Source organism: Acinonyx jubatus, chromosome B3 (genome assembly GCF_027475565.1).
Source record: "Acinonyx jubatus isolate Ajub_Pintada_27869175 chromosome B3, VMU_Ajub_asm_v1.0, whole genome shotgun sequence".
In the NCBI taxonomy this organism is placed as follows: domain Eukaryota; kingdom Metazoa; phylum Chordata; class Mammalia; order Carnivora; family Felidae; genus Acinonyx; species Acinonyx jubatus.
The window spans coordinates 71,719,757-71,863,935 of NC_069386.1; the positions used below are offsets into that span (position 1 = coordinate 71,719,757).

The 144,179-nt window shown below is 44.0% G+C and overlaps 1 protein-coding gene, 1 long non-coding RNA gene and 3 gene segments (V, D, J or C); 2 read left to right on the forward strand and 3 right to left on the reverse strand.

Moving 5' to 3' along the window:
• Nucleotides 1-7,200: 7,200 nt before the first annotated feature.
• On the forward strand, nucleotides 7,201-16,909 carry LOC106988239 (T cell receptor delta constant-like). The segment is given in 5 exon segments: nucleotides 7,201-9,467; nucleotides 12,916-13,194; nucleotides 14,000-14,071; nucleotides 14,431-14,568; nucleotides 15,965-16,909. Coding segments are annotated over 4 exon segments (552 nt in total).
• Nucleotides 16,910-18,445: 1,536 nt separating this feature from the next.
• Nucleotides 18,446-20,932, reverse strand: LOC113601240 (T cell receptor delta variable 3-like). The segment is given in 2 exon segments: nucleotides 18,446-19,496; nucleotides 19,738-20,932. Coding segments are annotated over 2 exon segments (372 nt in total).
• A 28,291-nt stretch (nucleotides 20,933-49,223) lies between these two features.
• Nucleotides 49,224-103,162, forward strand: LOC106988214 (T-cell receptor alpha chain constant-like). The segment is given in 5 exon segments: nucleotides 49,224-51,051; nucleotides 99,192-99,446; nucleotides 100,997-101,041; nucleotides 101,835-101,942; nucleotides 102,622-103,162. Coding segments are annotated over 4 exon segments (420 nt in total).
• LOC113601248 (uncharacterized) lies at nucleotides 63,073-73,216 on the reverse strand. The gene is made up of 2 exons (XR_008299278.1): nucleotides 67,532-73,216; nucleotides 63,073-63,856 (listed from the first exon to the last, which is right to left on the reverse strand). It is a non-coding gene; the product is annotated as an uncharacterized LOC113601248 (long non-coding RNA).
• A 12,382-nt stretch (nucleotides 103,163-115,544) lies between the features above and the next one.
• On the reverse strand, nucleotides 115,545-136,158 carry DAD1 (defender against cell death 1). Of its 2 annotated transcripts, XM_015086686.3 has the most exons (3): nucleotides 135,851-136,141; nucleotides 126,428-126,602; nucleotides 115,654-115,786 (listed from the first exon to the last, which is right to left on the reverse strand). In XM_015086686.3, the coding sequence occupies exons 1-2, from the start codon at nucleotides 136,059-136,061 to the stop codon at nucleotides 126,472-126,474; spliced, it is 342 nt and encodes a 113-aa protein (XP_014942172.1). In that variant the 5' UTR covers nucleotides 136,062-136,141; the 3' UTR covers nucleotides 115,654-115,786; nucleotides 126,428-126,471. The 2 variants fall into 2 exon arrangements, with proteins under 2 accessions (XP_026921185.1, XP_014942172.1); XM_027065384.2 differs by lacking the exon at nucleotides 126,428-126,602 and having other exon boundaries at nucleotides 115,545-115,786; nucleotides 135,851-136,158.
• Between the last annotated feature and the right edge of the window lie 8,021 nt (nucleotides 136,159-144,179).

The window sequence follows — 144,179 nt, forward strand, 5'->3', positions numbered from 1 at the left end:
AGAACCCACACAAGTCCAGAGAAACTGAGAAAATTCTGCCCAATCTGCAGGACTCAGGTCAGGCTGTACAGACCACAGAGTCGTTGGCTTAACTCCCCAAGGAGAGAACCCATCAGGAAAAAGGTTGATCTGAGCCTAAATGATTCTATCAAAGTTCTTTAAATGTAAATATGAATACTTCTGACCTTCCTTAGGCCAAACACACGCTCTCGAGACAGCTCACTGGCCCTGGAGGGTGAAGCCAGAGGGTGGTCACTGGGGTTGCTACATTTCTCTTCAGAAAAAAACAAACAAAAACCCAGTTCCAGACATCGGCTTCTAATTGTTTGAGCTACAAATGGAAGCTAGGTTACTAGTGAGGAAGCGGGAACATTCTGGTTCCCAGCGAGACAAGATCCCAAGCAGAACAAAGTGAAGGTGTAATGCCTCCAACTAAGAAATGCTTTAAAGTCTATAGGACACAGGCAGGAGAAATTCCCTAACAACTCATGGTGTTCATCTTCCTCACGAAGAGGGTATGGTGCCACTCGTTAATTAACTGCTATAAAAGAATCGACGGTGAAGTTGTCAAAAGATTGTACTCAACACAGAAGGCATCTTTTTGTGTCATTTAAATGACACTTGAATTCAACCATGTCTTGCTAAAAAAAATTTTTAAAAAGTCTCCATTTGTCAGAAGCTTCCAGTTAAATAGTGTATATTAATATTAAGCCAGCTCATGTAAAAAGGAAAGAAAGAAAGAAAGAAAGAAAGAAAGAAAGAAAGAAAGAAAGAAAGAAAGAAAATACAAAACCCCATTTCAAAGGTCCTAGGGAAATCTAACAGTGGGGTCAGTGGTCCCAAATTTGCTGAGCTGGCTACTAGAAAATTAACAGCACACTCTAGCCTGATGCTTTGACATTCAGCTTGTGTTTTCCAAAGTAAAAGAAAGCTCCAGAGAGGTGGGGTGGGAGAATTTGATGGGGTGGTCTCCTCTCAGAGAATGCCTACATGTATGCTGTGAGGGAACCGTAGAATTCGGGGCTGAGGAAGGAAGAAGAAGGAACGCAGGCTGGCCATTCCCAGGCCTCACCTACTATGGGGAGAAACAGGGTATGGCTTTGCATCCAGAAAGAGAGAGAGATCCCAAGCTGTGCTAGCACTGTCAGGGCAGAGAAATTCAGATTTTAAAAAAAGAGAGAGAAAAATCATAGCAACATTTTGAAAATTCAACTAGTTCAAGTCCTTGCCTTTAGACCTCATTGGCTTTAAAATTTCTCACTAAGATAATAGTTTATCCACATTCCCAGTGGAGTGAGTGACTGATTTCCCTAACCTCCCTTTGTTCACCATGCTCTTCCTAATAAATTAAGTCCTTCTGTTTGCTGAGTTATGTTCCAGTGTTTTCCTAAGTGTGGAATGCACAACCTGAGGTTTTATATGGTACATAGACTTTTTCATTTTCATTGTGCTATCTTTTAATGGATATCAGAATAGTACAACTAGGTTGTCAAACCTCTATGACTTAAAGTTTCCTTTTAATTATATTTTAAGTTAAAAGGTAAGTAAATTTAAGAGGTGCCTGGGTGGCTTAGTCAGTTAAGCATCCAACTTTGACTTAGGTCACGATCTCACGGTTCGTGAGTTCAAGCCTCACGTCAGGCTCTGTGCTGACAGCTCAGAGCCTGGAGCCTACTGCAGAATCTGTGTCTCCCCGTCTCTCTCTGCCCCTCCCCCACTCACACTCTGTCTCTTTCTCTCTCAAGAATATAAACATTCAAAAAAATTTTTAAAGAGCAAATTTTAAAAAATTATTAAGCAAATTATATGACGGATGTGACAAAACAGAAATGTGATTAATTGAAGTCTGGGAAATACTGAGCTGGTACATTCCTTCATCCTTTGAAATGAAAAGATAAGGGGCATCCAGAGAGAGAAGGATCCAGAATATCTTTGAATGATGCCTTCTTTTTTAGCCAAGTAATATTGGATTGAGGAGGCCTCACTGCAAACCCAGAGACTTTATCTTCTCAGAAGCCTACTTCCTTTTGAAGCTTCCTTTTCCTTGGAAGCTCCTTTTGTGTTCTTATCTGCAGGGCTCCTGGGTAGCACAAAACTAACAAAAGGTCTACACAAACCCACAGACCCAAATCCATCAACCTTTCATCCCTCTAGATAGAGAAAACCTGGGCATGCCGCTTAACTTCATAAAGCAGAACCAGAAAACAGGACAAAACAGCATGGAATAAAGAACCACGATGTAAGCATGTGCTACTGACCATGACAATGATAGGAGCTTAGAAAAGGGCCATAGTCATCAGGAGCATCTTCAGGAAAATGGGTCATGAGATACACTTAGAATAATATGTATTATTATGTGTCATCACTATATTAACTACCACTTTGTGAGTGTTTATTATGTATCAGGCCAATGGACGAGGCACTTTATTAATGAATGCCATTTTATGCGCTTCTCACAATGGTCATGCGGAGCGAGGTACTATTCCTCACCTGTTTGCAGATGGGAGGTGGGTTCTCCAAGATCACAGAGTCAAAATTTGTATCATCTGTCTGATTCCACTATCTGTGCACTTGAGAACTTTTCTGTTGGGACTGCAGTTTGATAGAGGCACATGGGAGGCTTTTCCTGCCTGGCCCAGCCTCCCCCTCCACCTCTACTGGGCTCCTTTCCAAGCTGCCTGCAGGGTCTGAAGCCACAGTTAGGCTGTTTCCCTTCCAACCACCATCCCCCACCACCATCCCGCCTTCACCAAGGACGTGCTCCTGCGCCCATACCCAAACCAGCTACCCAAGGAGGTATTCTCCAGGCAAGGCCCATTCTTCACACTACACCCCTGGACTCAAAGGTCTCTACACTCAGAAAGATCCAGGAAATGAACAGATTATCTTGACCCCAAGAAAAAGAGTCCAGAAAATCCTGGGCTCATCAGTGTGTTTCTAAAATTCCAAGAGATAACTTTCCTGTTCCTGTCTCTGGCATTCCCCTCTCGTTCCCAATAAGCATCTCCCAGAACAGAGCCTTCTTTTTTTTCCTTCTTTTTTTTAATCGAAGTATAGTTGACACATAATGTTACATTAGTTTCAGGCGTACAACATAGTGATTCCACAAGTATATTCATTATGCTGTGCTCACCACAAGGGTAGCTACCATCTGTCCCTGTACATCACTACTGCAATACCATTGACTATATTCCCTATGCTGTGCCTTTTACTCTCGTGGCCTCTTCATTCATTCTGTAACTGGAAGCCTGTGTCTCCTGCTCCCCTTCCCCCGACGCTGCTCCTCCCCCACCCACTCCCTCTGGCAACCATCAGTTTCAGAACAGAATTCTCCCAGGGATTCACATAGCTCTCTCCCTCTCCTCCTCCAGGTCTTTACTCAATGTCACTTCTAGTGACGCCTTCCCAACCATCCTCTGTCATTCTGCGGTCCCCTTACCCCGCTCCATATCTATACTCTCACCTCCACCTGAAATTTCGTATAATTCACTATCTGTCTTCCTTGCTCCCTGAGGGCAAGGGTGCTGAGTTGTTCCTCACTGTTTCCACAAATACACTGAAAGCCTAAAAAACTGTTGAATGAATTAATGAATGAATGGACAGTCAGTTGTGGTGTCAGGCAAAGGGAAATAGAAATAAAAGCAAACTGGGAACCCGCAGAGCCAAGCCCAGGTCCCCGCTCTGCAACCTGTGACGAGTCCCTGTCCCCATGGGCTGGGCCCTCCTGTAGCTGCTGAGGGAATCGGCATGAACAAAGCAGACAAAAACCCATGCCTTATTGGTGCCTTCGCTCTAATGGCAAAAGACAGATGGTAAACTAGCTAAATAAATAAAATATATAGTACTTTAGGCGGCAATAAGCCCTGTGAGGGAAAATAAAGCAGGAAAGGGAAAGCAGAAGACTAGTGGAGGGAGCAGTGTGCAGTTTCTAACAGAGTCACGGAAGGCCTCACTGGAAAGGTGACATATGACCAGAGACCTGAGGGTGGGACAGAGTGAGCCACCCACAGATATCCATCCAGAGGAAGAGCACTCAGGGGGAACGCAGCGCTGCCTGGAGCATGTGAAGGATAGTAAGGAAGCCTGTGTGGCTGGAAGAAAGAGAGTGACAGGGAGGGAATTTGAAAATGAGGTCAGGTTGGTAATAGGCCTGGGGAGGAGTCAGGGCTTCGGTTTGGAGACCAGAGAAGGGGAGACTGGAGAACGGAGTGGAGGTCATACCTGGCCGTGAGAAAAGACCAAGGGAGACAGAAATTTGGATTTCAGGCCTCACCCACAGCCCTAAGAAGTGGGCATTCTCATCTGCAACAAAGAAATAGGACTCTGTTCCCTCTTAGTGACCTTTTCCTACCATCCTGGCCCTGGGAAGCTATGTGCTCAGGGAAATTACACCCCTTACTTCAAGTCAAATGTGTTTTCTCTGAGTGTAACCCTAATGAACAGTCCAGTCATTCAGCCAAGGCTTTCTAGTTTACAGAGTGCCTTATACACACCCTTTCATTTCATCTTTAGAACCCCCAATACAGAAGATATCACCCTCACTTTATAAAGGAGACAAATGTAGCTCCATGAAATTGGCTAAGATTACACACTTAGTGAGGAACAGAGTCAAACCAGATTTCAGGTTTTCTGACATCTTTCTGTCTCACCACCGCTGAGACTCACTTTCCATTTGAGTGATTCTCGAAGAGTGATCTGCAACACGTTACGGGCTATAAGCAGATCTGAAAAGGTATTCTCACCCTGGTTGTATAAGTGACACAGACAATCTTATAGACTCTCATTTTTACATATGACAGAGGCTAATTTCACAGTCATTTTTAAGTGTGAGTGTATCATTAAAGCTTGCTAAAGTTTTATATTTATGAATATGTTCTTAAAATGTACTAGGGGTGCCTGGGCGGCTCAGTCGGTTAAGCATCCAACTTCGGCTCAGGTCATGATCTCACAGTTCTGTGAGTTCGAGCCCGTCATCGGGCTCTGTGCTGACAGCTTGCAGCCTGAAGCCTGCTTGGAATTCTCTGTCTCCCTCTATCTCTGCCCCTTCCTCACTCGCCTCTGTCTCTGTCTCTGTCTCTCTCTCAAAAATAAACATTTTTTTTAAATGTTTTAATGTACTAAAGATTCTAATTCTATTTTATACTAAGAAGTGTGTTGCACAATGCTTGACAATGATGCAAAGTTCTTACTGGTTATGAAATGGAAGTCCCCTAAAGTGAGGAATGAGTGGGGTACATGACTCACTAGATCTTTGCCCTACCTAAGTGTAGCCCAGAGGTTGAGAACCGCCAGCCTATGACCAATGTACCACCTTTCTTCTCTCCTGATCAAACTAAGAAACTCCTTTTCAATCTCTCTCAGAGCACAAACTCATTCTCTCTCATTCAGAGCACAAATTCAGATTGTAACATGGCAAAGGCTCAGATTTCTATTTGACTCAGGAATCACCTCCTGCTTTGTCCTGAAGGATAGCCACCAAGACAGAGGCGCAGAGAAGTTACTCTAGATGAGACAGAAAATACGGTCCAGTAGATATCACATGACTTGGCAACTGGTGCCAGGGTCACCATACAGAGAAAGCAAAGCTCTTTTTACATTAGGTCTATCAGCTGTGCAGTATCCAATGTTCTTTGGCAAAGGAAGCTATCTGGAGGTAGAACCACGTAAGTGACTTCTTTCTCCTTCTTGTGACCACTATGTGTAGCAATTATCTTTAAGTATTTTCCCAAGTCACCAGCTTTGGAAACCCTTGAAAAAAATCTAGCCAGCATGTAATTTAGCAAGGGATGGTTTGAGGAACGGGGACTGAGTTTCCGATAAATTCCAGAATGAGGTATGTGCTGCAGTGGTCCTCTTGATCCACTATCCTTCCTGGAGAGTATTCGTTGTCTTCCCTCTACCTGACTAACTTTAGAGAACCAGCTTCCCACCTGTGCACTCACCATTTACAGATCATAACCAGGTCATAACCAGAACTGTGCCACATACACTTAGTAAATGAGAGGTATGATGATGAGCAAGTCAGACCAAGAATTCAGACCAAGTTTCAATCCTTCTCTTTGACTGACAAGCTCTGTGACTTTCCTTCACCGAACTTTAGTTTCCCTCTAGCTAAGCAAAGTGATTTCGAAGGGGTCTTCCAGCTTTAGCACACTAGGATTCTAATTATCCTCTAGACCAATTCTTAGGGATGATTTAGTAGGAAAAGCAAGGAAGTCCAATGGTGTTGAGTGTCTTATGACCCAGTAGGAATTCTGTGATTTGTTAAAAAGGGTACTAGAAAAGATCAAAACTGTTCCTATGCATCCATTAGTTAACATTTGTGTCACCACAGAGGTTTTGACAAGTGACTGCTGTGGCCCCTTCCAGTCCTATCACTCGTTACTCTGGTTCAATGCATGGAAACTGGAGTCTAAAGAACCTGGGAGTAAGGCCCAGTCCTGACACTCACTATCTTAACCATTATTAGCTTCAGTGACTTCATCTGTAAGAAGGATCTAATAATGATATCACCTCATGGAGTTTGTTACTATAATGTTTGCTGAGGTAGTATAAACACAAGACATTTGTAAATAGCCAAGTTCTTATACAAGTCATGGTCATGTATGATTATTATGACCCTTCGGGTAGGCTCCACTTCTTTTGCATCAATGGCTCTTGCTCCAACCATCACATTCTTCCACCTCTAACTGAGTCATAGTCCTTTATGATTGATCAGAGACTTATGTTTCTGCTAACAATAGCCATTTGTCAATTCTCAGCCAACCCAAAATGATTCCTTTCTCCCTGTGAAATTTGATCCTGAAGCAAGATCGGTGGGTAAGTGATGGCAGGTTGAGGAGATAATAGTAGAAAACCTAGGGACTTCCCTAAATGCCAACACTCAGAACACAACACATATAAACAAGCTGCCAAGATACAGTGTTTAGATCTCAGAAACCTTTGCAGAGTTTTATGCCTCCAGCTATTCTCATTCTGCTCCACCCACCCCCCTTCCAAACAGACGGACTAAACAGAGGGCAAATGGGTGGTGGGGTTTTTGTAATGATGCCTGAGGTGGTGTCTTGATGCACCACTTATCTTTGGAGCAGGGACTCGACTCGTCGTGGAACCAAGTAAGTCATGCATTTTAATTTACTTCAGCGCGTATAGTCCCTTGGACTTGTTGTAGCAGAGTCCTGAATGGATTGGAGCTTTGGGGGAGGTCAGGAGGCTCTAAATTGGAAATGCATTGTTTTGTTGTTGCAAAGAGTCAAGGTAAAATTTGAGGATGAATTCATTAGGTTTCTCTTAGAAAAATAGTCTGTGTATGCATGGAAACTCTGTTCTAAAGATTTGTAGCAATAAGCCCTCTACAAAGGCCTGAAGAAAGCCCTTAGTCAGGCTTTTGGTCCCCTCCTCAGTCAGGGAAAAGGCAAGCTCTAGGTGAGAGTCGCTCCACTGTTTATGAGGAAAAAGACTCCTAGCCAAAATGTAGGAAGAGGAAGTGTTAAAAAGAAGAAAAATATTATTGCAGAGAGAGTTAGATCAAGACAGTCTTCTCTCCTTCAGATGACAAAAGCTAATCTTGCCTTTGTGTCTTTTTGCTGAGAACTTGCATTAAATCAGTGTGCCTGGCTCAGACTAAATGATCCCCCAGGCCCCATCCTTGTCTGGGTCTTCCAAGAGCAGAAATTGCATCCCTTTGGTTAGCCCTAGATCTGAAGACTCTGCACAGGGTTCAGGAGCCTACATCCAATGTAGAATCACAGCCACCAACTTCAGGACAACAGGGAAGTCATGGTGCTCTCCTAGAGATACTGTCCCCTGGTAAGGCATGCCAGTGCTCAGAAATCCAGGGGTGATATTCAGGTAGTTTGGGTAGCTGCCAACAGTCACTGGGACTGGTCCAGAGAACAGTAGTCTTTCAGAAGCTTTCCAAAATGCCAAGTCCAATGGGGCAGGCATTGCCCCCTTACGTGGTTAAATTTTGTTTCGGAGGAAATAAAGAAGTGGGGAAATGTACGTGAATGTGGCAAGGTTGACATCCTGAAAGCAGCTGGTACTGTCAACATGACGTCTGCCTCTCAGAAGGAAACATAAACTTACAGGGGTTCTTGGTTGCCTGTTGCTTCCAGGCCAATAGTGGGATTTGGTGTGTTATCTTATCTTTGAGAAGGGAGAGACTAGAAAGAAGGAGGGAAACAATCATGTTGTAGCTGATTGCAGTCTGATCCATGTTGGGCAAATTGCATCTGAGCGGAAAGTATTGTATTTCATTTTCCCTTTAAATCATTTCCACTTGAAATTCAGAATTATCTGCAGTGTTACAATCAAATCTCTGAGGCTGTGGCTTTGGGAATCTTAGGGAAAAAGGAAAGACATGAAACTGATGCTTAGCCCCTCTGCCGGGACTCTGACCTGTGCTCTCTGGTGATACTCTATTTACTTCTTCAGTTTTCTCTTCCTGCAGTGATGGAGTGTAATATGATTATGTGAAGCTCAGTTAGGGAAAGTGAGAATTTCAAGTCAAGCCCTCAATCCTTAAAGTTTTGACAGCAAATAATGGCCCTATACAACCATCGTTCCCTTTGGCTCTAGCCCTAGTCTCTAGATTTCTGGTGATGAGACTGAGTAATCCATAAGGCCTTCAAATTCTATTTCACATGATTATTATATCCTCCTGAAGCTTGTATCTGGATCCAGATACGGGAGGAATCAAAAAACAAAAACAAGTGGTCCAAAGCAAGCAGCGGCTTCTCTGACCCACATCCATGGACACACAGCACCCTGGGCTCTCCATCCACTACCAACTTCTTGTTCAAGCCTCAGATCCTTAGAAAGCCTTTCCTTGGGCTCGGGGAATTAGGAGACAGATTCCTTATTATTGTGAAGCTCACTCTGAGTAATGGGGAAGAAATTAGGTTTCTAATCAAAAAGCAGTATCTGTGACCCAAGAGAAGGGAACCAGAATGTGAGAACCAGACCTGTGTCTAAACCCTCTTCAGCCAAACATTCACTCTAAGAAATGTCACTATTCCGTGCCCCATCCCTATTCCCAAGCTATCGTGTTCTTCTTGGAAAGGCCTCCAATAAACTGGGAGTTAAACTGTCCATCTTGAAGGCAGCTACCAGTCACCTGTCGCCTTCTTCTCTTCCTCTATGTCAGCTCTGTCCCCTGTCTCCGTGCTTCCTGGCTGGGATTTCATGCACACATCCTTATCCAGCAGATACACTATTATTAGCTTCAAAGGGAACTGAGCCTCTGTGCACTCAGCCCCTTGATCTCATCGAGGGCAGCTTTGTAGTTCTCTGAGCTGTGGGGTCTCTAGGCTGGGACCCAGGCTGGGGAGGCAGGGCACAGATGTTCTAGGCCAGGCCCCAGGGCCTGCCCCAGGCTGGTTACTTGTGAGGCAGTGCTGCGATGTGCTCCTGGGATACCCGACAGATGTTTTTTGGAGCCGGCACCAAACTCCTCGTGGAACCACGTGAGTTGATTTTTTCCACTATATTTCTAGGGATAAATTGAGTCCTGGCACTGGGGCTGCCATCCAGTTTGCATTACTTGGGAAAGTATAACTAGGAGATGGAGTAGCCCAGATGCAGGGGGTGGCCAGATAAAGACACTGGGCTGAGTCCCTGAAGCAGCTCTGTAACTAGTTTTGTTTTTTAAAAAAACATACATTCAAACTGCATCCCCCACTTATTTCTGAAATCTTCAGAGCAGCCCAGAAAACGCCAGGAAAACTAGAAAAATCGTACTAATTGCTGGGGCACACGGTGGGGGAGGGGATGTGCAGGGACACTCTGGCCCCAAATCTCCAGAAGGTTGTTTCCATTCTTACCCATCTCTTTGGCTACCCTGACTAGTGTACGTGCCTCATTGCAACCGTAAACAAATGCCCTGTAGCTTGGAAGATTTAAGACAGAGACAGTTAACCAGGTCAGAGTAATCAGGTAGAGCAAATGTGTATTTCAATGTTAAAGTTAAATCCCATGATGTCAGAGAGCCTTAAATTTGTGAGTGACATTTGTTACAGTACAATCCTTATGGAACTGATAGGACTCAGTGGGAATCTAAAACATAGATGATTTCTATGTATACAAGTTAAGAAAGGCTGTTCAGGAAAGGTATATACTTCTTCTGGTATTGTTTACCAGCACATAACCTTAGCATTGGACTGTTACTCATAGAAAGAGAAAGTCTGAAATAAAATAGCAATTGTCCAAACAAATAGCACTTTGAAACCCATAGTGAAATGTAATTACATTTGTGGGCCAAGAAGAAAGACCAGCAATTCTCAAAAAAATGAACAATTAGATCTTTAAATTTTGGACTACAGTAGGGCAAATTTTATCTAACTCGGATTTTGGTTTAAACTGAAAACAAAATCGACTAGTTTACATATGGCAACCATATAAAATGCATTCTGTTTTTTTTTTCTTTTAAAAAGGTTCAATTCAGCCAGATAACCTTTTCTTTGGTTATCATGATACCAAAGAATGGATTAGATAAAACACTTCATTTTCAAACAATTGTTTTCAATAGATAGGTATTCACTGAGAAAAGGGTCTGAGAAAAATGTTTTACCAAATGAATGCATTATGCTTTATCTGAAATAGTAACAGATTAAGAGCTCAATATCATAAGTGTATGACCTTCTTCAGACATTTGTCTTGTCAGCTACGTTCCATTGTTCAAATTATTCAAACCAAATCTCTCTAGCCCCAAGTGATCATTGACAACTGCCTTTGAATTTAGATTTTAAAATCCCAAGCAAGCCTTAATTATCCAAGTAAATCAGGCTAGGATTGGGTCATACTCTGAAGTAACCAAGGAAATAGGATTGTTTTGTTTTGTTGTTTTGTTTTGTTTTTTAATTACTGGTTTCCTTTCTCTGTATCTCATAACTCCCTTGAAAATCAACCAGAGTACATGTCACCAAAGTCAGTATAGTGAACAAGAAATGTTGCAATTCTGAAGACAGGTGAATGAACATGTGGTTTTTCAAGCCGTTGCTGCCGAGTTATCAGTGTCTGTTATCAGTGGCTTCAGCTATGCCGGAAAGCAAAACGATGAAGGTTTCCTCACATGGGTTGAAATTAGGTTCCAGGAGAGCCCCCTGAAAAAATCCCCAATCCCCGTCTTGTCTAGAACTGAAGCCAAAATATACGGAACCAGATTCTTAGGAATGAGTTTCCTGCCCTTAGTGACTGAGACAGAATCCAGTCTTCCAGCTGAGTTTCCAGGCAGAGAAAAAAGTGGTAACAAATTTTTTCAAAAAAATATTTGGAGGCTAGTTAAGGAGGGGGGGGGGGGGGGCGGTCTCTGAACAGCTGATTCCCTAGGAATGCCCTTGGCCATTGTCCATTTACAAAATGATGATCAGAAAGAACTTCTAGACTAGCAAACGTACCCTCTCAAACAGATATAACCAATTTATTTGTTTATAGCTCCACTACCATGAGCTTCAACAGCTAACACCCAAATCCAAATTAGGACAGAGTATTAGAAAAATGATTGCATTTACTCACCCATTACCAAGACTTTTCATTTAACATTACCTTATATCTTGATTATAGATCATAGTAAATAAAAGTACACTGGAATTCAACATTTTTAATTTGATATCACCTAGTTTCAAATAGAAGAGCTACATTCACACAAGTAATTACTATAGAAAATTGACAGTTAAGCTTCTGTTTGGAAATATATCTAGGTCACCATTCACAGATTGGTTGTCTCTCCTGATTTCAGGCATCTTCACAGCACCCTCCTTTTTTAACAGTTATTTGAAGATAGCCTAAGGATCCAAGTCTTCATGGACAAAATTTATCATAATTCACAAACCTTAATAAGGCATGATGGGAAAGAATCAATACTGCCTCCTTCAAAGCTTTAAAACTTTCAGTTTCAAGGAAAGAAAAAGATGCATATACAGAGTAGCAGATAGATGGTAGGTCAAGGTGAGGCAGGAATGCAGAGGAGGCCAGGAGGAGATCCAATGATCAGCACCAACACTCCATAGCTTCACTTAGAATAAAATAAGAACTGGGTTTAAACTGGTTTTATATCTAGGGGCACCTGGGTGGCTCAGTTGGTTGAGCATTTGACTTTGGCCCAGGTCAGAATCTCATGGTTCATGAGTTTGAGCCCCACATCGGGCTCTGTGCTGACAGCTCAGAGCCTGGATCCTGCTTCGGATTCTGTGTCTCCCTCTCTCTCTGCCCCTCCCCCCCACTCACACTCTGTCTCTCTCTCAAAAATGAATAAATGTTAAAAAAAATTAATATCTATAAGGACTTCCTGGGAATAATAGCTGTTATCTCTGATAAAAGACTCAGAAACTATAGGATAGTCCCTTACAACAAAATAAGTATTTACCTAAAGGCAGAGAGATGTACCACTTAACTTCAGTGGTTATCCCTTCCAGTCCGAAAAATGAGAAAGACACCCTAAAGTGACTCCAATACTTCCATCCTCAGGGTATTTGAACGAGTCATGTAGTCCTTCTCAGACCCTGATTCTTTAACTGAGCACCAACCCTGTTCTCATTCTAAGGGCTTATGCGTTTAAAATAAACCAACGATGCAGACAGATATTCAACCTGACTGCAATCATCCAGAGGACTGATTAACAAAATATAGATAATTGAATCTCAGATGATCCAGACACTTGTTTGTAGTTGTTATTTTCCATCTCCACTTCCAGCCATGTCTCTTAGCAGCTCCTAACTAGAAGTCAGACTGACTGCCTTTCATTTCCGCTTCCCTTAGCCACCTCTTTCATTGGGTGTTAACAAGCCCAGGTCACTAAAGGATGCAGGAAAGTCTGTATTGCAGTGTTTGGCCCCAAAGGAATTGAAGTAAACCCCACCATTTAACTCCCACACTTGTGGATAATCATCTTTCAAGATAAATTGATTATATTTGCAGAAAGCCAGCCTCCTGCCAAACCATCCGTTTTCATCATGCGAAATGGGACGACGGTTGCTTGTCTGGTGAAGGATTTCTATCCTAAGGATATAGACATAAAACTCGAATCAACCAAGAAACTAGAAGAATTTGACCCTGCTATTGTCGTCTCCCCCAGTGGGAAATACAGTGCTGTCAAGCTTGGTCGGTATGAAGATCCAAATTCGGTGACCTGTTCGGTTGAACACAACAGTGAAGTCGTGAGCTCCACTAACTTTGAACCAAGGACAAATTCTTCAGGTAGGTCACATCTAGTTTCAAGGGGCTGGAATTGTAGGGAAGAAAAATTGAGGGAAAGGGAAGCTGAAGATGTAAACTCTTGACAGATCATTCTCAACGTGGCATCATGCTAGAAACAAGACTGAGCCCAACTATGGCCCGTCATTGACTTTGAACTTAACTCTGCATCCCTGAGCTGGAATCTAAGATAAAGTCCATCCTATTTCATCTCCTATCTCCTCTTCACCAGCCACTGTCTCCTTGATACTAATGACTGTCCTACTACTAGACTCTGGGTTAAAAATTCGTGCACAGACTATGGGGCACCTGGGTGGCTCAGTGGGTTAAGCGTCTGACTCTTGACTTCAGCTCGGGTCATGATTTCACATTTTGTGGGATCGAACCCCATGAGGGGCTCTGCCTTTACAGTGCTGATCCTGTGTGGAATTCTCTCTCTCCCTCTCTCTGCCTCTCCTCTGCTCTCTTGCACTCTATCTAAATAAATTTTAAAAACTTAAAAAAAAAAATTTGTGCACAGACTAATCCAATGTGAATGCCAAAACAAAGGGCAGCCCAGCTTATCACAGGATTGAGAACCCTCATTCATCCTACAAATTGGAAACATACCTGAATGTGGGCCTCATAGTATAACGAAAAAATTCCAGAATGGGAAGAATGTTGGCTGTGTGAATAGCTGTTTGACCTTAAGCCACTCATACCCCTGATCCTCAGTTTACTCACTTAAAGTCTCCTCCACTTTTCAAACCTCAAACCCTTTGAGCCTCTTGGTTGCCAGTAAATCCCTGACCACTGCTGTTTGTTCCAGGTACCGTAAAACCAAAACCAACGGAAACTGAAAACATAAAGCTAACTCCAAAGAGCATCAGTGAGCCCAAAGGTTAGTTGAAATCAAGGGTCAACTTCAGAACTGAGTGTTAAAGCAAACCCTGTAATTATCAGACAGGGCCAAAAGTCAGCAGATTTCAAAAGAAAACAAAAACCATACCTGAGCCCAGCTGGTTCCCTCTGAGCCTCTCGGCGAAGCTTGCCTGGCTACAAGCATGGGTTTCCAAAGCTTGCCTGGCTGGGAGTGAGCAGCAGCCTTGGGTCTCTCAGGGCCATCTGCCACCAAGCTAGGCTTGCAGCCCAGGCAGAATGATGGTGATTCGGGGCAGGCTGGTGTCCGTGTGTTGTGCGCCTAATTTCTGGAAGGGAATTTAGTTTCTTGCTAAAGCCGCTATCTTTACTCTTGTTCAGCCACAGTTCATCACAGTTCACAGTTCACAGCCGGGAATGTAAACATGCTGTCCCTCACAGTGCTGGGGCTCCGGATGGTGTTTGCCAAGAGTCTTGCCATCAATTTTCTCTTGACTGCCAAGTTATTTTTCTTTTAAGGTAAGAATTAGCTGCTTCTTATGCCTACCTCAAGCCAAACTATGCTGCACATGGAGAAAAGGAGTTTAGGAATGTAAGGGGCCAAGAAGGCTTGGAAAGGGAAGAACACAGAGACATAATAGGATTTTTTTTTTTAATTTATCTTGAGAGAGAGAGAGCGCGTGAACACATGTACATGGGTGGGGGAGGGGCAGGGAGAAGGAGAGACAGAATCCCAAGCAGGCTCTGAGATATCAGTGTAGAGCCTGATGCAGGGCTCTAACCCACAAACCATGAGATCGTGTCCTGAGCTGAGGTCAAGAGTCAGACGCTTAACCGACTGAGCCACCCAGGTGCCCTGAGACATAGTATGATTTAATAAAGGTGGGCCACCTCAGATACTCAGCATAACACCCCATCTCCTGTTGTCCTCCTATTTCAAGCCAGACTCAAAATGTGTTATGTAATATAATGTAATACTGGCCGATAATCCCCACCTCCAACCCAGGAGCTAAAACCTTGGAGCTATGTAATGAGAAATAGTTTTCTTTATTTGCTATTTTGTTTATCTGGCCAAGGGTCATGGTTATTTGCAAAGCCATCAGTAAAGGTTCACCCAAAGAATTTCCGGAAACTGCCTTGCCTAGACAAAGGAGATGCCAGCTCCCATCTCTTTATCACAGGACTCCCAGTGTATAGACCAGCCTATCTTTGGGATGAACCTACATGCCCATTAGTAGTAACCGGCACACTGCTAGCTATTCAAGATGCATACAAAGTTGCAGTTGAGACATTAATTATCTGCCTGCTACTTGCATTCCTTCTTCACGGTAATCTTAGACATGAAGTTTAAACCAGGGCCTAGGTTTGCCCACGAAGCCCTTTTTCCAGTACCCCCAATTCTCCCCAGTCCCAACTCCTGATCTAGGGACAACTTTAGATTTCAAGTGTGGGACTGATCCAACCCAGCCTGAGGACATGTCCAATCATTTCCAAATGGGTGACTGGTTTCCAGGAGTCCCAAGGACAAGAGCAGTGTGGCTATATAAAAAGAGCACTACACTAGGAGACAGAAGATGTGGGTTTTCACCCTGTCCTTGTCACTAACGCTCTGCTACCCTAGCCTAGTTGTCCACCTCTTTAGGCCTGAGGTTTTTCACCCATTAAACAAAGGAGTTAAGAAAGACTAAGGAGAGCAAATGAGTTGCATGGCTTATGCCAATATTGATAAACTAATACAGAGTAGCTGAATTATGGCCATGTGCAGAAAGGACCATACCATGATAGATTAGTGATGTCTGCATTGATGCAGCCACAGCAAGTACTGGCCATCCCCAGACTATGTGAGTACTACGATTCCTCCCAGCACTGACTATCTGTGATCTATGACACTCTGATCCTTGTCCTTCACTTGCAGGCTGACTGGCTTAGGAGGCTGCCTTATGAAACTCCCACATTATGTCTTCACAAAAGCCTACAGAGGAGCTGTCTCCTAGACTTCTGGCTTCTCGGTGATTCAAGGTGACCGATCCCAGTCTTGCTTAAGTGGCTGCTACCCAAACCATCAAAGCAACAAACCCAGCTCATTTTCCAGCTTTGTGAAAGACACAAGTCCTAGGGAGTAGGGCGTTATGGTCCTAACTGCTCTATCTGCTGCTTTATAAAGGGATATAGGACTCATTTTTTTTATTATTATTTCTACAACAGATACACTTTGAAAATAGTGTTTTGTTCCCTTAACTTTCTTTGCCTTCAAAAGTAGAAAGTGGGAGCCAACAGATTCCCAGCTCCATACTCCCCGAGGAAAACAGACCCTGGGGGTTGGAGAGAAGATGCCCTTCACCTAACAGGAATGGCTCTGTTCAGCTCAGCACTAGGTTTGCCTCAAGCTGGCATTCTCATCCACAAAAGCACTTTCTGCTTTCCTTAGTACTTTACAAACAAAATTACATTTGACTTCTCATGCAGCCAATGGGGTTTCTAAAGCCTCATCTAAATACTCTCCAAGCTATTAGCAAAGATCAGGGTAAAATACAGAGAAAATTACTTTTATCAATTGACTTCACAAACATGAATTGACTCCTTCTAAGTTCCAGGCACCGAGCTGAGGGTGTAAAGATGAATGAGAGGTGGGCCTGCTTTCAAGCAACTTACTGTGCAAGCACTTTTGGAGGGAGGGAGAGGAATGAGACTCCTAGATTTGGGCTGTGAAAAGAGTATCTTTACTGGGTTTTGCCTGCCAATATATGCACAGGGAATTTGATTTCAGTGGATGCTGACTCTTGCCTGCCCCTTGTTGTTGATGGTTTTCTGCCATTCTCAGTGTTGTCTCTGTTGCATTTATTAAAGTGCATCGAGTGTGCCTTGCCTCTGGCTTTACTCATAACAGACCACCGCGGGAGGGGGAGAGTGGGTGCTATGAACTCACTGTTAGGCAGACAAAAGCCAAACTGAACTTGTAGGTCACACCGCAGCTTCCTGAGCCCCAAGCCTGCAGGCTCCTGCCTCGGGGACCCTGCCCTGGGTTTCCGGCTGTTGCTGCTGCTGCTACAGCAAAACAGCAGCAATGACCTCTCTGTGGCCGATGGGCTCTGCTACCCCCACGTCAGCAAGGCCACAGCATTTTCCCAGGTGCACCCACTCAGGTAGCAGAGCCCTTGCAACCCACTATTGTGGTTTCCAGGGCACCTAGGGTGCTACCTAGGGTGTCAAGCGGGGGCTTATGGGGTCACAAGTGAAAGAGCAACCCTCACCAACTCCCCCTGATATTGCCATCTGCAGACTCCCATGTTGTCTTCATAGCCCAAAGCAAAGAAAGGAGGCAGTAGCCCTCTGAGTCAATGGGTTTAGGACAATCTACATGGATAAGGAGGTCCATCCAGGGAAGAACCATTAGAAGATTCCACACAACTGCACCTTGTGTGTGTAAAGAATGCCTATTTCCAAAACATTCACATCTGTTACCTTACGTAACATTAGCATGTTTCTATAAGTGGCAAAGAACAAAAAGATCACATCCTCATTTTTCAGATGGAAAAAATACCCCTTCCAAAAAGGTAATGTACCTTCTTCAAAGTCATTCAGTGAGGCAGGACGTGGCTGTGAGCAGAACCATGTTACCAAGAGCACCAGCCCAAAGTTCCTTCTAGAACATACAGCATCCCCAAAACAAGGACAAGGTGGTGATTTGATTTCAGCTAGACTGGACTTCAGGATTGTCCGATAGTTAGCATATAAATGAGCCACCCTCTGATCTACTTTGGTGGTCAAAAAAAAAAAAAAAAAAAATCCTAGCTTATCACAGGATCTTGAATTTCTCCTACCAAAAGGAGCCTCCAGAAAAACATTAATGGCAAGAGCCAGGTGGGGATTGTGGCTGTTTTCAAGGGGGGGGGGGGGGTGGGGGTGGGGAGGGGGCATCATATTGTGGGTTATAGTTCTCTGGAGCTTTTGCATACAGCACTTCATTTAAGTCCAAAACAGCCCTGAGGGAGTCCTCCATAAGATTGCTACACACACTCAGTCGTGGGCAGCACAGAGACGCAGGAGCCGGAGACATTTGCCCAAAGCCTTTGGCTCCCTCACCCGTGTTCTGTACATTCCTCTCTCTAGAGACTGCTCTTCACCCACCTGTTTTGAAGCCCAGATAAACCGCTGCCAGAGCACCTACTGATGAAGCTGCCAGGGAGAGCCCTAAAAGCGCAGCAGCACACGTGAGCTCTATTATTACCCAGCTCTCTGACCTTGGGAATGAAGGTCCCTCCCTTCTCTGTGCTCTAGTGTTTTCCCTATAAAATCATAGCCTGGGCTTCTACTCTCTTCAAGGTTATATCTCATAATGAATAGTTGTTTTAAGGCAAAGAATTCAACGGAAAAAAAAAAAAAAAGGAAAGAGGGACCAGTTCCCAGGGCTCAGGGTGTATCTATTTTGACATCACACAGTTGGATTCTCCTGGAGATGATCATCTTCCTTGGAGACACCAAAGAGCTCCAAACGCAGGGACTTGATGCTGGGGTTCTAGGGATCACCAACAGCTTTTTCGGAGTATCTCAATGCTCCTCCGTGGAAGAAAAATGTTCTCCAAATAAAGTAAGTGAAATGGCAGTGTCAAAGAGCATTCAAGAAAAATAAGGTGGCTGTGCAAGAAGAAGCAGGGAAAAGGTGAACTGGGGGGAAAATTTTGAAGTAAGTAACTTTGTGTCTACTTTGAATCTTAAAAGGAAAACAGACCAATTCACAATAATGGATAAATGATGGAGACTAAAATAAAAACACTCCCGAATGGTACCTTGGCCATTCTGGTATCTTCACAGTCCTCAGAGTACATACGCGACAGGCCCCCATATCAGGCGTGAGTGACCTGGGCACTGGGGACACGAAGATGAGAATTCCCCAGACATACCTCTCCCACTCTCCCACCGCAACGGCCCACTGAGTCAGAAGGTAGGGAGGTGCTCTGCTCCATCTGAAGCCAGGGTGCTCTCCTGGATGTGAGCTGCCCTTGTATTATTCAGCAGACATGTCAGGGCACCTCCAAAGGCCAGGCTGGAACACAAAATAGCTGGGAAGAAGGATCCCAGGGAGCTACACCAGGCTGTGCTGGGGGTTTATGTTCAGACCTCCTGGGCACCTGCAACACTGTGGGGATAGATGGCGCAGTAGTATGTGGCACTGTCTTCAGGCTCCACCGAGATCACCAAGTGGAAGGTTTTCTGGGACTGACTGTGCCACACCCAAAAACGACCCTGAGTAAAATCTGCATCTTTGGATCGAGTGTTATCCCTGTAGAGGATAAACTGAAAGGAACGATCTGGCCTTATTCGGTACCAGTATAAATCCGGGTTGGAGTATGTTGTGTGGTAAGTGCAGAACAGTGTCACCTTACTGCCGCTTGCCACTGTCTGGTACGGGGGGCTCTGGGTCACTTGGTCACACAGCACACCTCGGTCTGTGAAGAGATAAAAATAGAAAACGGTCAAGTTCCGCACCCCATAGGCACCGGGTCCCACACAGGCCCTCCCAGAGGGCACTCAACGGGCAGAGGCAGGAGAAGGACACAGAGATGAAAGTCAAAGGTGGAGAATGACTGGAAAACCAGGCGCAGAGAGAAACAGGCCATGCGTTTAAAGTCAGAGAAAGGAAAACGGGGTGGTAGGACAAAGGGAATGTACACGAGTGAGTGTACCCACAGAAAAGCAAAAGGCTAACGCCCAGAAGGAGAGTCATCTTCCTATCAGGGCTGGAGAATAAAATGGGTTCCTGAGGTCTCTAAGACCATCTCGGGGCCTCTGACGGGAGGAAGTGGGAGGGAATTGGAGCAGGCAGGCAGCCCTGACAGTCATGTGGCTGAATGAGCTGTAACTCTAGGAGGCAAATGCTACAGCCAAGAAATTATTGTTGTTATTGTTATTTTGGTCCTCAATCCATCTTGAACTAATCCTTTTGTAAAACGCAATGAAGATGAATTACTTTAAAAAAAATAAATAAAGAGAGAGAGAAATAGAAACTGCAAGCCCAACGACCCAGTTGCTGTACAAGAGGCTTACCCTCCATTCCCGGATCCTTGGACCACACACAGACCGGTGTCCAGCCCAAGGTCAGCTGCACTCATACTCAATAAATGGCATAAAGGAATGAGTACCTTTGACTCATCTCTTACTCCTCCATGTAAAGAGGGAGGGAAGAGGGTTGAACAAGATGGATTCTAAAATCTCTCCTAGCCTTGAATTCTAGAAATCTTCTATTTCTAATGCTCGGGGCATACCTTGCCCTTGAGAGTGCTTGCTGCATATCATAGAGTGTGACTTTCCATCTCTCAGTAGGCCCTTTGCAGCACACACTTGGCTCCAGCTGGAAAATTCTCCCCCGCAGCAGAGCTTTCCATGGGGGATACTGCTGTGAGTGGGTTACAAGCTTGCTGGGCTAGTGCTCGGTGTGGCCACTGGAGCCATGGTGGCTGGAGCCCCTGGGACGGGCCCTTCCAGTCACATGCAAGACAAATACCATTTTGTGTGTAAGCCAGGAACATGGCAACAGCAGGGTGTATGGCCCTGAGAAAGACAAGACTGAGTACCTCACTCCCCCAAACCCAGGAGTGTCTGTAGGAGTTCCTTTTTTCCCTTCCCTACGTCGAACTCATCGGTGAGTGCTGTTCATTCTGCTATGAAATAAATGTCCACCCTGTCCATCTCCACCACCAGCAGCTCCTGCAAACACTACCATCTCTTGTCAGAACCACTGCAGTAACCCCCTAACTGTCCTCTTACTTCTGTTCTTGTTCCTGGACAATCACTTTCCCAGATCTTTATGTAATATAAATCAGATTGTGGCAGCTGGACCTCCTTTCCTGGGCCTGTAATACCCTGCAAATGGTCTGGCAGCTGCCTCCTGTCCCACCTCAGCCCCTGTCCCACCTCAGCCCCCTGACACACACACACACACACACACACACACACACACACCATAATGCCAGTTCCATGAAGGCAAAGACCTTGTTTATCTGTTCATGGATATACCCCCAGCGCCTAGGTTTGTGGCTGCTACATAATTGACAATCCATAAATATTTGTGGAATAAAGGAATGCAACTTTCTTCACTCAAAAACTCACCATTGACATGGCTACGTTTGCTGGATTTGGCAAGTAAAAATACAGGACACCCAGTTAAGTTCATACTTCAAAAGAACAGCAAAAAAATTTTAGTAATATTTAGAGTGCATTTACACTAAAAAAAAAAAAAAGTATACATTGTTTATCTGAAATTCAAATTTCACTGGGAATCCTGTGTTTTATCGTAGGCGACTGTAGGCATGGAGAATACCAAAAGTGAACACCAGGCCGTCCGAAGTCTGCCCATGAGCATCCCCAGGCCCCTGGACCTGGAAGAGGATGGTTCAGTGACCAGGCTACGGGGGCCTGCACTGCTGCCTGCTGGCAGGGGTCCCCTTCACGGGAACACAGCCCTCTGCTGGCAAAAGATTGTCTCAGAGCTTCCAGATTTTCAACATCCAGGAGCTCTGCCAGTCCCCACCCAGCTTCTGGTGTCTGTCCCTGCTCTAAAGGTGTCAGCAGCCTTGATATTTATAAGAGAGCTGAGTGTTCCCTTCCTAATTTAGGCAGTAGCAGTTTTTTTTAAGATTTTTTATTTATTGAGAGAGACAGAGAGAGAGAGAACGAGTAGGGGAGGGGTGGGGAAGGGGGCTGGAGAGAGTCCCAAGCAATCTCTGTGCTCCATGCTGAGCCGGATACAGGGTTCAATCTCACAACACCTGAGCCAAAATCAAGAGTCAGACGCTTAACCAATTGAGCCACCCAGGCGTCCCTAGGGAGTAATTTTGAAATTAAACTGCTCCTTCTCTTCTGACTGCACACCCTCAGTTACATGTGACCACATCAAGAACAAAGAAGGCTTCAGATACCCTCACACAGAGGGAGACAACCTCCCCCTTCACACAGAAAGTTCAGACACTGAGAACTCCTCAGGGTGACACAATCATGACTCTCCCCACCAGGGTGTCCTTCCAACATTCCTTGAAAGGCATCCCTTCAGGAAGGGCACTTCTCAGAACAGCAGTGCAGTGTCATGACAAAGAATGAGGTTCTGCCACAGGAACAGAGTAGCATGGTGGTCACCAGGGGCTGGGGTGGCAGAAAAGGAAAGATGTTGGCCAAAGGGTACAAACAACCAGTTAGAAGACTAACAAGTTCTGAGAATTTAATGTTCAGCATAGTGATTATAGTTGATAATACTGTATCATATACTCCAAAGTTGCTAAGGAAGTAGATCCTAAATATTCTTACCACAAAAAAGAAAGAAAGAAAGAAAGAAAGAAAGAAAGAAAGAAAGAAAGAAAGAAAGAAAGAAAGAATTGGTAATTATGTCATCTGATACAGGTATCAGCTAACGCTATGGTGGTAACCATTTTGCAATATATAAGCACATCAAATCAAAAGTGGCACACCTGAAACTTACACAATGTTATGTCATTTATATCTCAACAAAGCTGGAAAAAAAAAATTAGTGTTTATTTACCCTTGAGAGAGAGGGAGAGTATGAGCAGGAGAGGGGCAGAGAGAGAGTATGTGTGAAAGAGAGAATCCAAGCAGGCTCCACGCTGACAGCAGAGAGCCCGATGTGGGGCTTGAACTCACAAACCATGAGATTATGACCTGAGCCAAAGTCAGACACTTAGCTGACTGAGCCACCTGGGAGCCCCAAAATTTTTTCATTTTTAATGAGAAAAAGAAAAATGGGGCTCTGGAGCCAGATGCCTAGGTTCATATCAGCTCTAGCATTTATTTGCTGTATGACCTTAAGCATGACCTGACTATTCCAAGCCTCAATTCCTCCATCTGTAAAACAGAGATAACAATAATAACTTTTTCACAGCTCCACTGGAAAATTAAATGAAATAACATACGCAAGACACAAGCAAATGATCTGGGAATATTAGTGTTTGCTGTTGCTCTTAGAATTTTTACTAAATAGACTAATGAATATAGTCCTGAGAGTTTTATTCCCATCATAGATATTTAGAGAAAAGATGTAAAAATATAAAGTTGTGGGACACCTGGGTAGGTCAGTTGGTTAAGCACCCAACACTTGGTTTTGGCTCAGGTCATGATCTCACAGTTTCATGAGTTCAATCCCCAGGTCAGGCTCTGCACTGGCAGCACAGAGCCTGCTTGGGATTCTCTGTCTCCTCTCTCTCTCTGCCCCTCTCCCACTCGCACTCTCTCTGATTCTCTCAAAATATTTAAATAAACTTTAAAAAAATAAAAATATAAAGTTGCGAAATCTGGCAAAAGACATGTACCAATTAATGCCCCCCCAAAAAGTCAAAAAGTGACCCACATATGTAATTTTCTGTCAATTTTGCAAGCATGTCATAGAGCACTGCACTCTCCTGACACCTGAGCCAGCTGTGCTCTTCCCAAATCCCTAAGAGCAGTGGAAGCATGAGAAATGGGCCTCCTTACCCTGCTCATATGGTTTCCAAAAATTGCAATAGGCTTATTCATGAGAGACCACAGTGTGCAACCGGGTACAATCAAGTGACTCTCAAAGTTTCAGGATACAAGAGACTCTCAAGATCTAATGAGCTATTACAGACTTATCGCCCTTGAATTTCTCTTTTGCATCCCCCTTAAACCTTATTGATAACTGCAGAGTAACTCCCCAAGGCACTGAGTACCCTGGACTGCCTTTCATTAGCCTGAAACCACCACTCAAGAGGGGCCCTCAGACCTGGTGGGATCACTGGCGGGATTTGGTAAACAAGGCCATTCTTGTCCCACAGCTTGGCTCTTGGTCACTGCTATCACTCAGAAAAGACCGTTCTCCCAGTTTCCTCTGAGGTGGGCAGCTTTGTTTTTGACCTTGCAGCGCCCTCTGCTGCTCTAATTAGCCCATCTCCATAAACAGGTCATATGGGATGTTGACAGAAAAAAGGTCAGGGGAGGAAAATATTCTTTGTTCATAACTTAAGTCAAAGTTGCCGCTTCTGTTCCCACTCCCCTTTCAACCCTGACACCTGCATCTGCTTCTCTGTTGGCCTATTCTCCCCAGTCACTCAAAGAGGACTATCTTTAAGGATGTAAGTTAGCACCCTAAAAGGGTAGGTGGACATTTTCCTGTCAACAAAAAGCCTAATGCAGCTGTGGAGGACATGGGGAAATTTCCTTGGGTGGATATGGACAAATGTACCTCTTTTTGTGAAAGAATAGAAACGTGATAAAAAGGAAAAGCTTAGAAGCATCTGAATGTGTGGTAATGTGAGTTGAATGGACTAAAAAGGGGTTTTTCCATCACTCTCTTCCTGTGCTACATTCCATTCCAAGACCCCCAGGTCTGATGGATAAGAAGCATGCCAAGCAGAGCCTGAGGTCCTACAGATGTCTTTCACCCCCAGGCAGGGGGAGCCCCCCCCAGGACTTCTTTTTGGGGAAGGATCTTGCTGAAGGCCCTTTGGGCAAGAACAGGTATGAAGAACCCCATCATCATTTGTGGCCTGAAGCCAGGTGTGAAGAAGAAGTGAAACTCTATGGTGTTGCTATCGCCATGTCTGGAGCAGCCTGTGGAAAGAACAGTCTTGGTCTAACCAGGTCAGTGTCACCTTTTGTGATGGGCTATGTGGGACCTGACTCTTGACAACCAGAATTCTCAAGCCTTCTATAGGGTCTTCTCTCCAATTATTCCCTAGGGTGAGGAGGACAAATTCTATGTCATTGGCCATTGGTGGTGGCTCTCTGGAGCACACTGTTAAGCAGGATGGTGAAGCCACATGCAGACTCAGAGTGAAAGAGTGATGTGTCTATTAGCAATATCTGCCATGGGAACAGGAGCAGGGGGTAACGCCACACGGTTCTGTATTTGCCACCCTGCTCTAGATGTCATTTCTGTAATGAGTCCTGCAGAGAAAGAATAATCAGAGCCAACTTTCTGTTGGATTAGCCTTTTGGTAAAGGGCAAGTTTTTAAATCTCTGTCTTTTCTTTGGCTTCCCTGGGATCTCATGGACCATTTCTCCCACTACTAGTTGCTATTGCCTGCAGCCTAAGAAATAAAATTTAAAAAATTAATGAATTAAGATGTTCTCTCTCTTTTGAAATCATAAACTATGTGCCAAAATAAAACACCTTCTTGTTTAACAGGGATAACCATATCTGGGCTGGTCATAGAGCCATGAGGGACAGAGATTACCTAGGGAAGATCCTCATTCTCCCGAATCACAGGAAGGGAGGAGCAGAGGCAGGACTGGGACTCAGGAGTCCTGAGTTTCAGCCTAGATTTGCCTCTACCTACTTACATGACCTTGAGCAAATTTACCTCTCTGGGCTTCAGCTTCCTCATCTTTAAAATGAGGGCAGTTGGCCCAGGCGGTCGCTAAGTTCCCATCCGGGTCTCACATTCTAGGATGCTAATGTATGAAGCTACAAAGCTGACCTAGGAGAGCTATTATTCATTTCCCTGTGCAGGTTGCTTGAGCCCCTTGCTGCCCAGCAAGGGGAAAAAGCAAAGCATGCTTCTTCACTGGGGGGGGTAGCATAATTTCTGAATTCAATATGTGTGACTCATCAGAGCCTGGAGGTTCAGACCCAGTTGCCAACTTGGAATCCAGTTATTATTGCATCTGGGAGGGAGAAAGTGCTGAAAACAGCCTTTGGAAGAAACATCAATTTGGCAAAAAAAAAAAAAAAAAAAAAAAAAAAAAAGGGAAGAAGAAGAAGGCAGCTCTGCATTGTGTGATAGCATTTTGATATCTTATTTATCATCTTCATCCCTGAAATCTCCTCTGCCCCCTCCTGTCTCTGCTCTGAAAGAAGGAAGGAGGGCAGACCTTCCCTGGGGAAGATGGGGCACCTGGGGAGGGGGGAGACAGATGGGTGTCTCAGGCTAGCAGGGAAACAGAACAAAGTTGATGCCACATGCCTTTCAACTATGCTGACGCTTTTGGTTTTTGTAAAGGTGCTCACTCCTGTGGGAACAGGGTTAATAGGAAACTGACATTTAGAACCAAGACTAAAAGAATCGTGAAACTCAGCAAGTAATACCTGGCAGAATTAATTTTTTTTCTCATCTGGAAATTGTCAGAGAGATGGTCAAGTGTTCCTCGAGGGATAGGAACAAAAGATGAATGTTGAATACAATTCAATTTAACAAACATTTATTAAGTGCCTACACTTTTTCCTGGGGATCATCTGGGCCAGTTTCTGAGACGATGTGATCAATGCCTTAATGGAGGAAGGGGTTTTATCAATGGATCAGAGACTGGGTGAACAACAACAACAGATTTACCTTTGAGACCCAGACATGGTTAAATGTCTGAGTAAGTAGCTGAGCTTCAGAAGAAAAAAAAAAAAATGTTCACAACAGCATGGAAATCTAAAACACGAGGTAATCAAAAATGTTATTTAATGATCGGTTTTAGCATGTATTTCATTATTTTGTAAGGCAGGTTCACTTTCCCAGTTTAAGTTATCTTGAGCTGATCGATAAAGTCTATGAGAGGAAAGCTTTTCAAGAATTATACATTTCTGAAATCAGGGTCCCAGAAATCAACATCGGAGAAGTGGTACTTTTTTGTCTTTCCAACAATGAAAAAAGGGATCCCTTGTATTCTTGAGGCCCACAGGGATCTCCTTCCCTGCTGTAGGCCAGAACCAGCCGGGAACCACCAGGCAGTTATGGTTCTTATAGATCTGGATGACAGGGCAGGCAGCAAGGAACAGCCTCCTGGGTGTTCAGGATGGGGGTGGGAGTGTCCCAGCTGCCTGTGAAACCAGGGAAGAGCTTTGGGCCATCCTAACATGCTCAGCCCTGCTGTCCTCACAGCCTGAGTCCTGGGCTGCATTAGTAGCACAGGACAGTCCTCAGCGACCTCACTAGTGATGCTGGCCCCGTATCGTGCCCCTAATTACACTGGAGACGGGTCTGAGAACTGGAAGTGGCATCCCAGCACTAGGAGGGACTTCTGTTAAGGGCCTAGGCACTGTGTGAAGACACTAAGAAACCCCACTTTGGGAAGGGGTTTCAGTTCATTGTCTGCTGGGGTAAGTACCTCCATTTCAGACCCAGTATTAGCATCAAACCCCCTCGGTCCCCAACACCGGGTAATCAGGGAGCTGAAACTCTCAGCCAGATGATGAATTCCCTTATCCTGTGGGAAAAGGCTGTAAAGATCAAACCACCTTTCCTGTGGGTAAGCAGGAGCCTGTAGTTTATGTAAAGGCATCAGCTCCTGTGGGAAGGAAGGACACAGGAAATTTACATTTGGAACCGGTACTCAAGTGATCATGAAATTGAGTAAGTACTAGCTTTAAACCAAAGGTGTCGGTTTATTTGGTTTGGTTTCTGAATTATCTGGAAGCTCTGAAGAAAGAACACTTCTCCCTTGAGGCTTCGGTTCCAAACTTCTGCCTTCAAACTTCTGAAAAGATTAAATGTTAAGGCAGATGGTAGGCTTGGAAAACTCTATTTCCCTATGTAATAAGTAGATACCTACCATGCTTATTTATTTTGTTTAGCAAATGGAGAGGAAGACTGGACACTCTTGGGGTGGGGGTGGGGGATTGCACAGCATTTTTAGGTAAATCCAGAGAATGAAATCAAAAACTATTAGCTCAGAAAGTCCTTAAAGACCACCTAACTCACTTCTTTAATGTTGCAAATGAGGACAGTGAAACTCAGAGAGGTTGTAAACTTGCTCAAGGTCACACAGCTGAGCCTGGTCCAGGGCAAAGCCAAGACAGCTCAAAGCTCTGACCAGGCCAGACCCAGCAGAGAAAAAAACATGATCTTTGGCCATAGCAGCTCCGTCTGCACCCCAAACATTCTTTATCCAAGACTTAATGAACATAAAACAGAACTCCAAGTTTCCAAAGGGAGATAAAATCATTGCATGGCTGTTGGAGTGAAGTAGGAACAATAGCTGAACTTGACATTTGGAGAAAGGCTCAGCCATCTGCAGACTAGGGCAGGGATAGAAAAAGTCAAAATGAAAATGCTGGTCTTGTCTTCAGACAATGACTATGACCATCAAACACTACCTAAAAATACTGCAGAGCTAATTTCTTTCCCAGTGGGAGTTTACATTCTACGATAGATTGCACCCAGCAACACAATTGCTTTGGGCCACAGAATATGGATACAGAGTTGGTTTTCTAAACCTTCTGGTGTCTTAAAGTGGCAATCATATCTCTGGTTATATCCCTGAGCCCAGAAGCCCTGGGTTACCAGAAAGAAAGACACCATCACCCAACCCTGCCTTGGAGGCATGGAAGTTGAAGAAGTTAATTAGATGTTAGTTCTGGGGAAACTCTGCAAAGCTGGAGTCATCAAGTTGATGCCACAGGTTTTCACAAAGCCCCTCTGCACAGTGTTCAGCAAACCAGTGGTTCTAAGATGACATTTGAGAAAGGAGCCCAGCTCACAGTGAATCTTGGTGAGTGGAGGAGAGCATTGAATCCTCTTCTTGATTGAATGTGTTTTGAGATCTTTTTGACTCCAACTAATGAGGATGTGACTTATTGGCCCTTTTTTGCTCATATTCAAGTCCTGCCTGGCTAGAGGCTGCCCTCTCCACGTCCCCTGGAATGGTCCAACCGTGAAGGTGCGCCTATGCAGCTGGATACAGCTTTTACTAAATTGTCACAAAATCGCTTAACCCTTTCATCAAACTGCTTGGTGGCTCCTTTGTTGCCCTCCAAGCCCTGCTGGTCTGTCACTTAGAGGGAGACAGGTCATTTTTAGGTCACTGTGAAAGGAGGATGTTGACATGTGTTTGGCTTCTTGGGAGAAAGATAATGATGATTTATTAGTTACTTATTATGTGCTAGGCAATGAGCGGCATGCTTTCCACCCATTAGCACATTCGATCCTGATACTAACTCTGTGGGTTAGGTGCTATTATTACCCTCACTTTCTAGAAAATAACTTTTTATATTTTTATATCTTTCTTGATGTTTATTTATTTATTTTGAGAGAGAGAGACAGAGGGGCAGACAGAGAAGGAGAGAGAGAATCCCAAGCAGGCTCCACACCGTCAGCACAGAGCCCAACGCAGGACTCAATCCCACAACCATGGGATCATGACCTGAGCCAAAATCAAGAGTCAGACACTTAACCGACTGAGCCACCCAGGTGCCCCTATATTTTTATATCTTAAATTTTTCTAGAAACAAATAAAGGTTTAATAGCTTGCTTAACTTGATTCTGTGAGAAAGAGGGCCTAAAATTTCATTCTTGACACTCAGATTCCAGAGCTAAATATTTGCCAGCTGGGACTATGTCTGGAGGGAAAAGTCACAGATATCTGGTCTCCTAAATTACTAAAATAATCCCTGAGGAAGTGTGCTCTCAGCAAGTAAAGCCAGGGATTGGTCAGCAGACCCACTTACATGTCCTAATCTGTACAACAACATCTTCCAGTGGTTATTATTCTCCCCACTTTGCAGATAGGGAAGCCAAGGCACAGCAAGTTAAAGAACTTGCCCTGACCCCCAACCCAGAGCTATTTCAAATTAACTGCAACTGTCCACCAGCTAGATTCAGTAATTAATTAATGATGAACAATCTAACTGGCTGTTAGGTAAAGAGTGATTAAATTTTTCCATACTTCCTCTCCCTTTTCAGGAATAACCATACAATTGTATAATTGCACCACATTGTGCTTCTGCCTTTGTGCCTCCCTTGGGAGGCTGGTTCCCAGTGCCTGGTGGAAGGGCCTTGGCAGTATTTGTAAAGCAGTCTGTGGGGGTGTTCCTCTGGGTGGATCAGAAAAACTCTTCTTCGGAAAAGAAATAAAACTGACAGCAAAGACATGTAAGTTTGAATAACTAATGCTTCCAAATTTCTCTCTGGAACTCTGATTCCTACATTTTCCATTCTGTTTTGTAACCTAAGTCCAAACCACAGCAGTCCGTTGATGGATTCCAATTCAAGCAACCGCTGATGTGTACCTACCTCGTGCAGGACTCTCTTGCTTGCCATCACGTGCTGTTGTATCTAATAGATGAGAATAATGGTGCTAGCAGGTCACTGAACTAAGTAAGGAGTAAGACTGTTAGAGAGCTTAACTTATTAGAATTGGTGGAATTTTCCAGGAACAGAGAGAAAGTCAGTCAACTCCCGGAGCCTCTATTTTCTTCCTCTGTAAAATGGGGGAGGTAATCCCTACTCCTGTTTTACATGCTGGGAGGGGATGTCCACACACTGCCAGTAAAATGGCGGCAGCCCAAGGAAAAGTCTAGGGGGTCTCTGGACTCTACCACGAGACCCTCATTCTAAAGAGCTGGCTTTATCGGGGGATTCTTGGATGACAAGTAAACATTTAAGCAGATATCTTGGGGTGTATGGGCAACTGAGTTTTTGTAGAGTCTCGTGTCATTGTGTGATATGGAAAGCAATGAGAAGTTGACATTTGGAAAAGGAACAACTCTGAATGTGAGACCAGGTATGTTTTAAAGATGACTTATATCTAAACATAAGCCTCTATTCTTAAAAATTCAGTGAACGATCACTGAATTACTCACCCAGTTCTTAGCATCTTTGGGGGCTTTGGTGACATGTGTCTTTCTGGCAAAAAAGATAATGAGGACAGCTGCTGATGGAGCCCCTTTAGGACCATTTTTTCAATACCTTTAAACACTTGGAAATGTTGAGCTTGTTTTTGTTATTGTTGGAGATGCGTGTCCGACAGATGGAATGAGACTTAAAGTTTTAGTGTGTAGGGGCAGAAAGCATCTAGAAAGAAAGGAGCGGGGGACAGAAAGATACAGATTAAACTAAAATACCTAGCAATGGCAGGGGGTGTACAACACAACTTGATCCAAAGGACACAGTGAGATGTAGCCCTACTGATATAAGCCCCACTGATACAAGCAAAGGAACGACCTCTCTCATGTTATCCGCCTGGTCTTCCCAAGGCCTCTTTGCCTATGCAACTAGGGAAAAAAAATCATATAGTCCCTGTAATTCTCAAATTTTTGGAGCCAAGCCATTTGGGTAAAGCCATGTAAGATTACCTGGTGTTGACACTGATGACAAGCTGATATTTAGGGAAAGGGTAAGATTGAAAGCAATATTCAAATTAGTCAGAAAGATCGTGAACTTCTGAAAACACATCTCAGGGCGTTGTCAAGCACTGTGTTTCTGACTGGGACATTTTCATCCTTGCCTTGGCTGAGCTCAGCATCAGAGAAGCCCCTTTTGATACCCACTCATCTCTGTGGCCCCTCGGGGAAAAAGTGGCTGCTACGCTTGGAAGTCTGAGAGAAGGGCTTCCCTAATCCACATGTAATAATGGCCCTTCTCTCCACCCTGCAATACCCACAGGGTATTTTGGGTGTTGCCCACCATTCTCCAAACAAACCTAATTTAAATTAACTTGAATGTAGTTGAAATTTTGCTTCATGAGAGAGTCTCTGTTTGCAACAGAAACTCATTCCAGACAGTTGGTTTAACTTTTGCTTATGATTCCTAAGAGATACCAGCTACCCAATGAGTAATGTAAAACAAAACCTCCACTTTCGTGGCCAAATCATCACCCACCTTAGAAAAACTAGAATCAGGATGTCCTAGTGAGCATTGTGTCAGCTCCAGATGACTTTCCTGAAGTCCACTATGCATCAAACAAATGAGATTTAAAAAAAAAAAAAAAAAAGTCAAAAAAGCATTTCCATGCTGACCCATGTGTCCAGCTGCTAACTAAAGTCCAAATATCAGGTGTTTCAGCAGCTATACCTCCAAACTCGTTTGGATATTTAGAACCCCCCGATATTAGAAATGATCATCAGAAAAAAGCACATGCAATTCCATTTTTATTTATAATTCTCATCTCTCTCAGAGAACTGTTATAAATTTTCTCCCAAAGTTGTGATATTCATCCTACTCTTGGTTCCTTTATTTGTGATGTGCACAGAGATGAAATATTGGTTGAGATTCCAAAAACATCCATGAGATTTACCTTAAGCTTTGCCTGTCAGAGAGATTCTCAAAGCTAAAAAGATTGGAAATTGACATTTTGGAACTAGATTAAAAAGAAAATCCAAATTAATCCTGAAGAGCAATGCTCAGTAGATATGTTAGTCATAAGAACATCAACCCTGCAAGCCTCCCTGCTCCCAGCTTGGCTGGACTGCCCCTTTCCTAGGCTTGCTTGGAAAAGTCGTAATAACTGTCTTGGCGAGAGAGAAATGTCAACCTCCAGCCCTAAAAACTCCTTGTGAATTGGTTTATTTCAATAGAGTTTATCATTACACACAGTGTTCTGGAAGTAATGGAAAAGTGCATTAGAAGCTCCTGCAAATGGAAATGAAATGTAAATTTAGATTGTAAATATATGACTGCAGTAAATAGACAGCAAGAAAAAAAAGATGAAGAGATTAGAAACTTGTCACATTTCTCTAACCCCAAAGGGGATGTTTCTATAAATAGTTTACCTAAAACAATTGAAGAGGAGTGAGGAGGAGAAGGAGAAACAGAGGCAAACAGATATTCTCCTAATCCTCTTCACTTTGCAAAATTGGAAATTGTTTTTCAATCAAACTTCCCTGAGCAGAGGAAAGAAACCCTATCTGTTGTCAGATTAAAGGGCATGTGGGTGGGTTTCTGCTAAAACCCATCTTGAGGAGGGATCCCTGCTCATGACAAGTACCAGCAATGTCCTGGTCAGGAGGAAGGGAATGAGCACAGAAATAAGTCCAAATAAGTGTGCAGGGGACAAGAAGGACTCACCGGGCAGGATTTCCCCTGGATTTCCTGCCTTGCCTCCTGACCTTTCCCATCTCAGCCCAATGGATTAGGTCCCAGGCGAGCAGGCCCTAGGATGCAAACCAGAAATTTTAAGGAGGAAGCCAGTTTAGCTTCACTCAGGAGACCTAGTGTATTTAAAGATTCTTTTCATCCACCTGTTTTTTTTTGCAGGGAGCTCTGTAAAGACAGAAGGAAAGGTTAAAAAGAAAAAAGTTAAAAGTCTATGAAGCACAAATAAAGATGTTAAATATTTGTCTGGCAAAGAGATTAAAAATCTGGTACATGTCTACAAAGGAGCCTGAAGGAGACTTTGTCAAGGAGCAAATAGGTAGCCCAAAAAAGACACTGCCTGGAACTTGTCTAGTTTGTGAGATTTGGGCAACTGTCCGCAGCAGCCAGGGTGCTAGGAAAGCAGATCAGGCATCTTCCTCAAGGGGGAGAGGGGGGCCCTGCGTGCAGTTTGTGTAAAGCCATTTGCTGTGGTGTGACATGGGGAGTAGTGGCCAAAAGGTGGTATTCGGGCAGGGAACCAGGCTGACCATCCACCCCGGTGAGTATGAAAGATGAGGCTACATGGGGCCCTCTCCTTCCTAGGCCACAGCTCATGACCTCTCCTGGACAGGGGAGCCCCACGCACTTGGCTTACCCCATCATTGGGAATCAGACCAGGAATGACCAAAAAGCCCTGAAATATCTACCTTTGACATGTCCCCATAAAAACTCCCTGACTCTCCTTCCCTTTGGCAATTAGTTTCTAGTAAACCAGAATCTAATGAGTCGATGTGAGCAATTGCAATAAAAAGCAGAGAAACAGCCCCAAAGTGCAATAAAGTAGAAACTATGTGAGTGTACCAGCCAGGGGGTAGACAATGAAGGAAGAAGGAAAGGAAAGGGATTATCCAAACTAAGGCGGTGGCTTGGACAGAAAAAGAAAAGCAATAAAAAAATTTAAAAATAAGCGATGCATATATTTATCGGGCCTCGTTGCCCTGTGGAAGCCTGGCTTCCGCCTGCAGCAGCCAACTTCTGGGCTTATTGTCAGTGCAGGGTTGAAGGATCAAGACCATATTGAGCCCCAGGGCCCTTCTGCAAAGAGCTGCTCCTGTTCCTGTTTTTGTAAAGCCTCCCCTGACTGTGAGAAGGTAGCAACTACAAATTCATATTTGGAAAAGGAACTCTCTTAACTGTGAATCCAAGTAAGTTTGAAGGGACTGGTAGAGCAAGGAGGTGCGGTGGGGAGTTCAAAATACTTCCTTGTTCTGATTTAAATTACTTGTCCCCAACCACTCCCTCCCCCACCAAAACATTCCATATTAGCTTCCACATCTCATGTTGTGTTGGGAAGATAGAGTCCCCATCAGAGAGATTAGAACTCCATTGTACAAAGACTAAATTACCTTCAGCCAAAAAACATTCCTATCATCCATCTTAAACGAAACTATCGGTACAGGGAGAAAAATTGAATACAGGATCCTGACGGATTCCGCTAAAGCCAGGAAATGTTTGCCAAAAAAACAGAGAGGAAATTGGCATATTGAGACTATGCAAATTCAGTAGACCAAATATAAATCTTCCTGACGTAGATACTAAAACCCTGAAATTTATCTCCTGAAATAATGGGACCCTGCGATTTTATTAACAAATGCAGGAAATTCTACAGACAGATTTCTTTTCTTCTTTTACCTCTACTTTACCTCTCTTAAAGGAGCTGTACTCAATCCCCAGTCCAGTAAGTGAGGTCTTGGTGGGTAGAACTGTCTGGTTAACTCAGAGCATTTAACCCCACTTTTCCCTCCATTACCACTATCACTGATTAAGCTGCCACTTTGCTTAGTTCAGCTGAGAAGAAGGGAAAAAATTCATTTGTCCTCTGAGTCATGAGAATAGAGCAATACGTTTGCTCCCTCAAATACACACCCACCTTTCCATAATGGTAGTAATGTGTGTGAGAGTACTTGGAAAAGTTTGAAATCCTATATATAAAAGTAAGGAACTGTCACTTCTTGAAAATCTATGTTTCTGGTAGGCTTCTGAGAGGAGTGATCCTTATGCCCTTACTGCTGGGAAAGCTGACATTATAAAAATGGGGCAAAATGGAAATGGGGGAAGCCTGTTGAAGGGCCCCAGTCTCCTTCTGACATAAGCTAAATGTCCTGATTACTGAGTTTCATTTATTCAGATCTGCTTTCTGGGATTAGGAGACGATATAGCGCTGGAAAAGGCATGTTGCCAAACCCAGCCTAGTCAAAGCTCTTGAGAAGACTGGTTCGGGGGCATGTAAATAATTAAGTGATACAGTGTGTGCAGCCTGGAAGGAGTTAATGCAGCCCCGGTAGCAGACAGCATGGAATGTTCTGGGATAGGCCTTGCCTAACGAACACGCAGTGTGGTTAGCCATGAAGTTGTCAGGCGCACAAGTGCCTTGCTCAGCAGGGACGAACCTGGCACATGTCTGCCACAACAGAAACAATAATACATGATATTGCTAAATCCCACGCCTTCAGTAGTCTCTGGGGTCCTGCCTAATTAAGGCTTCCAGGGGATTCATATGAACATCCTGGGAGGCTCGAGGACATCCCTTTTCAGAGGGTGGGCAGCCGAACCTGGGGACCAAACATGAGGTTTTACCTTCTGTGTCTGGCTTTTACATGCGGGGGCTGCAGAGTAGCAGAGCTGGATTCCAAAGACTCAGGATTACATTCTGTCTTCCTTCGATCAGCAGAGCACTAAGATTGCTGCCACAGCAACACTTTGGCGCCGTCTGAGGACTCAGCTGAGGGCAGCCATCTGTTTTGCTTATGTCTTGCTGTTAAGGCAGCGCAAGTAAAGTGTTGGGGACTCTGGAAAGTGTGAGGCTGTGAAGTGGGGGAGAGACAGGAAGGGTCATTGGAATTCCTGCCTCCTTTGTCCATAAAGCAGGTGGACCCTTCTTAGCTAAATAGTAGAGTTTTCTCTCCTCGCTTCCATGTCGGTAAGCAAGCTAAAGCTTTGTCCCTTTGCTAATAAGTAGTTGCTGGAAGTGACGGCTGACTAGACAGACACAACAAATTCAGTCAAAAAGGCCAAAGAGCTTAAAAGTTGAATGCAGTTACAGAGCTAAAATATTTGTTGTCCATCTTCTTGGGGGACAGGGTTTGGTCACCACTGTGCCAAATAATGCCCCACCTCGGTTCCTTACTTACACTGTCTGTGGCATCCACCAGACACAGCCATGGGGAAGCTGTGTTTGGTCAAAGGAGGACATTTATAACAACTCCAGGTAAATATTCAAGAGCCTGGCTCTGACAGAGGCCTCACTTAACTCTCCCACTGGGGCTCACTGGGCTGCTGCGTGAGGTCGGGACACTGCGGGTTAGACCATAGGGTGACCAGCTTTCCCGTTTGACTGGGATTGAGGACCTTCCCGGGACAAAGGTCTTCTTTGCTAACCCCAGAATAGCCCCCAGGATAGTCAGACACCGTAACAAAGCTCAATGTAAACTTTCTGTCAGATACCACTAGCATTTCACCAGGTTCGAGACGGACAGAAAAGCCACACGTGTGAAGAAAGGTTCAGATGTGCCCGTCGTTTTCATTTCTGAGGCTGGGGCAAGAAGGGAAGCTTGGGAGATAGAGTTTCATGAAGCCAGAGACTAAACCTCATCTAATTCTAGTCAGCCTCCAAAACGCTGAACGCTCTCCTCCTGTCTCCCTATAATCAATTCATTGTCATCAGAAATGTGTGACACCTCGAAGGGAGGAGAGGACATGTCTTGAAAACTGATCAGAGAAATTGTCCCGAAAATGATGCCGTAAAATGGAAATGAGACCTTTAGAAAGAGAGATGCTGAACATGAGAAATCAGTAAGCCTCCGGATGGCAACCAGAGGAAGGGGAGAGAGATGAGAGTCAGGCCCTCAGGGGACCCAGCAGGTCAGTGTCCCAGAACCAAACATGGAAATGTTCCCCTGGCCTTCAGTGGGATCCAGGCCCCTGTAGGTGAGTCTCTTCTCCCCAGAGTTAAAGAGGAAGATGTCTATGAGCCTCAGAGGTCTCCCTGGGGTTTTTGTAAAGGCCTCCACTGCAGTGCTGATACTGGTAGCTCTGGCTACGGAAAGCTGACATTTGGACAAGGGACCATCTTGACCGTCCATCCAAGTAAGTGTAACAGGACACAGCTGCACACCGGGAATTCTGGAATTTCACCCCAGGTATCAGGCTTGACAGAAATGTATGTTGCCTGGGAACCAGATCTTGCCTGAAGTCAACAGGACCCCCAAGGTCCTGTCCCTTCTTTAATCTCAATGTTAACAGGTTCTCTTTTGGACCCTAAGCCACCAGGTCTGTCTGATCCCTGCTGTTGAGTGAAGGTGACCTTGACCCCACAAAGATAGAAAAGAATCTTTCTTTGCTGCTTTCAGAACCTTCTTTGGAGATGCTGCCCAACTTTGGGGGTGGGGAAGGTCACCCTTTCCAGTCAACCCCCATCCCTCCACCAAGAAACCCAGTCTAACATTTAGTACCATTTCCTATCAGGAACTTCTTCCTTGTATGAATCTTAAATTCTTCTTAGTGCAGCGGAAGCCATTCCCACCGGTATCTTCTGCAGTGGAGAGGGATAATTGAGAGCAGAGTTTGAATAGGTATGTGGCGTTCAGTTCAGAATGGCTTTTAAATGAAAGCAGAGAGGGGAAAAAATGAAAACTGAATGGGAATCTGAGGTCTTATTTCAAATCCCTCTATGTTCTCTGAATGTCTCCCACTGCTTCTATAGATGCAAAACTACAAAGAGAAAGAGAGAGAGAGAACAGAATGGAAAGAATTACATAGCCACTGTGTCCATTCCTATCGCTGAAACCACCAGGCAAGGGATTACAATTAATTCCAAAGACTTTCAGATACAAGGCTTAATACCTTTTTCCTCATGGTGACTTGTATCCTTGCTGATAATTAGAGCAGATAGAAAGATTTGGCTTCCGTGTGTTTGTTGCTGCACCCCGCTGGGAAGAGAGGAAAAACTCTGCCTGGTTGTTTTGTTGTTGTTGTTGGTTTGGTGTTTTTTTTTTTTTTAAGATTCATAAAGTTCCTTCTGTCAGTCGTTGTAAAACTCCCTGCTGCAGGGAGAAGCGTGACAGCTCCAAGAAGCCGATACTTAGAAGGGGGATGCAACCAACCATGAAGCCAAGCAAGCTGGAAAGACCCACACTCAGTGTCCCCCGTGCACTTTTTTGCATTTTAGGCCTTTTGGCTTTCTTGCAGGGGTTCTAATGGAGTCAAATAGAAATGGATCGAGGAGATTCTGGAGCCCCGTGGGCGCTCAGAAATGGGAAATGAACACCAGGTAGAAATATGTCTTTCGAGGTGGCTTGGTAAGAAGACTAGGATGAGGAGATGTGGGTAGGAGGGCAGGATGTGACTCCGATTGCTATTTCTGGGCACTCTGTTTTCTCAGGCTCTCCCTCCAGGGCAGAGTCACCTGTGCCAAAGGAACGAGAGTGGAGGCCATGTATTTCGGTGCAGGCACAGTCTATCAGACGGAGTCCCTGCTCTGTGTGTGCTGGGGAGGTCGTCTGACATCCCAGTTATCTCTCCACTGAGTGGCAGCATCAGTTCACGTCAGGTGGGGATGGAGCTAGAATGTGTCAGGGCTGCTACAAGGCAGAATGTCGGGTTGTTGCGACCATCTTGAATGTGCCAGATGCCTCCAAGGGAAACCTGGTTCTAATGAGCAGGGGGCACTCGGACCAATTGCCCAGTTTTTGGTTGAGCTTCTCCAAGCCCAGTTGGATGGGGGCCAAAGCTGAGAGGTTGACATTTGAGCCTGGGAGCCTTCTGACCAAACGATGCCAGCCGGGTCTGAAGAGCCAAAATTGCCTTCAGGGCTCTGCTTTGGTTGTCAGCCCCCGGTCCTTGTCATTTCAGCAAAACGCATCCACTTAGAAAGGTCAGCTCTTCATTAGCCAGACAAATGAGAACAACATATTGACCAGAGATAAGGAGCCCAGATCTCAGCCTCTGAGAGCCTGGCATTTCCAGTCTTTTAATCACAGCGTGCTGGGGAACATATGCTGTCTCAGGGAAGGCCGATCAATGGTGCCTGAGGACCTGGTGTCACCAAGCTAGAGCTTGGAGATGGAAATGAGATGCAGATTGGGATGTTTTGTGGATGGGGGAATAACAAAGAAGTGAGGAGGAGAGGAGAGCTCACTGATGCTTTTTCAAACCTGCAGCATGTCAAAAATTGGAATCCAAAGTGGAGAACACATTTGGAGCAAGTTTCCTATCGTTCCCTATAGAATATGGCCTGACTGTGGCCCCACACTCACAGAAACCATGGGTACCTGAGATGCCTTTTGAAGTGGCATAGAGAGGTCGAGGTCTAAGATCTGTAAGAGTCACCTGTCAGTTTTTGCAAAGGGTTGAGCGGCTGTGTGGCAACCTCCTCCAACAAGTTGACATTTGGGCAGGGGACAAGCATATCAATCATTCCAAGTAAGTCTCCCCGTGACTTTGCCTGTGGGGTGTGGTGGGTGTGTCACATGCATGGGCCTCAAAGGGCTGTGCAAGTGGCATGGTGGTTGAGGATACCAAGCTGAGAAAATCAAGGATTATTAACTCTAGCCAGAAAAAAAAAAAAAGGTCAAAGAGTAGCAAATGTAGTTTTCGACCTTAAAAGTTAGCATACAGAGCTCAGGACTTGAAAATGGCAATTTGAAAAACAACCTATGTCACCAACCTGTGTCCTCCCCACATGATGTCCCTGCATATGGGGGACAAGGTGGGGCAGGGGTGAAGATGAACAACGGACAGTGCAACGGACAGGGCGTTCAGGGAATGAGCAGGTTGGAAAGGAGCAAGGTGATCAGAGCCTCATACTGAGTTAATCTGGAGACGATGGATTGTTCCAGAAATCTCGCAAAGAAAATCCTTCCCAGACTCAAAAGATATAATAAAGAGACCTAATTAAAATGCACTTAAAAATCATATGATCATCAGGAGAGAAATTACGTCTTAAAAGAAAAAGAATTTTTTAAATGGCCAGGCATAAAACAAATGGGCCTACGCCTTTAATTAGGTAGTGAGCAGCCCAAGATGCCCATTAGCTTTCCCTTTAATCCCCTCTCAGGAGGGCTCAGTCCCTCCAGCAGTGCACGGTCACAGCTGCTCTCAGCCCTGCAGCTCCTTTTCAGATATCGCTCTGTTCCCTCGCCTGCCCAGGGAGAGAGAAGGCCTGCCTGCCTGCATGCCTGCTCTCCAGCCAGCAGGCTGGGTGGGGCCCCAGGTGTAAGTGCTGGCTCTCTCCTCTGCCTGGTTTTTGTTGGGCTCCCTATCACAGTGGAACACCGGTAACCAGAACTTCTATTTTGGGTGAGGGACAAGTTTGACTGTCATCCCAAGTAAGTCAAAGAAAATTTTCCATCGCGCGCGCCGTTATGTCAAGCAAGGCCTTTAAACTCCAGCAAGAATTGTCAAAAGTCTGCTACTCTGTTTCTCTGCTTCTGGGGATAACTTTTGCTGGAACATAGCTAAGAGCCCCTCCCCTCCACACAAGAATGATTTATGCCTTGACTGGTCTTTATTGCCCTGCCTGAAAATCCCTGAGGGAAGGAGGCAGGCTGTCCCCTAGCTCACCCCTCACTTCTGCACTGACCAGAGACACTTGGCCCTTTGTGGCACAGGTCGTGGGAGCAGCAAATAGGGGGACAAGTATCAACTGAAAGGAAATGGGCCAGAAGGCTAGAAAAGGGAAATGAGATAATTTGGGAGAAAACCAAAATATGAGGCCGCGTAGAAGGATGAACAGGATGGCAGGGGTGTCCAGGCTCGTCACTGTGTTGGACCCGAGGGATCACTGACAGCACGTGGAGAGAGAAAGAGGGTTTCTGTTCTCTCCAAAGGAAAATTTGGCAGAAGAATTCAAACAGATCTCACATGTCAAGCTCTCCTAATTACAGTCTCGCATCTCAGTTTTTCTCAGTTTCTCTGGCAGGAAATAGGACGAAAGAGTCACTGGTGGCTTTGAGGTTGTAGAAGCATTGCGAAGAGGGGGTGCTACCCGAGAAATGGGTGGGGGGCTGCAGTGCAGTTTAAAGAGTTTGGAACAATGATTTTTGTAATGACTTAGAACACTGTGTGTCTAACTACGGAGGCAACAAATTAACCTTCGGGACAGGAACTAGAGTCACTATTACACCCAGTAAGTACTTCATCCTTGGTCAGGGACTCAGTTATTCTTTAATTTCTAGGTCAGCTGTGTAAGATGCTGGGGGGTCCTACTAGACCATGCAGGCTCAGACATGGGAATTTCTATCTGTCCTTTCTCATAACTGGTAGAGATGGGTGTCAACCAAATATCTGAGGTTTCTGGGGCACTTGAATATTTAATTCAAAATGAGAAAATATGATTCAAAATTCTCTGTTTGCTGCTGCCATCATATGCTAATGTGACATGTGAAGAAAATTCAGACAGAATAACTTCATCTTCACTTTTATCTTGTATGATAATTTTCGCTCCGAGTAGTGCACATGTTTGGAAGAAATGGTAGAAACACAGGCTATCAAAGAGACAAGCAACAAGGAGACCCAGAGAGGCAGGCAGACAGAATGCCAGGCAGTATAATTTTACAAAATTAGTCCAGCCATTGCAAAGTGGCTCTCTTTGCAGATGGCATAGGTACTTGGAAAGGTGCTAAGAGCTGATGTTCTAGGTGGGACAGGCTTACTCAGTGGCAAGACTAAGCACTCATTCCAAGGAGAAAGCTTATTATTTATTTTTTTTAAGTTTCTTTCTTTATTTTTGAGAGGGAGCACAAGCAGGGGAGGGGCACGGAGAGAGAGGGAGAGAGAGAGAAACCCAAGCAGGTTCGGCAATGTCAGTGCAGAGCGCAACTCGGGGCTCGAACCTACGAATCGTGACATCATGACCTGAGCCAGATGCTTAACTGACTGCGCCACTCAGGCGCCCCTCCAAGGGGAAAGTTTACACTTGGAAAACCCAAAGATTTTGTTTTGTTTTGTTTTGTTCCAGTAGTTTATTAGTATGGCAGCACATCTACATTTAGTAAATTATAGTTTAGGCAAGGCACATAATTAACTGTTAAAATCAACTATGTCTAGATCTATGACAGAGAGGGAGAGAGAAAAAGAGAGAGGGATACTGGATATATATACACACAGTAATGTGAAAAACATAGGGCGCATACATTTCTTGCACCTGAAATTAAAAGCTGTGGAAAATCTGAATATGTTCACTTTGTAACCAAAGACAACTTCACAAAATGGAAAGAAAAGCATATTGAAAAAGCGAAAACTGAAGGTATGGAACCTTTCCAAGTCTGCATTTTCCAACTGTCTTAACGACTCAGTTACCTAGAGGAATCTTTTTTTTTTTTTTCTGCATTAGAAATTATAGGCACGAGTACTGAGGATTTGGATGGCTCAGACTCTTACAGTGAAAATTACGTGATAAAGCACCTCCCAGCCAGGCTGGATGGAGCATCTTTAGACATCCAAGGTTTTTCTTCTCCTCTGTCCAGATACAATAGGAAAGTGGAGCTCTCCTTTCTCTGTATCCAAGGACAAGGAGTTCAGAGAGTGTCCCAGAGTTATAAAGCGAGACCTGAGCAATGGGATCTGGGGACCCAGCAATGGTTAGTCGGCTTAGTAGCCAGAAACTTTTGGGGAAATTGTCCAGTATCGAAACATAACAAACCAGGGAAAATGCCAAACTTCCCCGCATCACTAAGAGCAGCTCGGTGTAAGAATGCTATACCCAGCAGGGGACAGTCAGACTGGCTGTAAATCAATGCAGAGCCCCAAATATTTGAAAACTGTATGTGGAGGCCAGCTATAATGAGTTTGTTTCCAAGCAGTGCTTCCAGAAATTGTTAGTGGTTGGTAGTTGCTATGGGTTTTGAAATTAGAGGACATCACAGCACAGTAGAATGTTTTGGAACAGGGGAAGCATGATTAGGATTAATGAGATGAAAGAAAATTCTGGCTAGAGGGCTAGAAAAGTCCTGAAAGAAAAGATACACTAGGCCTTTGGAGTGTTCCTTCAAGGGAAGAGTTGCAACATTTATCTAGGCCAAGAAGCAAAAAGCAAACACAGGCCAATTCCATACACAATCGACCTGGTCACATTTAAAAGTTTCTGCAATTATTCCAACGGCCTTGGCTTGGCTTCTTGGCCAAATCCTAACAGTTCCTAAAAGCAAAGTGGAACAGTCCTCTGTTTCCAGAGCCAAGCCACTGGCCCCCACCCCACCCAGTGCGCACCCCTGCCCACGTGGTTTTTGTAGAGGAGTCTGATGCTGTGGGAAACTACCCAATCTTTGGCTCCGGAACCATTTTGAGAGTCAAGCCTTGTGAGTATAAAACACATTCTGGGACTCCCTAGTCTCAACCCGAGTTTCATTCCGTGCTGAGGAAACTTTCTGGTTTAGACATATTTGATTCCAAGGAAAGAAAGTGAAATTTCAGGGGTACCATAAGAACTTCACTAGTGTCACTCACTTAAGAATCGCCAAGCGTTGCCTCTGAGAGAGCCAATCACACCAATTAACTAGAGTGACCCACAGCTTTAAAATAGAATTAAAAAAAAATTTTTTTTTATGTCAGCATCTCTATGGACCACACTGCTTGCTATTTGATGTCTTGACTCCAAAATGGAAAACTTAGTGTGCAGTCTCAAGCTTAGCCACTTCTCCCAAGCCTGCGACTTAGGGAGGTGTGGGAGCTCAAAGGGCATTTCTGGGTGGTGTCAGGGGGAAGCTGGGCAGACCGGCTGGCGAGATGACACTTGCGACAGGCATCTGCCCTGTTTCTGTAAAGCTGCTGACAACAGTGAGAAGACTGGCAGCAGGGAAAGGCTGATTTTTGGGACCAGGACTCCTTTAACCATCAGGCTAACTTACGTCTGAGGGCAAGTGAGGTCTTCATGTCTTTTCCTATTATGTGTTCTAGACTGACCATTGAGTTGTCCTGTTTTAGATTCCAGATAGACAAACCATGGCGTTGTTTTGTGCCCCTTTAAATATCCGTGACGAAGGGTCTCCATCTTAGCCATCCTTTCCGACATGATGGGGGAGAAGTTTGTGGCCACAGCCACTCTGGTAAAATGGGTTAGTGGCTGTGTAGTGGCACTCCCAGTCCTCATCCTTGGGCCCCTTCCCTCGATCGTGTATTTTTTGAGCTTTTATGACAGCAACAAGGGAGGGGGAGAGATAACCAACAGCACCAGCCGGGCCGGTGTCTGGGGGCTTCTGAGCTGCTGTAGAGGTTCTGAGGGTTTCAGGGCGTGGGTCTCTAGCAGGGAGATTTATGTAAAGGGTTGACCCACAGTGTCAATGTAGGAGGAAGTACTAACAGACTCACCTTTGGGAAGGGGACCGAGCTCATCATCCAGCCCTGTAAGTGTTTCTGCTCAGGACATCAGGATCCAAATGCAGGCCCCCTGGGAACACTTCCCAACCCTGCTCATGAGCCTCTGCTACCCCTGCCACCAATGGCACCTTCCTACACACAGAGGGGATTTTGAGCCGTGTAGATGAGGGAGGTGATACAGTCTGTGATTCGGAGGACTCCTGTGTGCTTTTGCGATTGTTTTTGATTACGAGGCCATTGTTGGGAATTCTAGGCTCCAAGAGACAAAGGGTACCACTTAGGATTGGGGCACAAACATCTGTGGACTGCTTTCTTAGCAGCACTGTGCAATGACTTTCACAGGAATTGCGGAAATGGCTGTGCATGTGGAGGTTTGATTGTTTCTCTTTTTCTGCCTTCATGCCCTCTTCTCTGCCTGACTTAGAGACCTTACATTAGAACAGTGATTAATCATTTGATTTCTGAGCCCCATCACTCATCAAGTCTGGCAAGAGGGATCCATTAACATAAAACCCAGAAAGGAAAAGGACAAAGAGTTCACTTCCCAGAGTCTCCAGGGTTGAACTTGACAAGTCTTTGGCCTTAATCAACGAGCCAGCACCCTATGATCAGTTGAGGCCAAAGAGGGCCACAGGCTGATAGTGTTAGCCAAGCAGGTATCTGCCTGGACCCCCCTGCCCTCACAGGGGCTAAGAGTGCAGTGTTTGGAAAATGGACATGGGTCCCTGAGGGCCCACCCGGCTGTACATCTGGGAGGAGGTCATGGAGAGAGCTCTGAGTAAGCCAGTGGAGGGTGGTGACCAGATGGAAACTTGAGCAAGTTTCTGTTATGGAGCATCTCACAGTGTGACCACTGGCAGTGCCAGGAAATTAGTCTTTGGGACTGGAACGAGACTTCAGGTCACCCCGGGTAGGTGATAGGAGCCATGAGGTAACTTAACTGTGTGTTGCTTTAAAACAGGGGGTACTACAGAGGGAATGTCCTGGCTGGATATAGTCCTTCCTCCCTTCCAGTGGAGGTGATCTCACAGAGGATATCTGCATTCAGTCAGAATTTGTGTTATTTTTATTTCCATTACTGAATCTTTCCTTTCCACCTGGGCAAACAGACTTCTCCCTGCTCCACGCTTCTTCAGTCTTCATATCCTATGTGTTTCCATTGGAACAGTGGGTCTGGGAATTAATTTGTCACTCCAGGCAGCAGAACGAAAAGGGTTCTCAAATGGAGACTAGAGAGTGCCACTTATTCTGGTAACTTTTCAGCGGCGATACGTGCAAATGGAAGGAAGTGGGCTAGGTGAACTTCTAATGACTGTTTTAGAGAGACTGTAAGGAAACTTGCTTAACGTCCTACACACTCAGCTTCTGAGAGGAGTCATTTGGTCAGACACTCAGTGCACTAAAAGCAAAACCTCGACCCTCTGAACACATAGTCAATCGCTAACCCTCTCCCCCAAAGCTCTGCTGTGTTTCATTATTTGCCAATTACAAGATGACTACATGATAATTAACATGAAATTATATAGATGAGTAGTTTGAGTATTTTGAACCCATAATTAAGATGCAAATTATAGAAGTTCTGGAGCATGCCACGAGCCAGTACCTCATACATAGTGGTCCCTGAAGACAAACAGTGTGTTTGGGCACGATTTGTTTGTGGCATAGGTTGATACACAGTTCAGGAACTGTTTGCAAGCTGATTAGATGTCTCCAAGTGCCAATTTGGGGTCTAGATGAGCTGTGCTCAGTGAGCTGAGAAGTGCCCGCTTTTACAGCCTAGAAGCATGACAAGGTGGCTGGGTTCCTATAGTAAATGGAGAATAGGACTATTGCGTTGTGTGGTACTGGTGGATGCCTCTCCCCTTCATCCCTGCCATGCTGGGAGCCTGGCTGCAAGTCTTCCCCAGGAGGTTTTTGTTAAAGGGTGTGTCACTGTGGCAATAACAACAATGACCTACGCTTTGGAGCAGGGACCAGACTGACGGTAAAGCCATGTGAGTGAGGGGAGTGGGTCAATCTCAAAAGCTGATCAGGGCGAGTAGTGGTGTTCTTCTGTGCAGTTTTAGTGGGATTAAGACACTGCCCCTCCCAACCGAACCGAGGCTCCCAGTTTCTTTGTGCCTGAGCTGGTTGGAAGTCTGTCAGTTAATGAATTCAGGCAATCCTAAGGACAGATCATAGAGAAGTAGAAGTTTTCACTGGCTTCTTCATTGGCTCTGGATATAAAGAAATGCTAAGGATAACAGGCAAACCCACATTCTGTGATAAGATGAAGACCTAACAACTCAGAAATTGGGGTTTCCTCCATAAGGACCCCTCTAATCCAAAAGGAGTGCAAGCAGCTCTCTTAATGTGGTTTTTGGCTTTTGTTGGTTTTGTTGTTGTTTTTACTAATATTCTTTATACGAACTACGGCTCTGAAAGTGGCATGGTGCTCCTACCCCCGGTGTTAACCATCTGTGTTAGGTGGTTTGTCTCTGCCTGACCTTGTGAGTTGTCCTATGTGTCTCAGGCATGAGCAGGCCATCAAAACCCAGTGTTCTGGAAGCAAAATGGATGGTTTAAGAGCAAGCTCAGATCTCTCTGCACAGCTGGCTGTTACTTTTAGAGGGATGTCCTAACCCTGCCGAGGAGCTGGGAGCTGAGGCTGTGGGGCGGTGAGTCTTCTGCCAGAGGGGAAAGTGGCCTCGCTCTTCCAGTCTCCCCCTCAGTCCTTCCTTCCTCCTGATTATTGTAAGGCCTCATATGACTGTGTGAATTATGGAGGCAGCCAAAGCAAGCTCTACTTTGGAAAAGGCACTAAACTCTCTGTTAAACCAAGTAAGTTGGGGGGGTGGTCTCAGAAACTAAATCGGTGAGCAGGACTCAAGGATGACCCAGAGTGAAGGAGGCAAAATTCACCAGCATCTTTCTCTGTGGTGTCTTTCCACACTTCACCCATGACCCTCAAAACTGCCCCTGGTCTATGCCCCTGGCTGTCCTCAGTCCAGACGGGCACTTCCCTCTGCTGGACGGCAGAAAACTCTGGGCTTCATAACAGGAAACAAAGTTCTCCCCAGGATGGCATTTCTCAGGAGTGATCACCTGCCTCACTGTGGTGAGTGGGCAACCTTCTCAGCAGTGGTGTCGTAGATGAGCCATGGTCTGTGTGGCTGCTGTGTGGTTGGTTTTCAGACACTAGAGTTAATGGAGCACCCCAGGAGGGGGGCAGCAGAGTGGTTACTGCGAGGGGCTTTTTATTTAGGGAAAACGCACTGTGGAACTCAGACGGCGGGTATGTAGTCAACTTTGGCAAAGGCACCTCACTGCTGGTCACACCCGGTGAGTTCTTGTGGTTAACTAATTATTCTTTCTGGAAAGAAACCCAGTGGGGCCTGTTGAAACACAGCTGAATTTAATTGCTTCGTTTAGCGTGCAGGCATTAACTGTGTCAGATGTGTGAGCCAGATATGAATACATGTTTCCCCAGAGGCTGGATTTGGTTATCAGGTCTATGGGCAGTTTGATAAATTGTATTAATACCACAGGCGGTGTTTCTCGAAAGTCCACATAGCATGTTAAGGCTTTGGGAAAGAGGCAGAGATAAGAGAAAGAAAGGCTCTGTGTTAGAGACAGAAACAAACCAGTGGAAAGGGAGGCGACCAAAGCAGGAGTGTGTAGCCAAGGAAGTGTGTCCTTAACAGACAAGTGACGGGGACCCAGTTGAGTTTATGCCCGTGTCACCGGGTAGAGGTGAAAAATCTGGGAAGTGGACTGGGGACTCGGATGAGGGTTGAGCAGCAGGAGTTAAAAGCTTCTCATGGCTTTCTGGACAGCCCCCTTTTCGCCGAGAGGACCCACTTCACCCATTCACCTGACCGAGCTGTCCCTGTGGGAGGAGCAGAGAATCCCGACACCCTGAAAAGCTCCCCACCTCCACTGGATTATCTGTGATAAAGCAGAATGTTTATCCAAACTGTGAAGCTGTCAGGGACAGGGTAATAGAGATGGATTGTAGAAAGCAGTATCGAAGAGTTACGGGCCATCCCCACACCTTGCAGAATTCAGTGTTTTTTGGTTGTGCTTTTGTTGTTGTTGTTTTGCTTTCCCATTAGAGTCGCAGCAACTGGGTGCTTTCCATGCCGACATACTCTTTGTAGCAATGCCTGCCACTTTACATTTTGTGGTATTTCTCGTCGACAACCCTCTATGCCTGAAGCAGGTGTGACAATGTAATGGGGCTGATTTGTCAACAAATGGAGTTGATACATTTAAATGAGTGGCCCAGCCAAACCACTCAGCTTCAAGTGGCACACAGGTTATTCCAACACTGCCCATGGCACCCCTTCGCTTTTGAATCCACCCTCAAAGGTCAAGGCACGTCCTTTTTTTTTTTTTTTTAAGACACATTCTTTTTGTACCATCCATGATGCCTCTGTCTTTGAAGGTGGATTTCATTTTTGTTAATAATCACAAGCCTTTCAGAGCCATGATTTATAAAATAAAGGAGGGACTCAAACTAGTTACTGGTACTATTTTGGTTCCAAAATGAGGTATGAATATAAAATAGTATCATTGGTGTGTTTGTGTGGCTCATAAACTGATTCTCATCGAGAGTCCTAAAGGGACTACTTCAAAGGGGTCAAAAATCATTTAGATGTTCAAATCCTGAGATGTTTTGAGCCTCTTTTAGCTATTTTATCCTCTTTACTTAATAAACACACTTAAGATAAACATAGCATGAAATTGAGAAAGTTTTGCAAACTCAGACCTCATCAAACCAATGAAGACTTTATGTATGAACTGAGATAATTATCCCAAATAAATTCCTTTTGGAAAAACATGAGGGCACTACCTTCCAATGGGAAGTGCATATGATGTCCTACTAATTGATAACAAACCTGTTCCACGAAATGGTAACTTTATGTCGGTTTGTGTAGAGCCACATAACACTGTGACAACTCAGGAAACTACAAATACATCTTTGGAGAAGGCACCAGGCTGACGGTTTTACCAAGTGAGTACTACAGACAAGACAAGACTTTATTTTTAAAGCTGCTGGTGTTCAAGGATCAAGAGAAGGTAAAATAAGAGAGATATTCATTATAAACTATAGAAGCAAAAATTACTGCTCCCTAAAGTGGTAATTCTGGGTCTCTCTACTCCAGACAGGAGAGGTAAAGGAGACTTCTGAGGACCACCATGATGGATTTACCACCATTTTCATTTGAATTGTATTAATCCTTAGAAAAATATTAGCTAAAATGCTTGAGAGACCCCTCTAAACACTGTAGGAATTCCTTGGTCCGTATTCTCTTCTTTTAAAACTGTATTCTCATTCCATACTTTTCACTTGCTTTTCCCACCCTTCTTTTGACCTCCCTCCTTTGTCCAACTCAACATTTCATCTGGGCATTCATATTTTGAGAAACCATTATGCCCACTTCTTAGCCTGTTACTTAAGACTCTAAAACCTGGCCATTTTGGTTCTCTAAATTTATTCCTACTTGTTCCCTTCCACAAATGCTCTGCTCGAGGCAAATGAGGCACCTACTTCCCCTGAATGCCTGCACTTGCCCAAACCAATACCTGGTGTTCATAAATCAGTCACCATGGACCCACAACTGTAAACAGACTAGCACACATGAAACACATTGAGTTTCACAGGTGACACCGTACTGAATTTCATAGGGAGAGCTTGAGAAATCATATCCCTTTTTAAAAATTAAAGAGGCTTGGGTAAGAGAGATCCAGCAAGCAAATAGCAAAGTAGGAAGGAAGGAAATGCTTCTGTAGTGGATGTGGGAAGGAGGGATCTATCCACAGGAAGATATTCTCCAGAGGAGAAAAAACACTGACTAAATCCAAGAAGGAAATGTATCGGCTGCCATATTACCTGTGTGTTCCTTGTTTCCCCCCTGGTATGGTCTGTTCCTGATTGTTTCTTGTTAAGCCCATGGTCCTCCAAGCAGCCAGAGGTGAGGAAAAGGGAGGACACCATGCTATACACTCAGCAGGGGTGTCCATGGACTTTTCTTCTCAGATTTTCCTTCAAGTTACCCTCAAAGTTAAGAGAGATTCAAAAGATTCACCTAGACAGAATAGGAGAAGCTGCCTATAAGAGAAACATTTCAGGTTAGCTCTCAACATGTGTTACCTGAGGAAAGGGACAGTAAGAATGGAAAAGTGTCTACTGGGACAAAGACAGAAAATGTCTTGTCCTGGTGACCATCTGAGCAGGGAGTAGAAAGGGCTGGAGTTGGAGTTGGTGAATTCAGGGCTGGCCAGTGCCTGTAACTGTCTTTAGTTCTATGGAATGAGAAAAGGTGAGAATCCCCTCTGCTGTTCCACAAGCTGGACGTCGGTCAGAGCTGTCTGGCTCCAGCACCCCGAGGGATGGACCGACATGCTGACCCCCACCCCTGCCGGGGGGCCCTGGCAGCCACCCTCAGTCTCTCCCACGGTGACGACAATATCTCTGACTGCTTTGGCGTGGTGCCATGGACACGAACTGTTCCTCCTTTGTCCAAACGAGGAATATGATCTTCAGAACCCCTGGAGAATTATTATCTAAAACACCAGAGGATACACTAGGATTTTGGCAGTCAGCATTCTGGGCTTGTACAGGAAAACTCCCTCTTTAGAATATTTAGAAAGAATATCCTTCATTTATCCAACGTGGAAACAGTCCTGAAATCCAAGCTGGTGCTAAGATTCTGTGCCAGGTTATTACTGTGACAATTACTTAATATTCTCTGTGCTCACGGTATCGCTCCTTCCAGAAGATCTTTAGGGAAAACTTAGTTCAGTTTCTAGGAGGTTTTTGCTGAGCTGAAGATCACTGTGTGAATAATAATGCGGGCAGCAAGCTCACATTTGGAGGGGGAACAAGGTTAATGGTCAAATCCTGTGAGTATCTCTGCTGAATCCATAATGAGTGCTCTAATTTCTAAAGGAAGCCATAGCACTGAGCTTCATTTGGGGACTGTTTTCTCCACCCAATTTTATTTTTTATGTTAATTCTGATTACGAATCCTCATGATTATACTGTGCCATAGGTACATGATTATACATATGCCATAGGTACATGTGAAAATGGGCACATGTGTGATGGCCGGGCACAGGAACAGATGGATTGGAGAGTAACAGGCTCCTTGTGCTTTTTGTCTTAACCGTCGGGTGAGAAAGTCCTGACTGTGTTGAGTGCAGGGATGCGTGAGCACTGGAGTCAGGAGAGTCCTTCTCCAGTGGCTTTGTCAGGATTGCCCGACTCCTTCCTGGTCAGGGAGTGGGTCGGTCTAGAGGGGAGGGATGCACTATTTAATCCGAGAAGAGCCTTTCCATCCCAACCACGCTACGAATTGACCACAATAATACGTAGTCCCCTCCACTGCCTCTTTGGCTGGGGTCCCAGCTGGAGGAGCACGCTGCCTGGATTGGGGGATTGAAAGGGAGTTCCTGGTACACGTTGGCCTGGTCGGTTTCTGTAAGGCTTTCTATGACTGTGTAATATTGGCAACAACCGTAAGCTGATTTGGGGATTGGGGACAAGTCTGGCAGTAAATCCAAGTGAGTCTTCAAATTAACTCTCTCAAACCTGTCTGTGCAGTTTGCAATATCTCAGAAACCGTCTCTCCCTTTTGAGCCCTAATGTTTAAAATGTGCAGTTGCAGGTGGTGTTTTTCTCCCGTCCACCCAAGCTGAGCCCTTGCATCTCCTCCAGTCAAAATGACAAGATAGAGGGATCCAGGAATGCAGGGTAGGAAGGCAGTTGGAGTACCTGACTGTTTTCTTATAGAGCAAACAGGTGGGCCCATTCCAAAAAAGGGCTATTAGGGAGCGTTGAAAGTTGGAGAAGGTGGGAATATGCATCATGTTTCATGGCCTCCTCCATGCATACTGTGCCAACTTCACATGGGCCATTGTAAATACTGTTCCCCTGAGGCCAAAGATAAGTCAAGCACTGCCGGGAACTCCCAGGACTCAGGGCCATCCCTGTGACCTCCTTGGAGAGCACCTCCCCACCAAGAACAACCCAGGATGACTCAGATTTGCCATATAATTACTGCTTCTCTCAGCCTTCCTTGGCTCACAGCCTTATAGTGAATTTGTTAGAAGTAACGGGAAAGAAATTGGTTTCATCCTAATTCTGGCCTCCCCCAAGAAGTTCTTCTCTCCAAGAATCTCCAAGAGCATCTTAGAGACCACCTACCCTGTTTGGAATTGTGCTTTGTATAACCAGGCTGTGTTTGTTCCCAGTAGTGTTTGCTGTGGCTTTGGCTGGGGCTAGCTCCCAGGACAATTCCAGGCTTGGCAAAGCTCAGGGAGAAGAAGGGGAGTTCACAGTGGAGCCAAGGGGCTTCAGGAAAGACATCTTTGATATAGGGGTTAATGAATTTCTAAACAAGCTTCTGTGTGTTAACCTGATAAGACTCTCCAGGGAGAAGGTCACCTTACCTTTGCAGCTCTAAATGTAAGACATGCGTTGCAAGAAAAAAAAAAATGGGAAATGTCAATTGCAGTGCCAAAATGAAGGGACTGGGTATAAATACTGAATCAGTTTTAATGTTCAGTTTGTGAAATGTAAGCCTTTCAGCAGAACCAGCTCAGGGTACATTTGTTAGGATCAGTGAGCTAACTGTTTTGTCAATGTTACTGGCATACACACTTCAAAGGAGAACCCGAAATAGAAAAAATGGCTAAGAGCATAGTGGTTAAGAACATGAATTTTGGAATCAAACTGCCTGGGCAAACCCTAACTCTGCTATTTACTGGACGTGTGACCTTCGGCAGGTTACCTAATCTCTTTATGCCTCCTTTTTCTCATCTGTAAAATGGGGATAATAATACTACCTACCTCACAGAATTATCAGATTAAAAGAGTTAACACCTATAAAGGGCTTTGCCTAGTGGCTGGCACATAGTAAGTCTTCAACAAATATCAGTTATTATTACTAGATCAGGTTGCTGGCAGGAAGGAAAAGGAAAAAATCCTATCCTAAAGTTTTTGTAAAGTGCAGCAGTGGAGTGTGGCTCTGGCAGCAGAGGAAAGTTCATCTTTGGGCAGGGGACAAGTTTACAAGTAAAACCAGGTGGGTCTGAATGTTCCTGACTGAGGCACAACTGCCCACTACATTCCTTTTGAGGGTCATCTTATCCACCTTCTCCATTTCTAACCAAGGACTTTGATTGTTAGGTTTTATTTTCCTTTTATACAAGCTAGTAGGATGTGTGTAAAGCCCGGCTAATAGGGTCTTCTCTAACCCATTTGGTTTCAGCTAGAGGCAAAAAGGGCAGAAAGACTGGAGGTGATCTGGGTCTGGAAATTCTAGGCTAAGACTGAGAGACTATAAATTTGGCTGACCTTGGAGAAATAAAAACATCCAATGTGAGAGGCTCACAGAAAGTAAAAGTGATTTTCCTAATAGTACACTAGAGTAGAAACCGCCCCTATGGCTACTAGAATTCTCCAAGGACTGTCATTCAGGGAGAAAACTGTCTTTCAAGCATGGAAATAGCAAGCTTTTATTTGAAATGCAGAAAAAATGAGGAGGAAAGAAGAGAAACTGTTGGTGACTTGGATTTTTTTTCTTTTGTCAAGAAACATGGAAGACCGCATTTTACATAGGATGAGGTTTTGGTTTTTTAAGTTTATTTATCTTGAGAAAGAGAGAGGGAGAATGGGTGGGGGAGAGGCAGAGAGAGAGGGCGAGAGAGAGAACCCCAGGCAGGCTCTGTGCTGTCAGTGCAGAGCCCGACACGGGACTCAATCCCACAGCCCGTGGGATCTTGACCTGAGCCGAAACCAAGAGTCGGAGGCTTAACCGACTGAGCCGCCCAGGAGCCCCTCCACAGGATGATTTTTAAGAGGCTATCACCAAATAGGAGTCGAAATGTGTGCAGCATACCCCTGGTGAGTGTTATAGAGGAAGAAGAGGAAGGAAATTTAGCAGAGTATAGCCTTTTTGTGCTGGGCAAAAACACTGTGCTGATTCTGGAACAAACAAGCTTGTCTTTGGGACTGGAACAAGACTCACCGTTATTCCCTGTAAGTCCTTTACCACTTGAGAGAAAGCCCTTAATCTATAATGACCAGCTCTCACATCCCAGACAGCTAATGAATTTCTAAATGAGCTTCCGTGTGTTAACTTGATAAGACTCTCCAGGGAGAAGGTCACCCTTACTTTCCTGGCTCTAAATGTAAGACATGTTTTGAAAGAAAAAAATTAGGAAATGTCAATTGCAGTGCCAAAATGAAGACAGTGGATATAAATATTGGACCAGTTTTAATGTTAAGTTTATAAAATGTAACCCTTTCAGAAGAACCGTTTCAGGGCACATTTATTAGTTTGTGTCTACACAGCACAATTGTCCAGTTAATTTGATTAATGTCAGCAGCTGATCCAGATATTTAGGCACTTCCTTGAGAAAACTTCTTTGAGCTCAAAATTGCCTGAATTGACTGTCACATTACCTAAATAATTGCCAGATCTGTTTTACTTTGTGCTGTATAGACTCAGCCTAATAAAAACAAATGCTGTTTTGTTTTTCCCCCAGTCTGTCTCCTCTCCACACAGAAAGTTTTCCTTCTATTCACACAAAGAAAAGATACCCAGCAAGCCATTTGACTGATTGCTGCTGCTAGTTTGCATTTATATGACTCCTTTCCCTGGAAGAGATTAAGACACTTCATACGACTTATTAGCTAAACAGATTGACAGCCTAATTAGAAGGAGAGACGCAGATTCTGAGTATCTTTTTGTGGCTGCTGTTCCTGCCCCTTCGTGTAGAACATTTGATCAGATACATTTCTGTGATACAGAAATGAGAAAAGGAGGCGATCTTTGTTTGTAGTGTGGGTCTTCTCTGCCATACGTGAGAGGTGGTTACAGGAGGTAGAACAGTACTAAATAGGTCAGGGCAACTGACGGAGCCAGGAGCATTTCTTTCCCCTAGAACCCTTGTGTTCCCACAAAGCAGGGCACGACAGATTTTAACATCAGCTGTTGGTGTGTGTCTACTCCTTCTTACTTTGGTTTTCAGACCCTTCCACTCCAGGTCTGTCCCTTCCATCACTGGCTCCTTTCTCTCTCCTTTGATTCCTGGCAACCATGTCCACCCCAGCACCAACCCCACCACACACTGCTGCCTGCCTCTTTAGCCCATCCGTTGTATTTCGGAGAAGTTTCTTGCCTCCTTCGGTGATCCTCAATGGCTCAGGCACCTGAGGAAATCCTCCCTGAAGGCAGATCCCAGAAGAGTCGCCATGGAGGTGGAGGTGGCCACCATGGGCTACCGAACGCCTACATCAAGGCTGGCACAGGGGGCCCTGGATGAGGAACACCCCCTGGAGGAAGATCTGCGTGGAGTAAGGAACACCATGGTTTTCATGGTACATGAGTCTGAATCCTCTCCTATCTGGGAAACTGTAGCTTCCACCTTGGGACCCAAGACACATTGTCTCTGAAGAGACGTTTCACAGCAGGCTTTTCGTAGTAGCGTCAGCCACTGTGGACTGACAGGCTTTGGGGATGTGCTGCATTTTGGGTCCAGCACTCAAGTGATGGTCATAACCGCGTAAGTGTCTTTTTTCCTCTCTGTGCACGAGTATGTCTGTAAATCATATCGAGGGCTTCTGTTTTATCCCCCATTTCCCAGGGAGTACTGAGCGTATACAGTTTCCGGATCTAGCTACACTGCCAGTTTGACCATTAAGATGGTGAAACTCGTTTTAAAAATAACTTTGACTGATTTCATTTAATGCCACCAACAGCAAAGGGAAATTGGCATGTCATGGCAAGCTAATCGATGCTCATTCACCACTGGGGGGGGGGGGGCAGGGTGAGGGGAGGTGGGGGCTGTCATTTCTTCTTATCCCTCCCTCCCTCCCTTCCCCCAGCAGTGAGGCCTCAGAATTCAGCTGACCTTTTCCACGCCTTTCCCTTCTGGCAGATTAAGTGGTCGTGTTTGCTAACTTTCTTGTGAAAAAACACACGAGACAGATCTATTCTCCCTCAGTTTTTACTAAGAAAGCTTTTCGTTAGTGATTTTGACAATAAACTTCGGCTAACATATTCCCCCCACCCCACCCCACCCCCGTTCCTGTTAGTAATATCTTGGCTTGAACAAGCCCATTTCCCCCACATTATTCAAAATGCGTTTCTCTGGTGTGAACCCACTGCTCTACCCCCAGCCCTTTTATCTTCTCAACATGCTCTAATAAGATAAACAGGGTCACACATAATCAGACATATTTCACAGACAGAAAAGCCAAAGCACAGACAAGTTAAATAATTTAAGTCAAACCAAAAAAACCAGAACTGAGATTATAGCTTGAGACGCCCTGTTTTCTTAGGGTGAATTATTTTGAGCTGTCATCTTTGTGAATTGAAAACAATAGGCACAGGCCCTGGGAACGTGCAGGGGTTGAAATTTAACCAAAACAAAAATGGACTGTGTCACTGCACTGTGTTTTAAATGGATCTCCAAGCGTTTGTAGCTGGTAGTTATCAGCTGCATCCTGGGCTCAGGGAGTTTTTGTAGGCCTCAGTATCACAGTGTTCGCCAACAGTGGCAAATTCTTCTTTGGGGCTGGAACCAGATTACAAGTGTTTCCAAGTAAGTGCTGGAAACCAAGCAGCGATTTTGAAAAGGTGTTTTCTATTAAATGGCCAACTTGCTTTGGTACCTCCTCACGGTACTGCAGGCCGCCTAACAGTGTGCTCTGTAGGGTCCTCGGCGCCTCCACCTGCCTGGGTCCCTAGGGACTCTGGTCTCACAGGTAGAACTCTCTGTAAACCAAATCAGCTTAACCTATGTATGAATGCCATGGTTCTGACTAGAATCTTATCAGCAGTGAAAATAAGACGCTAGAGAATCAGATGCATTACGACTCCAGACAAATGATCTGTTCCTCTCTTTTGCATTTTTATTTAAAATATTGGGGAAGGCGAAGCAAGTTCAACTTCACCAATCTGAAAACTTTATGAATTATGCTTCTCTTATATGCAGAGAGACCTAGATTGACTTTGGATGTTTAGTCATTCAATTTCACCATCTGTGTGTGGAATCTGTAATGGGCAAGGGAATCAAATATAATTAAATGAGCAAATAATCTTCAGTAGTCAATATTCCTACATTGTTTTATGTGCTTTGCTCTGGACTTTTTATCTGGGATTTATCTCTAATAGGCTCCCCAGAAGGACAGTGAAGGTTTTTGTTAAGGTTTTTGTGTCTGTGTGGATAGCAACTATCGGTTGATCTGGGGCTCTGGGACCAAGCTAATTATAAAGCCAGGTAAGTCTCAGGTGCCTGTAAGGGAGAGGAGACATGAGTTGAATAATACAGGAAGCATAGCATGCAAATTATATTTTTAAGAACAATCTGGCTTGCTGGAGACAATGCACTCAACCCAAATAGGGTTTTCACTCCCAGTGAGAGGAAATGTCAGCCACCAGCTCTCTTGTTTGGTCTAGTTGCTTCCAGAATGAATAATACTTAACTAGCCCTGTACGAGAGCAGAGCTGACTTGTTGGGGAGTATCTAATTCCCCCTGATACAGTTAGACTTCTTTCCTAAGGATAGAACCGGCTTCATTCCACTGGAAGAGCAAATTCAAAGAAAAGAGAAAGGTCCACAGTCAAAGACCAATGGGTGAAAAGTAGTGTGTCTGCAGCTTTCCCCACATCATTGCCTCTGGCTCCTGTCTTGGGTAGCTGCAGCTTTCCCCACATCACTGCCTCTGGCTCCCGTCTTTGGATGCCTGCAAAACTTCCAGTCACTTGCTGGTGCATCACCTCGGGTTCTGGGCCTTAGTGCAAGTCCCACAAGGATGGAACTTAACAGGCAGTATCGGGGCAGGTCAAGGAAATATGGAGGCTGAAGGGATACCTGGCAAGTTGGCCTTTGCAGTGGTGGGACAGAGACGTGCTTAGCCTAGAAAGACTAGGCCCATCCTCACCCCATCCCACCATGCCCCTTCCTGTGGGTTATTGTAAGGCTCTGAAGGGCTGTGTGAATTATGGGGGTGCTGGAAACAAGCTCATCTTTGGGACCGGAACTGCACTTTCTGTGAAGCCAAGTGCGTGAGTAGTGGGGTTCTGTGTCCATGGCAAGTGGCCAGTAGTGGCCACTCTGGTGAGAAGGAGGGCTGGGGCTGCCCTGGTACCCCCACGGTCATCCCTTTCCTACCATGCTACAGCCAAGAAGGGGAAACAGTACGAAGGTTGAGATAAATCCTAGGAAGGAAAACTTCTGTGGCAATGTTGTTCTTATCTAAATGCTGCAGGCTTTCTGCTCCGTGAATTCAATTTCCAGGCCACATATCTGCTCTGGTCGTACCTTTACCTGGGGAGAGACAGCCTCTGCTAACCTGTTTGTACAATTGTGTGTCAGCTGGTCCAAGCACCTTCTCCTACCAGCCATCTCTTCTTTGTCTTGTTCTTCCAAACAAGACTGTAGAGCTACATGGGGGGAGATTGCTAAGAAGTCGGGCGGAACTGACCCAGAGCTGGAGGAGGACAGAGAGGAGGCTTAGAGTAGGTTAACTCAGTTTTAAAACTGTGACCCTTGTAGCACCTTCCTGTCTTTCCTACGTTTGTCTCCCCTTTCATTTTCCCCTACAATGAGTCCTTTTGGTTCATTCTGGACACCTACTGCTCCCAGGCTGAGGGGTCAAAAATTCAGGTTTGAATTCTTTCTCTCCAAATCTGAAGAATCAGCAAGTCACAGTCATGTCAGAGATGAGATCGAGTCTCCTCTCTCAGAGTGTACAGTTCTGACACTCAAGCTCTACTTTTAACCAAGACCTGGTACCACTGTCTTAGAGGCTCACCCTATGTCTTTTCTTCAATACCTGATGTATATTACCACCCAACCAATGCTCAGCTTTGTGATAAAGGGGCTCTTGTGAGCTCTTATGCCTGCCTTTAGGATACAACCATTCTTATAACAAAAATGTTCACTTCTTCCATTTGTTTCAGGACTTGACTTTCTAAATGTGCAGGAGATGGTGCATCCTAACTCCCTGCCCTTGTCTGTCTAAGATATCATGAGTTCATGGTGGAACTTCTTTGGGAAATGATAGGACTGTTTACGTTTTATTACTCCTCCCTGGTGAAATATTTTCTTTGGCTACCACATAGACACTATTACACAGGAAGAAAGCTTTGAAATAACTTGACCAATGAATAGGGGACAGGACTGCAGAGTTTGGTGGGAGTCTGGATGTGAGTTTAGATGGCTCTGTTGCTGGGAAACATCCCTGTAGAACAGGACTGCATCATCCCTACAGACCTGTGTGTCTAAGGCTGAGCTCACACATTTGAGAGCAAGAGTTGACAAATTATCTGATTCAGCTTTGGCAGAGTTAAACCTACAAATGCAAAAAGTTCTGAAAAGCTCATAAGTTTGGTCTTTTAAAATAAAAATGTTTTGCTTTATGTAGCACAACCAATTTTCTTCTTCCTACTCTAAAAGGCCAATTTCCAGAGACACAGGAAAAAAAAAAAATCACAGGGAGTCCAACTGCCCCCTCACCACCACACCATGTGTCTGGTGGGGTTTTACTAGGGGATTCAGTAAAGGGAGGAAATGCTGTGGGAATAACAATGACAGACTCTTCTTTGGAGCTGGAACCCAGCTGGTGGTAAAGCCCAGTAAGTGGCCATGTTCTATTTATATTTGACCAAACAAATAAATCCTGTGAAGTTAGTGAAGATTTAATTTAATATGTAGACAAATGTACCTTTTGAAAGATGACTTTTGCAAATGCATGAAACATTCATGATTGTTGAGAATAGAGCAATAACGACAAATAGATGCAAAATGAGACCTCCCCAAATTGCCTTTAATGTGGTAGCTTAGCTCTCCTTCTTCTGAAGAGAAATTGGGGCCCTGAGTTATTTACAGCCACAGTGGTTCTTAAACTACATTCTGCAATGATTTGTGTGTTTGCTGTGATCTTGCCCACCAAACAAACTTGTCTTTCGTTCTATTAAAAATGAGAATCCATCTCATTTTAAATTCTACTAATATGTATAAGGTACCTTCTTTGTCTCTCATGCCTGCATATGTATTTATTTTAATAGATCCAGTACGAAACCCACACAGTTTCCTGTTTTGACAAATGTCCACATCTAGTCCCATACGTGTCAAATTTCGCTAAAAACATACCTCTACTATTCAAATGCAATGGGGGATTAAAACAATTCAGAGATAAATTGATGGTCCCAGATGGCTTTATAAACACCTGAAAGGAAATTCAGACTAAAATAAAATGGCAGGTGTGATGGCTACATTTTTGTTTAACGATCAATTCCTCCGTAGGGAGTAAAAACTTTACACATACCCCACTGGGGAGTATGGAAATAAGGAATTCAGGAGGCTAGCATTCCTGGGGGTTGCACCCAAGGTGTTAGTTCCTCCACAGCACCATTTTGGAGACAACAGGGCCCGTCCAAATGTCAGTCAAAAAGTTCATATTAAGAGGCATGTATTGTCAAGTTGACTGACTGGGTTATAATTGAGACTATGAAATGACCAACATAAGGAGCTTTAAAATAGGATAGCCTATTTGTGAATGGTTTAGCTGTGGGAAATGCCGAAAGACCAGGAAACAAGCTACATTGCTCCATAAGTTTGTTTAAATCTAGTAAACATGACCATCCCATGTTAATCTTTTTAAATGACTGCAATAAACAGCATTTGGGGGTCAGGTAGACAATGAGGAGGAGACAGTGGGGCTTGGTTCTTTATGAGTCAAACAAGGACCACATCAGGGCTGGTGGTAATGGCACTAGGTGTCCATCTCTTAGTGCTGAGAGACTGTATCTGTGGACAGTGAAAGGAGAACATTTCCCAAGAGACTAGGATCCCTCTGGGCCAAAATGAATAATCCCCACTACTTCCTGCTGGCTCAGGGCTCTAGTGAGTGCAGCAAACGTGTTCTTGGCAGGGTTTGGTGACATGGCCACTCTAACAGAGCCAAAGGTGAGGGGAGGGCTCTGTAATGCAGTTCTATCCTCAGGTGGAAAATCAGATGTGTGGCTGACATGGCCCCGACCTGCCCCCATCTTTCTTTGGGCTCTGAAGGGTGAATTTCTAGCCCCATGGTTGTTGCCCAGCCATTTTTTTGACTGCCATAATAGAATTGTGTTTGATATCGCAAAGGACTCTGCTGAATTGGTTGCTTTGGTAATTTGCCCTCAGTGTTAAATGAGGTCATCCAATTTCCTCTCTGCACATTTGCAATGAGCAGCATAAAATTCAGGCAAAATGACGAGGAGATACAGAGAAAGATGGCTGAAGAGATAATGAAGCCTGTTCATTACAGTAGGAGGAGATAGTGTAGGGATCTGTTAAGTCCCAGGAAGATGAAATATCCATTAAGGGGTGCTTTCCTGAAAAGTGTCACCAAGAGTTTTTGTTGTGGCCCCAATCACAGTGTGAACAAATTCTGAAAAAATCATCTTTGGAAAGGGGACTCAACTTCATGTTCTCCTCAGTAAGTGCTGCTCTTGTAATTTTCTGATATTAAATCTCACAGAGTTCAAAGTTGTTTGGTGTCAGGCACGAAAAGTTTCTCAGGCTCTAAGACATGTAGGGAGCGTCTAGGTCCTGGGCCCTTCTGCTCTCACAGAGACTCAGTCCTTGGTCCTTCCACAGCTCAGCCAAGTGCCAATTCTTTCCTCTCTAGGGCTGGGAAAGTTGCTGTCAGTGTTTTTCTGCTTACCTATCAATTATCTTTTTCATTGTTTATATATTATCAGGAGTACAAAATTGTGAAACTTTGCCCAGAGTCTATCTTCAGGTCTCCCCCCAGGCTTGTCCCCAGTGGACTTTATTTGAACACACTGCTAAACCCAGCGTGATTTCTGGCTCCAACCTAAGTGGTTTTGGAAGTAACCACAGCCTACCTATGACCCTCTCCTTCCACTTGTTCATAAAAGACCCACTTTTTCCCATTTGGCCTCTGCTAAGATTCCTGGCTCTGATGCCCCATGCCTTCTCATTTCCCTTGTTCCAGGGATGGGTGGGAGATAACTTTGTAAAGACCTATTTAAATGCCAGAGGCAACAAAGATGGTATGTCAGCCAAGAGCAACATCTTGTGTCAAGCCTTCTCCCTGTGTGCCATTTTCCAAATCCTTTCCTTCATGTAGAAAAAGGAGGCACTCCTTTTTAGTTCTAGCACAGCAAAGAGTTCAGTATGAGGCCAGAGATAGGAGTTTCCTTCAGAACATTTTTCACAGGCTAACAATAAAGTGGAAGTTTGCAGGTGGTTCAGAAATGCATTCTTGGGCCACGGCTCCATGTACAGAAACTCTTACAGACAGTAGACGGTCAAAGCTAGAGGCATCTTAATTACACCACATTTTGTAGAGGATCAGGGAGAAGGAGGCAAAGACAAGCAAGGGAAAACAAAAACTATTGTTAAGTGGGAAGATTTTTATCTGGGAAAAAGATTAACAAGAGGAAACATCCCGAAAAACTTGGGCCAGACATTCAGAGTTTTTGTTATAGAGGCAATCACTGTGGGGATTCAGGAAACAGGCTTATCTTTGGAAAGGGCACAAGACTTTCTGTGATTGCAAGTAAGTGTCCCTGGCTATCTCTAATTTTGATCTGCATGGCTTCTTCCCTTAATGATTTTTCAATGTTCCCAGGAATGCTTTGCCCCCAAACAAAGGTCTGTTAAGAGCTGGGAAGCTAGTTCTGAGCAGGAAGCTAAACAGGTTACAATGGCAGGATTCAAAAGCCCAGCAGACAATCATGGGCATATAGCGCAGCCCAGCCTCAGTGCCTCCGCTTGCTCTGACCACACATCCTGGCCCAGTTCCCTCCTCTGATCCCAGGAGACCAAAACCTTAGGAAAGAAAAGTGGAGACTCCTTGGCCTGAGGCACATAGGAAGGCTTGTGTGAGATCCAAGAGCCATTTAAAATATTTAATGTTGTTATTAATTTTAAATTTGTCTAAGAAATACATGAAGATGTCTCATGGTAAAAACAATTCAAATTACAGATAAAGCCAATATTCACCTTGACCCATTTCCTTCAGTATCAGTTTGCTCCCCAGAAACAACCACTGGGACTAGTGTGGTACGTCGTGATGAGTTTCTGTTTAGAGTCTGTTGACGCGAAATTTCCTTCAAGGAGGGAGGCTAGAGACACAAAGAACTCGGGCTACAGTTTGCAGATTTCAATTAGATAAGGCACAGTTTCTTGAATGCAAAAGCTGTTGGCAAAGGAGAACCACCTGCCCAGGAGCTCTTAAAGACTGGATAGGTCTTTGGTCAGAGAACACCTTGGCAGAAGATGGGAGGATGAACTGGATGGCCTCTGAAAGCCAGCCATGTCTCTAGGACTCCAAGGGATGGTCCACCCCATGGCCAGCCTCTGTCACAGCTCTTCTGCCTGTCATCTGGTTACTGTGACAGTCTGAGCTTCTGTCAGCACTGCTCCTTGTGCTGTGAGTGGTTTCATTTTCTCAGCATCTGCAGGGATTTTGCAAAGAAAGGAAACTCTGGGTAGACTCTAGGGTTGGGAGTTACCAACTCACATTTGGGAAAGGCACCAAGCTCATGGTCACACCAAGTAAGTTCTTCTTTCTGGCTAATTATTCTTCCCAAGAAGCCTGTCTTCCATCACGCGGAAGCTGTCAAAACACAGGTGGTGTTTTTTTTGCTTGGTTTGTGTTGGTGGTTCGTGATACCAGCTGGAAAACAAGGTTATTAATGCGTATATTCCCTACGGCATTGTGCTTTAGCTTTTACTATCCGTGGAGTCTCTCCCTGAGAAAATATGTGAACCTCCATGAGAAGGAAGGTCCACGGAAAGTAGGGAGAAAAAAGGCAGGAATTGGATGAAAATAGACAAAAGGCCTGCAGGAATAACAAACAAGACGGGATCCCAGGAGACTAGCAGTAGCCACTTTGAGTGAATTTCCCAAGAGGTGCTCCTGCCAAGGCCCATTCTTTCAAGGAAGATTATGGCAAATACAATTGGGCTGGGAAGTTGCGAGTTATTAGTATTCATTCCACGTTCTAACCTAATTACAAGAAGATTGTTTTGGCCATGGGCAGTCATTTTAGATTTTGTTTTCCTGCTTGCCTCCTCCACCTCCACCTGTCTTCCTAGAGGCCCCAGTCAAGGTTATTGCAATAGCACTGAACACTGTGTAACACCAACGCAGGCAAATTAACCTTTGGGGACGGGACCACGCTCACTGTGAAGCCAAGTAAGTTGTATTCTTCTTTGGCTGGGCCTTTAGGGGCAATCAATCAAATCATTAGTTTGAAAAATACTTTAATCCTGTGCATCTGCTTGGGCTCTTTATTAATGTTCTTTCCCCAGGCCAAAGAGAGTTGGTTTCCTTCTCTGCTTTAAAATGAGATGCGTGCGTGTGCACACACACACACACACACACACACACACATGCACACACAATCTGTTACTACAGCTCATAGTGAGGGGTTCTCAGGAGCATATACAACATTTTCAAAGAAATAGAGATATAAACAACCACTGAGCCAATGAGAATGTCAGGAAGGACTTCCAGAGGGACCCAATGCCATACCACCCCTAACTAGGCTTCCCTGTGTGCTCCCTGGCCCTCCAGGGATGGTCTAGGGCAGAAAATTCCTCAGTGCCTCTCTGTAATCAATTCTGAAATTTAGCAATGTTTGCTGTCAGAAAGTATTTTTTTGACCACCCCCACCCACCACCACACCACCCGCCACTGCAGTTTAAATCTCTAAAAAGAACCATTAGAACTTTGGGCATCTCATCTGGGAACAAAATTTCTGTTGTAGAAAGTGAGACTCAGCGCTGAGTCTACTTCTACAGCATCCCTGAGATGCCATTGTTCCCTTGGGACATTTTAAACACAAGTGTTTATGGATTAGGTGACATAGAATGAGCTTTAGAGATAGAAAAACCTAAATTCAAGTCCTGGCTCCCAGACTTTGCTCAGCTGTGTGACCTTGGGCAAACTACCTAACCTCTCTGAGCCTCAATTTCCCCATCCATAAAATAAGGATAAAAACAAATACCCACTCTGTTGAGTTACTGTAAGGATCAGATAAAATGACACAGCTAAAGTATTTAGCATAGTGCCCAAAACATAAAAGGAGCTCATTAAACCCTAGCTATTAATAATAATGATAAACATCATCCCCAACACACAGTGGAACTTTTGTTTTGCCCCTCGGGCTCTTCTGTCAAGACTCTGTCATGCATCAGGAGAAGAGCCGGCATTGGTGGGGGGAGGGTGGAGAATGTCAGCCTGCTCTATGAAATTCTTCACCTGGGATTTGAAAGTATCTAAGCGGAAATAGAAAGAATCCTCGCTCATTTAAATACAAAATCATCCAAGTGTCAGAGGCAGGGGAGAGGTATCTGCAGAGAGCTGCATGGTTGGAGCTCCTGAGGCCACTCACAGGGATGCACTCAAAGTAGCTGAAACCTTACACAGCCTCCCACCATGCTGACCCCAGTGTGACTACCTCCAGAATGCCCCAAGACATAGGCTTCCCCTATGGAGGGACAGGGACAGAGAGAGGCTGGAAGCTTCATAGAAAAGAGCAACTTGTCCCCCAAATTGTCCTTCTGCTCCTCTGGGTGGTGAAGCTCATGGTGAAATATGGCGCCTGAAAATAGCCCTTGAATGAAACTCTCAGACCCAGAGATTGAGGATCAGTAAAGTCTCTGTAGAGGCAAACAGGGGCAGTGCCTATGGAAGAAAAGAGGTTAAAGGGCAAGTGGAATTGCCTCCCATATGTCAGTCTGGGAACGGAGGCTCTGGACAAGAGCTGGAGGGGCTGTGTTCTCCAGCCCCATCAGGACGCAGCCCACAGGACACAGCTAAGACTGCAAGAAGAAGGGAGCGAGCTTAGTGGTAAAACCTTCCTAATAGGTTTTTGAACAGTGAAAATGAGCTGTCAGGAGTAGTTGCCAGAGCACTTTCTCTAGAGAGTTTCTGAAAGGAGATAGACACCCTCCTATCAGGGGTGATTGAAGCACAACTCTGCCTTGAGGCAGGAGGAGAAATGAGAGAACCTCTTTAAGTCTCTTCCAGACCCTGGAGTCTCTCTCTGTGAAAAAAAACTCTGGCTCATTAACGCAGAGCTGCACCCTTCAGGACACCAGGGTTGTTGGGTTAGGTTTTGGAACCTTTGCTCAGCGTGTCCCAAACCCCCTTTGTTCCCGGGACTGGACAGGACAAACAGGTTGGCTTTTTCATCCTAAAGCTAGAAACACAGGTTCTGGGTCCTGGGTCACTTGTGCTGTTGAGATGAAGTCAGGGGAGCTCTAGGGGGTTTTTGCAGAGCCCAGAGGCACTGTGGGAATAACTATGGCCAGGGTTTGATCTTCGGTCAGGGAACCAGCTTGTCTGTGCTGCCCTGTAAGTACCACTAGATGGGAGGGAAATGAGATGGAATGAGCCCGAGCGTCTCGAGGCCTGGGTCCATCTTGACCTCAGGTGCAGGGATGGAGAGGGAGGTAGAAAGGGATAATGAGGGGGAGGGATCGCTTATTCAGGGAGGAAAATCATAGGTGTGTGTGAATGACACCCGAGCAAGTGCACTGGAGGTTTCCCTCCTCAGGAGGGTCGGTGTGGGGGAACGCTGAGTTGGCAGGTTTTTGATGCTGAGCTAATCACTGTGTACAAGGACAAGGCTTCTCCTTTATCTTTGGGAAGGGGACAAGGCTGCTTGTCAAGCCAAGTAAGTGGCATGTAATTTGAATTGTGCACTGAATACTATTATCTCCAAAGGGAAGACCTGATCTCTTTTCTATGGGGGCCTCCTTGAGTCAGAAGAATATTAAAGGGGTTGAGCAGACCAAGGGTCAGTCATCTTCCTCAGCCTCTCATCCTTGAAGGAGATCTGGGCGGGGTAGAGGGGAAGAAACCCAGCAGGACCCCACCAGGAATCCAGGCCTGGGGTCTGCCTGCTCTCTCAAATTTCCAATAATTAACCCCATCTGACGGCAAGTCTTCCTCAGAGATTTCAGTAGAGTTATCCCTATTTTGTAAACTTACAAACCGAGGCTAGTAGACGCCAGTGACGGATATAGTTCCAAGAGGCTCCAAGCTCAGACATCCTACAACTGCTTTTCTAGGAGACTCATGAATTCAAATCACCAGATAATTTAAAGGTGAGGGTAGCAGTGGTGATCAGTTGTCACCTGCACTCCAATGGTACCGAGGACTGGGGTCACTAAAGAGTCTAGAGCGAGGGCCGAGGCTTTGTTAACCCCAGAGGCGCCGCTCTCTGGCCCTGCTGCCTGGGAAGTACAGCTCTTGGCACACATCATCCTTGGCGTCTTGAAAGAAGAGAAATTAGAAGAGAAGGGAGGGAAAAGCTTATATCTCATATCATGCAGTTACCTCATTTTGTAGCAAGATTGTTTCCCCATGAGCAGTTTGTCTTCATTTACCAGCTGTCTTCTCGGGGGAAGCCATTTTGTAGAAGTGTTTGTCACCAGTGTGACAACTGATGGCTGGTGGAAATTGAATTTTGGAGCAGGGACCCAGGTTGTGGTCACTGTGGGTACGCCTGATTCCCCAGAGTCTCACCTGCCCTTAATTTTTTAACCCCTGTGTGCCATGTATTTCTAGCTGAGACCACAAGAAACATATTTGAAAGGAAGCCATTTCCCTGAGCAGCAATACCCAGAGCCATTAAGCAAACACGAGAAATCTGTTTGGATAGAAACATTTTCGGATAAATAGGAATTCTCATTATTCTCTATCAGTCCCCTGTGTAAGTACTTTATTCCCCTTATAAGAAAAAAAGTTACAATAAGTATAGCCACAATTCATGCTATGGTGTGAGAAGAGATCTGCTGTGGGTTTGGAGGAAGAGGATTAGAAATGTGTTCAGGAAGATTGGATATGTTTTTGACAGGATATGTAACACAGTGTGAATTATAACCAGGGAGGAAAGCTTATCTTCGGACAAGGCACTGAGTTATCTGTGAAGTCCAGTAAGTATAAAAGTGTACCCCTGGATTAAGGAATGTCTGTGGATTAGGAGCTGATTTAGCCCCAATTATACACTATACGAAGAATGTTTAGAAAGGGTGAATGAGCATCAAATAGAAGGAGGACAAAAGTACCCCTGGCTAGGACCTGATGTCTTGGTGTGAAATGGGCATGTAGGGGAGCCCTGGGTATTTCTCCCAGAATATATGTGGTGAGAGTAAAGGGGTGTGACTGATTCTTGGGGTACTGTCTAGGCCCTGTAGCCCTGGATTTGTACAGTCATCAGTGACAAGATTTCTAATTCTTTAACAAGCCTCTAAGGCACCATTCTTTTCAGCTAAGTAAGATTATGTCCATTTATGGAAGGAAACTTACAAGTAATTATCATTGACCAAAACAACTGTGACTAGCCTCTCCCAGAGTCTGAAAATCACCTTTTTTTTTTTTTTAATGTTTATTTATTTATTTTGAGAGAGCGAGAGCAAGAACAAGGCAGGGGCAGAGAGAGAGAGGAAGAGAGAGAACCCCAAGCAGGCTCCATGCTGTCAGTGCAGAAACCGACTCAGGGTTCCACGAACCGTGAGATCATGACCTGAGCTGAAATCAAGAGTCAGAAGCTTAACTGACTGAGCCACCCAGGCGCCCCTGAAAATCACTTAAAAAAAAAAGTTTACTCATAAGTACGAGGGGATGCTTCTTGTTTCTGAAACTTTAGGCCAAAAATTTGTATGACATAGCCTCATGGAGCAGAAAGAACCCTTAAAATCATCCCTTTTGATTGTCTCCATTTATGATGGAACTAAGGCCTGGGGAAGAGACTGATCATGATCTCATAGCTTCATTTACCAGCTAATTTACCAGGTAATTTATGATGGTCCTACAGCCTATCTGTGCCTGAGCTGGAACTAAAACTTAAATCTCCAGTTTTCTGAGCTTGTCTCAACCATTAATTTACCTGGCCTGATGTTTGAGGAGTCCACAGGACTCATCTGACAAATATTTTTGTCCATCTACTCTCTGCCAGGCTTGATGCTCAGACCAGGGACCCATTAGGGAACAAACTCAATGTGATATTGCCCTCAGGGAAGTTACCTTCTGGAGGTGGATCTCATTTGTTCCCTCGAATGTGACGATCTGTATTCTGATCCCTCCTAGGCACGACCCTTTCGTGCCATCCTCACTACTTTAGAAAATATTAAAATTTATTTTTGTCCCATTTTTGAAGACTTTTGGCAGCTAGATCAATATAGGTCCCACTTTAGCCAGGAGAAAAGAAATGATCCAAAAGTAAAGTGGAAAACTAGAAATTTCCCCTGATAATTTAATCATTGTAAAATTATTTTAGCAATATCAAACTAGCAGCCAAACTAACCAGATAACTGCAGCTCTGTACCTCATTTAGATCCTGTAGACTGAGTCTAAGGAGGACGCAAGGATTTGAGCAGTTCCCTAGTTGCACAACCCAGTGATGCCCAGAGTGGAGGAGAAATTGTCTCTGTCCTGGGCTTTGTGAGTCTTCTTAGATGAAAAGATGTGAACCCTGGTTTAACATCTGAAATCAGAGACCACTCACTCTACATATATGTTGAAGGCTTATGTTTGACACTTAGAACTCTGTAGTAGAGAGTGGAAAGCAAAGATTCCCTAAAACAAAGGGAGATTATAAAGACGGGTTTATTTATGATTTGTGGACAGACAATAGTCTGGCAATGATGTGAGGCCTAACCCATAAAGTAGTTGCCAACTCTTTGCACTGCCAGCCTAGCCTTTTGATCTGGTTTTTGTTGTTGGGCATATCACAGTGTTTCTTCAGGTTCAGGGTGGCAACTGACCTTTGGATCTGGGACCCAGTTGACTGTTGTACCTGGTAGGCCTCCACAATCAAATTCTATTTGCACTGATCTATTAATCTATTAATGTCTACTGTACATACATGTAAGTTAATGGGCCTGGGGTTGAGGCTGGTGGAGAGACACCAACAGCACATGCCCAAAAGGGTAATGTAAGAAGAGAAGTATTTATCAAAGACCAAAGAGAAAGAGAAGGCTTTTTGCTAAGTTTGGAAGGGGAGTTGATGAAAAATGAGTGGAGAAGAAGCTATCCTAACCTAGAAGAATGCTGAATAATAGGAACAGATTCCATAAAGGGAGTCTCTGTGTCTCATAACATTTCCATTTGAGCCAGACCGAATGCTACAAGATGGTTTTACCAGGAACTAACTATCTTAAACCAAGTCTAGTTAGCCAGCCATATTTCTAGCCTATTCTAGCTTATTTCTACTGCTAAACACAAACATGCCTATTTAAGATATTTAAATGAAGCTCTCTTTCTATAGCTCTCTGGTGCCCTTCCAGCAAAGTGTTCCCGTAACACACTGCTTATCATTTCTACAAGTGAGAACAAGTAAACCCCTTGCCCTCCAAAACTGCCTAAGTATTATAATTACTTGGCTTCGACTGAAGTCACCTCTATTTTCTTTCTCATAACTGTGTTCATTTGTTGAGATTTGTTTAAATCCAAACTGTGTGGGCGTCTAACTGTTGGCACTGAGCTTCCCTTTCTGTTCTTATTGTCAGCAAAATATTTTGCTCATAAATAATGTTTCATCTAGACTTGCAAATGACAGCCAGCACTGAGGCCTCTTTTCTTCTTCTTTGCTAAAGAGAACATGCAGGCAGAAAACATACACACACACACACACACACACACGCCAAAATGTACGGTTTCATTGTGGGGGCTGGAAGGAGAGTGTTGATGTGGATGTTAAAGTACATTTGGTTATGTAATGTAGGTACTCTGACAGATAGGACACAGGGATCTTGGTGGATGATACATACAGACTACAGCAAACCAGCTGGTGTGGTTTAAGATATCATTAAAAGTAGCCCAGCTCAAGTTGTCAAGCACACAGATCCAGGTACAGACCAAGGGAGAGAAGCTTCCAGATAGCCCTGGAACTAAAGGCAGAGAGTAGGGATTTTTCTCACAGTCCAGTCCACCTGAGGAGAATTTTCATTTATAATTAGGAAAAGAAAAAGGTAAAAAGCATTTACTGGCAGTGTCCTTGTTGCAAATATTGTGTGTATGGAGCACAGAAGACATAAGAATGAACCCAAGCAGAAAACTAAAGAAAAGAAATCGATAAAACCACTGGAGAAAATCAGTTGCCCTTATCTTGCCTGTCTCTGATAATGAATGTGTCTTCTTGGCTCATTCCTCACTTTGGTTCTTGAATTTTCTAGGAAAATAGCAAGAAGTTGGTGGGGTTGAGTGAGGCTTGACCTACCTTGGTTGGTCTCCTCTGTTTAACCACCTCCCTTTTAGGAAGTCCAGGACTTTTTGTAATGATAGTAAACACGGTGTACAACTCTAACATATTTTACTTTGGCTCTGGAACCAAGCTCAGCGTAAAGCCAAGTAAGTTATAATTGTCTATAAGTGAAAGTCACCAACATATTATCCTAAATTCTTCTTACCAGTTTGTATTTGTTTTGAGTTATTTTATTTTGTGTTTTGGGTTCCCCCCCCCCATAACAATTTATCATTCCTTGTTCATATGTCTCTTAAACAGATATAAAACATAGTAAGCAAGTCCTATGATTCAGTAAACATTCTGAAACTGCCGACCCTACTCTTGGGATGGCATCCTATATATGAAAAATTCCCAAAGTTTAACTGCTGGAAATTTTTTACTAGTTGACAAAGGAGCCTTAGGATATAATTTAAAGTACCTATGAACATTCCAGGTTTCAGAGAGAAGATGTGACAAACTAAAATTATATGCATCTTCTAAGATGAAAAGAATTAATCTTGATCTTCCTGACGAACTCTTACTGAATGCTTGCTGTGTGCTGTATAAAGTACTGTATAAAGTGCGTCTCCTACTTGAACTCATATTGCCTTCTGAACAATCCCCCAGGATGGATATTAGCCTCCCCTGCTTTCTTCACAAATGAGGAAACTCTGTGAAAGTAAAAGCCAAAGCAAGAGGTTAGAATAGTTACCAAGGGCTTCTTACATAGGGGCGTAAAGGTAGGCCCGTAGGCAGCCTGCCTGCCGCAGCCCACAGTCTTGATGAGGTTAGTGTAGGTAGACCTAGCACTGTGGCACTAGTGGCTACAACTACGTTTTTGGAGCAGGAACCACAGTAACTGTAAGAGCAAGTAAGTAAGAAGGAAAGGGTCAGAATCATTTTTAAATAAAATGGTGGCTACAGTTATGGGCAGTTTCACCTGGGAAACTCAATGGTCAGTAGCTATGTTCCCAAAAAGCTTTCCCAGTTTGCATTAGGATCCTAAGATTTCTACTTCACTCATCTCCCTCACCTCCTCTTTGACCCCAGAAATGGCTCTCCCCATCAGGTATACCTTCACGACGATACATTTGTTGAGGGCAAGGGCTTCACGGTCAGCTAAAAATCAAGCTAACTATCTGAAATGGTCTCAGGTCCCTGAAGAAAGAGTGAGAGAGGATGTCACTGTACTCTATTAAGATGAGATATCTCTTTTCAAATATTTGAAGAACTGCCATGTAGACGAGGAAGGGGTTAGTACAAAGGCAAAAACAAAACCGGTGGTTGCGAGGAGATGTATCTCAGCCTCTGGTGGAATCTTTTTGAACTAGGAGAACTGCCCTGCCTTGGAAAGGCTGCTTGGGAAGTCCAGAGCTCTTCTTCCTTGGAGATCCTCACTCTGGGTCCTTAAGGCTAGTAAGCACTGGATGTTAGAGAAGGGATGTCTACACCATTTTAGCTATGGGCTGAATCACCTCTGTGCTCCCTTTTAACTCGTAAGTGCTAACATCCCAGGATTCAAGCCTAGAGGATGAAAAGGTGAGAGCCCAGGCCTGTTCCCTCTATTTTTATTATTTTGATAGCTGAAGAAATCGGTCACCAAATTATTCATGAAGTAAAGGCTATTTGGGATTTTTTAAGCCTAGTAGATGGTGGGGCATGATTTCCCAGTGCAGTAAATGGGAAAATAAAAGGGGGTATCTGGAAGGGAAAAAGAAAGAGGAGAAAAGAGAAATGCCTGGCAGGAGGACCAGAGGTTGAATGAGGGAAATGAGGTGATTTTGCAGAGGGCAGATCTAGTCTATCAAAGTTTTCACGAGTTCAGCTTTGGAAAGGGATCCAAACATAATGTCAATCCAAGTAAGTGAGCAGTCTTTTATACTGGGAAATAGGGCCAGGGAAGCAAAGTTCCTTCCAATTTCAACCCTCTCAAAAGGACGTGTAATTGCTTTCTGACGGGAGGGGCCTCTGTAGGTGGGAAGGCTATTGTTACCACCGTAGACCGTTTGTCCCCTGAGAGAGCCTATGAGGACTGACTGTCCAGCTAAGACTGCTGGCTGCACAAGAAAAACACTTAAAGCCATTTAAAGAGGATGGAGGTGGATTTTCAACCCTATCCCCAGGGCAGGAGAGACAGTGGTTGGGGAACATCAGCACCAGGTTCATGTAAAGGGGGCCAGCACTGTGTCGATAGAGGCTCAACCTTAGGGAAGCTGTACTTTGGAAAAGGAACTCAGCTAACTGTACAGCCTGGTGAGTGGGTTGTTTTTGACTCTAGGGAAACATCACTGTGAAGAAACTGAAAGGGAAATGAATGAATTCCCTTAAACTAAGGGAACATGTATACTGCCCCTCCTGGAGGACCCTCCTTGCTAGGTAGACTGGGATGGGGAGGCAAAAGGAAGGTCAAGATGACTTAGGGTCCCTTTTAGGAACTTGAGAATCTAAAAGGAGACTGTGTTCATCCCCACCAAAGGCAAAAGAGAAGGGCAATCCCACTAGAGTGTGTGAGGCTTCTTGCAACATACACTCTGGTTTTATACCCAATGCTTGGGGAAAGATTTGGCCCTCGGCCCAGAATGGGCATGCCAAGTTGGAGGATAGATTTGCAAGGTTTATTTTTGTTGAGTCCTGTAGTTCTTGGTCATCTCGCTGTTAGAAGTGCCATCAACTGTTATACTCCTTTCTTATCAAGAATGACTTCTCCATTGTATTCTGTAAACTTTCCCCAAGAAGGCTCCTTACCCCCTTCCTTAATACTAGCCTCACCACTGGAGGCTCTAGAATAGCTAGAGGAAGTCTGGGTTTGAAACTTAGACCAAGGAAAGTAAAGCTGATCCATAGTGCAGAGCAACTCAGAGAGCCTAGGTGGACCCACTAATGTATCCTTCCTCCCTTTGGCATCTTCCTTCGGCACTAAATTGAGTATAGAGACCCTAATGGTGCATGCCTGTGTGTGATTGTGTTTATCAGCATTTCCACCCTGGAAGCATGAATGGCCTGGAAGGTTTCCAGGGCTTAGGGGGCTTCCTGTTCTCAGGTTTCTCTGTGGGTTAAAAATGGTCAAACGGACCCCTGAATGAAGCTATGGTTGAGAGCTATTAACTTCACTCATAGATCTAGGTCCAAGCAGCCAAAGCAGAGAAATAAGTAAATATGTGATTGGGTTAGACCCAAATATGTGCCCACTTCCAGGCATTCCAGCTCTATAATGTGGGTACAGCAATAGCAAACAGGATTATCCTAAATACCACATCCCCCCCCCCCCCACTTTGTCAAGGCTGTAGGAAATGTCCTTGGTCAAGTATCTACAGAGTCCCTTGGTCCCTTTGGGTTTTGATGGCCTCACATCACCATGTGACCAACACTGCAGGAAACAAGCTAATTTTTGGAGGAGAAACTAGGGTGTTAGTCAAACCAAGTGACTACTGGCACTTGAGCCACAATTCTGTTTCTAGCAGTGAAGCCAGAACCCAGCCGTTAATGTGCTATGTCAGCCCAAAGTAATCTGTCCCAAATTTGCCTTAAAAATGTTTAATCTTGCTCTTATGCACAAACACATATGTATATACAAATTCATTATGGATGAAAGATATTGCTACGGTGATATTTTGTCTATTTTCTTAAGGAAAACGATTAAGGTATATTTTTCTTATTTCTTCACATCTTTTATCTGATTGTCTCAAGAAGCAGAGGACGGTGGAAAGGTGTGCTTCTCTTTATTCAGAGTGGTTAAGTGATTTGAACATGGACACAATAGCAGGGCAAGGACTCACGTTTTCTAAGGCTCAATATATTGCTGTCTGTACAGGCTACAACCTCAATAACTAGCATTCTGATTTATCTCCCCTGGCCCTCATTTTTCCCAATTAATGCAACTGAAATATTGGTAACTCTTATCTCCCAGCTCACAGAAACATATGAGCATTAAAAAAACATTGCTCTGAAAAAGAGTTGAGCTGGAGGTTTGCTTGGGGTTTTTGCAGGAGAGGAGGGGTGATAGGGGAGAAGTATTGTTTTTGTTGCTGATGATATTGTCTTTTTCAGTGCGGAAGAGAATAAGAAAGGGAGGAATATTTGAAAGGCAAGGTGATGTGATCAACACATGAATGTGTACAAAATAAATCATTAAGACATTCAACTAGGAGCCAAAAGATAATGTGGACCCAGCTCAACCACTCACCAACTCTGTGCCATGGGAATACCATTCAAGTTCTCTAAGCCTCAGTTCATCTGTCACATGGAGATAATGATTCCAGCTCTGCCTCGCTCAAAGGATTTTGTGAGATTCAAATGAGATAGTATGTATGTGAAATCTCTTTGAAAAGTGTGGGCAGTCAGATGACTCGTAATTTTTAAAAAGTCAGATTTTATGAAAAACTCTATTGGAGGGTAACCCTGAGGTTTAACAAAGTTCAGCTATGGCAGAGAAAGGGTTAAACTGTGATATTGGATGAACCCTTCCCATTATGAGAAAATAGAACATGGTAATTATTGAGCAGGATTGTCCCCTGGAGATTATCAAAAACCTGAGATCACTGAAGAGACAAATGTGTGAGTTGGGGAGCTTGTAGTAAATGGTTTCAGAGGTTTCCTAACATCCCAAAGAGTATATGCGTTTAAGACCTTTCTTGAGTTTTACCTAAATACAGGCTTAGTGTGGAGTTGGGTTTCAACCAAGTGAGAGAACCTGGGAAGATTCCCACACTTAAAAGTGAAGCACCCTTTGGTTTTTGTGAGGACATAGATCACTGTGGTATTTCAAATACCCAGAAGCTGGTGTTCGGGAAGGGGACTATGGTAAAGGTGGATCTTAGTAAGTATCACCACATGTATTCACACATGTAACAAGCTTTTATGGAAGTCTCAGTGGACTTCCAGGTATCTTCAGTTTATGCGGATTTATTGGGGAGCAGAGCATTCTCTGTGTCTGCCCCATCCTAACTGTAAGATTTCATTCTGCTAGGTAATAGTTTGCATTCTTTGCCAACTTAATAGGAAAGCAGAATGGAGAGGCTGCCTCTCTCTCTCTCTCTCTCTCTCTCTCTCTCTCTCTCTCTCTTTAATTTTTTTTATGTTTATTGATTTTTGAGGTGGAGGGGAGAGAGGGAGACACAGAATTTGAAGCAGGCTCCAGGCTCTGAGCTGTCAGCATAGAGCCCAATGCAGGGCTTAAACCCACAAACTGTGAGATCATGACCTGAGCCAAAGTTGGACACTTAATCGACTGAACCACCCAGGCACCTCATCTCACTCTCTCTCTCTTTTTTTAATTGAAATGAAGGAAACCTCTTCATGTTAGTAGCCAGTTCATCAGAAAAACCTGTTCTGAAATACCAACACCTTCTCTTATGGCTGGTGTCTTCTCACAACCTTGATGCCCTCAATGGCCAGTACCAGCTTCCAACTACCCAAATAACATCCCAAAATCACTTTGGAAAAACCCCTGTCTCACTTTAACTTTTCTAACCAGGAATTTACATGGTAGAACTAGACCTAGTACTTCAGCAGAGAGAAGGCATGATCTAAGCCTCCATATCCACGGTTGATGCTATGTGATTTGGATCCAGGCTTTAATCTCTCAAGCCCTCAATTTGCTTATCTGTAAATGGAGGTGATGATTAATTCCTCCATGCCTGGATCTCACATCCTCAGAGAGACTTTTCCTGCCCAGTCAATCCAACAAGCCATCAAACCCAGCTGCTGCCTGGTTGTTTTCTATCCCATTGCCCAGCCTGATTTTATTCATGCATTTCCATCACTTGACATTATATTATCTGTGTATTTTTATGTGTGTCACTCCCTAGACTGACAACATACAGGTGGTAGATGGGAATGGTGTCAAAGAGGCCCTCCACTATATCATTTATGCCTAGTTCAGTGCCTTACACACAGAGGTGTTCAGTGACTAGTTATCGAGTGAGTGTAGGACCTATCCTCCTCCTTACAAAGTAACAGAGCTTTGTTATTGCATACCCAAACACTAAAGCCCACTGAGTTCCTTGCAGAGGGTAAGGACAGAATACGAGATTTCCATTGTTTATAGTGATAAACAAGGTAGAGTGAATGGGTACTTGAGGTATTTGTAGGGCCTCATTTCACTGTGCCTACCAGGGGGCAAGTACGTTGACTTTTGGGAAGGGAACCATGCTATCAGTGAGCTCCAGTAAGTATCTGGTTATTACTGATTATAAACTTGTGCTTATCGTGTAGTCTTCTATTGCACAGGGGACTAAATGTCTCGTTATTCTTTAACTCAATGAGTATTGGGGTTTAGTGATGAAAGCCATTAAAACAAAACAAAAAAAGGGATGCTGTCCCCATCCCTAATACTCCAACGATATCCCACGTTCCACTCCATGCTCATAAAACTTTTAGATACATTAAAAAGATAAAAGAAAGATTATCTACAGGGATAGAGCCAATTTGCTAACCACTGGTAAAATGAGATTGTGAGCAGGTGTTGGTTCTGAAGTAAAAATGGGGATCAGAGCTGATAAATATGGCTGTTAAAAAACAAGATTACTTGGTGAAAAATTGCAAATCATTTTGAAGGAAATGAGTGTCAGCACTGTCTAGAGAATATCACTTGAACTCTTCTCAGGCTTTCCCCTACATCACTACTATTGTGTCCTGAAAAGAGGCTTTCACAGACTTAATTCCATAGTCTTTATTCCAGTGATTTAAAAAAAGGGGGGGGGGGTGCGGAATCCCAGACAGAGCTCTCATGAGGGAGGGGAGAGGCATGTTAACCACATTAATCTATTATCAAGGTAGCTCATGTATTGTCAGGCAGCACGGTGCAGTGGTTTATAACACATTCATCTTTGGCAGTGGGACACGATTATTAGTAAAACCCAGTAAGTAGACAATATGTCACTAAGGTAGGAGACTTAATGTGGCTACTGAGGCCCATTGAACTTACTGCAGTATTTGTAGGGCCCAAGTGTCAAGAAATTAATGGTTTATGCAGACTTAAGTGCATTCTGATGTAGCAAGAAATGTTAAAATAATGGCATAGAGGATACAAAGATCTAGCTGTGGAGAAAAATAGGCATGGAGATGAACCAAAAATAACATACTGAAACAGCCCAGCCAAGGAGTTGATTCAAAGAAAAAGGCAGAAACTTTGGCTGAGCCAGTTCTTCTAACCTTGGCTTGATTAGTGCATCTGGGCCACAGTTTCTTCGTCAGTACAATGAAAATATTTAACATCAGCTCATAAGTAATTTTAAAACCAAAATAAGATAATATATTTTAAAGTATTCTATAAATTATTAAATGCTATACACATGTAAAATAACATCTGTTTTCAGAACAAAAAGAAAATGCTAGGTCAGCTAGTATAATTCTTTCAAGGAATTACATATGTAGGATATATATATACGTTCTTTGTACACTAGCCATTTTCATGTGGATCTATAGCCATAGTCATTAGATCCTTCTTCTGAGGTACAGTGACATGTATGTTACCCAAATGTAAATGGCAGGAGAAAGGAAGCCATTTTTGTAAAGGCCTGAATTACAGTGACTGCTGGGGGTAACAAAAAGGTTACCTTTGGAACTGGAACAAAGCTCGAAGTCACCCCAGGTAAGTCTAAATTCCCAAGCATTTCTTCTTCCTTATGTCATCTCCTCTCCAATTATAACATTTGGAGTACATGATAGGATATAATAGGCCTTTCTGACTATTTTCAGAATATTTAAATAAAGAAGTGGGAGAAGGATAGCCTCAGCTGTCCTTTAACATTCTAATAGTATTCTTCTGTCCAAGTCGTGCTCTTTCTTAATAGAAGAGAAAGGCAAGATATTACTCGTGAGGCCCATGGAAAATAGTAGATACGCAACAGATAAGAACTAAAGAGAAGACAAGTGGTGTTTTTTACCAGACCTGAAGCAGACAGGGTGTCCTTTAATCAGAAGGACACCTGGCTTTGTGGGCAGAACAGGACTTGAGTAAGTAACAAGGCTGCACTGAGTCTGCAAAAAAAGTTGACTAGGGGAATGGGAAGCTGTCACTCATAATGATCTAGATGCCACTCCATAAAGTTTCAGATGGATTGAAGTTAAAATTAGGAGAGACACTATGGCAGGAATCTAAAAATTGATAACTGTAATGGAAACAATAAAAGGACTAGATTTATCTGTTGGATAAATAGAGTTGAAAATCATGAGTTTGATGGTGATAAACCAGAGATGTGGGTATATAGAGACTTCATTTTAAGTGTTGCGCAATAAATGCCCAAATTTGTGTCAAATGGCCTGTGTGTTGTGTAGAATACAAAAAGAAAGCAAAGATGGAACCCCCATTATAGATGAAAGGGTTCTACCTCTTGGTTGGGGGTATGAGAAGAGTGTAGACTTGTGGGTGTTTTTGGCTGACTAAGAAACAACTGTGGGAAGGGCCTAGGTTATACATGGGTCTTTGGGAGTGGGACTCGACTGCTGGTCAGGCCTGGTGAGTAGAATATCAGATGAATAATGGAAAGATAGAGGACAAAATGTCTTCATGTCTCAAGAAATGATTGTGTAATGGAGGATGAGCTGGAGTTTTAGGGGATCATTGTTAACTAGAGTTCTGACATCTGGCTCTAGCAGGAGAATTAACCCCAAGTAGCCATAATCTTCCTCTAAAAGGGACAAGGAGGAAGATTCTTCTCTTGAAGCTCCTCTACGATTTACCTGTCCTATGCTAAAATGTCTTGTGCGCCCAAGCCATTTGTGTCTTTCATAGTGGTAATGGTTCTACCTGCTCAGCCTCAGATCACCTGGTCTTTATTTGTAAAATAAGAATAATAATATCTAGGCAGTTGTGGCCTGAATGAGATAATGTACTATATGGTTATTAACCTGCTTGGCATGTAATAGTTTCTCCATAAATGGTTTTCTTTCGCCTTCCCTAAGTAGATTAGAGGTTGCAAAGCCCAACACTGGAAGGCCATTTTTGTGTGGGTGTTTGCTATGGTGTGAATGTCAGGATACAACAAACTCATCTTTGGTAAAGGGACCATGCTTCTAGTCTCTCCAGGTAAATGTTGACCCCACCCTGCCCTTATTTTCTCTTGCCTACCTTAAGGCTTCTACATGTACTTACGTGTGTTTTACCCTTATGGATGCATCTTCCTTGTTTTATCAAGCAACCTATGAAATTTAAGATTGAGCCTTTATGGGGAACATTTAAAAATGGAAATAGGCAATTGAAGAGTTGGAAATAACAGTAGAATCAGTTCACTGGGTCAGAATGGTGCAGAGACTAACACTCTAGACAATTAGGACAAACCGGGTATCTTTGGAAATAGGCTGGCTTCCTGTTTGAAGCCTGGCTGTACTTTCTCCCCAGGCATCCCTCCCATTCCTCTTACCCTCCATATCCCAAATTTAGCTATGGGATCTTGGATAATCTGTGACACATACAGCTATGGAAACCTTTCATTACTGAGAAGCTCTTCCCATTAAAACTGAAAGATCCTTGAAAGCAGACTCTTGTTATATCCCATGAAGCATCTAATATGGTCCTTTTACAATGTAAGTGCTTCATAAGTACTTGTTTAATGGAAATCAAGCACCTAAAGAAATAAGGTTTCCAGGCCAAGGGGAAGAAGAGATAAAGTAAATGACAACATCCAGAATGTGGTGAAGAGGGGAAGACTCTAGATTAGAAATCAAACAGATTCATGTTTGGTCTCTACTACCAACTAGCAGTGGAACTTTGGACAGATCTCTGGCTCTGGGCCTCAGTTTTCTCTTCTGTAAATGGGGAAGCAGGTCTGCATGGCCTCTCTGCCTACCCTAGCACCAGGAGGTATGAATTTATTCCATGGCAGGGGGGATGCTTTTTTCTCCTACAAATAAGTCAAGTAGCTATCTGAAATCTTGAGTGTTTTCTAACTCATTAGGGTAAATCAGGAAAAGAGGTGAAGTGACAGAATTTATTGTGAGGCATCAGACACTGTGGGACTCACTGGGAGGAACAACAAACTCACCTTTGGGACAGGCACATGGCTGAAGGTGGAGCTGAGTAAGTAGTAACTACAAAATGTATTCTGATGTCAGTGAACAGGTGAAAAGGAGATGTCATTTGCATCATTTGTATCTTATTTATAATTAACTATAATCTAGTACTGATGTCTTAAGAACTATGGCACCCAGACAAATCAGTGAAAGTATTCAAAGACTATACAAGCACATTTTCTCTGGGATAGGATTTAGTGAACCATTAAGACTTTTCCCAAGATATGACGCTGGCAGAAGTTCTGTCTAATATCAGAGTTTTTAGCACTGCAAGTGAGCTAAATGGAGCCCGATCGAGAGGAAAAGCTAGAAGAGCAGAAAATTGCATGGCCATGATCTAATGGATGCTTTCTACTTCCAATGCCATTGATTCAGAGATGAACTGGGGGAAGGATGTTCAAGGTCATTTTATCCATGCCCCAAATAAGCTATACCAAATTCAGAGATTGTGTCCCTTTACACTAAACATTGTTCAAGAAGAGTCAGTGAAGTGCAGAGAAATGAGCCCAGGGCTTCTGGTTTCAGTCTAGCATTCTCAACTTGGCCCCAGCTGGTGGTGTAACATTGAAAAAGTCATTGCCCCTCTGTGTGCCTTAGACTCCTCCTGTGTGAGATGAGTGGGGGAAAAACACTCAAAATCTGTGGTTCTGGGACCTCACTCATATACCACTCTAGAGTTTATATGACTCAAGGGCACAGACTTATGGCTATTTCATAAATTCTACAACCCTGAGAAAATAATATTGTTAATCAATAATGTAACTTATCATAGAAACAGTAACTCCCTTGTGCCTATGATGTGTGGATGCGATGTTAGGTACATAACACATGGTATTGTTTATACTCAAACAACTCTAGGGGGCAGGAGGCAGTATCCCTATTTTACAGAAGAGGAAACTGAGGCTCAAAGAAGTAATTGCCTGAGATCCCAGTGCCAGTGAGTAGAAAAGTCTAGATTCAAACCAAGGTCTGCCTGATCTCAAAGCCTTGCTCTTTCTACTACATTCTGTCACAGACCCTGTGTCAGGGCTTACTTAGAAATGAGAGACAATGCCAATCACCGTGAGTAAGGAAAAACATGGAATTTATCTTTTTATTCTTAAATATTGCCATGACTTAGAGATGGAGATTTGGGAGATCTTGACCTGAATTCCCCAAGAGTCCAAAGGATTCTCGTCCCCTTTTCATGAAAAGACAAAAAGTACCAGGGATACTGGGGGCATTTACCCCATGGACACAGAGGAGCTGCCAGTAACCACTGTCCTGATGCTCCCTTTCCTTGGCTGTATCTTATATTTTCCCCAGGTAGACCAGTCACCAGTGTAACTGATCGGCAAGTGCCCAACACAAGTGTGAGTTATAGAAAATGTAACAGTAAGGGCACTTTGGACATTGCTGAATCACAGAACATCAGCTCTGAATGGGAGCTTAGACATCATCTAATTCTGTCCTCTTTACTTTTACAACAAGGACATTAAGAACCAGGGAGGTTGGTTGAATTGTCAACCTCATAAAGTCAGTGAGAAGTAGGGCTGGGACTAAAGCCTGGGGATTCTGGTGCCTGGATTTCACAGAATAGTGACTAGTGTTTGGTGAACCTGGTAGGAAGTGTGAGATATGTTCAACACAGGAAAAAAACAAATGGGTTTTACTACAGGAGTATTAAAAAAGTGTTCCTTTTTATTAGCACCTTCCAGTAGGCACCCTGGGCCTGTTCCCCAGCTATGGTATAAAAATGGAAGGAGAAGGAAATGGCCCATTTTGTCATAGCACAAATCACTGTGGGAAATACTATAGGCTCCAAAGTTGTCTTTGGGCCAGGAACAAGACTATTTGTCAAAACAAGTAAGTTCTATGAAATGATCTGATTGGGATTACAGCTGAGGGACATACATTTTCATTGATTTATTTGAGGGGATGGGCATGGTTTTGTCTGCTACTTAAATAAGAAGATAGGTTGGCAATGATAGTGTCGCATTATTATCCATGAGCATCATGAATTCAAGAAACACGTCCTGCACACCTAGCAAGTGTGGATGGATAAAACTACCCTACGTTCTGGATAGAACTGAAATTCTGTAATTATACGAATAACCTTTTCAACCTGAATTTTCATAACATTTTTTTATATAATCTACTGTATATAAAGTGGGATCTCCTATTGGGTTCTTCCTTATTTCTTGTCATCTTCCAATGGTCTTAGGAAAATGAAGGGTAAATAGTAAAATTATATGCCTTCTCCCACTTTGGTACATGCACACAGATGCAGGAATATGCTTAGTAACTAACCTTTGTGTGACATAGGAATCCCAGGCTCAGGCTCAGTGACAGGGTGCCATTTTGTATAGAGTTATGTCAGAGTGTGAACACAGGCATTCAGAAACTCATATTTGGAACTGGCACCCAACTTCTGATCAGCCCAAGTAAGTCAGAACTCCTGAAATGTGTAAACCCATCTCCAAAACTGGGTTTACATTTTTATATGTAGCATTTAGCATGGTCTGTAATAGAACATCATTATGACTAGTACTACTGCTATTTTGTTATTATTGATAATAACAATGCTGCTAACTCAGAATATATATTTTCTACCATATTATTTTTTTTTTTACCTTTTAAAGAGAGTCAGTGTCAAGGTATCAGGAGGTAAATGTTTGAGTTTCCTTTGGAATCAAGTAACTTAGTTGTTCATTCAGATGCTCCCCTTCTCTGCTGAGGGTCAATATGAACCTCAAAATGTTTTGGATTTTATACTGCCTCCTTATTGTCTGTCTTAGAAAAGTTTCCTTGATTTTTCCCTGCCTAGGTACTTAGATTTTGCAACTTACATTTATCCAGAGTATACTTTGCTTTGAACCTCTCCCATAATTGGCCTCCTTGTCCCAATAATTATGCACAGTAAAAATCAGTTCAACTGTTTATGATCACTGGGTCTCATCAATAAGCTAGGGGCCACAGCTGCTTTTAAAAAAAGAAAGAAAGTAAAAAAGAAGCATAAGATACGGCCCCTGCTCTCAGAAGTTCCAGTCTTATCAGAGAAACAATATATTGAAACTTATATATTGAAAGTCTAACAATAACTTACATGTGAATGTGCCAAGATGGGTACTGTATGTGGTCATGCACAAGACCTGGGACCTGGCAGGGAGTCCTGTTGGCTGGAGACAGGACAGTGGTGACAAGGGTCAGTCCGCATTCCCAGGCAGAGACCAAGCATGATTCCACCTACGTGCTTCTGGAAAAGGACTTATGTCTGTTATCTGCTGAGATGTTTGACTTTCTTGAGGACAAAAAGCCCCCTGGGCAGAATCCTTGAGTGAGGTGAGGATAGAAACTGCAATGAGTCAGGCTGAGTCACCAGGACTCTTACTCAGCCCCAGAGAGGAAGAGGTGACTGAGTCATGCCAAGGCATGTTTTTAGCACGGAGCCCCAGCAGGGCATGCTGGAAATGCTCTCGCTCCTACTCTTCTTTCTGGCAAAGTGAAAAATACATTTTTGCGTATGTTACCCAAGAAAATGGTACCTTCTTTTCAGGTGTGTCAGCTGAGGTAAGAAAATGCCTCCCCGGTGCCTTGTAATTTCCATCTTTAGAAATACACCTACCCTGACCTAGATTGGAGGCAGGTTTTTCCGCAACCTTTTGTGAAGGCTCTATTCCCTGCCCCCCCACCATCCCCAGAGGAAAATAGCCAGAGGCTGTGTTTGTCGATAGCTATGATGAGGAATAGGGAGGCCAGTGGGAGGTGGCACAGCTAAACCCATTAGGGTGGTTGTAGCATGCATTACAGGGAAAACAGAAGGATCAGGCTTTCCAGGTCCCCAGCTTTTTTTTTTTTTTTAATGTTTATTTTTGAGAGAGAGAGAGAGAGAGAGAGAGAGAGAGAGAGGGACAGATTATGAGTGGGGGAGTGGCAGAGAGAGAGGGAGACACAGAATCTGAAGCAGGCTCCAGGCTCTGAGCTGTCAGTGCAGAGCCCAATGTAGGGCTTGAACTCACGAAGTGTGAGATCATGACCTGAGCCAAAGTTGGACGTTCAACTGACTGAGCCACCCAGGTGTCCCTCTAGGTCCCCAGCTTTTAGAGCTCCAGTGAAGGGTGTGTGTCCTTCATGAGAGGGTGCACAAAACCAGGACCTTTTTGTAATGCTCTTACCCAGAGTGTGGCTATGGGAACAAGAGACTCACTTTTGGGAAGGGGACCCAAGTGATGGTCACACCAGGTAAGTGAGCTGGGATCCTCCTGTACAAATGACCTCCCTCCCATCACCCCCAAACACTGTTCCAACCCCCAGCGCTGGACAACTTCTTCTGTCCGTGGGGGCAGGGGACATGTCATTCATCGATGCCACACCTAAGGTTCTTAGACAGTGACTGTCCCAAACCTTTGCTTGTCCTTTGTTTCTTTTACCCTCCGCTTCTCTCAGCATCGCCACTGACCATGTTCCCATCCTCCATGAAAATCTGCCCTGCTCTTCCCTGAGATTGGGTTTCAAATTGCACAAAGACCCACAGAGGTGAGAGCTGGAAGGGGCCTTGGGGACATCTTGTTCTTGTTGTAGGGGGAGCCAGAGGCCCAGGGTCCAAGCACCTGTCCAGGGCCATGCTGGGCAGGCAGTGAAAGGCAGGGGCGAGGCCCCAGCCCCTCACTCAGCAAGCCCTGAGCTCAGCAAAGACACACAACTCTTTGCTAATCTGACTCTCAAGCCTAGTGCAAGGTAAGCCCTCTGAGGACCAGCAGCATGCACTGGCCAGGAAACCAAGAGCTAAGTTCCCACCTCAGTTCAGGACCTCAGCTCAGGCCATAACTTCTGAGAGGTTAGCTTTCCCATCTCAGAAGAAGGGAGCATGGTCTCTGGTTCTCTCATCCTTCAGAGATTTTATGGTAATTCTTGTGACTTTTTTTCTCTGTGCTATGGTTCATAAAAGCCAGGCCCTGTCTGAATCAAGGTCATTAGGAATAAAGGAATAAGGGGGTGCCTGGCTGGCTCAGTCAGGAGAGCATATGACTCTTGATCTCAGGGTCATGAGTTCAAGCCCCATATTGGGAGCTAAAAAAAAAGGAACCAAAGACCTTTGGATGCTTTGGCCTATTTCCAGGTGGTAAAGAGGGAAGGAGAAAAGTACCAATCACAGGAAGGGCCCAAATCTGCTTGGAGTCTGGCCTACAACCAGGGAAATGCAGGGACTAGACCCATGGGCCTCAATGCAGGAAGAAGCCGAGGAATGGGAAACCCTAAAGAGCTAAAGAAGGGGAAAGACAGAACAGAAGCCTTTCAGGAAAAGGAGATAGAACAGCTTCAGCACAATGTACTACCAAATGCGTCCTGGGCCCTCCAGCCTTGGAGACTTCCAGAAGCCCCTTGTATCTGACAGAAGAGCAGCAGGATCAGACCCTTAGTGTTGGCCAAGCGGGCAGGGTGGTGGTGCTGGTATTGGGGAGTCACTCCCCGCTTCTCTGCTGCCAGGAATGTGATATTCTCCTGGGTAAAGGAAGTGAGGCACTCTCCAGCCCCCACCACTGGCTCTCATCATCACCCCTTGAGGCTAAGGCTCAGGAGATTTCCTGCAACTCTCAGAGGGTCCCCAGTGTTTTTTCCCTGGATTATTGCCCCAGCACCACTCGGGCCGTCGGTAGGGGGAGGTCACATAAGACAGGATTTAGCAAAGGCTTTCCTCGCTGTGGGTATCAGGAAGCAACTACAGACCTATATTTGGAAGAGGGACCAGCCTTGTTGTTCATCCATGTGAGTATTATAGAAATTACCATTTCAATAAGGCAGATTTTGTAGACAGCAATATATTATGGAAGGATATCATAATAATGAGAGTCCGTGATGTGGTCTGCTCCATCCTTTGTTGTCTGGGAGTAACTTAGGGTGTTGGGTCTAATGAAATGGTCAAGGGTCTGCTGAACAAGGGTATTGCACGGTGCTTTCAGAGAACAAATTCTCAAGTTTTGAGAAAAGACACTTCACTCTTGGTTCAGTTTCTGAAGCACGACTTTCTTCATGGCAGCCAACAGGTCTACCCCCTCCCTCAACCCTGTGGCTGAGACTCTCTCTCATACCTCCCCTTGGATCCATGAAATACCTGTCCTATGTGAAAGTGTCCCAGCCAGAGTAAGGCACCCAAGGGTGCTGGAGGGAGGGGCATGTGAGGCAGGGATGGGTCTCCTCTAGCGGTGAGAAGCCTCATTTCTTTCCCTTAGTGTAAAGCCTTGCTGGGAATCATCACATTATTAGCTACTATTTACTGAATGCCTGACATGTACCAGTGATATTCTCTGTCTTGCTCATAAGTTCTCTTGCAAGGTTCACATCCATGCTAATGTCAGGTAGCTGGTATCATGCCCATTTTACAGATAAGGAAACAGAGGCTTCCCATAAGTAACGTGCCCACGATCACACAGCTAGGAATGACAGACTTAGAGTTTAACTCAAATATATTTGACTTCTATCTGACTATTGTTTTCTTGTTATCCCTGCTACCACATCTCTCCTGCACTCTGAGAAAGAAGACCCCAGATCTCAGAGGCCACTTATTTGGTCTTTGCTTCACCCATCCTGAGCCCTCTTGCCATGGTGACCATGGCAGCCTTGGCAAGGACTTGGCATTTCTGGAGAGATCAGTAAAGTCATTGGATTGGGTTGGCAGGATGCAGGTAAGGCAGGCAGGGAAATAGAACCATGGGCATGAGGTGACATGGAAAGAGAAATCTATCATAAAACCATGGAACAGGCTATTTAAAAGCCCTGTTCCCAAGAGTGAACACTGTGAACCCATGAGGGGACCAGGCAGCCGCCCTGAGTGGCAGAGGGCAGGTATTTGTACTGCATCATATCAGGGTGTGGGGACAAGTGGCAGAGCGCTCAATTTTGGGAGTGGAACAAGACTCCAAGTGCATCCAAGTAAGTGCCTGACCTTAGATTCTAGTCAAAGACACAGAAAGTCCCTATTCTGCTTTCTTAGGTGATGAATCTGCACTTCCTGAGCCAATTTCTCATGTTTCTTCATGAGACTTGAATGTTTTGAAATTTTAATTTCCAGCCACTGGCTCAATAGTGGTTTATTTTCTAATGCTAGAAATTGCCCACGGGGATTGGCCTTTTCATCATTCCTGAGACAGACTCTTTTGCAGTTTCTAGATCCTTTTGAGACAAAAGATCTTTATCAGAAAAGAAATTATGACTGATTATGCCAAAAAATATATTTTTGTTATCATCTAGTTTTCATGAAAGGTGGGAAATTAAACTCCCCAAAGATGCTGGCCATTGGACACACTCACAAAACTCCGTATCTAATCAAGAGCTGTAGTAAGAGCTTAAAGCCTAAATAATGCAATAAAAACCATAAAAACTTCAGAAAATAGAACCATACAGAATTCAAAAGAGAAATGAAATAATGCTAATAAAAGAAGATAGAGAGCAGGACTGCATTAAAAATGAATTCAAATATTTAGAGGTCTTTTCTATTCAACAAATATTTACAAAGCACCTACTATATTCTGAGCACTATGCTAGATGTGAGGGAGGGAAGGAAGGAAGGAAGGAAGGAAGGAAGGAAGGAAGGAAGGAAGGAGAGAGGGAAGGAGGGAGGGAGGGTGGAAATACAGAGTGTCTGCCACCCAGGATCTCCCAGCAGGTAAACACTCATATAAACAGACGATTCGGCACAGTGTCACCATGTTGTAGAGGAAATACATACAAGTTGCGATAGGAAGAGAGAGAAAGGCATGCCCTACCTCCTATCTTAGTTGCCCGGTACTTATATGCATTCTGCACTGTATTATAAGCTCTGTGAGGCCAGAACCCTCTCGCCTTTATCTTTACACCTCCACAGCCCAGTCCAATGCTTGGCACAAAAGTGTCACCAAACATGATTATTGAAAAAATGCCTTCCGGCTAAGGGAGTCAGAGAAGGCCTAAGCGGATGGGTAGTAACTGTTTAGAACATGTTGCTTTATTTTTTCTTTTACTTTTTCTTAAAGTTTATTTATTTATTTTGAGAGAGACAGAGACAGCATGAATGGGGGAAGGGGAGAGAGAGAGAATCCCAAGCAGGCTCTGCATTGCCAGTGCAGAGCCTGATGCGGGGCTCGAACCCACAAAGCCATGACGTGAGCCAAAACCAAGAGTCGGATGCTTAACTGACTGAGCCACCCAGGCATCCCAGAACACGTTGCTTTAGACAATAGTAAGTATTCCCCAATGGAGAGAGTTGTCAGACTTCAAAATGGGAGATTACATCCATCCAAATGCACATGGGTGAAATAAAGCCCATCTCTTTGGGGAAAACTTCCTCTGCTTTGACCTGTTCATTAGTGCACTTCAGCAAAGCCTCTGTCCTGCCGTGGGTCTGTTCAGGCTGTATTTAAAAAGCCTGAAACCTATCATATTCCTCAAGAACCAGAGTTCAGAGGCATGTAAGAACTATAATGCCTGTGATAGGGAAGCAGCATAAATGGGTTTTACTGGCAAAAAGGAAAAAGGTCTGTTGATAAATACATCTCCACTTGAGAGACCACCCAGGAAACTCTCCTCCATTAGGACCAGAATCTTCTTTGAAGTACACAGCTTCAAGGTGTATAGGAAGGTGTGTGGAAGGAAGACCAATAAATTCATATTTGGGAAAGGTTTTAAAGTTTCTAGAAGGTAAACTTTGCAAAGTGTTAAAGCAACGTGGTTCCTGCATCTTGATTGCATCCGTAACTGCCCTCGAGCTGTTCCTGATGGTGGCAGGAGAATTCACTATACAGCTGACTACATGTTCAGCAATTCCCCAAATAGAATGAAGCTGTTTCATGATAATTAGAAAGAAATAATCAGAATCAATGAGACCCCTAATTGTGGCCATAGGCAGAACAGACTCAGAACACAGAAAACTTAAGGATTAAAATTAGGCTAAAATTTAGAATGGAATTTTAAATTCTTAGAGCCTGAAAAAGAACTTCTAAGGAGTATACATATATATCTAAACCTGTATATGTTCCACAGATGTTAATGGATGTTTTAAGAAAAAACGATTACTGGATCAAATGGTTGGGAAGTTCTGGATTCTTTACTGCAGGACTTCTCGGAGCCTTTAAAACTAGCTAATATGCCCTGTTAGTATACAGTATACAGCACTTTCCAAACTTATTTGAACTTAGAATCTTTTTTTGCAGAAAAATTTAGAAAGAGTAGAGTTCTGTGAAATTCTCACCAAGAAGGATTTATCTAAACCACTCTCAAACTTTGAAAGATTTTTTCCCCCTTTGGATGTCATCCCTAACCTTAGAAACATCTGGAGAAAGAGATTCTCAAGCCCTGTACATAACTCCCTCCTGATTCGCACAACCTTCAGAGTTAAGCAATCTTCCCTGTGTGTTTCATGTGAATATTCCTATGGCAATTTTAGCCTCTCTTTTTCTCTGCCCTCAAGAAATAATAAAACTACTTTCTAAAAGAAGGGCCTTGCACAGGCCTCCATTTCATGATTCAGCCCTACCCTAGGTTTTCCATCTATTGCCAGTGCTCTGAATTCTCTTTCAAGGTTCATTTCCTAATTAATTACTGGCTCATCTTCAGACTCTTCCAATTTTCCTCCTTCGCTTCTAGTGTGGGACCCAGAAAGGGTGTTCACCCTCCGGGAAGGCCAGAACAGCTCAAGGCTAACTATGAGGGTAAGATCTGTGGGGTTATTACACTGAAAGCTAAGAAATTAGGACTCAGTGACCCAGACTGTTTGCTAGTGTCAGAGAAAGGGTGATCTGGAGGAGTGTGTAGAACAGAGGAGATGTTGCTGCCCCAGGAAGGCTGGGCCTGCCTAGGTTAGAGTTCTTATAAAGCACCCTGCTATTGTGTGTTGTCTGGTAGCTACAATAAGCTGATCTTTGGAGCTGGGACCAGGCTAGCTGTGCAGCTGCGTGAGTATGACCATGCACGTGTCAAGGGCCAAAGTAACTGACGACCTGTCTATGAGAAAACAGGCAATGATTTATGGCAAACGGGGAAATATTAAACACTAGTTTCCCATTTCTACAAGCTTTCTTGGTGACTTAAAATGGTCCCATTTCTCATATTAAAGACAGAAATGCCAAGAGCCAGTTGAGTAAATGAAAATCTGAGCAGAATAATTTACAGAAACATAAAAAGATTTCCAGATACTCTGTGCTCTCAAGCGAAGCTCATAATATCAGCACCAGATAATCTGATCATTCAGGAAATTAGCTCCGTGCCCTTGGGGGAAGGAATGACTTAATAGCGAACACAATGCTTGCAGGTAGCTAAATTCCTCCTTTTGGCTAATGACTTACCTTCTCACAGAATCTTCCTCTCTGGAGTTTGGTAGAGTTTTGAACCTCTCCCAGGGTAAAAGTAACCCCGACTCCTATCTGAATGGCAATTATATGATGTGACAGAGCAAGGCATGGAGGCAGGATGGTATGGGGTTCGTAGCAAATTTGAGAAGCTGGCAGATCTGGGGAAAATTCTGGCTCTATCCTCTCTAACTAATAAAGCCTCCTTCCTCAACAGCAAAATGACAATAAGGACATCATAATAATATAAGACAATGTCCAGCCTAAAGCAAGTAATTAATAAATGGTAGCTTTTAATAATAATTATTATTATCTAGAAAAGATATCACCACCATCATCAAGGCCTTGCTATAAAAGGCTTACATTATTATAAAGAGAAGGGGGAACAGCTTCCCTGGGATATAGGAAATCTAAGAAACAAAGACTCAGGGAGCCTTTGAGGATGGTACTTTCACAGCCTGGTGGGTTCAGGCAGATTTATGTCAGGAAGGATATTAGAAAGGCCTTAGCTGCAGTGAGGATACAGCATGGATACCAGGCTAATCTTTGGAGCAGGAACCAGACTGAGTGTCCATCCAAGTAAGTAAAGTGGGGCAAGGATCAACATTGACAAATAATTCTTCTTTGCCCAAGATGCTAAGTTAAGCCCAGGTATTTTCTTCTGCAGGATCCCAAATGGTTCTTTCCATCCTTCCCCAGAAAATTCCCCCAACCAGCACTCTGTGCTGGGAAACATCTTTAGACTGAGACTTTGAGAATCATGAGGCAAATGATAAACAAGTAGTCCTGGACCTTCCACGAGAAGATCCAAGATACTGCTGCCCTGAACAGGGGTTTTGCTCTACTGAATTCTTGGTTTATTGAAATCACAACCTCCAACCCAGGGCACTACAGCAGGATAGGGCAGGAGGAAAAGGGATGAACACACCAAAGTCTCAACCCAAAAGAGCAGAAGGTCTAACTCTAAAAAGTGTGATTCTCTTGTCTCCTGTGGGAGATCAGTGCTTCTCCTATTGAAGGAGGAGGTAGATTTAGTGAGTTTCTGTAATGGTGTCACCTGCAGTGTGAATACTGGAGGAACTGTGGGCAAATTCACATTTGGAAAAGGAACCCAAGTGTCTGTAATATCTGGTGAGTCGTCATCCCAGGTGGCACCCATGGGCCAGTGAGTGTCACTATTCCTTTCCTCAGGGGTATCAGTCTCACTATGGTAAGGCTGACTGTGGGTGTTACAATGAATTGTCTTCAGAGGCCTGCAGCTGTCTTGGAGCTGGGACCAGGCCACCTGTGTGCCCACATCACTATCAGTTTTGAAAATCTGTGTTTCTCTAGGTCAAACACATTAAAATTTGACTTTAATGGTTGAATGGATATTTTCTAATGCCTTCTGTGTGGACATCACTCTATAAAGTGTTAGATTGAGTGCGAAGAAGTCTAACAGAGATGCCTGACCTATTCCCAAATAGGATGAAAACTAGCCAAAGGCACATAACTATTATAAATTTAGCAACCTGAAAACTATTTTAGTATTAACCAATTGATGACGTCAATAGGCACAACAGAGATTCAAAGGAATAAGGTTACGACTGGGAGCCGGCCCAGATGGATAAGGTTTTATGCAGTAGAAAGGATTCATTGAGCCTGAAGGACAGGTAAGATCCGTATGGGCAAAGAAAGGAGAGTAGGGGGAATTTCAGGCATAAGGAACAACAAGAAAGAAGGCATGATGTTGGGCATGAACAAGGCACGTGCATTTTGGCCTAAGTAAACACATGTGATAATAAATTCGGATGCAGAGAAAGGCAAATAAGATGTCTTCTTAGACAACAGAGAAAAGGGATTCTAGAGCCTTTGAGAGAAATACAGATAATTAGGGCCGAAGGCCCCCACTAGGAAATCAGGGATCCAACTTAGAAATACAGACTGGATGTGAATGTGAGAGGAGCTGGTTCCTTCCGTGGACAGCTCAAGGCCTAGGGACCTCCCTTCTTCCTTCTTCAGTGGGCTCTAAGAGGTGGGTTACCCCATCCCTCAGAGGAGGGGAAACCTAAGGGTTTCTGTAATGGAGATATTAGGGGTGGCATGAAGGTGTTGCCTCCCAGCTGAAATTTGGCAAAGGAACCAGAATTTTCATAACTCTGGGTAAGTCTGCCCAGGCTCACTGCTTCCATACTCACCAGAGGCTCAGTGGGACCTGGAGTCAGGGTTGCTAACTCACACTTCCAAGTTCCTGACACCTAACTACGAAGCACAGATTTAGTGGTAAGGAAGCTTTCGATCATTATGTGCCCCTCTGCCTCCAAAGCACTGAGCATCTGGGCATGGGTTTCTGTGGTCAGTTTTGAATTAAAATGAAAGGTTAAGATCCAGAATAGTTGAACTTTCACATTGAAAAATTGATGGTCTTGCTAAGGCCAACTGCTGAGATGTCATCGGTGGTAGGATATGTTTTGCTAAGGTACAACAGAATGCCTCTCCTCCCAAGGCTCTGGCAGATGGACCCCTAAAGACCTCCAGATTAAAAGTGACTCATTTCTTGTCTTCAGACAAAAAGAGCTGGACAGGAGAAACAACAGCAAAAATGCAGATAGAGAAGCCCAAAGTGTATCAATTGATGACAACTAGACTTGAGAGAGGCCAAAATCACCTCAATTCTTCTGACTTCATTGATTGCTATTTCATTTTGATCTCTCACTAGCAAAGTTGAGCAAAAATTGGCCTGCCCCTGATGGAGTCACCTCCCACAACAGACTTAGAGATCATTTTTAAGACCCACACTCAGCCCTTAGTGCCCTTCCTCAAAATCTCATGTTCTGTGGCATAGCTCTCTCCAGACCAACGCTGTCCAATAGAAATTTCTATGACAATGGAAATGTTCTATCAACCTGTACTGTCTAATATGGTAGCCACCAGCCACATGTAGCTACTAAGCTCTTAAAATGAAGTTTTAATTTTTATTTGTTTTAATTTATTTATTTTTTAATTTACGTCCAAGTTAGTTAGCATATAGTGCTATAATGATTTCAGGAGTAGATTCCAGTGATTCATCCCCTATGTATGACACCCAGTGCTCATCCCAACAGTGTCCTCCCTGATGCCCCTTACCCATTTATCCCATCTCCCCACCCACAAACCTCCAGCAACCCTGTTTGTTCTCTGTATTTAAGAGTCTTTTATATTTTGTCCCCCTCCCTGTTTTTATGTTATTTTGCTTCCTTTCCCTTATGTTCATCTGTTTAGTATCTTAAATTCCTCATATGAGTGAAGTCATATGATATTTGTCTTTCTCTGACTAATTTTGCTTAACATGATACCCTCCAGTTCCATCCACGTAGTTGCAAATGGCAAGATTTCATTCTTTTTGATTGCCAAGAAATACTCCATTGTTAATGTGTGTGTGTGTGTATGTGTATGTGTGTGTGTATATATATATATATATATACACGTATATATACGTATATGTATGTGTGTATGTATATATATACACGTATATATACATATATGTATGTGTATATATATGTGTGTGTGTATATATACACACATACACACACATACACACACACCCCACATCTTCTTTATCCATTCATCCATTGATGGACATTTGGGCTCTTTCCATACTTTGGCTATTGTCGATAGCGCTGCTATAAACATTGAGGTGCATGTGCCCCTTTGAAACAGCATATCTGTATCCCTTGGATAAATACCTAGTAGTGCAATTGCTAGGTCGTAGGGTAGTTCCATTTTTAATTTTTTGAGGAACCTCTGTTTTCCTCTGGAAACCTCTGGAAACCTCTGTTTTCCAGAGTGGCTGCACCTGTTTGCATTCCCACCAGCAGTGCAAAAGAGATCCTCCTACTCCACGTCCTTGCCAACAATTTATTGCCTGAGTTGATAATGTTAGCCATTCTGACAGTGTAAGGTGGTATCTCCTTGTGGTTTTGATTTGTATTTCCCTGATGATGAGTGATGTTGAGCATTTTTTCATGTGTCAATTGGCCATCTGGATGTATGAAGTGTCTATTCATGTCTTTCGCCCATTTCTTCACTGGATTGTTTTTTGGGTGTTGAGTTTGATAAGTTCTTTAGAGATTTTGGATACTAACCCTTTATCTGATATGTAGTTTGCAAATATCGTCTCCCATTCCATCGGTTGCCTTTTAATTTTGCTGATTGTTTCCTTCGCTGTGCAGAAAATTTTTATTTTGATGAGGTCCCAATGGTTCATTTTTGCTTATGTTTCCCTTGCCTCTGGAGACATGTTGAGTAAGAAGTTGCTCCGGCCAAGGTCAAAGAGGTTTTTGCCTGCTTTCTCCTCAAGGATTTTGATGGCTTCCCATCTTACACTGAGGTCTTTCATCCATTTTGAGTTTATTTTTGTGTGTGGTGTAAGAAAGTGGTCCAGGTTCATTCTTCTGCATGCTGCTGTCCAGTTTTCCCAGCACCATTTGCTTTGCTCCATTGGATATTCTTTCCTGCTTTGTCAAAGATTAATTGGCTGTACATTTGTGAGTCCATTTCTGGGTTCTCAATTCTGTTCCATTGATCTGAGTGTCTGTTTTTATGCCAGTATCATACTGTCTTGATGATTACAGCTTTGTAATACATCTTGAAGTCTGCCTCCTGCTTTGGTTTTCTTTTTCAAGATTTCTTTGGCTATTCAGGCAGGGTCTTTTCTGGTTCCATACAAATTTTAGGATTATTTGTTCCAGCTCTGTGAAGAATGCAGGCATTATTTTGATAGGGATTACAGAGAATATGTAGATTGCTTAGGGTAGTATTGACATTTTAACAATATTTGTTCTTCCAACCCATGGGCATGGAATATTTTTCCACTTTTTTATGTCTTCTTCAATTTCTTTCATAAACTTTCTATAGTTTTCAGTTGATAAATTTTTTACTTTTTTGGTTAGGTTTATTCCTCGGTATTTTATGGTTTTTGGTGCAATGGTAAATGGGATCGATTCCTTGATTTCTCTTTCTGTTGCTTCATTATTGGTGTATAGGAATGCAACTGATTTCTGTGCATTGATTTCATATCCTGCAACTTTGCTGAATTCATGGATCAGTTCTAAGCAGTTTTTTGGTGGGTTCTTTTGGGTTTTCCATATAGAGTACATGTTGTCTGCAAAGAGTGAAAGTTTGACTTCCTTCTTGCCAATTTAGATGTCTTTTATTCCTTTGTGTTATCTGATTGCTGAGGCTAGGACTTCCAACACTATGTTAAATAACAGTGGCGAGAGTGAACATCCCTGTTGTGTTCCTGACCTTAGGGGGAAAGCTCTCAGTTTTTCCCCATTGTGGATGATATTAGCGTTGGGTCTTTCATATATGGCTTTTATGATCTTGAAGTATGATCCTTCTATCCCTAGTTTCTTGAGGGTTTTTATCAAGAAAGGATGCTGTATTTTGTCAAATGCTTTCTCTGCATCTATTGAGAGGATCATGTCCTTTCTTTTATTGATGCGATGTATCACATTGATTGTTTTGCAGATATTGAACCAGCCCTGCATCCCAGGTATAAATCCCACTTGGTCATGGTGAATAATTCTTTTAATGTATTGTTGGATCTGGTTGGCTAGTATCTTGTTGAGGATTTTTGTGTCCATGTTCATTAGGGAAATTGGTCTGTAGTTCTGCTTTTTAGTGGGGTCTTTGTCTGGTTTTGGAATGAGTTTTAATTTTTAATTGAATGTTCATTTTATTTAATTTTGGTTAGATTTAATTTAAATAGCCACATGTAGCTAAAGACTATCATATTGGACAGTGTGGTCTAGACCTTCTCTAGTCTGATGCTGACTGGCTCTAGGACTTGAGTGAGTGTTTAACCAGGACTCAAAGTTGGACATCTGGCCCCCACTGCAATCCCTTTTCCCCTCTAAGCTCAAACTGCATCTAGTGGCACCTTATCTTCTGCCTTCTCCTCAAAGCCACATTCTCTCAGCACCTCCACACCCTTCCACATCCCCCTCCCCAGTCCTGCCCATGACTCCCACTGATGATTAAAAAATCCATTGGGGTGTGTTGTGGCGCATAATGGCTTCTGGTCTCTCCTCTCCCTATAAGATTTATGCCTTAGGGCCTTAACCCACAGTGATGGCAGACTCCCTGGATATGTGGACACTGGAGGGGAAAAGGCAGAATCCCTCAGGGCCAGAGCTTTGGACATCCCTCACACGTGACCAGGGACCCACCCTTGTTCTGCTGTTTCAAGGACGGCCCCACACCCTTGGGATGCCTTGACTAAGCAACCCAAAGCCATGCCAAGGGCTGATTTCCCTGGTTTCAGGTCCAGCCGGAAGTCTGCATTGCCAAGGCCACCCTGGCTGGCCTCACACATGGGGTGCACTCCTGGTCTGAGAAACCTTGCATGCATGATGAGGAGCTGTGGGAGCAGAGAACCACAGGGACAGGAAGCTCTAGTCCCAGTGCTGCTCTAAACTCTCTGGGTGGCCCCAGCGTGTTAACCCTCCCAGCAAACCTCTGCTTCCTCCTCTAAAGGCAGGAGGTCTGAAAGAATAAACAATGAAAGTTACATTAAAAACACAAAATCCTCCAGAAATACTGAAGAATGATTCTCAGCACTAAGGAAAAGCCTCCAACAGCCCTTGCTTCATGGGGGGGTGAAGAGTAGAAACTGTGTTTAACTCGGTAGCACATTATAATGGCAACGTCCTAGTGGTATCAATAGCTGCAATCACTAACATTTATTCACTGCCTTACAGTTTATTAAATATAATTCTATAAGGAGAAATTCCCCCTTTGTTTCTCAGAATAGCCTGGTTAGGAAGGTGGAAGAGGCAATATCTCCATTTTACAGATGAACTTCCTAACATTTAAGGGGCCGATGTGACTTGCACAGGGCCTTGTATCTAGTGAATGGTAAAACCAGGTCTGGGATGCAGGTTTATTGTCCAAAACTTTTATCAGTGAGAACTCTTCTGGTGATGTGACCCTCCTTCCAACTTAATGCCAGCCAATAATAAACCTCGGATTCTTGTCAATACCCAGTCTCAGTTGGGGGAGACCACCCCAGATTCTAAGGCATAAGGTTTGCTTTGCTAGGCCTTTTTTCTAGGCTTGTTTTGTCCTGCCAGAGCTATATTGTTGCTTGGTAGGCCCCTTGTGCTTTTGAAGAAGTTCCTATTAACTAAAAGAATGAGCAATACCATTAAGTAGCCAGCCCTATGTTTCTCGTTTCCTTGAATGGCCGTCAAGGCCAGGCAGCAAGCCTTCACTGAGAGTCTGGCCGCTTGGTCAGGACTCATGGTTTATACCTGTCCCTGACTCCCAGGCTATTTGGAGCAACTGGTTTCTGGAATGTTCTTTCCCATCAAAGCCTGAGAATGTGACTTGTCAGTCCCACAGAGCCCTGCTCTTGCCCATCACTGGCATCTGGACTCAGGCCCGGGTTTGGGCAGGAGGCAAACGGACATCTCCTAACCTGGGTTCTTTTGGCCCACAGCTATTCAGAACCCTGACCCTGCCGTGTACCAGCTGAAAAGCCCTGAATCCAGTAACATCTCTGTCTGCCTGTTCACTGATTTTGATTCGGAAGTCAATGTGAAACCATCCACAGAGTCCAACATGATTAGATTGAAAAGTACTTCACTGGACATGAAGACTATGGATTCCAAGAGCAACGGGGCCCTGGCCTGGAGCAACAGCTTTGATTTGGGATGCAACAGTACCTTCAACTACACCTTCCACTCCAGCTCAGGTGAGTCAGCCTTGGTGCCTGTGCAAGCTGAGTCTCTTCACTTTGAGAGGCCTGGTTATTCCCGGAGTTCAAGTGGAGGTCATCTAAAAGCTGCTCTGACTGGTGGTCTCAGCCTCATCGATGGTCAGTAAAGCCCTACCCTCTTGTCACTGAGCACCAGCGAGCTCCATCCTGGCAGGTCGCAGGCTGTTGCAGGCAAAGAGCAGATGGGGAGAAGGTGGCAGGAAGGGCACTGGATTCTCACCTGTCCTGAGTTCCTGCCTCCTTGCCTCTGCTCGGGCTGTTTGCCCCTTTTGCTGCTCTTCAGGCTCCAGTCTAATGCCTTTCTCCAAGATACCACCCCTTGTTTCTGTCTCTCTGCCAAAGGTCAAACCTCACCCAGTCATTTATTCATTCAACATTGATTGTGCCTGTACAATATGCCAGGTGCTGGAATGGAGGAGTAAATAAGTCAGATGAGGGGTGTGCCATGAGGAAGCTCCATTTTAGTTGGGAGAGACCATCCATCAGCAAGCAGAAATCTTGACAGCTTCAGATTGTAATATGTGCTTTAACTTGGGAGTTGAGGAAACAGCCAACTTTGGAACAAAAAGTCAGGGAAGGGCTCTCTAGAGAAATGCCCTGTGAGATGATATTTAAAGGATAAGAAAAGACCAGCCATTCCAAGGGCAAAGGAAGGATCCTATGCAGGCCTGAGGCAGGTGCACGGTGAGAAAAGGGGGAGAGCAGCAGGAAATGAGATGGAGGAAGTAGGGAAGGGTCACAACACAGGGCCTCCTAGGTCATGAGAGGACAGCCACCATTCTAAGTACAATGAGAAGCTATCAATTGGTTTTAAGCAGGAGAATGACATCCAATTTACTTTTTTTAAAAGAACACTCTGACTGCTGAGTGGAAAATGGATTGTAGGAACCAAGAGTGGAAGCAGAAAGGAGGCTATTGCAGCAGAGAGATGATGGAGGCCCAGACAGGGAGGCAGCAGGGGAACTGAGTGGCCAACACTATCTCAGATTTAAAGTTAGACCCAAGGAGGGGTGAGAAAGAAACAGGAGATCAAGGAAGGCAGTTAGATTGTATGCCCAAGCAGTTGAGTCAGTGACAGAGCCATTTACTGAGATGGTGACAACAAAGGAACAAATTTAGAGTGCAGGGATCCAAACTTTGTGGGACACATGAAAACATCCACACTCCTTATAGCACTTGTCACTGTGTATGTCTTACTGCCTCTTTTCAGACACCAGACTGGAACTTACCCAAGGGCAGGGTCTGTGTCTGATGGCTCCTTGTGGCCTTGTGTGTCGTGTAATGTGTACTTTGCACGACCAGTGTTTGTTACTTGAATGGAGTGGTACCCGGAAGCTACGGTGTTGATCCCACCAATGCCAGGGGCTCTCCTAGCAGGTGCCCATATGCAACAAGTTCCCTCCAGACATTTCCATGAGAGAATGTGGAAAGCCTATAGACAGACATTCATCTGCCCAAATCCAAGGTCTGGGGTGGGAAAGTCAGCACACTCAACTCTAAGAAAATTTCTTTGTTTCTCCTTTTAGAATTTCCCTGTGATGCCAATGTGGTAGAGAAAGGCTTTGAAACAGGTAAAAGAGGGGTCTATCCTGGCTTGAAATGCATCCATAATCACCCTGACTAGATAGGAGAGTTGGGAAGGAATATGTGGATCTAGAATGAAGTTAGGAGGAACAGGAACATTCTGGAATACCCAGGCTCCTCTCACCATCTCTAACGTTCTTTTCCCCTCTAAGTACTTTCAGTATGAGTCTCTAGTTTTACTAGACCCATGACTCACTCCTAGGCCTCTGTATTCCTTTCCCTTGCTCCACTGTCAGGAGAACCAAAGAGAGTTTCTCGGTGGCCCACCTATGATATTTCCCACTGGCTTACACAAAGGCCTGAACTAATCAGGTTACCCTAAGAACATTTTCTGTCTGCCTCCTTTCGAGAAAAGCAGCAGAACTCACACAGCAGTAGTCTTATCTCTCAGGATCCTCACCTCTCCTCACTACCTACCCTGGACCCATCCATTTCCATCTGAGCCGTTTTCATTGAATGGTCCCTCTTGGGGTCCAGACACCAGCTTCTCACTCAGGGGCCGAGATCTAAGGGATTACAGTGAGTTCTGAGCACCACCCCATCCCCACCCCTGAGAGATGCAGAAATAAAATAAATACTGAGCGCAGTTGGTGTTTTCCTTTTGAAAGGGAATCCTCTTAACCCTGGAGGAATGTACAAATATGCTTAGGAGGGGATGTGTTCCCAAGTTCAAAGGGAGAGGTGGGCTAGGAGCTGAGGCTTTGGGGGAAATCATGGGTAGGTCATAGGGGCTGTGTGGACACATCGGATGTACATGCTAATAATCTCTTGGTTTTGCAGATATGAACCTAAATTCCCACAACCTGATAGTGATCATGCTCCGCATCATCTTCCTGAAGGTGGTTGGCTTTAACCTGCTCATGACGCTGAGGCTGTGGTCCAGCTGAGGTGAGCAGGCATCTCCTGTGAAAATGTGGGCCGTGAGGGTCTTAGGGTGGGTCCCCAAGGTCAGAAAGCAAACCTCCCCCCAGGGTCTTGCTTTTAGGTCCTAAGGCTGGGCACACTGAACTCTTCTACTTTTTCCTGTTAGGGGTCCCTGTTGTTAATCACAATGGCCTGGATCACTGGTATAACACAGTACACTCCTCAGGTGACAACAGTTACCTCAGTTGAGCCTTGTCTCTCCCGTGAATCACGAAGAATGGCTGTTATTGTCCTCACTTTGGAAAGAAGAAGTTGAGGCCAAGCAACATCAAGGGCCACCCACTAATTAGAGTCAAAGCATAAGCTCAGAACCCAGGCTCATTCGTACCCATGCCTTCCACTGTCCCCATTTCACTGCAAAACCTAGAGGGGTCCACAATTCCTTTCCTCATCTCCTCCACCCCCAATATGGTGGGAAGATATTATATTCCTAATACATCCTAATCCTGGCTAGCGTCTCCATACCCTTCTCTCCCAGTATCCCTGGTCATCCTACTGACAAGTGCATCCTGTTCCACCACCAGCAAAAAGAACTCCAGAGTCCATTAGAACTCTGCACATAGAAGCATCTCCATCACATCCCTAACTGTCTTGAGTCTGTCACCTCAGTACCTAGCCTGACTTCTGCTCTTCCCTATCCCAGGTCGCCAAGAATGTGAGAGCCCAGCGCTCCCCTGCTCCTCCCACACCTTCTCCCCCTCTTCAAGAAGATAGGCACACTCTCTGCCCCCATGGAGAATAAGGTTCCCTCCACCTCTCTGGTCCCACTGGCAACGCCACTGACCGAACCCTAGCAGACATTTGTGATCAAGATGCTGAAGAGCTGCCAAACACCGCTGCCACACCCTCTGTCCCCTCATCGCTGCTTGTCACTGCCTGACACTCCCGGCAAAGGAGCTGCTGCTGTGACCTCACCTGGCTGGGGAGAAACTCCCCGACCTTCCCCTGAGACTGCCCATATGTCCCCTGGATGAGGGATCCCCAGTGGGTCCTCTCGGGCTCTAGCTCCTGGAGAATGTTGTGAGGAGTTTATATATTTTAAATTATGTTCATAAAGGAATAACACATCACACTTGTCCCCAAGATGTGAGGAAAATTATTATCTAGGCCCTGCTGTGCTGTGTATCTGAGCCACATTGTATATTCTGCTACCCATGACTTCATTAAAGGCGATTGAAAGAGCAGAGACTGTGTTTCTGTTTGATTGGGTTTGGTCAGGGTCACTTTCGGCTTGCTCTTGATCACTGGCTGGGCAGAAAGAAACCAAGGCGTTCGTCCTAATGTCATTCAGAAAGCCTAACTCAACAAGTTGCTTAAGTCAACCTCTTCCTGGAACCTCTTAAAAATTCCACTTAGAAGGCTGTGCTGGGGGCCAGGCAAACCCACTTAAAAGTTTAGGTCCCTGCTCTTCCATTTTCAGGCCACACCACTGGGCCACCCATAGCAGGAGGCCCGCGTCCATGACTGGTAATGACTGGCAGTTGAAATTTGGCAGACGGGGACCACACAGCGAGTATCCCCAAAATGCCACCCACTGTCTCCTGCCTTCCGGGAACATTTCCTTTGCCTTTCCTTTCAGACTCAATTCCCACTGAAACGGTGCATTGCCCCCACAAATTCATGGCTGGGGACCACCCACCACTTGAATGCCTGGGGCCCAACCCAATGCCCCAACTTTGGGGTGCCCAGTCTAAGAGCAGGGGAAAGGGGTGAAGATTAGCCAGACTTTCTACCCACCCCCCAACCCCGGATGTTAGAAATGGGTCCTCTCCCCTCAAGCCCAGGGACTCTGCCAAGGAGAGTGGATGTCTCAAGCTCTCACCTACAGGACAGAAGGTAGGGTTCCCTGGGACCCCTGGGATTCTTCTGAGTCTTCTGCTACCTGAGTGCCTTTCCTGGGGTCATGGACACTTATGGGAACATCCCTCAGAGATTCGGCCATCCTCCTCACAATTACTGATGTCAAGCCCAGTGCTTACCAATTCCCAGGGGTAAGAGAGGGACCTATCCCCAGACACCTCTATGGTTCACCCATGTGTCTCTGGCCACACCAACCATTAATATACAAATCCTTCCAAGCTACAATTCAGGCCTGCTTCTTATCACAGGGATAGAGCCACCAGTTCAAGAAGTGATTTAGGCATGTCCCTCTCCTCCATGAGCCCCAGGATCACCACCTATAAAATGTCATTTAGGACTGGAAGGCTGCCTGGAAGGAAGATGCATGGAAGCTCCATGCATCTCTGATTCTGTGGCCTCCATTCAGAACTAAGAACCATTGCCAATCTCCTGGCTAGCTTTACTGAGGATAGTCACAGAATCCTCAGTGCTCTCGGAACCCCCTCATCTGCAGCCTGAATACAAGTCCCTTTAAAGATCATTGGAGGGAACATCGGCCGAGGAAATCTCATTCTGGCGGATCACTGTCACACATAGGACAGAGGCCACCTTCCCAAAAGTGAGATTCTGCCACCTGTGGGGAACTGAAAACTGCCTCCCCATGAATCTGACACGATGCCAGAGATCCCACCATTGGGAATTTCTTTTAATTAAAGGATTCTCCTCTCCATATTAAATGCAAATGCCCCTGGGAGGGTTAACAGAGCAGGACTTTATCAACCATTAAAAACCTAAGGCAAATTCGTTTATTTTTTTTTCTCCCCTAAAGTAGTAATTCACTTTGGTCTGTATGCAAAAGACCCAGGCACAGGATGTGTGGGTGGCTGGAGAAGCAGCTCTGCTCCTGAGAGTTGGTGGCAAAGATGCTGAGGCTAAAGGAGACACAGGGGCTTCAGGGCAGGGGACCGGACAGAGAGACCCCTCCAAGAACCTGGGAGGAAGCCCAGAGTGAAGGAGGCCAAGGGAGCCTGTGGAGTCATGCCAGCCCTGGGCCCTCATCTGTCAGGGCTCTGAAGTCATGGACCCCTAAGGCCACCCAAGGACCTATGAGGTGATGGGCAGTGGCTAGGGATCCACTGAGACCCACAGAGAGAGCAGGGGCTCCTGGTTCCAGGCCCAGCCCAAGCCAAGGGTGACAACACCTCGGGCAGGTAGGAAGCCATCTGGAAAGCAGAGACATTTCTACCCCAAACCAGCGCTCCTCGATCCCAACAAGAACCCTCCCCCAAGTCTAAGGTGGTTACACCTAAAGCCACCTAGAGTCAAGTCAGGGGGCAGACCAGGAGCAAGCGGGTGTGCTGAGGGAGTGGTGCAGAGACTATGCCCATCTGTATTCACTCTGCCCTTATGTCTGGCTGCAGGGCCCATCAAGAGTGTCAGAGGGAATTAAAGTAGGCTTATGAGGTGGCCCAGATACAGGGTTCCTGTGCCCACTGGGAGGGTCAGTGCTGGGCCTAGGGTCACTGCAGCAGAGCCCCTCAGTGCAGTAAAGGACAAGGTGTTGCTCAGCCTGGAAGGAAGAGGCTGCCGAGGAAACCTAGAGACACAGTCATTACATCCATAGCAAGGCCCAGCCCTGAAGAGCCCCAGGCCCATGAACAGGGACCAGCCTCAAGGAGAGGAGGCCACTGTCCATCCCACTAGGGAATATGTCACCAAGGCCAGTTGTGGAATGGATTCGTCTGGACAGACACCCTCCTTCCCTGAAGGCAGAAGAATGAACCAAATGACTTCTCAACCCCAGGCCTAAGATCCTAGAGAATTCTCTGACCCAGAGACCTACCCCTGAGTGTAAAACTGGAATCACTGTCCTGTCAGGAGAAGGGCAGGCTACACAAGCATGCGCTTCAGGAACACCCTGAAGTGGGGTCTTCAGCTCCAACAGAGGGACCCTCTGCCATGACCCACTGGCTGCTGGAGAAGCAGCCAACTGAGTCTTCAAGGATTATTCATCTTCTTGCTTTACCCATTAAAATCCAACCCCTCTGGGTCACCTGGGAAGCCTTAACAGGTATCACCTTAGTTATCAGGTAACATCTTGGCAAGAAAGTCCACTCAACTATGCACTCCTCAGGATGGGAAGTGTATCTTGTTCATCTGTGTGTCCGCAACACCTAGCACGGTTTCTGGCACACAACAGACCCTTAATATACACACAACTAGCAAACGGACAAATAAATAATTAGTGCCGTTTGGCATTGGGAGGGAAACCAAGTTGGTGGTGGAGGTGAGAGGAGCATAAGAGAAAGGGAAATGGAGATTAATAGAGGAGTTGGCCAGGTGAGCCACTATTTCACAGTTTTGCCAAGAGCTGAGAGTAACCTGTCAAGAACTATCAGGAAAAGCAAAACCTGAGTGATGGTCCATTGGCCAGTGAAGCCCCCAAACAGGCAATCATCCAATAGTCTGGAGGGTGTTACTCTGGGAGAACACACAGGGAGCAGGGTAGGCAGAACCCCCGACACAGCCCAACCATTGTAAGGTCTGGGCCAGAAGGTCACATGACTGTTCCACCTCACTTTCCCCATGTGGCCTATCTTAAAACCACTTCTCCAGTCTACCTCCCTGGAGCAATGTGTGGGACAAAGGGCTCCTGACTGAGGACAGACCTGCAGGGAGTAAGCCAGGTAGGGACCCCGTGCTGTCATTCTGTTAATAAGTGCGCTGACTGGTGAGAAGCCTGCAGGACCACCTGAGCCCTGCCTTTGTATAAGGTCACCTGGTTTCCAGACCTCATTTCACCCAGACACACACATGTATAAGGTTTCCTCTGAGGATCACGCCGGAGAGCTATATTTTGAAATTAATAAACAGGTCAGACACTGAGTCAGTAGCCAGAAGTAGGACAGGAAGTGGAAAAAGTCTCCCACTTCCCTGCAGGTGTTTGGGGGCTAAGGGCCTCCCCTCCCCATTTCCATGACGTCATGGTTGCCGAGAGGGCAAATGGGGCACCCTTTGAAGCTCTCCCGCAAAAGCCACATCCTCTGCAAACAGGAGTTAAAAATACTGAGTGCGAGATAGCATCGCCCCAGGCCACGTGCCGGGGCCAGGCTGGCTGGGCCGTTATACCGCCACCAACCGCAGGTGCGACAGGAGGACGGAGAGCTGGGAGGGGCGCGGAGCAGGGAGGGGACAGGGCGGGGGGGGGAGGGCTGCTGGCGGGCAGCAGGCCGGGGAGGTGCTGCACACCTCTGCACACGTTGCAGAGAAGCCTCCCCCGCCCGCCTCTGCCCCTCCTCTGAACCAAGCACTAAGATCAAACCTTGACCACACCTGATTAAACATTTGCTTAATACAGGGCAGGCCCTCAAGGCTTACGTCCAGCCCACCCTCCCTGGAGCCACATCTGGCCCCACACACAGCTGGAGCTGGTTGGTTCTCGGAAGACCTTTACTCCAGGCCGAGGCTGAAGTGCTGGGTGATGGCCCTGACGGACATCTGCCTCTCGGAGACCAACAGCCCAGGATGCAGGAGACCAATAGGCAAGGAGCCTCAGAACTAAGACCAGAAACCGAGACGCAACGCAGGGCTTGGACGGCCCGCTCGGTGGTAGTGTCCCCCGCCGCCCACCTGGGGGCAGCAGCGCTCCACCAAAAAAGGCCTCTTTCCCTTAGTCTGCTTATTCTGAGGAAGGGAAGCCCCCCAAAACTTAGGAAAACCTCCTTCAGAAGAAAATAAAAGGGCAGGTGACTTTCATTCCGTGAACGGAGCCCCTGATCATTGCCAGTCGCTGCACGGGGCTCCAGAGCTTTTGTGATCCTATCACCTCCCCGTAGAGGGAAGTGGGTCCTGGGTCAGGCCCCGCAAGCGGCAGGGGGCACTACCTGCCCAGGACCATCAGGCTCGCTCACTCACGCTCAGGCAGAGCGCTAAAGGGGAGCCTAGGGGGAGGAGCTAAGGGGAGCCTTAGGAGATTCAGAACTGGCGTTAGGGTCCACCTTCACCCTGGCCTGGTGCCCGGATCAGCAAATGCCCAGAGCCTCAGTTTCCCAGTGAGATCAGTGCTCTCTCACAGGGTAGTTTAAGAACCAACGCCTTCTTTCACATTGCTTTCCTGCCACGTGCCGGACCCTGTGCCAGGCTCTGGGCGTTGTTTCTGTACAACTGCATGACTCCACACAGATGAAGTCCAAGAATGGGCAAAAACAATCACCAGTGACAGAAATGAGAACAGTGGATGCCTCTGAGGTAGAAGGATTGACTGGGAAAGGCCATGAGGGAAGTTTCTGGGTGGTGAAAGCTATCTGTATCTTGATCTGGGTGATGGTTACATGGATGTGTACATCTGTCAAAATGTGTCAAAATCTACACCTCGGACTTGTGCATTTTTGTGTATATTAATTAAATTTCAATAAAGCACCCTTCCTATTAAATGCAAACACAGTTTCTGTCCTCAAGGAGCTAACAGTCCAGTGACTATGTAAGCATGAAAGAGATGTGTCAATTTCTGTACTTTCATGATGGAGGTTTCTGTTACATTTTGGGGACGAGTCCTGGGCAGGAGTCAGGAGAACCAATTATCTGTAAGCTTCACAGCATCACTAGTCTTCAACTTTTGAGTCCCAATTTTTCACCAGTCATATGGATAAAATATAAAGTAGCCCACCTACTTCTCAATGCTGTCGGTAAGGGTGCACAAGCTTAGTAAACACACATGCATATACAGTAAAACCTTGGATGGAGAGTAACTTGTTCTGCGAGTGTTCTGCAAGATGAGCAAACAATTCTAATAAATTTTAACTTGATAAACGAGCGATATCTTGCAATGAGTAGTATGTGACGCTGAACGTCACACGATCACAACTAAGCCAATGTTCTTGAAATTCACTTTGATATACGAGTGCTTTGGATTAGAAGCATGTTTCCGGAACTAATTATGCTCACAAAGCTAGATTTTACTGCATAAGGAAATACCTGGGAGGAAGGACCATGGCCCCGCATGCTGATTGCCAGGCTGGCCCACCACGCTGACCAACAACAGCCCCTGGCGAGCTCCAGGCTCCCAGGTCCCACTAGCATGTGCTGTTTCCCATAGCAGATGACCACCTCTCACTTCACCATGGCCGTGAGAGCTTCTAACTATACCAGCATGCACGTCTTGCTCCCTCCATGGCTTCCAGCTTCCAGGAAGAACCTGGATGGAAAGAACCTCCTGATGGAGAACCTGCCAGAAACACTGGCAAGGCTGTGGCCCCATTTCTAACAAAAGCCACTACTCCTGGCCCCAGAGCACTCCAGGCCTCCCTGATCCCCTACCCTGAACACTTCTGGTTCTTATCTCCCCTCTCACCCTCCGGGGCCTCTGTGCCCCCAGAAAGGTCCCTGGGAGCCCCACAGGACACAAGATCTGAAAGCATAAGGCAGACTTCTCCAGCACCCTCCAGGGGACAGCTTCTCGGGGCAGCCATCTTCTTGCAGGCCAGAACACCCTTAATGGCTCCAGGGGGTTTTCACCACCTTTGGGAAGAGCCCAGTCTTCCTCTTTGCTCTGGAAATGGGAGCACATTCCCATTCCAGGTGTAGGGTCCACAGGAGAGATCCCTCCCATGTTCAAAACCTTTTGAAAATCCCACTGAGGCAGAGGAGAGTGCCTGTCTACCCTTTCCCTGAACCACCCAAATATAATCCAGCCAAGGAGAAGAAAAGAAAATATTAGGGGAAGAGCACATAAATGTAAGACAAGGCTGGCAGGACTTAAGAGAGCTTAAGGAGATGAAGGAATGTGGTTTAGAGAGTGGTGAGAAACTGGCCTCCATTTCATGCTTCCAGCCTTGATCAGGGGAAACTGGGTTAACCTTAAAAAGGACTTCTCTCCAGTGGAGGCTTCAAGACACTATTTTTAGCAAACTCTGGGGTGTCCTTGCTTCTCCTGGCTGACCCGTTATTCCAGAGATTTACCAAGCAACATGGGTGCAGCAACGTCCTTATCTAGAATCTTTAGTGCATAATAGCCTGTTCCACACCAAAGCAAACATTGTCTCCTCTGATCTTCATGGTAAACCTAAGCCTAAGACAGAGTACTATGTCTCCCTTTCACAAGTGAGGAAACTTAGGTTAAGTGGCTTGCTGGGGATACAGAGCACTAGGCCCACATCAGGACCCCCTGGCTTTCCAGGAAGCAACTGTGGACATGAAGCCCCAGTTGTTTCCAGAAGCTGCCATCAGAGGGGAAGGAGCAGGAAAGGCCTGGGGTCTCTGGACTTGTCCAAGACAAGTCTTGTATTCTGCCTGGATGTCCCTCCCCTCTTCTGAGACTCTGCACCTACTTGATCCCCCCTTTAGAATCAGACTAGAAGGCAAAACAGAGGCCCACACATTTAGGAAGCACTCCTCCAATGCACATTGTTCCTGGTAGTCTCCCGAGGCAATACTTTCATTCTTTTTTTTTTAACGTTTATTCATCTTCAGAGACAGAGAGAGACAGAGCATGAACGGGGAAGGAGCAGAGAGAGGGAGACACAGAATCCGAAGCAGGCTCCAGGTTCTGAGCTGTCAGCACAAAGCCTGATGCGGGGCTCGAACTCACGAACTGTGAGATCATGACCTGCGCCCAAGTCAGACGCTCAACTGACTGAGCCACCCAGGCGCCCCCCGAGGCAATACTTTCTGCACACGCAAACTCCACTACTCATTCATATGGCAACACAAGTTAGTAAAGTAATATCTAGACACACTCAGCTGGTTGGGCTCCTGGCTCTCTCAGCTGTCAGATCTCAGCCTAAATGTCACCTGCTCAGAGAGGGCTTTCCTGACCACTGCTTCTGAGGAGCTCCCTCCCCAGCTCCATTTACAGCCACCTCACATTGTTTAAGTCCTCCACTCCCCAAAGAACAACACGATTCTATTTATGTGCTGATGTGGCTCTCAATTCTATTTATGTGCTGCTGTGGCTCTCCTCCCAGCTAGGATTTAAGGCTCTTAGTGGGAGGTACCTGGTCTGTTCTGATCACCTCTGTATCTATTGTACCTGGCACAGAGTAGGCACTCAAATATTTTTTTAACTAAATGATGAATAGAAAGAGCTCTCCCACCAGATATGTCTTACTAATTAATATCCTGAAACTTGATTGGGGTAAAATGTTAATAGTTGAAGCTGAGTGTTGAGCATCTGGGAGTTTACTAGTCGTGTGTGTGTGTGTGTGTGTGTGTGTGTGTGTGTGTGTGTAAATTTCTATAATAAAAAGTTAAAACCTAAGTGTTCATCCTTGAATTTTAAAAAGCAGAGCAAGCCAGGGGCACCTGGGTGGCTCAGCTGGTTAAGCATATGACTTCGGCTCAGGTCATGCATGATCTCACCTGACCATGAGTTCAAGCCCCACATCAAGCTGGAGCCTGCTTCGATTCTCTCTCTCTCTCTCTCTCTCTCTCTCTCTCTCTCTCTCTCTCTGCCCCTCCCCCACTCATGCTCTGTCTCTTTCTCAAAAATAAACAAGCATTTAAAAAAATTTTTTTTAAGCAGAGCAAGCCTGAATAGCTGACCTAATGAGGGCTCCTGGCAGCGAGGGCTCTCTCCTCTGGGGACAGGAAGGCCTGCCATTGGCCACCATAGTCCTGTAGCCTAAAGCCAGTAAAACTGGATGTGCAGCTAAGGGAAAAAAGCAATATGTGTGAAATGGTCCTCAGCGTTTCTGATGACAGCCATGAGAGTACAGACACATTTGTAGAGCAATTACATTAACAAGGTACTTTCACTTACATTTTGTTGGGACAACATGTGAAGTATTATTATCCCCATGCTTATTATTTTATTATTTATTGCACTCAAAGCCTAATCCAAATGCTTTGGAATAAGACAGAAATAAGATTCAAACCCTAACACTTGCAGACTGAATTTCCATTTCCTCATCTCAAGGAATAGCACCCCCTTCCTCATGGGATTTATAGGGAAACATAAACAGCAGGAGGGCACTTAATACCATTGCAGGCACATGGTAGACACTCCATGTCAAATCACTCACTCTTGGACAGCAAGGGTTCTTACCTTTTAGAACCCTGTGCACTATGCAGTGCAGTACCTAGGTGCCTAATTATTTGCTAAATTTTAGAGACAGCACAAAAGGTCAATACAGACAATAAGCAGCAGAACAGGTTCTTAAATCAACACTTTCCAGTCAAACAAAATGCTTTCTGCAACACCAGGCTGCCTGGGGGAGGGGGAAGGGGTGGCTGGAAAATACATCTCTTTTTCATCCCATCGATAGTTTTGCAATACGCATGGACCTGCTTACTAATTCAATGTCAGCCAATGTGCTTTATTTTGCTTTGCAGAAGCTTCCTCCTACTTGTTTCTCATTTCCCTCATCTGAGAATCCTTGTTCCGAGAAGTGTTCTGGTCCCCTCACAGGAGAGATCCATTTTTTTTATATTTGTTGAATTTTTTTTTTAAATGAAATGTAGGTACAAAGTCATAGAGCACTCAAACTTTAGACAGCCCAAGCCTCTGGTAACTGGCCAGTGCTCACTTCTGAACTTCCACAACCAGAGAACAGGCCTCTGTGACCTCGCCAAGTATTTTCCAACCATCATAACAAAAGTATTTTGAAGCCTGAGATGAAAGGGTATGATCAAAAAGGCCAAAGGTATAGGCTGCTAAGAGAAGAAAACACATGAGATGGTTTCCATGTGATAGGGCACAGGAAATGTGTGGGCAGGAGGTGCTCAGGGCTGGGCTTCCCACAGCTGCAGAGAATGGCAGGGAACAGACTCTGTACAGTGGTTGTGGCAAATGGCTTCCGGCCCCACAAAAGAGAACAGAAAATAAAAATAAACCGACCTTATAAAAGGTGTCGAGCTAGAAGCAGCAGGAAATGCTGCTACTCTCTGTACCGTAGTACTCAAAATCCACTCGTTCCACATGCTGTATTGAGCACCCATGTGTAAGGCCCGTGGAGAGACATTATCGCAACACCACTGGTGGGTATTAAGAAAGGTCCAGAAATAAGAAGAGGCATCTAATGAACAGATTACCTATCCTGGTTCAGTGCCTCTCATCTACCATGTCTTTAGCTACTTCAGCTAAAAAAAAAAAAAAACCAAACACCTAAGAGTCAGAAACTCCATTAGGGGAGTGGAGTAGGGGGTAACACATTCTTTTAAGCTTGAAGGAATAGTTCCAAAGCTAACTCTTCTGTATATGCATAGCTGAGAACCACCGAGCAAGTCAAACAAGTGAGTCACCTGTAATGAGTTTTTAACTAAATTTAAAAACCCGAACTCCAAAAGCATGCTATAGGTATTTTGCCCTATTACATATGGGGAAAAAGACACTTCAAAGATGAATGTTTCCGGTTGATGGTCCCTGGTGTGGGTTAAATGGCCTCTGAAACAATAGCTAACCCGATTAACTATGTATCTCAAGATCATTGAAAGGCATTAAACAAAACCTGATGAAGTTTTGGGAGTGATGGTGGGGTTTGGAACGGACAGTCAAGAAAAAATTCTTGAAGACACTGGTGCAAAAAGGTGATTTTATTAAAGCATGGAGACAGGACCCGTGGGCAGGAAGGGCTGCAGTGGGGCTGTGATGGGTAACTGATTATATACCCTCAGGTTGGGAAGGAGTTAGGGACAGCTTAAGTCTCTAAGGAATTTTGGAAGCAAGGTTTCCAGGACCTTGAGGGGCTAGCTGCTGTTAGGAAAACGCCATTTATTTCCGTTCAGTAAAACCTCAGTCATGAGACCCTTCAGATGTATATCAGGGGGCCATAAGCTTGGAGTATGATTGCCAGCATGTATCTTGGAGGAGTTGAGATAAAGGAAGCTTCCAAAGGAATTTTTATATGTTAAAAATAACATGTTATATGTTACAGGGTCCTGGGGGATCAGGATGTTAAGGCAAGATTCCCTTTTGCCCCTAGCAAAGTGTCATCATTGAGGCAGCTGAACTCCTGGAGGGAGGTCACTCTGCCGGTTTCAAGAACTTGTCAATGGGCTATAAGCAGTAAGGGAATTTGATTTTTCATTTGCCTTAGTTTCCCACATCACCATGGCCAAGTACTTAAACCCCTTTCCTTTGTTCTTGGGTAGCCGGGCTATCCCATTTTGGGGGAGGGGTGGGTGCTATTACCCTGTACTTTGCCCTCAGCTTGCCTCAAGCTCCCTCATCAAAACCTGTACATTAAAGTCTCTGAAAATTATGATGTTCTTCCTTGATAAAATTTATATTTCCAGTTTATGACCCATTTGCCTCAAAGTTCAGACTTTTTATCCAAAACACCTGTTTATCAATCTAGGCTAAAAATAGAAGCCTCCTGATAAAGCTTATCGGTATACCATTTAAAGGAAATTAAATTGCTCAATGATAATTTTAGTGAACCAGTATCTCTAAGAATTGTGAGATATACCAAAATTTGAGAACCACTGTTCTAGCTTAGTGCTTCTCAAACTTTAATATGCACATAAAGGGTGCATGGGTGGTTCAGTCGGTTAAGCAACTTCAGCTCAGGTCATGATCTCACAATTCATGAGTTCAAGCCCCGCATTGGGCTCTGTGCTGACAGCTCAGAGCCTGGAGCCTGCTTCAGATTCTCTGTCTCCCTCTCTCTCTGTTCCTCCCCTGCTTGCACTCTGTCTCTCTCAAAAATAAATAAAGATTAAAGATTTAAAAAAATTTTTAATATGCACATGAATCACATGAGAACCATGTTAAAGATTTTGCTGCTATAGGATCTGGGGTGGGGGGGTCGGGTGCTTGAGACTTTCCCTTTCAAAGTTCCTAGGTGATTCTGTTGGTCAGAGAACTACATTTTGAGTAGCAAGAATGCAGACCAGGGCTTCTCCAACTTGGCTGTATAGGAGGATCAGCTGTACCTAGTACAGATGCCACCCTCAAAGATTTTTAATTGGTCTGGGATGTGACCTGGGCACTGGGCTCTCATTTTGAAGTTCCTCAAGCGATTTTAATGTACAGCCAAGTTGGGAAAACCTCTAGAGCACAACCCGTCATCTCAGTAGTCAGCTAAATTTAAATGGTGGAATTCTCAGCATAGCTTAGTTCCTATATATAGCACCCAAGATGGAAACAGAGTTGCTAGCATGATACACATAAATATGCCTAGACTTCAACCAGCAGATCTATTGCTCCACACAAGCTGTGTCAGGACTTCTGATCTTAAGCAAGTGACAAAACTGATCTTTAATTTCTTCGCGTATGTCATGAGAATTAGAAGCCCTGAGACAGTTGAAAGAACAAAACGAGAGAATTATTTGCGCAAGTGGTTTGAAGAGTACCATTTCCTATAAGCAAACACATAAACAACCCTCACATCCTGCACTCCGTTAACACTGCCTAAGAGTTACATTCCACTTTTCACCACCAAAGCAAGCTGAAACATGTAAATGTGGAAGTACCCGCTTAGTTCAATTTCTAACAAAGTGCTTAATGATGCAGTTCCAGGAATGCATTGTGTCATAAGCATGGAACCACCTGTAACAAGTGAGGGATTAGTAAAGGATTACCAGCCTCAGGGAAAAGACAAAGGACTGTCATTTCCCAGGGTCGTCAGCACTGCCTTTTGTCATTAACTTCAGATATACTTAATGAAAACAAGGAAGCAGATTCACACTTGCAAGTTATCAACTCCTAAAGAGCTCTGCAGAGGACTGAAGGGAAACAAGGATTTTAATACCAGTAAAGAAGAATAATTAAAAAAAAGCCACAGGCAGAGGAAGGAGTGGCATGGAGTTTATTAATTTGAAAGGCAAAAAGGAGGTCCCACTTAATGGAAAGTAGAGGCCATCTTCATAAATGCTCATTACAAAACTGCTCTAACACAGAAGCAAGGGAACTTCTCTGGGCTCTCCACCTACATTCCAAATCAGAGTCGGTAGGAAGTATAAATCGGAAGAAAATCCACGTGTCCAAGTTGCCATCTCAAAAGCTCTTATCCAGGGGAAAGCAAAAAGTGAACCTAAAAGAGAGAAGCAGAAAGGTAAGAGAGATATCCAAGGTTTTTAAAAATGTCTTAAAACACTACAAGACAGGGCCCCAAATCCTTCCAACAAAATTCTAAACCCACAAAGACAAAGACAACTATGGGGTTCCCAAATTCTGGACGGCATTTAAGCCAGGCTAGAAGAACCAGAATAAAGCAAATATTCTTCACAGAACATTTTACAGAGATATCCATAAAAAGGAATGTTCAAATCTGAATCCCAAGCACACCAAGGCAAAACTTACTAAGAGTTGCAGGCGTGGGTTTCAACTCCGCTCTAGAATTAATAAGCTACGTGACTTAACAGAAGTCACTCTGACCTCTCTGGCTCACAAACTCTTTTGGGGGGGGGGGGGGAAGGGGTTGCAATTGAGCCTCCAGGGCTTTTCTGGATCTAGAAAGCCTACAAAGCACTACATTTCAGCTGGAAGAACAGGGAGTAAAAGGAAGAATTCAACAGAGAAAAACTCCCAATCTCAAATTTAACACGGAAAGAGAAGAAATAATTTGCACTGACAGATAAGGTTATTTTTGGCAAGAAGGTGGAGGATAACTCCAAGAGAAGCAGCCGCCCTACTGCTAGTCACTTGAGATGCGAGCTGTAAGCTGTGAGATGGGTTCCTCATAGCGTCTCATGTGCTGGGCTAAGGGTGCAGCCAGAAAGTGGCCCCTTAGATTTAGGGGCTCCAACACACTGAGCCATCAGTAGCCATTTCTCCTGCAGTGTGCCATTAAAATTCTGCAATCTTCTTTGGCTGCCACGACTTGAAAAGGGCTTGAAAACACTGCCTTTCAGAAGAGCTGAGCCATCCTGGCAGGTAAAAGGGCATCACCTTATTCTGCATACCGGTTAAGGTGACCTGGAGATTCTAGCATCAGAGCTTAATAGAAAGATATTAGACTTCTAGCCAGAGTGCTTTTATGTCAGTAACAATGGTACCTAGAGACATGATACAGAACTGCAGAACATTCTTATATCAATAGAATTGTGAGAAATGCATAAAAGAGCAAAAAAAAAAAAACAGGGAAAAGTGTTCACAGTGAACAAACAGACCTGTTAAAACACACCTATTCACTCCACCAAACTTCCTTTTTTTAAAAAATTTTAAGTAATGTCTACACCCAACGTGGGGCTCAAACTCACAACCACAAGATCAAGAGTCACATGCTCTACAAACTGAGCCAGCCAGGTGCCCCACTCCATCAAATTTCTTAAAGCAAAAACTCTCTCAGGATGTCTGGGTGGCTCAGTCAGTTAAGCATCCAACTTCAGCTCACGTCAGTTGGATTTCACAGTTGGTGGGTTTGAGCCCTACGTCGGGCTCTCTGCTGTCAGCAGAGCCTGCTTGGGATCCTCTGTTCCCCCCCTCTCTCTCTGCCCCTTCCCTGCTCGTGTTCTCTCCCTCTCAAAAAAATAATTAATGGGGCGCCTGGGTGGCGCAGTCGGTTAAGCGTCCGACTTCAGCCAGGTCACGATCTCGCGGTCCAGGAGTTCGAGCCCCGCATCAGGCTCTGGGCTGATGGCTCAGAGCCTGGAGCCTGTTTCCGATTCTGTGTCTCCCTCTCTCTCTGCCCCTCCCCCGTTCATGCTCTGTCTCTCTCTGTCCCAAAAATAAATAAACGTTGAAAAAAAAAATTTTTTTTTTAATAATAATAATTAATTAATTAAAAAAAAAAACACTCTGGCCACAGACTATGAATTATGAATGCATCAGTTCTAATGGCCCAGGTGAGAGCAGACTAGAACATAGGATCATTTGAGTGAGGAGCCTTGAGACAGAATTATAAAAGAAATCCTAGTTTAGTACAAAAGTCAAGTTTTAAGCTTCTATGGTATTAAAACAGTCAAACAAATCTAAGACATGAAGGCTGGTCCATCTAGAAGGCAAAAATGACTCAGGACCTAAGTCTCATGATAGTGGTTTTCAGAAAATTCTACTTAACAAAGACCTGCTTCCTTCTTTTAAGACAAAACTACATTTACCAGATAGTATTCTAAAAGCAGAGGAGCTAGGATTCTTTGAAATGTTAACAAAACTGGACTATTCAACAGCTCAGAAGAATGGCTTCAACTGCTAACCAGGGGATGAAGATTTCAGGAAACTAATCAAATTTCTTCCCATAGTATCAAGACATGCAAAATGGAAGGCACCTACTGAGAAAAATTAGCATGACTTCTTCAGTCTATGTCACCCATGCAGAAAAGACAGTGCCATCTGATCAGTCTGCTCTAATCACCTTAAAAGAAAGCCAGGCACAACACAAAGTTAAAAATAATTATTCTCTGTATAGACACAAAAGATAATGCCAGACAGGGTCATTTCCATTTGGAATCCGTATTCTTCTCCAGCAGCATCTCTATTCAGACACTAGCACTGAGCAGATAGGCTCAAATACTGATTTTCCTTCAAACCCATCTCATCCTGGATCCTGGTCACCCAATTAACAGTGAAATTAAAGAAAATGTGAATCAAGACCATTCTGCAGAAATTCTAAGTTCCTAGCTCAATGTGAATCACTATAATCTCAGAAGGCACAAATCATGTGTTTCTAAAAATGAGAGGGGCTTTACAGATCAAGCAGTCTGATCCTCTCATTTCATAGAGGAAAGCAGTAGGTACTGGGAGTTTAACAGATTTTTCCAGGGCCGTGCTGTCTTTAACACTGAAGCCACCAGCCATGCGTGGCTATTTAAACTTAATTAAAATTAAATAAAACGTAAAAATCAGTGCCTCAGTCAGGCACATTTCAAATGTTCATTAACAACACATGGTTAGTGGCTACCATACCAGATGGTACAGACTTAGAACTATTTCCACGTTGCAGAGTTCTACTAGAGGGCACTGCACCAAGGTCATCCCCTCTGGATAGTAAGGTCTCCTGATCTGCCTTCTCTAGCATGTCTTCTGGACCCAAGATGACCAACTTTGTAGAAATATTTTATTTATTAATTTTAAGTAATCTCTACACTCAACATGGGTGGCCAGGCGCCCAGCAGAAATATTTTAGAGAGCCTACCTTCATCTTTTCTTATCTCTCCTAAGCTTTCTCATTGAAAAAAAAGAAGCTTAACATTTTTAATGAAAACCTTTTAACAAGAAGATGTAATTCGTCATCCAAAAGTCTCTGAACAAAATAGAGAAGAAGGAATATGAAAGTTTAGAGTCAAGTATCTGTTATCAAGTTGCCACTCAGTCACTTAACAGTTCCAGGGCCTGGACAAGTTAATTTAAAATTCACCAAGGTTGGGGGGCACTTGGCTGGCTCAGTTGGTGAAGCATGGGACTCCAGATCCTGGGGTCATGAGTTCCAGTCTCACATTAGGTGTAGAGATTACTTTTTAAAAATTAAATTTCACTAAGGTTTAATTACCTCATGTGTAAAATAGGAATACTATCATTCATCAACCTCATTGCAGGAAGAGACAACAGGATCACATGGGTTAATGTGTCTAAGAGTATATGTGAGTCCCACAAGCCTGATAATATGATAACCGTAAAACATTTCCAAATGTTACCTAATTTTGTAAACGGTCTTATGCAAACATTGTGCATTTTGTTGTATATACTGACTCTAACTTTCTACCTCTTGTGGATGGATGATGGAAATCTGGTAACACGGATAAAAAGCAACTGAAGAAAAAAAAGCAAAGCTCAACTGAGGATCCACACAAACAGCACAATCTCCCTGAAATACACTGGGAACTATCATGAATTCTAATAATCACAGGTTATAGCAGCTGCAAGAGAGTGATGAACATCCAGATGATGTGCGTAGGGAAACTGGGCCTCAGAAACAAGCTTATTTGTCCAATCAACTAGTTAATAGAGCAAACTCTACAATGCAGGCCTTCCAATTTCTAGTCTCATGCTTGTGTTCCACCCTACAGTCCTTCAAACAAATTGTTTCCTTGGCTTCTTTCTTCCACAGCACTTTCCATGTCTTAGCATCCATGTAACTAATGATTTAGCTATTTTTATAGCATTTTCTTACAGTTGAAAGGGTTTATTTATTCATACACTCATTCAACAAACATGCACAGTGACTGTTCCCCTCATGCTAAGCCCTGAGGTCCTTCAGGGAATTTAAGAGTTCAGTGGGAGAGACAGGAAAGCAAATGAACAGTTTCATAACTACTGGCTAAATGCAGCACTACAGGTATGCACAATGGGCCCCAGAAAAGACTCCTATACAACTTGGGTAGGAATTATCCAAGCTGAAAGGATGGAGTAAGGAGTTAGGGCAGCAATGAACTTCATAAACACAACTCTACTTGATATATTTTTTTTATTGAGAGCTTTAAACAGACCAAATACAAAACAGAGTTCAATCACCAATTAGTCGTTAACTAGTGTTTTTTAGTAAATAAAATAAGCATATTTAGGGCCTTAATAATGGGTACAGAATCTCCCCCTCCATCTGGTGAAAAAAGGGGGCTGGAAAAAAAAAGATTATACTGTGTGCTTAGTTCAAAATACAGTCTAAAAATTTAGAGTAGTTCCTTTTTTGAGAACTTACTTGGTGGCTAGCTCTAATTCAATAAGAGGAAGTGTCAAAGAGAAAATGAAATAAAAACTGAACAGCGCCCCCCCCCACCCCGTTCAAAAAACTTAAAGATTATTACCAGTGGAGGTGTCATGTTGGGAACAAAAACAGGTCTAGAATGAACCAAAAAGGTGCTCTTCAACTGACAAGAAAAGGAAATAAAGGGAAAATCTGTGGGTCTCTGTGCACTTGAGGTCTTCCCTGGATAACAAAATCCCTAAGCCACATTAAGGTTGCATGACCTTTGGAGCCTAACTCCACACTGCCCACCAGTGGTCAGAATGTAAAGCAACCAACCCCCACCTAGCATGTAAGCCCACTTGGACCTCTGCTGCCCTCCTGTGACTAGAAAAAAACTAGATTTTATCACAAAGGTATCAGTGTTCCCCACCCAGCCCCCACCCAACTCAACTTTTGCTTTGTAGTAGTACATTCTCGGCAGGAAATGTACGACCCACTAGGTGGCAGTAGAGCCTAAAGAATATTTAGATTCCCGTCCAGAGGAAATTTTCTAGGACACTACACAGGAGTACCCCTTTATTCAAGGTTTCACTTTCCATAGTTACTGCAGTCCATCACAGGGGAAGCAGATGACCCTCCTTCTAAAGTACTGTCAGGTCAATAGTACCCTAATACTAGGTCACAACACCTACATCATTCACCTCACTCCATCTCATCACGTGGGCATTTTATCATCTCACATCACCGCAAACAGGGTGAATACAGAACAGTAAGATGTTCTGAGAGAGAATATAGTCACAACACTTTAATTCCAGTATATAATGGTCCTATTTTGTGATTCGTAACTGTTGTTAACCTCTTACTGGGCCTAACTGATGAACTGAACTTTACCACAGGTATATGTATATAGGAAAAACAATAGTATACATAGGGTTCGGAGCTATTGGTGGTTTCAGGCATCCACTGGGGGGCTTGGAACACATCCCCCAAAGAGAATAGGGGACTACTGTGCTCCCCTGATAAATTCAAAAAGCCAATAGCAATTGTTTGTAAATAGCACTGCTTGTCAGAGTTCTGTTCTGCCCAGCTCGGTTAGTCCCCTTGTTCCAGCCAGGATTAAACACCATGAATTTTTAAAGATCTGTGGGAGAATGGTCTCTATTATAAAAACAAAGCAACACTAATAAGATTTTAGCATGAGCATTGGAGCATTTTGCAAACAACCTCCCCAGGGGCTGAGCACATTTCCAAGCTCAGGTTTGTCCCTTGTGCCCAGTTCACTTTCCCTCAGATCCAGGGACCTTGTCATCAGGAACTTCCCTTCCCAAACTGTGATCCAATGGAGCTGTGTCCCTCTTCTGAATTTCCCTTCAGAACACCTCAGAGAAGCTGACAAATTTCGAAAAGAACTTCACAGATGTAAAGAAACAAACATAGGAAATACTTACAGATAGTATGTAAATTTTAAAATATTCAAATCTATTGAACTGTGTCATAAATTCATCCAAAATAAATTTACAGCCACCTAAGTGCCAGACACTAATCAGCAACTCCGAAGGTCACTAGGAGCATTTTTTACTTTTGCATTTTCATTTTTAGGATCATCTAAAAACTATCATGAGTGGTATGCCTGGCTGGCTCAGTCAGTAGAACATGCGACTCTTGATCTCTGGGGTCACTGAGTTTGAGCCTCGCATTGGGTGTGGAGTTTGCCTAAAAATAAAGTAAGGGGTGTCTGGGTGGTTCATGTGGTTAAGCGTCAGACTTCAGCTCCATCATGATCTCACGGTTCATGAGTTTGAGACCCGTATCGAGCTCTGCGCTGACAGTGTGCAGCGTGCTTGGGATTCTCTCTTTCTCTCTCCCAAAATAAATAAACTTTAGCCAACTATATAACCAGTGCTGCCAACTGAGTGGCACAGGATGGGTTTTCAGGAGACCACATAGGCTGGCTAAAGGTTGGAAAAGGCTGTGTTAATAGATCTAGGTTTTACATTAGTCCTAGCTGAATGAAATTGTCATGAAGCTCAGGTCTTCCAGCAGAGGGAAGGGAACTTCAGCTGAATCTACAATGTCTAATCTGTTCAAAATCTTTTTTTTTTTAATGTTTATTTATTTTTGAGAGACAGAGACAGAGTGCGAGCAAGGGAGGGGCAGAGACAGAGGGAGACACAGAATCTGAAGCAGGCTCCAGGCTCTGAAGCTCGTGGGGCTTGAACCCACGAACCAAGAGATCATGACCTGAGCCAAAGTTGGACACTTAACTGACTGAGACACCCAGGCACCCCTAATCTGTTCAAAATCTTAATTCCCAGCATCGATTGGTTAGGTTATTCTTTCTACTTTTCTGTATTTTTTAAACTTGTTATAATAAAAGCAAAGAAAATAGTAAGGAAAGCACAGTGATAAATAACTGATTTTCTTTTTTAATCTTAACGTTTATTCATTTTTGAGAGATGGAGAGAGACAAAGCGTGAGCAGGGGATGGGGCAGAGAGAGAGGGAGACACGTAAACCGAAGCAGGCTCCAGGCTCTGAGCTGTTAGCACAGAGCCTGATGCAGGGCTCGAACTCACAGACCGCAAGATGATGACCTGAGCCAAAGATGGACACTTAACTGACTGAGCCACCCAGGTGCCCCAATAGCTGACTTTTTAAACACACTTCTTTAACTCTGCAATTGTCAAATACTCTATAGTAAACAAACAAGCAAAAATGGGGTATAAGAAAACTTTTTTGAAGTCACTCTGGATTATCAGGCTTTTTTTTTTTTTAATGTTTTATTTATTTTTGAGAGAGAGAGACAGAGAGAGAGAGAGAGAGAGAGAGAGAGAGAGAGAGAATGAGCAGGGGAGAGGCAGAGAGAAAGAAACAATCTGAAGCAGGCTCCGGGCTCTGAGCTATTCGCACAGAACCCAATGCAGGGACTCAAACCCACGAACCCTGAGATCATGACCTGAGCCCAAGTCAAATGCTCAACTGACTGAGCCACCCAAGTGCCCCCCTCATGAGGTTATTTTAAAATTAAAGTAAGACATGGGTGCCTGGGTGGCTCAATCAGTTAAGTGTCCAACTCTTGATTTCGGCTCAGGTCATGATCTTGTGGTTTGTGGGATTAAGCCCCGCAGAATTCTCCCTCTCTGCCTCTCTCCCCTGTTCGAACTCTCTCCCAAAATAAATAAATAAACTTTTAAAAAATAAAAAATAAATAAAAGACACAGAGCAAGAAGCACTTAAATCCTGACCTATGGTGAGCTCTCACTATCTGTATGTTAATTTAGTTACTTCTTGAATATTTATTTTTTCAACTCAATGCCATTTTCTTCTGATCTGCCTTTTTTCAGAGTAGCTGCTAGTTTTAAATGTCATCCTCAAATTCATGCAAGAGCGCACACTGTACATGTTTATTCTTTTTATACTCAACCCTCAATGTACTTGGCAAGTATAGAGAACGTTCAATCTGTTTTGTTCTACCTTCTGAGTTGGTATAAATATTGAGAACTTACTTGGAAAATATTTTAAAAGTGTTTTGGCACACTACACATAAAAAGGGCAGGGGTGCCTAGGCGGCTCAGTTGGTTAAGCATCCAGCTCTTGATTTTGGCTCAGGTCAGGATCTCACAGTTCATGAGTTCAAGCCCCATGTCAGGCTCTGCACTGACAGCATCTTTCTCCCTCTGTCTCTGTCCCTTCCCCTGCTTTCTCTCAAAATAAATAATAAAATAAACTTAAAAAAAGAGTTAGGGGCATCTGAGTGGCTCAGTCGGTTAAGCATCCAACTTCAGCTCAGGTCATGATCTTACAGTTTGTGGGTTCTAGTCCCACGTCAGGGTCTGTACTGACAGCTCAGAGCCTGGAGTCTGCTTCAGATTCTGTGTCTCCCTCTCTCTCAGCCCCTTCCCTGCTTGCTCTCTCTCTCAAAAATAAACTTTTTAAAAATAAAAAAAAGCTAAAATAAAAAGAAGCACATAAAAAGGGAAAATAGATACAGGTTTAAAAGTAGGAGAGTATAACCTGTGTCAAACAAATGATCTCTGTGAAAAATCTTTTGGGCAATGTCCGAGAAAAGGATTTTTCAATGAGCATACTCTCTACAGAATGATTTACCACTGTAATCTGGGATTGGAAGATTTTGCTCTACCTTGGGCCCATTAATTCCCAGTTGAACAAGTGGCCCTATGTTGTTAATATGGTCTGCAGTATGCAATTCCTGCTGAGCCTGCTTTTTTGTCTCTGTTTTTGTCATAATTTTGAAATACTAAGCTCTCTGCAGCAGAGTCCTCTTCCAATCACGTCGGCCATAGGAAATCATTTTCCATGATTTGGTATCTCCCTGAGCCTAAAGAACACCCTTGAATCATTTGCTCTGTTCCCTTCCTAAGCATACACATGACTCCTCTAGAAAAAATAATTTTAGTAATCTAAAGCAAATCAGTCAAAAGACTTATGACTTTCCCAGCAAGGTTACTATCAGAGAGCCCAAGAGTCACTCATGAGGTTTGCAAGTATAAGGTCAATGTTGGTGGTTTGGTTTTTTAGCTGTACTCAAAGAGTTATCATTCTCAGATACCTTATCTGCTGCCTCTGCTCCCAAATGGCATATAGCTCCCTTCTCTGGACTCCCACAGTACTTTGTTCAGATCTTTGGTGTGGCTCTAACTATGCTGAATTTTAACTGCTATGTTTATAGGCCTTCTCCTCTACTAGAAAAGTTAAGAGCCACATTTTACTTTTGTTTGTATTCCCAGTAACAAGGCACTGACTGCCACATAGAAGGTGTGGTAAGGGGAGGGAGGGGGACAACTCAAGCCCTGATCAGGTTTCCAAAGAGTTAAACTGTATCAGAATAGTAGAAAGAAGTACTTCTCAAACTTTTTCACTGAAATAAACCATTTCTGTCAACTTACCACTACCAAAAATGAAACCTTACCTGAATTAACAGAACTGTTTTTGAAGCAGTTATCAAAAACAAAAAGAATCCATGGAACACTGTAAGCAACTGATTCATTCATGCCAGAAATTAATGTACAGTCCTTGTCGCATTATTGCATACACTTTGGACACAGTCGCTAACTCTTGTGTTATACTGCTGATTAGTACAAACATGACAGATTTCTTAGTGACAGAGGCTAGTCCTAGGATATTCTTCCCCCAAAAAGGATAACATTTCCTAAGGTTCTTTTTTTTCCTACCACCCAAAAGCAACACTAAATGTTATGATGGAAAGGCAAAGAAAAGAGCGCATTCACTCATCGTACTAGAGGAGCACTGGGCCAAGAGCACCACTAGGGAAGGCACCACTCTGCAACCACCTAGCTGTGTGGCCACAGAAGGCCTCTGTTTTCTCATATATAAAATAACAGTGTCAACACACAGTTTGGAAACCACTCATGTGCTTCTTAGAGACTTAGGATTCTGCTTGGGAGGAAGAAAGGCCAAGCAGAGAGGGCTTTTCAATTCTGTCAATCAAAACAACTCCAGCTCCATTGCTGTTTTATATACTGAGATTCTACATAAGAGTTTAGAGAAAAAGGAGTTCTACGCTAATAAAGGGAAAATGGCGAACGAACCAAATAACATCTCATCATATATTTTAAAGTCTTCCCCCAAGCTAATCCAATTTCCCCATTTATTTCCACTTTAGCACACATTATTAGCAAATGGCCACAGTCCTTCATTCAGCATATATTGGATGTCTACCAGATGTGAGCACTCTACTAGGGGAACAATGGCCCAGCATTTAAAAGTTACCTGAGATCAAAGAAAAAAATTATAGAGCAAATCTCCAGGCAGAACCTACAATTTATGTCTCTTCCAAGATTTCCATTATTTTCATGAAGTTACTGATGCAGAAACTTAGGTATTAGCTACAGGCAAAGTCTTACTTTCTGTTATCTTAATGATTTGCAAAACAGTGAGAAGAGAAGGCAATGACCAAGAGAGACAGCACTGAAGACTCACGATCAGATTAATGCTTTGCATTCCAATAGAAAATTCTGCAAATGTCTTATCAGCAATATGGGAACCCGGGCAACTATAATCAAAACCAGCCACACTCAACTTCCATGCCTAAAATCAACATTATGGCACAAGGGCTATGATCACTACTTACATTATTCTAGCCTCCTACTCCTCAATTAAGTAAATGGGAGTAATTCAGCCAACGAAGTTCATTACGACAAGGTGCAGGATGGTGCTGGCAAAGAGAAAATCAGCAAAAGCTCGTTCTGGGGAGATGCCTTGGAAATCCGCTTTGTTCTGTGGGTTGATCTGTATCCTGAGGCAAACTGCACAAGAAGCAAAACATGAAAATGATTATCTAGGAAAAAACACAAATATGACTGCTAATGAACACACCCATACTCTACGTCCCAATAATTCTAACAGAAATGATGCATAAGTGCATCCAAAGGCACATACAGGAATGATACCCAGGACAGCCCCAAACGAGAAACAATCTAAATGTCTCTCAACAGGCAAATGGATAAACTATCGCATATGCACACAATAAAGTACCATGCAGCAGTGAAAAAGAACTTCACAATATGAAGACATCCCACAAATATGTTAAGCAACGCAATCCAGACACCAAAAAACCCATGCTGTATGATCCCATCTATATACAGTTTAACAGGAGGCAAACCAATCCACGAAAATATAAGCCATATAAGCCTCTTTCACAGGAAGAGGAATGACTGGGAAGGTGCAAGGAGGGCTCTAGGTGCTGGTAATGTTCTGCTCTGGGTGCCGGCCAGACAGGTGAATTTAAGAATTCATGATGGTACAACTCAGTTTTATGTTCATGTTTAAGTTAAAGAAAAAAATATGATGTTTCAGGTTAAAAACAAAAGCTCACTCAGAAAAAGATATATATTACTAACATATCTTCAGAACTCTCCTATCTCCTGACTTAAATTTATAATTACACCTCGATTGGGGTGTAGGTGAGGCAGTAACAAAGAGGCCGGGCTGAATGAGAAAAAGTTATAAAACTGTGAATTTTTTTTTTTAGCTCATTTATTTATTTTGAGAAAGAGAGTGCATGTATGAGCAGGGGAGGGGCAGAGAGAGAGAGGGAGAGAGAGAATCCCAAGCAGACTCCACACGGTCAGTGCACAGAGACCTATGCAGGGCTCAAGCCCATAAAACTGCAAGATCATGACCTGAGCCAAAATCAAGAGTCGGATGCTTAATCGACTGAGCCACCCAGGCACCCCAAACTGTGAATTATTTTCTAATAAAATGTGCATAATATTGGATAGCACAGACCATAAATAGAAGATGCTTATCCATGAGGACCTCATAGTTATCATCTTTGATATTAAAGTTCTAGCAGCTGCTTGTCTCAAAAAAAGGCAAGAGATCTAAACTATATAACGTTGACAGAGAACTCTCCACTGCCACACTCTAGACCCTTGAAGATGCCAACCTGATACATTAGCCACAGTCACCATTTGACATGAAATGGAAGCTCTACGAGTACTTTTCCAAAATATCTTTATGCCTGTGTTAAATAATTACACTACTTAAGAAAATCTAAATTTGCTTCAGGCTAACAGCCCTTACATCACCAACCAAGAAAACAAAATGAACTGAGATCTAACCCAAAGATCAGAAAACTACCAGATTAGTTCTCCAGAGGCCATTACCATGGCAACAGTTTTCATTATGCTTAAACATGTAAATACTGTGAAACACTACTGATCTTTTCAACACCTGGACTCTTCAAAATATGAAGGACACTGACTGAAGCAAGGGCAACCAATTAAAATCCCGCTGTGGAGAGTACAGACTGGTTCAACCATTTGGGAGAGTTGGCAATATCCATTAAAATTTTAAATGTTTTTACTTTTTGAATAAGGAATTTGTCTAGCAGAACAAAGAATTTCTAACAGCATGTTCATAAAGTTGGAACAAAAAGTGAAAACAGTCCAAATGTCATCAAGGGGATTATTTCAATAAATTACACTATAGACATGCAATGAAATCCTATGCAATTATTTAAAAAAAGAGAGATAAATTCTCTATATCCTGACAGTAAAGACAACCGAGATATATTAAGTGAAAGAAAAAAAAAAGCCAAAAAATTATTCCATTCTCCATTTCTCTTAAGAAAAAGATATTTTCTCATTTCGGTTAGTTGGAACCTGGGAAAAAATATGGAGAAATAGATACCAAACTAGTAACAGTGGCTCTAGAGATGGAGGGTGGGGACAGAGTTCTGTTTCAGAAAATATGAGGGGACAAAAGAGAAGCTCCCTGTGAAGGTGGGTAAGGTAATGAATTGATGCGTTTTCATTACTACAATCACAGTAAGCCACCTTATTTTATTGACAACGTAAGAATCAGAGTTCCATGGAGACAGAAAGGACCTTGGAGTTATAAAGGCCAATACCCATCTGATACATAAAATGCCCAAGAAGAGGTGGGGGTGGGGCATACTGGCGGAAGGTGCATGATCACCTGGGAAGTTTTCCAAAGTATACTCACCACTACTAGAACCTGATAAGCCATCCCTAGGTAAGGAATTACAAACCTTCCAGAACCTGTGTTACTGATAGGGGTGTCCTATCCCTCATAAGCACTGGGATACAAACATGGCAAAGAAAATCTGTTAAAAAAGCTCCTCCACAAATGATCATTCAGTCTCTCCCTAAGCACTTCCAAAGATGGAAATTTACTACCTCCTAAGGCAGACAACTTCATTTAAGCAGTCCTAATTCAATCTATCTCCTTAAATGTTCATTCATCCAGCAAATTATTTACTGAGCACCTATTATGTGCCATGCATCACCCCAGGTGCCGGGAACATGGCACAGAACAAGACAGACAAGAGTCTGGCTCCCAAGAAACTTACACTCCAATAGAGAGAAACATATAATAAGTAAGCAAATAAACAAGGAAATATCAGGTAGTGATTATGTGCTATGAAGAAAATAAAACAAGGAAAGGTTCAATTTGGAGTTTCAGACATCACGTGAAGATGAGGCAAGAGGATTTACTAATTTGGAATGCAGGGAATGGGTCAGAACTAAAAACATCAATGTGGTAAACTGTAGTTATATAGACATTAAATTCACCTACGGAAAGAAATTGGAGAACAAGAGGTATCTAGCATCATGTCCTCAGACAGAGAAGTACCTAGCACAAACAGTAGGAAGGAAAAACCAATGAGGTGAGAAGGAACAACCAGGAGAGTGTAGTGCTATAAAAGCTTCAAGAAGAAAGTACTTCCAACAGGAGGCAGCAGCCAACCATGTTAAATACTAAATGTTGTTGCGCATTCAGGCAAAGAGAAATAGATGGCCATTAGGTTTGGCAAGATGGCAAGCAGTTTCACTGAGTGGTGGAATAGACCACCTCAAGAGTGGGGTAAGGAATGAAAGGAAAGTGAGAAAGAAACAGCAACTATTCTGTAAAGGCATTCTGTGATGATGGGGAAGATATGGAATGGCAGCTGGAGGGGTTTCTGGGGCCAAATTTTTTTTTTATTTGTTTATTCTTGGGAGAGAGAGAATGTGAGCGTGTGAGCAGGGGAAGGGATAAAGAGAGGGAGAGAATTCCAAGCAGTCTCCATGCCATCAGTGCAGAGCCCGAGTGGAGCTCAAACCCACAAACTGTAAGATCATAAGCTGAGTCAAAATCAACAGTCGGATGCTTAACTGACTGAGCCACCCAGGCTGCCCTTAATTGGATAATATTAGAGTCTGCATATATGATGGGAATGATCCAGTAGAGAGAGAGGCTTTTTTTTTGGGGGGGGGGGGGGGGTTGGGTGTTTTGTTTTGTTTTGCTTTTGGTGCAAAAAGGCTATTTTATTAAAGCATGAGGACAGGACCCATGGGCAGGAAGAACTGCTGAGAGAGAAATAATAATGCAGAATGAAAAGATGATTGCAGAAGTTGAGTCCCTGAAGGAACAAGAGAACACTACCCAAGTGAAGGAGCTGGCATTGGACAGGAAAGGGACACATCAACCATTATCATGGGAAGTCAAAGAGTAAGGGTACAGGTGCAGATGTGCTGCTAGGATTCCTTGCTGGGAAGATGAAAGGATTCCTGTCTACCTTTTTAGTAAAAAAGTAAATAAAACAAGATCATCAACTGAGAATAAAGGAAAAGAGGATATACAGAAGAGAGTTAAGAGAGAAGTTATAATGCATTATTTTGGAAAAGCAAACATTTAAGGGACTATTATAGGACCACTGGGTAAGTGGTCCTGTACGTGTGCCCATGTGCCTATTTTCACCATACTTCTCCATCAGAGCACTCCATCCAGGTACTTGTCTGTATCTCCCACTAGATTATAAACTCTAGGACAACAGAGACCATGTCTGTGGGTCTCACAGCTCATCCTCAGTACATGACAGAGAATCTGGCACATAACTGTTTAGTATTCACTTAATTATTACAGGCACACTCACGATTTAACATATACAGTGTTAAGCACTGAAGATGAACAGATGAAAAGACAGTCCCTTTCCTCAAGAGGCCCATCTTCCAGAGTGAAGACAGACACACAAATATATACAGCACAGTATCAAAGTGCCACACCTCCCTCCCACCCTCTCTCTCTCTCTCTCTCTCTCTCTCTCTCTCTCTCTCTCTCTCTCTCTCTCCCCCCCACACACACACACACACACGTGAAATAAGAATATAGAAAAAAGACCAAAATCTGCTGGAGGAGTCAGGGAACGGTTCCAAAGAGAAGCAGCACTTGAGCTAAGCTAAGAAACAAAGGAATTTCCCAGGCAGTCAAGCAAAAGTAAAATAGCTTGAGACATCACAGCACGTTCAGAGACTATCAAGTAACTAATGCTAGCGTATGAAGTACAAAGGAAGCAGAGACAAGAAGTGAAACTGGAGATATAGATGGGATCAGATCATGAAAGAGCCTGGTGCCATGAAAAAGATTTTTAAGGGCACCTGGGTGGCTCAGTTGGTTAAACTTCCAACTTCAGCTCAGGTCATGATCTCATGGTTCATGAGTTCGAGTCCTGTGTCGGGCTCTATGCTGACAGCTCAGAGCCTAGAGCCAGCTTCAGATTCTGTGTCTCCTCTTTCTGCCCTTCCCCTGCTCACACCATCTCTGTCTCTCTCAAAAACAAACAAACAAACAAACAAACATTTTTTTAAGGTTTTTAATTTTTCACTGGGACACTGATAAATTTTATGCAGGGAGTGCAATGATCTGATTTGCAAGTCAAATCGAGCCCACAAACACAAGTGGAAGACAGACTGGAGGGAGAGAGACCAGAGGCTGGGAGACAAGTGAGGAAGATTACAGTGGTCTAAATAAGGGATATTGAGGGGTGCCTGGGTGGTTCAGTCGGTTAAGCATCCGACTATGGCTGAGGTAATGATCTCGCAGTTCGTGAGTTCAAGCCTTGCATCAGGCTCTGTGCTGACAGCTCAGAGCCTGGAGCCTGCTTCAAATTCTGTGTCTCCCTCTATCTCTGCCCCTCCCCTGCTCATGCTCGGTCCCTCCCTCTCATAAAAATAAACATTAAAAAAAATTTAATAAAAAATAAATAAACAAGAGATACTGAGAGCCTTGGTCACTGAGGATGGAGAGCTAGCTACAGATATGAAAGAGATTTAGAAACAGGCACAAGGTTAGCAAACTTCCAATCTCTGGGATGGCAGTTATGGTAGATAATATTAGGGCCCATAAATCTGATAGATAATTCCCAAAGAAATGCTGGACCCCAGTCCACATGGCCCAATAGCTCCCATGAGATAAATACTCTGGATTAGGCCTCCTTGCCCTTTAAATTCAAACTGCTTTTGGATTTGTACACTGAAAGAAACGAACTATTTTTTTTAATCCAAAACTGTTTCATATAGATTAGACAATAAAATAAATCAAAGTTGTAAAATGACTTAAAAACTGATTTCAAGATCAAAGACTTATTTTTAAAAATCTTCATGTTTTCTGCTTATCTCTCCTAAATAGTACTCTGAATGAGCAGAAAGAGGGATTTCACTTAGGGTAAAAAAGGAAACTAGAAGGGCTGCCAACCCGGGAATGTTACTCTAACAAAGGGACAGATGTCCTCAGCTAGAGATATCTAACCATAAGATACACAGTCAGCTGCTAAGGAAATTTGAAATCTGTCTTTTCAAGCTTACTATACTTTACACTGTTGATCCAAAAAAAAAAAAAGATTTCTCAATGGCAATTTTCTACCTCTGGCTCCTTGAAACCACAGGTAAGTCTCCTAGCCATAAGGGAATAGAAGAAAACAGACTATTTTCACTGAGACCAAATAATACCAGGTTTTTTAAAAATGTGACAGTAAAAAAAAAGAAAGAAAAAAGAAAAAAAGTGTGATAGCATTCTATATTAGTTAAAAATATACTGATCAATTTCCAAAGAACATATGTTAAATTAACACATGTAGAAGGAATGGAACAAAACAGGCTGCCAAAAAGAAATTAGGAAACCAGACAAAGTAAGTTTTCCCTCCAATTCATCACTGTAGGCTAACACCAATTGTAAGTCTCTCCCTTACTCAAATTTAGAAAAAAAGCAGGGAGTAGAGGGGGAAGCACCTGGCTGGCTCAGTCAGAAAAGCATGCAACTCCTAGGTCTCCAGGTTTTGAGTTCAAGCCCCACACTGGGTGTAGAGATTGCATAAGTTAAGTAAATAAATAAAAATAAAATAAAGTAAAATAAAATAAATCTAAATCCTGAGATGCTTTCCCATTACCTACAGAATAAAATCTTTGGCCTGGCACTCAAAACTCTAGCATCCGCACTACCTAAACTTTCAACATAACCTCCTACAATCCCATTCTCTAGCTAAATGGCCTCCTCCCTCCTCTTCCAACAGGAAACCACAGGAAAATTAGCAACCCAGCACCATAAACAGGTACAAGGCTTCCCTTCCCAACAATCACAACAAAGGATAAACTCCAAATTTCAAATTTCCCATTAAAATATCTCCTGTTGAGGGGCACCTGGGCAGCTCAGTCAGTTGAGCATGACTTCAGCTCAGGTCATGATCTCACAGTTTTTGAGTTTGAGCACCGCACTGGGGCTCACTGTATGCAGTGTGGAGCGTGCTTCAGATCCTTGTCCCCCTCTCTCAAAAAATTAATATTAAACATACACACACACTTTAAAACATCTCCTGTTGAGGATCTGGGCTAACAATGAGCAGAGAGGTAGTAAGGGCATTTAATAAGGGCAACGCTGTCAAAAGAAATGCAGATGATACCCTTTGATGGTAACTATGAACTGTGATGAATGCTTTCTTTTCCTGAAGCAACTTTCATTTCTCTGGCCCAATTACCTGTAATCTAACAGTTTTGGAAATCCCAATCCCCCATATTGACTCCACTAATAAAGTGCCCTTTCACAGACGTTCTCTTCAAAGACAAGCTATGACTTCTTACTAGGGAGGTGGGTAGGGAGTCTGCCAACTCAACTGTAGATACAATAGCTTCAAAAACAGGAAAAATTATCTGCTCAAAAAATCTTCTGGTTTTCGGGTGCCTGGGAGGCTCAGTCGGTTAAGTATCTGACTTGATTCAACTCACATCATGATCTCACAGTTCGTGGTATCGAGCCCCAAGTCAGGCACTGCGATGACAGCACAGAGCCTGCTTGGGATTCTCTCTCGCTCTCCCTCTGCCCATCTCCACTCTCACATGGACACCACTCTCACTCTCAAAATAAATAAACATCTTTAAGAATTTGTTCCCGGGGCACCTAGGTGGCTCAGTAGGTTAAGCATCCAACTTCAGCACAGGTCCCAATCTCGCAGTTCATGGCTTCAAGCCCTGCATCAGGCTCTGTGCTGACATCTCAGACTCTGGGGCCTGCTTCAGATTCTGTGTCTCCCTCTCTCTCTGCCTCTCCCCTGCTCATGCTCTGTCTCTCTCTCCCCACCGCCACCCCAAAAAAAAACATATAAATAAATAAACATTAAAGATAATAAAATAAAAATAAAAATAATTTGCTCTGGTTTTATCACATTAATAATCTACAACTGTAGTCCATACCTACTCTTCAGTAAATCACACTCTTCCATATAGCCTTAAGGAAGCATTCTTAACCTTAAGAGGCTTATGAAACCAGGGAGACTTCAGCAATAAACTTTCTTTTTAATCAGCTTGGGCCCCACCCTATTCCTACTCCTGCAGACCTGGAAGGCAAAAATCATCAAACAAAAGTCACTGGAGGTTCTCAAAATTCTTTCTCCAGCCTAGATAATAAAAATCCTAGTCACAAAAAGTCGGGGGCAGGGTGAGGGCAGGTGGGATAGGTCAGGAATCTGGAGCAAAAAGGGTAGTGCATCTGGGGTATATGATGGTGGTAACATTTGAACTCCTGATAGCCAGGATGCTGCCACAAAGAACCTAGTGTTGGTCCTCTAGGACAAAACTCAAAATCATAATGAAACATCCAACTAACAGACTATTAACTCAAACTCCAGACCAAGCTAGTGCACAAGTCATTAAGTCTTCAGGCTTAAAGTTTTGAGAGAGAAAGCAGAATATCTCTGGTTTGAGTCTGAAGTAGCATTTGTGTAAAAGCCATTCTATAGACCTATAAGCAGAGAACCACTATAAATTAACAATTCTAATCCTGTATTTTGTCTGTGCCCCCACCTATACACTCATTAAGAACAAGGAACATAAACCTGATGCACCTCCAAAGCTTTTATCACAGTATTTGTATTTGATTCAAAATGCAATTGATGGCCTGATAATAATCACAGTGGGAAAAAAATTAATTCTGGCATGTTCTCAAAGTCAGAGAGAAGGCGATACCAGGGACTGGAAAGGCCATCTGATGGCCACCTATAAAGTGGACTGCCTAACACTCATGGGCCAAGCCTGAACTTGGCATTCATACAGTTCCTATTGGGCAACAAAGGTCAGATTTTGGCAAAAATTTACGGGACAGTCAACTCTTGTTAAATATGACTGTCTACAAGGTATCAAATGCTGGGAATCAGAATAAAAGCTAAAACAGAACTATATGAATAAAAACTGAGTTCAGGCTAATGAAATAACAGTTTCATCCACAAGAAATAAGTAAAAGCAGCTAAAAGCCAAAGTCAAGTAAAGGTTGATTCAATGAGCAAACCACCTGTATTTATATTTCTTACACTGTTCATTGCAATGTTTCACTGGCGGTTAGCAGTGATTAGGCCAAGTTGAGAGAGATGCTTTCAGAGCTAGGTTTCCATTTTAAAGGTCTACCAACTTTAAAGATATGTTAAAGCTAAGTGAAAGTTGAAATGGAGTTTTCCTGCACCAATAGGAACATAGTGTACTGGATCACCAAGTTGAGAAGCAGCATGAAGAGGGTTTTTCTAGAGACTTAATTCCAGCTCCTAGGCGGCTGTTTGGCATTAGGCTTGTGGTAACTTTTCCACAATTTCCCCATTCACAAGAAGGCAATGCAGCTCCTCTGACAACGTCACGAGGCGGGGAGCTGATACAAAAGAGAGTGCTGTGGGAATAAAAGCAGTGAGCCAAAGTAAACACATTATTACTGCGATTACTTATAGAATCATTACCCGCTAGGATGAAGCTCCCCACACAAGAGATGAAGCCCGAGAGAAAAGAGTTGAAGGGGAAGGTCCCCACGAGGAGACAATAACCGAACTGCAGCGCCCCGGTCAGCAGTATGTACAGGAGGTACGCGTCAAGCAACTTCAGACGCTGAGGAGTGGAGCTCAAGTACTCTTCTAAGAACCGCGAGATGACGGACACTACCGACGCCGACATGACTACACACTCGGTCCTCGGGCCTGCCCTCCACAAACACCTGGCGAAACCGAAGGCCACACCGGATGTAGCCTTAGCGCCTGCGCACTGCTGTGGCCCAGCTCCGCCCTTTCCGATTTGCCACTTTGCGCAGGCGTACACGCAGGCCAGGGAGCGAAACAACTAATGCGCAGACGCAGAATACATCCACAGAATGAGCGCTGCGGCCAGAGAAAGCTAATGCGCCTGCGCAATGGATCTGTTCGTGGCCTGGAGACGTGTACTCTTTTTGTCCTACTTCCGTCAGGTTGGTGACGCCCACAGTTGCTCTAGCAACAGGATAGCGTGAGAGGAAGATGGGGACAGGTTTTACAAAGGAAGGCGTAGCTCCCCTAGGATTCGGGCTTTCTTTGGACCACTGGCGTCTTCAAAGATTAACTGGATCGGAAGTGAGGCAATGTCTGGTGCTACCGGGGTTCAGCACCCGAGCCGCCCTAGCTGTTAAGGGCAGATGCCTGTCCCAGATCACTAGGGCAAGTTAAGTTCCCCTTCAGTGAGAAACACCGCTGCTAATCACTGCGCAAGCACCAGTTTACACTTGGTTATGGGCGGAGGGAAGTGTGGGACGGATGGAGGGAGGGAGCTTGACCTCTACCTGGTCCTGAACTGGACTGAGATCTGGCTCTGGGAGCGCTTACGAATAAGCACAGTAGAAGCTAAATTCACGTACATTGTAATTCAGCTAACATTTACTGGTCGCCTCCTCGTAGCGTTGTGCTAAATTGTAGGTACCGTTGGGCCAATCAGATATGGTCTCTTTTTTTTTTTTAAGTTTGTTTTTTGAGGGAGAGAGAGAGAGGGAGAGAGAGAGCGCACCAGTGAGGGAGGGGCAGAGGTGGTGGGGAGAGGATCCGAAGCAGGATCGGCGCTGACAGCAGCGAACCTGATGTGGGGCTTGAACTCAGGAACCTGGAGATTATGACCTGAACCCAAATTGGATGCTTAACCCGCTGACCCACCCAGGGGCCCTTCAGATGCGGTCTTAAAGGGGCCTGTGTTTGGGGCGGGGAGCAAGAGAAAACAGTCGATTAATGTGAAGACAATAAATGATCAAGTTTAGCAACCTTTTACTCCAAGCTAGCATCTTGAATCCTGTGTAATATCCCAGGATATCAGCGTCAAAAGTCCCATAAGAGCATTGCTTGGTTCAAACCCTACCACCACCACCACCACCACCCGCCCCAACTCATTTTGCAGGGGAAACTGAAGGTTTGTGGTTTTGTATTTAACAAGTGGAATTGCCTATTTTTACTTAGCGTTTTAACTTTTTAAAAAAATAAGATCCACTTTAATTTCTGGCTTTTGCTGCACTTTTTTTTTTTTAATTTTTTTTTCAACGTTTATTTATTTTTGGGACAGAGAGAGACAGAGCATGAACGGGGGAGGGGCAGAGAGAGAGGGAGACACAGAATCGGAAACAGGCTCCAGGCTCCAAGCCATCAGCCCAGAGCCCGAAGCGGGGCTCGAACTCACAGACCACGAGATCGTGACCTGGCTGAAGTCGGACGCTTAACCGACTGCACCACCCAGGCGCCCCTTTTGCTGCACTTTTAATTTCATATTAATCTGACCTTCCAGCTCAAGTTCATCTCATCTTTCAGCTGCAGGTTGTACATAACCAGGTGCTTTTTAAGCTTATTAACAAATTTGAGCTATCCTAGGTACTCAATCAAAATCCCTAAAGCAGCAAGTAAAGACAAGGGTTCTGCATTTTCATTTTTTACTTGTTACACTGGAAGCTATATCACCATCAACAAATGTGCCATTTAGCAGTGGTGAGGAAAACCTTGGTCAGGTTCTAGAAAGAAGAGAAATAATTCATGTCCTCAGAAAGCTTTATGGGGCACCTGGGTGGCTCAGTCGGTTAAGCGTCAGACTCTTGATTTTGGTCAGATCATGATCTCACAGTCCTGAGATCAACCCCAGGGTCAGGCTCCAAGCATGGAGCCTGCTTGTGATTCTCTCTCTCCTTCTGCCCCTAACCGCTGTGAAAAATAATGAATTAATTAATTAAAGGAAAGAAAGCTTTACAATCTATTTGAAGAGGTATATTCATATTCACACCCACAGAGATTTGCACTGCTGCTATATGAACTTAAGTGCAGTCTAAACTCTCTTATGTTGCTGAGAAGAAAAGGGAAAAAAAAAAGTGTGAATAACCAGGCTGGTTCCCATTTCAATATAATAAAGCAGGAACCTTCAGTTTCTCTGACAAGTTGAACCTTTCTCCCTGCCTCATCAGCAAGTAGGAGGGTAGCTTTCTCACCAGTATTCAACTTCAGACTTTAAAGGCTAGGCTGATGCCTTTTAATCATTCAGGAATGAATTTCTCAAGGGGTTTCTGTTCCATCAGCCAGGCTCCTTCCAGCAGTTTCTCCCTTATGCTTTGTCTGCCTTTGATCCATGTCAACTATCATCATTAGCATCTCCACAGGAACTCCCAAAGGGGGAAAGCAGAAGAGATGAAAAATACCAAATTCACTTACCAAGTGCATTCTTTTCTGAGACCTGCAAAGTCAAACACCAATATAATAAACTAAAGCTGTTCTGGACTACTTAAAACATCAAGAAAAGGTCTTGTTCTGTGTTCAGTTTATGATTCTATAATCACGGAAACATTTTTGACTTATCTGCCAATAGGAAATTGCTAATACTAGTATTGATTTCAGTTGTTTGTACATGTATTCATTTTTTCAAATGTTCTTTTTGTTTGTTTTAGAGAGAGAGAGAGCACAGATGAGTGGGGAAGAGGGGCAGAGGGAGAGAAAGAATCATAAGCAGGCTCCATGCTCAGTGCTGAGCCCGACATGGGGCTCAAGCCCAAGAAGACCCTGGGATCATGACCTGAGCCAAAATCAAGAGTTGGATGCTTAACCTACTGCACCACCCAGGCGATCTGATTTCAATAGTTAAAATCAAAATGTTAATATATGTAAAAATTCAGGGTCAGAATAATGGATAAGAGTGCAGGCTTCCCAGTCAGCCAGTCCTGTGTTGGAACATTGATTCTGCTGTTTACTAATTGTCTAATTCATAACAAGTTAGTCTGGCAGCTCATTTTCCTTTTCTATGAAATGGAAATAACAATAGCAAGATCATTGGAATGTTATGTTAAAAAGAGAGCCATAGGCCCAAAATGGCACTGCTTAGGCTTAGTCCTCAAACCAGGGCTTAATGCATAATCTAATTGCAGTTTCAACATCTCCCAGAAATGTAGTCTTAACCAGTCGGGAATTTTTCAGTCAGCACCAGTGAGTCTGCCACACAGGCCCTCTCCATCCCTCAAAGGAAGATAAGACCCCTTGCTTCCCCCCCCCCACCACCACCATGGAAAAGTGGCCTGAACAATCCTTTCCTTTGGCTAATAACTTTCTTGCCCTGCCCTCTTTCTATAAAAACCCCCCATTTTGTAAAACTCCTGAGCTTTCCCCTCTATTTGCTAGATGAAATGCTACCCAATTCATGAATCGTTTTAAAAAGCCAATTAAGTCTTCAAAATTTACTTGGTTGACTTGTTTTTTAACAGTTGTGAGGACTAAATGAGATGTTGACACTAAGCACTTAACATAGTATTTGACACTCAGTAAATGTTTGTTCTTAACAACCATTAGTACTGGTGATTAACTATGATTCCTCTAGTTCTCTGAATAATTACAAGTTGGGCAAACCACAGAGCCCCAGTATTTTGGGCACGCAAGAGATGGCACTGAAAGACTACAAATTTATAAATTGAAGCTGAAGTCAGAATAGACCTTAGAGATTTTATTACAAAAACACTGTTGGAGAGGAAAAACTCTTCCCTCTAACCATCTTAGTTTTATTGGCCCTGTAAATTAGACTAAAAAAAGACAGACTAACAAGAGAAAACAAACAGAAGTTTATTAACATATGCATCGTATATACACATGGGAGTACCCATTTATGAGTAACTCAAAGGGGTGGTTAGAACTTGGGCTTATATCACCTTAAAAAACAAAATTCAGCTGAGTACATTTCAAAGATCTTACTGGCTTTATCCAATGATCCATAATCAGGCAATATTCAATCTAACAGAAAGGAGCTCTGAGGAGCTATACAAAATGAAAGACTTTTATAGGCAGAAGGGAGCTGGGACTAGGAAGTTATAATGACAAAAAGCAGATTGGTTATATCAAGGTCACTTTCCTTCAGGGGATGGCAGGGATCTATCAGGCACACTAACTGATTAAGGCTAATTAGGTAATTCCAGATTGTTACCATTTCTGGGAAAGTCAAAACTAATATTTGATGATGTAGGGCCTAGTATAAGTGACTCCACTTAGAGCCTGTTGTCTTGTTTGTAACAACATCACCTTAACAAAAAAGGAATACACTTTTGGAGAAATGACAAAGAAAAAAGACTTTGAGTTTCTAGGGCAGCAAATTGTGGGAAGGTAAAAATATATGAGGGAATTAATAAAAAATAAGGGTTAGTTAGGAGAGTTTGTTACGTAGATTCCTCTGGTGCCCTCTCTGTGTTAATAAGGATCTAGAATGCTTCTGTTCTTCCTTTGTAAGGGGGGCGGGGGAGGGAGAAGGCACATCTACAAAGTTAAGTCTTACTTTTACACAAATAGGAGGAGGCTGAGAGCTTTTCTTGTATCTGCTTCTCAATTGCCTTTGGCTCAAAATAATCTTTATGGTACAGTGACATATTTTGGGGTGGCATGTTCTGCTATTCAACACTCAACATCATAAAACGATAGGAAAGTGGAGGGGCAAGAGGGTCCCCTTACAGGCAAAGGCCATGACTTTACAGTGTCTCTGTACAGTAAGAAATGACACTCTTTATCAAAATACAAATCTTGCAGAGAAAAGGACTCTTCTAAAGAAAATCTCTGCATGGGAAAGAAGAGTTTTTTCCAATTCTTCTTCCCTGTATATTTTGTCCTTCAGAGCCCTCCTTTTGCTTTTCTTACGTATTGTATATAACAGCTCCACCTTTTAAATTTGCCCCAGTGTGGCTAACACCCCCTTCTTTATATTTTTTAATGTAAGAAATGTGTATTCAGTCTTCACCCCTGTTCCTGGCACAGAGCTCCTAAAACTCTCATAATTTCCTAAGTGATGATAAGAGCACTAGGAGCATCTTTTGTTATAATATTTGGTTTTGTCCTCAGTTTCTGTAATAGCTCCAGAGCAATAAAGGTGAAAAGAGCATCTTTTGTTACTCATAACAGGCCCCTTTGAACCACACTGGAATCTAAGTTAATGAAATGGCTTTTGGAAAGCCCTCAAGGGTAGGGACCGGTTGCCAGGGAAACTAACTCTGTGATTCCAGGGTAGGAACTTTAAGCCCCATGCTAGAGAGGAAAGGGGCTGAAGATGGAGTTCAGTCACCGATGGGCAATAACTTGATCAGTCATGCCTCTGTAATGAAACTTCCATTAAAGTAAAAAGGAAAAATTTGCCTAACCAGAGAGGTTTGGCAAATTTATGGGTTGCTGAACACATCTGGGCACTGGGAGAGTGGTGTAACTAGGGACAACATGAAGGCTGTGTGCCCCTTCTCCCATGCCTTGCCCTATGCATCTCTTCCATATTGCTGTCCCTAAGTTGTATCCTTTTATACTAAATCAGTGTTAAAAAAAATTCAGCTGAGTAAATTTAAAGATCTAATTGACTTTATGCAAGAATTTATGAGTCAGGGAACATCCCATCTAGCAAATAGAAATGAGTTCCAAGGAGTTGTACAAAAATGGAAGGTTTTTGTAGGCAAGGGGAGGGTGGGACAAGGAAGCTAAAAGGATTATTCCAGGCAAGGTTACCTTCCCATAGATTAAGTCCCTGGGGTCTCAGTCAGATTGCCTCACCAGAGCTGACCAGGAAGTTCCAAAGGCAGAAACTGCAGTTAGGTTAGGTATTAAGTCTTGGTGAGGTTTTAGCAAAAGTGACTCCATTTTAGACCTTGTGTTTCTTTTTAACACCAGTAATACAGTAAACTGTTTTCCTGGGTTCTGTGATCCATTCTAGCAAATTATTGAACCTCAGGAGGGGGTCATGGGAATCTCCAATTTGTAGCCAGTTGGAAGAAGCACAGGTGACAACCTGGACTTGATATTCTCCTGTTTATTTTGTCATGTCAATTTGATTCTTCAGCTAGAAAGCAGAGGAAATTCTTCCTCATTTGTTGTTGTTTTTTTTTTTTTTAATGTTTACTTATTTTTGAAAGAGAGACAGAGTGCAAGTGGGGGAGAGGCAGAGAGCGAGGGAGACACAGAATCTGAAGCAGGCTCCAGGCTCTTAGCTGTCAGCATAGAGCCCGCGGCAGGACTCGAACTCACTAACTGTGAGATCATGACCTGAGCTGAAGTCGGATGCTTAACTGACTGAGCCACCCAGGTGCCCTGGAAATTCTTCCTCCTTGACATAATCTTTGGGAGCCCAAATCTTTAAAGAAAACCCCTCACTTTTCCTCCCTAGTGCCCAGGAGTCTACTATATTGTGCTGTGCAAGGGCAGAACACTCTCCACACCATGGGACTGAACTTATCACTGCTTGAGGAACACTGTTCTATAGAATTTTCTGTGATGATGCAGATGTGTCTGTGCTGTCAGCTATGGCAGCCACCAAATACTTGTGACTACTGAGCACTCGTAGCCAGTTGTAACTAAGAAACTTTTTCATTTTTATTAATTTAAATCTGTTAAAAAGAAAACTACAGGCCCAGGGATGCCTGGCTAGCTCAGTCAGAAGAGCATGTGACTCTTGATCTTGGGGTCATGAGTTCAAGACCCAGGTCAGGTGCAGAGATTACTTAAAAAAAAAATTAAATCTGAAAGAAGAAAAAGAAAACCAAAGCCCCAAAATGGCTTCACTTACACCACATTCCCAAATCCAAGCTTTAGTACCTAATCTAATTGTAGTTTCAACATTCCCCAGAAATGTAGTCTTAACAGGTTAGTCAAGAATTTTTCCATCAGTGCCAATGAGTCTGCCACATGGGCCCTCTCCCTCCCCCAAAGGAAGAGAAGACCCCTTGCTTTCCCCTACTATGGAAAAGTGGCCTGAACAATCCTTTTCTTTTGCTAATAGCTTTCTTGCCCACCCTCTTTTTATAAAAGCCTTCCATTTCATAAAACTCTTCCCCTCTATTTGCTAGAGGAGACGCCAGATTTTGAATTGTTTGTTTATTTTTAGGGAGAACACGAGTAGGGGAAAGGGACAGAGGGAGAGAGAGAAAATCCCACACCCCTGGGATCATGGTCTGAGCCCAAATAAAGAGTTGGTTGCTTGGGGTCCCTGGATGGCTCATTCACTTAAGCATCTGACTTCAGCTCAGGTCATGATCTTATGGTTCATAAGTTTGAGCCCCATGTCCTGCTCTGTGCTGACAGCTTAGAGCCTGGAGCCTGCTTCAGATTCTGCGTCTCTCTCTGCTCCTCCCCAACTTGTATTTTGTCTCTCTCTCTCTCTCTCTCTCTCTGTGTCTCTGAAAAATAAATAAACGTTTAAAAAATTTTTTTAAAAAAGAGTTGGATGCTCAACAGACTGAGCCACACAGGCGCCCCTCATGAATTGTTTAATAAAGGCAATTAGATCTGCAAAATTTACTTGGTTAAATTTTGTTTTCTAACAAACCTAAGTAGCCACATATAATTAATGGCTATCATATTGGACAAAACAACTTTACAACTATTCCACTCAGTTCCTATGTTTAATCTAAGGGTCATACCTTGTTCATAGTTCATTCAAAACACAGTCACACCCATTTGAAACCAAAGAATGTTCTATCCCTGCCAGACCTATCAGTTGTCAGCTCCACCAACTCCTAGAATATTTAATGTGACTTATAGGCATAGGAAAGAGGGTTTGTCAAAATTAGTTTCCATCCATAAAGACCATATTAAAACTTTAATCATACAGGGGCACCTGGGTGGCTCAGTTTGTCAAGCATCCAACTTCGGCTCAGTTCATGATCTCAGGGTCATGAGTCCAAGCCCTGTGTCAGGTTCTGTGCTGACAGCTCAGAGTCTGGAGCCTGCTTCAGATTCTGTGTCTCCCTATCTCTCTGCCCCTCCCCTGCTCATATTCTCTCAAAAATGAAGAAAACATTTTTTA

Coding starts and splice junctions, on each gene's coding strand:
- DAD1 (XM_027065384.2), bottom strand. CDS start 136,061: ATGTCGGCGTCGGTAGTGTCCGTCATCTCGCGGTTCTTAGAAGAGTAC. Junction 115,787..135,850: donor GGGGAGCTTCATCCTAGCGG/GTAATGATTCTA, acceptor TCTCTCTTTTAG/GTTCACTTTTTGCTTTCCCC.